The 144,179-nt window shown below is 40.7% G+C and overlaps 3 protein-coding genes across 24 annotated transcripts; 2 read left to right on the top strand and 1 right to left on the bottom strand.

The window, feature by feature from the left end:
- Positions 1-3,208: 3,208 nt before the first annotated feature.
- Positions 3,209-9,849, top strand: OLFML1 (olfactomedin like 1). 2 transcript variants are annotated; one of them, XM_068194692.1, is made up of 3 exons: positions 3,209-3,639; positions 5,950-6,235; positions 9,071-9,849. In XM_068194692.1, exons 1-3 carry the CDS (start codon positions 3,514-3,516, stop codon positions 9,847-9,849), a joined length of 1,191 nt encoding a protein of 396 aa, XP_068050793.1. In that variant the 5' UTR covers positions 3,209-3,513. The 2 variants fall into 2 exon arrangements, with proteins under 2 accessions (XP_068050793.1, XP_068050792.1); XM_068194691.1 differs by having other exon boundaries at positions 5,947-6,235.
- Positions 9,850-42,705: 32,856 nt separating this feature from the next.
- PPFIBP2 (PPFIA binding protein 2) lies at positions 42,706-120,346 on the top strand. Of its 21 annotated transcripts, XM_068194697.1 has the most exons (29): positions 42,706-42,831; positions 55,521-55,735; positions 77,719-77,808; positions 81,585-81,698; positions 89,818-89,949; positions 95,255-95,434; positions 96,845-96,937; positions 99,423-99,531; positions 100,968-101,000; positions 102,667-102,728; positions 103,246-103,321; positions 104,000-104,097; positions 104,266-104,330; positions 104,765-104,833; positions 105,231-105,291; positions 106,838-106,879; positions 108,479-108,623; positions 109,993-110,025; positions 110,575-110,713; positions 111,350-111,478; positions 111,947-112,097; positions 112,260-112,371; positions 112,838-112,926; positions 113,630-113,752; positions 114,354-114,479; positions 115,310-115,498; positions 115,889-116,059; positions 117,578-117,643; positions 118,300-120,346. In XM_068194697.1, exons 1-29 carry the CDS (start codon positions 42,768-42,770, stop codon positions 118,369-118,371), a joined length of 3,048 nt encoding a protein of 1,015 aa, XP_068050798.1. In that variant the 5' UTR covers positions 42,706-42,767; the 3' UTR covers positions 118,372-120,346. The 21 variants fall into 21 exon arrangements, with proteins under 21 accessions (XP_068050798.1, XP_068050797.1, XP_068050804.1 ...); XM_068194696.1 differs by lacking the exon at positions 118,300-120,346 and having other exon boundaries at positions 117,578-117,944; XM_068194703.1 differs by lacking the exons at positions 117,578-117,643; positions 118,300-120,346 and adding an exon at positions 117,492-117,563.
- CYB5R2 (cytochrome b5 reductase 2) lies at positions 120,111-126,758 on the bottom strand. Its single transcript, XM_068194720.1, has 9 exons — positions 126,640-126,758; positions 126,388-126,534; positions 125,693-125,765; positions 124,571-124,677; positions 123,471-123,600; positions 122,675-122,758; positions 122,104-122,189; positions 121,461-121,560; positions 120,111-120,553 (listed from the first exon to the last, which is right to left on the bottom strand). Exons 1-9 carry the CDS (start codon positions 126,652-126,654, stop codon positions 120,381-120,383), a joined length of 915 nt encoding a protein of 304 aa, XP_068050821.1. The 5' UTR covers positions 126,655-126,758; the 3' UTR covers positions 120,111-120,380.
- Positions 126,759-144,179: the final 17,421 nt, after the last annotated feature.

Below are 144,179 nucleotides of genomic sequence, written 5' to 3'. Positions count from 1 at the left end.
AGTGGAATTAAGTGCTGATTTCCCACGGTGACAAAGATATTTTCTAACCTCCCAGATCTCAGCATTAGACCACTGGCCAGCAGCAACAAAGAAACTTGGTTCTGCAGACCCAAATCCTAATAAAATTAGAAAATACAGAAGTAGACCACGACACTCTCTATATTACTAATATAAAGCATCAGTCTGATTCACCAGCATCAAAACATATCAAAATAGGCAGCTGGAAACGAAACAAAATTGCAATCACAAACAAAATCCCACATGAGCGCACAAGCACTGGGATGTCAGGCTGAGCAGTAGTTTTTTCTGAAGCAGGTGTGTATAAGATCAGTAGAAAGCTCTGAATCAGACTCTGATTTTTCCTTTTCATCGGTTATTGCTCTGCATGCTGAGGTTAATTAAAGATGAAAAACATAATTAACCTCATTTTAAGCCATTGTGTAGTTTGGGAGTAAAATCCGGTGTATTTGTGCACTACTTGGAACTAAGTGACAGGAGGGGGTGCTTCCCACTTGTTTTCAGGGATGTAGTAACACAGGGCAAGGCATTAGGACAGCACCTATGGCTCAGAAAAAGCCAAGGAAAAAGGGTGAGGGAGCCCTGGGAGTCAGGGATATTCCCAAAGCTCAAAATGAAATGTGTCTTGTGATTCCTGTGAGGAGCTGAGAAACCAGGGTGGGACGGGAGGAAAAAGAACCTGATTTATTGTGGCACTTCTCTAGTTATCCCACCTGAAATGACAGAAAGAAAATGACTTATTAAAAAAACAAAACAACAAAACATAGAATGCAATCATATGAGTGAAATAATGCCTTAAGGAAACGTCATTCTTCCCCCAAATCAAGTACACACGCTGAACTGATTTCAACATTACTTTTAAAACACATAAAGCTCCATCCAGCATCTGAAATCAAAACCACAAACACAGATGGAGCTGAAAATTTCTATTTTTCCTTTGAAAATATCTAACAGCTGTTAAAACAGACACCAAATGGTAAAAAGGTGGAATAAATGCAGCAAAGAAGCAGCGTTGACAAGAAAAGGACAATGTCTCAGCCAGAGAGAGGACAAGGACAGTGAAAAGACATATTCACCTGCATTTATACACTTGCTCCCTTTTAAAGGTTTGAGAGGCCTCTCAAATCAAAGGAGTAATGGTCATGACAAAAAGAGTTCCTTGAGTTAAAAGCAAACTTTTGCTCTGTTAGTGTGTAATATCCTGTGCACTGAGACCAGTCTCTTCCCAGACATGCCAAACAATTCTGCTTTAAATCACCATCAGACATACGTATAGATATAGATAGATATAGATATAGATATATAGATATAGATTATATAGATGATATAGATTATATATATTAGATATAGATATAGCTATAGATATAGATGATATAGATATAGATGTAGATGTAGATTTAGATATTATATGGATAGATATAGATGATATAGATAGATATATTTATTTGTTTATTATACAGATTATAAGTACTTGGAAAAAAAAAACAAAATATTTTTGTGTATATCTAGGCTGAACAGAAGTGGAAAACATACAACAACCAAAGCAAAATAAATGCAAAATAAAAACCCAACAAAGCTCAGGACTTAGTCAGGGGCTGTGGCATGCCTTCCCAGAACTGTGCATTGGATGTGGACCATCACTGCCATTTACCACAAGACCATGGTTTAATAAACATGGGAATGCCTCATTTGTAGAAATCCTTGGAAGGATTTCTAGGATTTGTAGGAATCCTTCTGGTCTTTCAGCTGTGGGTGATTCTAAGAAATTATTGAGCAACATCACAGAATCCATATGCAGAATGTTTAAGCTTATCAAGGGTGTACAGCAGTTCAAGATATTTTACCTTTTACATTCTTTTCCTTGTCTTAAGATAAAGGAAATAAATTCTGTGTCAGTATCTTGACTTCTAAATATGCATTCCTGAAAGGAAGTTTGTAATTTTGAATTCCATCATCTTCATCTCCCAGTCATTACCTGGGACAGACATGAGACTCAGAGAACAAATCTGAAGGGTTCCAGGTTCACCTCAGAGGTTAGATTTTTTTTTTTCCTATGTTGATCTTCCCTGGTGTTGCAGCTGATTACTTTGTGGAAAAGAATGTCAAGATGTTCCATAGGACAGAATCAAGGAAGTTCAGACTTCCCAAGGTGTCTGCTATCAGGGCAAGCTCTCTGTCCCCTCAAGCAGGAGCTCTGGAGTAAAGTGAAATGTCACTGGACTAAAAAATCAAATATTAAACTCTCTGTGCATCACTGGCACTGCCTGTAAATAGGAGCTGGCAAATTGTGTGCCCTCTTAGGGTAAAGCAATACTAAAATACAGAATACTGCTCGGTGCACTTGGGTGAAATTTGCCTGCAAAGCACACATAACCACTGTGCAAAAATCAAACACAAGGAGGAAAAAATCTGCCTGCTGTGACACACACACACTCTCTTGAATTCTGCAATCATCACAGGCTTACACATGAGGCAGTTAGAAAGAAAAAGAAAGCTTGGTAAATGTGATGAAATAAGAAAAAACTGAAGAAAAAGAAAAATGGGAGGGGGGAAGAAGTGAAGAGGTGGAGAATTCTGAGAAACAGAGGCATCCAGCTTGGCTTTGGATACAAAGGGAGTTTTTTAAGCTCCTAACACATAGTTTTCTAGCAAATAGAATGTTAGCATGGCCATGAGTTTTTCCAAGCAAGGCATTCAGTCAGGAAAATTATGAAATTAAATAAATACGAATTGCCTCAAATGCAGTAGGTTCATGTAAGTTAATTGTAATTAATTTGTAAGTCAGATTAAGTAGAATTATTATTCCAAAAGGAGATATCTGTTATAGACTCCACTAAATGGACACAGAGTTGTGTTAAGGGTATTGTTTTCAGCTGGAAAAGTAGTGTCAAGAGAAAAAGGAGGAGGAACTTTGTTTAAAAAAACAGTTTTATGTCTGGTTTCCAGTGCCACTGTAAATAGGCTGGATAGTGGAAGTGAATGAATTGCTTTAGATGGTTTTAAAGGCACACACATCCAGCACCAGACCTCCCTGAGAAGGGCTGGCCTGTGTTGCACCCACTGTGAATCCACTCTGACCTGCACTGAGCCCGCTCTGCAGGGTTGGTCACAGGGGAAAGCAGATGGGAGGAGAAAGGAGGGTAAAATAAATTACTTTTATTTGTATTTAATAAATTTTGGCCTACAGGCTCGATGTGACTCAGTGCTGAACATCTGGGATTGATCATAGGATCACAAACTGAGAAGTAGTCATCTGGCTCCTAGAAATAAACACATTCAGTCCCTCTGCCACAATGTTACTTCCTTAATGATAGAATGCAACAGCCATTTTAAGTCCTTTTAATCGTTTCAGCCACAGTATTTTTAACTTTTTAGTAATTTTTAGCTTTTTTTTTTCACTTCAGATGGTGGTAAATTGCATTTGATCTTGGACTGGCAGCGTTTGGGATTGCCCACAGAACTGATTCACTACTTTCCTCCAAATTTTCTGGTGCAATGGTAGCCTTACAAGTCCATTTTTTGCTGATTCCATCCCTTATGAGCATCATGGGAGCAGCACAGTACATGATGCAGGACGCAGCCCTGCTGAGCTACATTGACCAGCGCTTTCTGTCTCTGGAGGTATGTGCCTGATGAATCCTTCTGCAGCAAAAGAGGTTGGAAAATGTGTGGATGTTCCGAGGCCAGGACAGTCTGTATGATACATCAAAACAGGAGGGTAAATTTCCAGCTTTTTCCTATGAATGAGTAAAATCTTTGCTAAAACTTTAACTGTAATGATCCCAAATTAGCACATCATTTGTTGCAGGATATAATTTCATAATGTTATGGTTTTATTCTGTTATCATTTGTCATTTTTTTTAATGACATCAGTGAATTTAGCTAAAAATGCAAATGTTTATATAGAACTGTCACAGACCATCCTAGGGAGCAGTATAAACATATTGTCACCAGTAGAAGAGCTGTCAGGTATTTATTAGCAAGGAGATAAAAACTTATCATGTATTTTTCCTGTGTGCAGATATTCCTGCCTGGAAGGATAGTTCAAGACACATTCATGCAAACCAGCAGTGTACCTGCACTTTAAATAAACCTTTAATACCTGAGAGACTGAAATGCAGTCCTTTCAATTCCTTGAATTCCTTTCAATTACTTATATAAATGTACCAGTTCTTGCTTTTTTTTTTTCTATAGTAAAAAGCTACCAGTACTGCAAAATACCTCTTCAGTATTGGTGTGTTATAATCATATATTGTTTATTTTTAATTATTGACGTGTCCCCGGCTCCTGGCTTGCATTTGCAGACTTATAGAGAAGCTCTAGCTTGCCTGATTTGAAGTCCCTTTTTGTACAAAACCCTCATTAGTCTTATCTTCTCAGCACAGAAGGATTAACCTGATATTCTCTTCCCACTGTGTGGATGGAGATTTAAATTTTCTTTGCCACTCTAGGAGTAACTTCACCTGGCAATTCCTATTCCTTTAGCACCCATTAAAAATGAGGTAACCTGTGGCATTTGGTGCAAGGGGCACAAAAGTAACAGGACTTAAAAGTAACAGAGAGTGAGGCAGATACTGAAGACAGCACTTGAAAATACTTAAAATAAAGGTTTTGTAGAATGTAATTAGGCAACTTCCTGGGGACTTATGGTCTTGTATAAATGGGGGAGAGAGGAGGAAAACACAGAAACCACAGGTCACCAACCAAAGATCTGCTCAAATGCCTCATCTCCCTAAAGTGGCAGCTGAACTACTGTTTTCAGGGTGCAAATGAAGCAGCTGCATTGCAACAGAGAACCATATTACTTACCTTGGAAAACACTGATAATTTGAATTTAGGTGTAAAGAAATAGTTTTTTGGCTTTCTTTGGTTGGTTGGTTTTTTGTTGTTGTTTTTTTTTTTGTTGTTGTTGTTGTTGTTGTTTTGGGTTGGCTTTTTTTTAATACAGCCAATAATTTAAGGAAAAAACAAACAAACAAAAAACTAAACACTAAACTTCCTCAACTACAGCATTTCAGTATTTTCATTTTCATCTTTAAATGGACAAAAAATAGCTACACTAGATGAAAAATAGGTTCTGCCTTTGTCAGAAGAGGTATATTCATGTGAAATGTTCATGGCTATAGATTTCCTGCAGAAAACTCTTTGACACTGCTTCACCAGGGGTCATACAGGAGGAGTTCCAGAAAGTTTATGGAAAGCAAATCATCAGAGATCATGAGCCCTTCTATTTTAAATGCAGGTGAACCCAGTGGGAAGAAATGCTGATGTCTGACTTCAGAAGGCTGAATGATTTCTTTATTATAACTATACTGTAATACATTAATATACTATTTAAAGGAGATACTAAAACTACAAACCTACTTTGCTAACTACCATCTCTAACTCACTCACAACTCGTGACCCTGTTCTTGAGAGTGAAGCCACAGGTGGATCTGATTGTCCACCAGGCTCAAACAATCCTCACCAGAATCCAATCAAGCAATCACCCCAGGTGAACAATTCTCCAAACACATTCCACATGGGAAAAACAAGGAGCAGAAATAGAAATTGTTTTCTCTTTCTTCTCTCTGTGTTCATCTATGAAAAGATCCTGAGAGAGAGAAAAGTGTGCCTACCACACCCTTCATTATCCTTGGCTGCTTCCATCAGGGCAGTTTTCTTTCTTTAGGCAGCAAAACAAAGTATCTGGCTGTCAGTAACCATGTCGAGTTAAAAAAATGTGGATTTTTGTCCAGTCTTTTGAATTTTGTGCCAGTCTGAGAGGTTCAGCTTACACAGACACCCAACACTATTCCACCCTGGGCTGGAATAGGTGGGTGCAGGGCACTGGGAAGCAGGGCTGTGAAAGTACTCGTGAGTGGGGTTGTGATGTGCACAGAATGTCCACGTCTGTCCATGTGTTCTTTTCCCGTGTTCTGACTCAAGAAGAGGCTGCAGAAATGCAGCCAAGACGTGCTGGAATACGTGGATGAATTCCGAGAGTTCTCCAAGGCGGTGCTGTCCCGCCTGGCAGGGCTGAGCACCGACAAGACTGAGCTCAAGGGAGAAGTGGAGAATTTGCTAAGGAGGGTCGAGCACGCCCAGAGGGACATTGACTACTTTGGATCTGCCAGGGATTCCAACGCCTGCGTGGAAGTGCACGAGGACCTGCTGAAACAGCAGCTGCTGGAAGAGGCAGAAGAAAAAAAGAGACTTAAACTCATGTTTAATGCAAGTAAGAACAGTTTGCTTTTCAGAACTTCGGTGTGAGCAGTCCCACGTGTGCATGCTGATGCAGGGATAACAGATTTTCGTTAGCTGTGTGAATACCACAGATTATTGCAAGGGGTCTTGGGCTGTGTAAATACTAGACTTATAAAACCCATGTATATGCAAAAAAGGTATGGGAGAGGGAGGGAGGAAAATACAGTTCAAACATTTACTTTGCAGAAAATCTACTGCATATGAAATTAATTCTCTGGAAGTTACTTTTTATTATAAAATAATAAATAGGTAAAATCCTCTGAAGATGTGCTCTTGCAAAGTCCCAGAAAAATACATTTCTGAGCACTGCAGCTGTGCCAAGGAATTAATGGTTGTCTTTGCTTTTTGGGCTAGGCAGGGACAAAACCCCAACTCAAAAGTGAGTCAATAAAATACTTAATTCACTCCTGCAATATTTACCTGCTTTACTTTCCTGCTCTATCATTCTTGCTCTCCTTGTCCTCTCCTTTAATAAGAGTGCACGCTGCCTTGGCTATAAACCAAGCTTAGTCCTGATTTGAAAATTAGGTGTTATGATACCCAGCATGAAGAATATATGCACAATCTATAATTTTTTTAAGCAAATGATATTTTATAATTACCTTTACCTTAAAAAGTTGTGGTATGGATATAAACCATATATTGTACACATATTTAAAGTAGTCTGTTTTCTTTTCATAGAAGTAAGAAATGAAGAGTAAATAATAAGAAATACAAACTGAATTTTTAAAAAAGTGAGTAAAAGAACTTTAGCATCATCAATTATACAATTCCACTGACTTCAGCAGAATTAGGCTGATTTAATTTTACACATAAGTTTATAATTTCTTCTTTGAACTTTTCAAGCAAATCATTTTTAGGGTAGATGCTTACTGAAGCAATCACCTATTCTTCTTCTGAGCTCTCCTTGTACTCCACAATTCAGTGCTCGGAATATCGATAGTTCCTTTTTCCATTTGGAGAATTTTTGAACATTAGGCATTTTTTTCAGAGAGGAAAATAATTGGGGATTTTGAAATTGACTGTGGTTAAGGCACTTTGAAAATTGTATCTTTCTGAGAGTTTCAGAGGGGAAAAATTACTTTCCATTTTCCTTTGTTGGAAATTATTACTTTAAACTTTATTGTAGCAGCTCATGGTAACTTTATTTTCAATTTGTTCTCTACTGTCAGTACTAGTCAGATGCTTTTCCCATTAAATTTGATGTCAAAAGTATTCCCTGTGAAGATTTTACAGCACTTAGAAAAAGTAGGAAGGTCCTCAGCTCTGGAAAATAGCAGCTCTGCTTCTATGCTGTCGTGTCTTAAACAGACTCCATGATTATTTTTGCTGAGTCACTTCAAAAATCTAGCAGAAAATAAGGTTTCTAAGTCCAGCTTTGCTACTGGGTTTGGGTCAAGTTCGCACAGAAGATAACAATCAGAGAAAAATCTGGTTGTTTCCCCTGCAGAGGAAGATGCTGCTAAGGCTGCCTAGGGTTTTTGATTCAGCAGCTTTAATTTTTTTTTGTAATCGATCTAATCAATAAATGTTAGATTTGAGAGAGCTGTTGTGGCTTGCTCAGGGAAGGCACTTCCAGAATGAGGACTCCCAGGAAAAAAAAATCCATGCTGGGGCAGCAATATCCAAAAGCTTTGATTAGAGGGTATCAGTACACACAAATTACATAAAGATTGCTTTCTACAGGCAACTGGAGTCTTGCCACTGACTTCAATAGGTTTGTATCGGGCCAAATAGGGGGGCTGGTTTTGCTTTCTCCATTTCATCTGCTGCCAGAACTTCCTGCCTTAGAGCTTTGTTTGTCCTGTTTACTGAAATGGCTGCGCTCCACTGAAAGCAATTCTTTCAACTTCAAATGCTGTAATTTATGAGTGCCTTTGGTAAACAAGCTTGTTAATACACTTTGCAATAGTTCTTTTTCCTGGAAAGGATGCTGCTTGATAAAGATCTCAGAGTCTAAATGCCCGAGTCCTCCCAGGCTTGGTGCTTTCTGGTCTGAAACATCCCTGCAGAGTGCACACAAAACGTGGGGAAGCCAGAGCTGTGACTCGCTCTCTGCTGATGCCAGTTTTAACCCTTCAGTGAGGTAAAGAGCTGGGTGGTTCCACCAGCCAGCTCCTGGCACAGGAATTGGCAGCACAGACATCACACCAGCTCCTCCAAAGGCCACCTCGGTGCATGCACACCCCTGGCTGTGTGATCTATATTTTTGCTCTTGTTCCTTTGTGTGCAGGTGTTGAGAAGGGGAATGCGAAGATAGCCCAGCTTTTTGGCTTTCAGTTATGCTGATCTCTTTTTATTTCTATTTATACTACAAATGCATAAAAAAGAGGCTATCTGAAGATAAGACCAGTCCTGAAACAAAAACACTATACAATGGATTTTAATTTGTATGCCTCCAACAAGAAATAAATCTAATTACTTTAGTGTGCTGATCTAAACCAGAAGTCAGTTCTCTGAAGTAAAAATTATAGCCCTGTAAAAGGACAGACAAGAATAATCACAAAATCACTAACTGTGCTCTTGGTCTCCTCTCAGACACACAAATATCCAAATGTTTTGGCTGACACTGGTGTAACAGAACAAAACCCAACACTCTACAGGTAGATGAAAATACCACAGTTTTCTTACTAAGAATATATCACAGAAAACTATTTTCAGCACTACTTACCATAGCCACACTGCTGACACCTTTACTGATATATTGACTCAGGCCTCAGAGATGAATTAAAAGTAATTCAAAGAAAGAAAACTAGAAAATTTACAGATATTCTAATTTTACTATTCCTTGGTTACTTCCTTGCAGGTTGTGACCACATGCTTGCAGGTATTAGGTCCCTGAAGGTAGTTAAGAAGACTGGAGGAAAGCATGGCTCTTGGATGAAAGATCCTGGCAAAAAACACGGGAAGATTTATTTATTAAGTGACTCTGTAAATAACGTGATTTTGGAATTTGCAAATATCATGGCTTTCATGGAAAACAATGAGACTCTGAAGGCTCGCCGAGTGCCCTTGCCACTGCCCTGGGAAGGAACCGGCCACGTCATCTATCAGGGTTTCCTCTTCTACCACAGACACGGCTCCTTGAACGAGATCGTTAAATTCAATATCCAGAGAAGAAACGTAGCTGACCAGATGCTGCTGCCAGGGGCTGGGAGGATTCCTGCCTACCAGCTCTCTCCACAGACAAAAATAGACCTGGCTCTCGACGAGCAGGGGCTGTGGGCCCTCCATGCAGAGCCAGAGACGCGGGGGAACATTGTCCTCACCAAAATCAACCCGGTTGGCATGGCCGTGGAGCACAGCTGGGACACACCCTGCAGCAGCAGGGATGCTGAGGCAGCTTTCATGGCCTGCAACACCCTCCACGTGGTCTACAACTCTCCTTCTGGCGGCTCCTCCCGCATCCAGTGTGTTTACGATGTTCTGGGTGCTCTGGATGCTCACACAAACCCAGGACTGCATTTCCCAAAGCGCCAGGGTGGCCACTCTACCATACACTACAATCCCAAAGAAAAGCAGCTCTTTGCCTGGGGCGATGGATCCCAGATCATTTACAAGCTTCACACGGAGCAGAAAGTTTAAAACCTTTAGCAGCTTTTCAAATAGACCTAAAAGCCACCAGTCCCAAGTCAGCACAGCCTTTTTGTGTATTAAAATGACATTATTCCCTACTATTACAAATTTCATCCATTTTACATAACTTGAGACTTATGTACCCCAGTAATCTAAATGCCCAATAAAGAATATGTGGACTGAGTTAATACAAATTACATGATGACTAAATATCATACATGCACAATCCCTCCCTGCCCCCCACCTCCAAATTAAAATCTAAGGTTAAATTAAAAAACCAATAGCCCATTTAGACATGTTCTCTTCCTATTGGAACTATGTTTTCTGTTCCAATGCCATGGAAATCAAATCAGAAATCCTTCCTGTCCAAAACACAGTTTGACAACCTTCCCTACTCTGAAGATCACTACAGAAAGCCTTCTAGTAAGCAATGTAAAATCACATGCTTCCAGAGAAATTAGAGATCATTTTTAACAGGAGAGGTTTATTACACCACGAAGTGTAGGAATATACAGCCCCACAAACATGGTTTATATTTAACATAGAACTCTCATACATCACATCAAGGCCATTCCTATTCACTGAACTTCTGGAGTATTTCCATGAAAATTCCACACTTTTTAGCCACATAGCTACATCCATAGTACAGACCACTGTTGATCCTGCCAGTACATTAGCTGCAGCCCAATATTCACCTTTTTTCAGCTTCAGGTTGCCACCTCTCACTATTTTTTGAGCATATCACTGATTGTGTGTCAGAAGAAACGTTCCTAAGTGAACTCTTCTGTATCACACACGACTTTTAAAGGTTTTACATGTCACTCTTTGGTGTTTTTCTCATTAGTTCTCTTTCAGCATCTACTTGTGAGGCATTTTCCCCAATGTTTCAAGTCACTGCCACTGATTATAGCAGAATCTTTCTCATCCCATCCTCCACCTCCAGGAAAAGGTGGCTCAGGTGAGCACAATAGTGCAGGTGAGGGCATGGCACTGCTCAGTCCTGGGCTTGTGAGTCACAGATAGACACCAGGTATTTTTGTTTCAAAATAATGTTAAAAATGTTCAATAATGTTTTTTTTTAAAGGCTTTTAATGTTCAATACAGGTATAGACTGTATTTTTATTTATATTAATGACAGCTGCATGTCTAATAGCAAACAAACAAACAAACACAACAAAAAAGTCCCCTCTGAAAGCCACAAATAATGGTACTTGAAGAGAAATCCACAGCTGTTGCTACAGAAAACCCATTTTGTTCATTACGCTGAGAGAGCTGTTGTTCTGTTTAAAAATAGCTTCCGGAGAACAGCCAGACATCAGGGAATGATTTTGAAAAGGAGTTCCAGAGTACAATTAGGAGTATATAGACCGCTGGGCTGCACCAGTGATACTCTGCCTTCAGCAAAAGGAGCTTTGTCATTCTGAGCAGGCTCAGTGACTGGAGCACTGCTCCTGTGTCGCAGCAGACACAGGGTGCACAGCTACAGGCACCCTCAGGCTGCAGGGGACGTGGGCTGGCACTGCTTTCCTGGGTTAAAGGCAGTATTTGGCCTTTCATTCCTCCTCTGTAAAATCACAAACATGTACATGCAAAATGGTATCAGCCACCTCGGTGAGAACTTTTACTGGAAAGGATGTGTAAGTTTCTGTGTTTAAGAAATAAAGTCTTTGGGTGTAAATATGGATTGAATCTGCTTTTTAGAAAAGGGGTTCTTGGGATGTGCTTTGTGCCACACTATTACACAGCAGAGAAAGCCCATGTCACTATTCTATAGAAAGATTTCAATGTGCAATCCTGAAAAGCTCAGGTAGGGGCTTCCCTGAGCCTTGCTGCCCTGGAAACCCAAAATTCATGATGAATTAAAGCCCAAGAAGGGGTGAAGCACCCAAACATCCCATCAGCAGCAAAGGGAGGCACAGCCAGCCTGCACAAAGAGCTCCCAGCAGCCTAAAACAACTGCTCATTGTCGAACCCAGCTTCCCCATCCCCTGGATCTGTGCCAGGAGCGTGAGACGATCCCATGTCCTCTGCATGGAGCCCTAAGGGACAGGGCAGGACAGGAGCTGGCATCCTTGGGGCCAGTGTGCCAGCGCCACACAGGGAGTCTGTGGGGGGCACTGAGGAAAGTCCTTCAGCCCTGGAGGTGGAGGGGGGGAGCACTTTTTAGTCTGAGCTTCACGCTTGCTCTATTTTATTCCAGTTTTAAGATGAACTTTGGAGCTGCTTTTGTTTTTCTAAATTCCCATGGATATTTTAGGATCCCATTCCTGCGCTCATCCAGGAGTTTCACTGGGTACATTTCACCTTGGCTGTGACAAAGTCAAAAAACAGCTTATATCACTTCAGCATTTCTCACATTCTTCCTGGAGCACCAAAGTGATCAGGCCACTGGTCCTGCAGCAGGGAATAAGCTAGGAAACAGGCTGTGAGTTGGGGTAGAACACGGATTTTGTGGGCTGTCGTGGCAGCAGTACCTCTGGGCTTACAGCATCAGTGACAGCTGAGGGAGTCACAACTGTGAATATGGTCTGCTCTGCCGATCAGTTAACATTCTTGGCAGAAAACGGTGGCTGACACTGTCCTCCAGCTTCCTGGTAATCTCTAAAAAATATATGATTTCATTAATTTTCATAACTGAGAGCGCACAAGCAGGTATTCTTGAGAAAGTCAGAAGAGACATTTGTTTAACTCCCGGATGACAAAGGGCAAAAAAAAAAAAAGGACTGTGTGTTCAGAAACAGAAAGGAAAGAATGACAAATATCTGAACTGCTCCAAGACAGCAGTCTCCAAAAGGCAAGGACAAAGGACTGTCAGGAGGCAGTAGACAGCTATGACAGGACTGCATGAAAGAGGGCATTGACTTCCAGTTCAGGTAGATGATACGATTGTTACCATGGAAATGGAGTCGGTACAAGGGGACGAACACAGAGGAGTCTTCATCAGGAACAAAAAACACAAATGAGTTTATGACCTCTACCTTCACCATCTAGATAACATCCATTACTGTCCTTGTTATTCAAGTCCTTTTATGCTACACTTTCTCCATGTGCTCATTTTGCCTGAACCACTGTGCTCATTCCATGTGAACCACTGGCTTTTTGCTTTTTGCTTTTTCATGTCCAGACCCTCCTCTAGAGGGGAATTCAATGCCCTCTGCTCTGACAGCAGGATCATCATCCTCCCAACAAAAGCAGCACTCCTCAGTGCTTTGGCTGTGCTGAAGGTCCCTCACCCCTTCAGTGACACTGCGGTCACCTCATCCTTTTCCTGCAGCACATTGTGACTGCCCCTTCCCACGGTGAGAGCAGGTTTCACTGCACAGATGTTCCTCATTCCCCCTGCCCTCCATTCCCTCTGCCATCTCTTCCACAGAAAGGTGGCTCAGGTCAGAATAATCTGCAATGATTACGTCCTGTTTGCACTTGGAGCAATCAGAATTATCACAGAAAGGTTTTCAGCTCTCTCAGTTTATTGACACCCATGTGATTAATTTAAGCTCTCTGACGGTGGTGTACTTTCTTATTTGGATTTTGTGGATACTAAGGATCTATGACTGCTAAAAGCAACTTACCTGTAGAGCAGAGTGTGCTGCTAGGAGCACGCCAGTTTAACTGGGTTTATTTTTACAGTGCCCATCAGAGAGAAACTTGTTTGTCAGAAAATAATCTCCCTGTCCCTTTTTCTTCTTCATTCCCACTGCCTGGATCTGGAGGATGAGATCCCCTTTTAGCATTCACTCAACAGGCACCGTATCAGAAAAACACACACTACATGTTTGTTACAGGTGGATTTATCACTAAAAAATGCAACTGTTGCCTGCCTGCTGTCACCCTGCTGCATGTTTGTCCCCCTACACTGTTTCCCGCTCAGTTGCAGGACACAGTTGCAGAGAGGTGCATGGAAGCTCAGCAGAGAAACTGCAGAATCGAAACCATTAAAATGCAGCTCTCCTAATACTGAAGAAATAGCTCCTCCTGAAGGCAGAAATCAGGACCTGTGGCTCTTTGAGTTGTTTGAACTTTCCATGGGTTTGCATTGCATATATGAAAATAACATTTTATTACACTTCCACCACATTCAGCCCTAAGCCAGAAAAAGGAATGTACAGAATCCCAGAATGAATGAAGTTGGAAAAGATCTCTGAGATCACTGAGTCCAAACTTTGACCAGGTACCACGATACCTCCAGGGATGGCGACTCTACCACCTCCCTGGGCAGCCCCTTCCAATGTCTAACCACCTTTCTGCTGGTGATATCCAGATATAGCTCAGTCTTCTTTCCTGATGTTCATACTGGCAGCATAAACCACGGGCGTCATTTGTCTCGGAATTTATTATTGCAAAATATATCAAAAGCCCTTGTTACTTTAAATCCCATTTTAAAATAATTTTGAACAAGCAAAACCTTTATGTGGAAAAGGTTAATAAAATAACCTTCTTAAGTGCTCCCCGTGCCAGTGTCATATTTATTGCAGACAACCACCTGCTTTTCCTTCTTATTTAAGGCTGACTTCTCCATGGGACAGACCCCAACTACTGAGTCAGCCCCTACTCCATGATTACAGGACTGGGGCTGTTCTTTTGGCTTTTTGAACTCTTTCGTAAGAATAAAAGAACAAGGGAGAAAAAAAAATGTGGAAAATGTTTTATTTTATAAACCTTTAAAAGGTTTACACAAAGAAGTAAATACTTCCGAGATGGCTAATTTTTGAGAGTTCCCAGCAGACTCTGACCTGGTTTTCTATTTCCCAGTGCTATCTTCACCCAACTAATCTGAAAACTGATGCTGAAGGACATGGAATTTTTGGGAGCAGCTGTAGAGATACCCACTTCAGAATGTGCTGGGACTATATCTGAGTGGAAAGAAAAATCCACCTATGTTAAACAACCCCCACAGTCTGTGTAGGTAATTCAGACCTTGGGTAGGGAAAAACATGGTTGGTTTTACCTGTAACACTTGTATGGATTCAAAACAAAACCACAGCCACACAAAGTGGTGCTGCCATTTCTGACTTTTCCAGATCAGGAGGCATTTTTAGGGTGCAATTTTTCTCAAACTGCGAGCTCAAAGACTTGATACATGCTGAGGTGTATTCCCCTCACTCCCTGTTGTGAGGAGAGGGCAATGACATCTCTGATGAACACAGACCAAACAGAGGCTCCATTTTTTTGCTGCCTTGGGTCCCTGCAGTCAAACCATCAAGTCCAGCTCTTGGTAAAGACTCAATTTTTGGCCCACACATTTCTACCAAAATTAATCTGAAGAATGGGCAGAAAAATCATGGGAGATAATGCAGTGAGGGCAAGAGCAAAGACCTACACTTAGGCAGGAATAATTTGCACAATTCCAAAAGAAGCCCAAGCTTCAAAAGCAGATATTGTAATGTTGTACTATTTATTGTACTATTTATTGTAATAATTATTGTAATATTGTAAAGCAGAGGAGAAGAATAAGTTCCCCATCTCACCAATGGACAGAAATAATTCAAACTGCAGTCAAGTTAGGCATTAGACAATCATCTCAAAAATTTCCAGTGACAGAGGACTAACAATTTCCACTGCCAGGAACAAGATTGGCTTGAGCAACCTTGCATTTTGGCAGGGGACTGATCACACAACAGTTACCTGCAGAGAGGAGGAGCAGTCTCTGGGGCACTGTCTGAGCCATCCTGGGACCTTAACTGAGAAAAATGAACTTATTATCAAGTGTCTATTTTTTCTGTAGGAATCTGTGTCCCTCCTGGAAACCGGGAGCTCCAAAACTGAGAAAATATTACTCAACAGGACCAATCTTTCTGTATTTGTACATGGGACACTCTGTCCCTGTGATTTGATGCTGCATTTGCCTTTGAAATATGACTGGCAAAAAATCATTGAGAAATGGAACATTTTATAAGCCTCATCTGGGTCCCCTTATCCTATATTTGTGATAAATGAGGTCAGAAATAATATTTTCATTAGGATGTCCAAGTAAAGGAATAATCCTCTTTAACAGAGGATTATTACACTGCATTGTTCTGTGACCTCTAAGTTAGTTATAATTTTCTTATTCTTAATTAACTGGAAAAGGAAAGAATCCAACATGTGAACACTAATTGCTAATGCAATGAGTTAGATCTTGAATACCTTATATATTTTTCTGTTATCCAATCCTTTATTATAATTAATTCTCTATATAGAATTTTTTGGAGCAGGGCTGATCTCATATTTTGTACTTCTTACATAATTCCTGAAACCCTCTGTAATTATTAACAAATACCCAGACAGAATTAAATGCTTTTGTGGGCTTTTAAAATATAGATTGTTCAGACTATTTAATTTAAACAATACATGTGCTTTATCAGACTATTTAATTTAAACAATGCATATGACCAAAGGATTTTTCTTCTGAAGGCCTTATAGTGCTGGCATTACCACTGTCCATTCTCTTCAGCTGAGGGTTAGAAGATTATTATTATTTACTATTATTATTATTATTATTAACTCCATTATTAACAAATACCCAGACAGAATTAAGTGCTTTTGTGGGCTTTCTAAATATAGAATTTTCAGACTATTTAATTTAAACAGCACATGTGCTTTATCAGAATATTTATTTAAACAAGGCATATGACCAATGGCTTTTTCTTCTGAAGGCCTTATAGAGCTGGCATTATCACTGTCCATTCTCTTCAGCTGAGGGTTAGGAGAGAAAGTGCCAACATCATTTCCTGTGTACATTCTCAATTTGAAGTCAATATCTGTTCTCACAGACGGATGGCTCTCCTCAGAAGAGTTCTAAAGATTTGCTTTGGTCTTATGCTCATAGTGTGTTTTTCCAAGAGTAATTTTAATGTGTCTGCAAGCTGCATCCTGCTTTAATGCCAGCTCTCAACTGCCACATGTACAGCTGTGTCTGGGTTTGAAAAGCCAGGTGTCTGCTAAGGAAGGCAGGAGCCTCCCTTGAAATGGAAAATGCAAACTGTCGCCCTCCAAGTTATTATAATTTTGAAATCAAGGGGCTCTCAGGAGAAGATATGGGAATAGGAATAGCAGTTCTTTACTAGGAAAATTAAAAATAAAAATGCCATAGTACAAAAAAAAAAAAAAAAAAAAAAAAAAACACTGCCAGAGTCAGAACAGGCCCTGGTAGCCTGTGGGTCAGGGTGGTGGCAGCAGTCCCATCCCATGGTGGCTCAGCCCTCCTGCAGTGCCAGCTGTGCTTCTGCTGGAGCAGGGATCCTGGACAAGGCTGGAGTTTTCCTCTGAAGCTCCAGGGCTGGTGGGGATGGGCATGGGCTTCCTCTGGGAATGCAGTGGGGAAGAAAGCTGCTCCTCTGGGAATGCAGTGGGCAAAGGCTGCTGTGGTGTTCCCAAAGTCAGATTGTATCCAGGTAGGAATGCTTGGCTCCTCCCCTGGGCGGAGCCTCTCCCCATGGGATGATGGAATTTTCTCAGCCATGCAGGGACACTCACTGGGCCATGAACAGAAGAGATCTCCTGGAGGGAGGATTGGCTGTGGGAGAGATAAAGAAAAAACTGCCCAATGAACAGAACTGCCCACCTCTGACAAATGGCAATAGCATACACACCCCCAGCCACACCTTGTAACCTAAGACAAGCTTGTAAAAACAGCTTTGGCAGAAAAGGAACAAAACTGGTTGTAAAGCCTTAGATCATCTTTATACAGATCCCAAAAATGAGGAAACTGTCTGAAATCAGATATTTCAGTCCCAGCAGCAGTCATCTCCGAAGTGTGTGCAGAACTTGTATCACCGTGAAAAACACAACCTCCTATGAGTTCCTCTAAAAAGTTTTATTTCAGTAATCATTTTAGCAAAAAAAGGAATTCTGCTGAATACTATGAATTCCTTGTTTACTCCCCCATTCTGAAAGCTAGTGAGTACATCCAGAAAAAGACGCATTTCCTATTCTGTTGTTTGGCCATAAAATGCAAACGTGAATTTTCAGGATTAATGACAGCAGTAAAGTTATAAATGTATTGCTCTAAGTTTAAAAAACTTGCACACAAACAAACTGAAACAACCTCCAGGCTTTCCTGATTCCTTTTTTTCCCTTGTGGCATTGGTATCCTAAAAAACACAACATATTCACATTCTTGTTGCATATTTGTTACCACTACATTCCTAGTCAGTTTGGTAAACAAATAACTTCTTATTAAATTTCAAAGAAATATATAAGTTGTAATTAATGAGAATTATAGAATCATTAAGGCTGGAGAAGAGCTCCAAGGTCACCAAGTCCAACCTTTGCCCGAACACTGCCGTGTCAAATAAACCACAGCTCTGAGTGCCAAGGCTCCTCTTCTTTGAACACCTCCAGCCCCACCACCTCCCTGGTCAGCTCCTTCCAATGTTTAACCACTTTTTCAGTGAAGACGTTTGTTCCTGATGTTCAACCTGAACCTCCCCAGGTGCAGCTTGAGGCCGTTTTCTCTTCTCCTGTCGCTGGTGACCTGGGAGAAGAGGCTGATCCCCACCTGGCTCCTGTCAGGCAGTTGTAGAGAGCGAGAAGATTTCCCTGAGTGTTCTTTTTTCCAGGCTAAACACTCCCAGTTCCCTCAGCTGGACTGTCCAGACCTTTCCCCAGCTCTGCTGCCCTTCTCTGGACTTCCTGCAACACCTCAATGCCCCTCCTGCGGTGAGGGGTCCAGATCATTAAATATGCACTTTGAATAAATCTTTTCCTCATCACATTTTAACTTAAAACAATGTTTGTTTTACTAACCAACAGGTATGAAGATTGCACTTTTTTCTATCCAAGCAATTCAAAATATGTTGGCAATGGTCATATGTTTGTATGTTTATGTTTTGATATTTGAAAAACAGAAGAGATCTAATTTTTTATTAAATAACTTTTGAGTTCTCCCCGCCCACCTGATAAACCTCCACAGGTTTATCAGTCAGAGTACAGCACTGACATCCAGCTGGGACAATTAAGCTGCAGTTTTCTTACTAGATATGATTTTACTGACTCCCTCTAATGGAGGAAGAGGGCAAGGAAGGTGCTGCTTATCATGTCCACAAGCAAACTTTTTGGTGAAATATTTACATGAACGTTGTCTGATATTACTCACAACACCAAATTAACTTTAACACCATAAATGTCAGTACCCATAAACATTGCTTTTCATTTCAGCCCTGTTTTGTGTCCAAATTTAAAGAATTTGTGGGGCTGTTTGGTGAGGACATACAATATCACATGACCGACTAACCAGAAAAACAGCAAGGAATGCTCATAAACAAGATGTGAATACTTTTTTAAAAGGAATGTGATGTGTTCACAGATGGAGGATATCTGATGATGCAAAAGCAAAGCAGAAGCTAAATTCCTGTCCCTATTCATTCCATTACTTCAGGAAAACAAATATTTCATCTGTGTACAGCTGCCCTGGATAAAGCCAGTGGTTTAGGTTCTCCTATGGTGAACTAGGCTTGAGGAATCAAGGAGGTTTTTAAAGGAGCCTGAAAAAAATGAACATCTTCCTAAATATTTCAGCTAAAAATCCCAGAAGAAATCTTATGATCTTAAGAGCAGAAAAAAAAAATTTACAACAGCAAAAAATGAAACACTTCTAAGGCTGAATCCATGAGCCACAATTCAGATGTGGATCAGGAAGCCACTGTCTAAATCTATAGTGATGACAGAAATGCAGCTGTTGTCATATCAGCAAATTTTTGATACTGAGGTACTTCTTTTGGCTGGGCATAAATTCACACTAGGAAGAAAATAATGCGGATCAAAAAAATGCAAAAAATTCTAGTTCCATATCAAGAGCAGAACACTTGTACTGAAACAAATATCAGAACCACAATAAAGATGACTGACCATCATTATTTCCTGTTCTGAGAGGATTTTTTGGGAGCTAGAACCCCCTAACTATTTAATAATATTATGAGTCAAAGACAGAGTACATTAAGAAGCTGCAAAGACTGAAATAATGCATTATGACAACACACAATAACAAATACATCTCAAATTTTAGATTGGATCTGTGTAAAGAGAATTAAACTGCAAATTACCTGAATAGACTTGCTAACTGCCCAAAAGTCAACATTTACAGCTCCTCGAAAATATCTTCTTCTATGATTAATTGTGTTTTTATTTGAGCTAACAGAAAGCATGGCAAAGCACAGAAGCAAAGTTTTGGTTTTCGAACAGAGACAAGTTTATTTAGAGGCTTATGTAGCTGCATTCAGCATGAAATCACAAGAGGATTCAGAGGTCATTGGCAGTGAAACACAGGTTTTCTCAGAGTCAATCAGAACTCCTGCAGCTGTGGCACTGAGATCAAGCTGAAAACAGCCCTTCTGAGAGAGCTTGTGCTGGAATTAACTTGGTTCCCCACCAGCTCCAAGGTGGTAAAATGTGCATGAAGTCTGTACAGCTTCTACCCCCAAGGTGTAGTCCAGTTTCTAAGCTAGTTAATTTTAAGAAAGTAAAAAGTGAAGAACTGCTGAAAACCTGCAATCTGTTGGATAAACAAAACAGGTCTTAGGTGCTAAATCAAGTCTCAGAAAAACACCAAGTTTATCTCTGAGGGTAGTGAGAGGAACAAAGGAAATGGGAAAGTGGCTAAAATTCAGATTTCAGAGAGTCAAGAAGGGTTCTTTAACAGGAAACCTCTATTGTGCAAAAGCAGGTCACATGTCCCCAGGGAACCTGTAAATCCAGGAGTTCCCACTGCTGTGTCAATCAGGGGCAATTATTCACAATTTCCAGGCCGTGCAAGCTCTGGAACACCCATGTGGGTTATCAGCTGCTGGGTCCAAGACAAGCCCTGGAGATCAGGATCTGCTGCTTTTCCTGTCCTTGGGTTGGGGTTTGGGGTTTTCAGTGGGATCTTATCTGTGGCAGACCTTAATGACTGCTCTGGGACTGACACTTAGGACGTGATTCAGCAGAGACTCAGCTCTGCAACTGGCCACTCTTTAATCTGCACAGAAAGCACCATCCACGCCCTGTGAGATGAAGCCACATCTCAGCAAAGAGCAGAAAACACCAGAGCAGAGCTGACCAGTGAACAAAGGCAGAGCTTGGGCATGTGAGCGAGCTCCTGCGTGTCAGCTGAGCCCCAGGAGCTGACCTTGCCTGCTCTGGCTCCCCTTGGGGTTAGATTAAAGGGGTTTAGGCTAATCTTGCCTGCCTGAGAGCTGGGACGAGTCCCAGCCCACAGCTCCTTCCAGCAGCCAAGCCAGCACAGGGTGTTTTGTTCCATCACAGCGCCAAAGGGCTGAGCCAGAGCTGCTCCAGGTCTGCCTCAAACCAAAAAGAAGGCATGACCTGCTGCAGCTGGGTGTGGGGCTGTGGGAAAAGGGCTGGGAGAGAGCCACCACCACCCTGCCACGCAGAGGTGAGCAAGGACACCACCAGGGAAAGAGACAAAACAGAGGGCCAGCCTGTGTCCTGCCTCCAAGCTCGCAGGTAAGCTGAACTCAAGAGTTTTTCTGCTGTTATGGCCTCTCCTGGTGTTTGAAGATACAGGGTTTTGTGTGTATCTTTTAAATAAGAAATAGCTTAAAAAAAAAAAAAAAAAAAAAAACTGGCTAGATTTTCTGAGGAGATAATATGATAACATATCTCTTCAGTCAAGAAACAGCTTAATAACACCTTCTGAAACTCATAAGACATTCTAGCATGTTTTTAAATTTTTTTTTCCTACAACAAATTTAGGCATTTGCTAAATCCCCCAATGTTGTGACTGAAACAAATCCCATGACTGAACATCACCTCGTGGAAGGAGCTGAAACACCAGTTCATGTGGGGCTGTGTTCTCCACACAAATACATTCAGCCACACATGCTATAAACCCTGTATGTGCCCAGCTGCCTGATGGTGAGAGCAAATGCTGATGTTCTCGACAGCTGCCCCCCACCAGCTCTGCATTTACTAAGGCAGGCTTGCTAACCCCAGAATTTATAAAATACCTCAACAGGGAGAGGCTGTGCTTACCTGGGGGAGCCAAGAGCGAACGCTCCAGCCCAAAAACTCTCAGGAGGACTCGCGAGTGATTTAAAGGCTGAACACGAGATGGCGCCAAGTCCTTGGAGCAGCACCACCTAAATTTGGATAATTCCACCCGTCTCAGGTGTAATTCCAGTTACAGCAAGCAACCGCATTAATGGCTTGCTTAAATGTTTTTTAAAATGCTGGACGAAAGGCACAATACGTTCCTGAAAGGCTTTTTTTTAAGGACAGCGGGTGTCAGTGAAAGCTTCTGGAATAAAAAGAGAAGATTGAGGGGAAAAAACCAAACTGCTCAACAAGTATAGTTCTCTGTGGCAAAACCATCTACATATTAAGGATTTTTTTTCTTAACTGCATCTTATCTGTCCTAGTAAGGAGACCTCTATATCATGTGTTCTGCTAAATGATGACAGAAGAAAAAAAAAAAAAAAGAGTTTTTGTATCAAGTAGCTGTAGCTATCCTGCAAAATCTCAATATTCTATTTTCTAAATGTAGAATTTCTACTTTTATGTAGGGGCAAAACATCTTTATTCAAGCTGTCAACTTGAATATTTCAAAGTCATTCCACCAAATAAAATAAACCACAGGCATACCTTAACCACTTAAAAAAGAAAGTTTTCAAAGAGTGGCTGTGGCAGGGGAAATTGGTGACGCGGCTGGCCACAAATCTCAGCTAAAGATAATGCAGGCTACACTTTCTAGTGAGACATAATGGATTAGCTGCATGGAGTCCATGGGGAAGGATTCTCCAGCACATTATTTCCTCTCTGCAGCTGATTTACCCCCATTTACAGGAAAGGAAATCCCTGAGCATTTCAATGGGCCACTTTTTTCAAAAACAAGAGATTTCACAGTATTGCAGCTTTCACCATCCTGCATCATAATGTTTATTTGTTGTTTTTGTGCTGGTGTTTCCCGGCCTGCAGCCTATGAGGACTGTGATTTGGGGGAAGCAGTGAAACCATACTGTGACTAACGTTTGCTTTAGCCTTGGAGAAAACATTTCATCAAGAAGGAAGTGAACTCTTGTGAGAATTCTTGAACAAATTGTTACTAAAATATCCAAGTGGTTGGGACTGAATTTCGACTACTTTAGCTGCAACTAATTTACTCTCCTTCATAAACAGGAAATTTACAGCTTCATAAAAACCTTTCAGCAAATATAACAGCAATTTGGAACGTACTGCAAAGTGATGTATCAAAAGATTATTTTTCATTTCCTGCCTCAGAACCATGAGTTTCTATCCAGGGAGCACAGCCATTTAGAGCCTTCATTTCAGAGTCTGTTTTGGCCCTTACCCTTCAGGGACTATGATCCATTTTGCCACTTTTCTGCACAATCCAGTAACAGGGCAAGAAGCACAAGGAAAGAAGCATCAGCCTAAGCACCATTCAGGCACACTTATAGGATCAGGAATCTGACCTGAACTGAAACTCAGCATTGCCAAAGTGACCCAAAATGTGACTGTGATGTTGAGGAAGAGAAACTTGGTCAGGTCTGCTCAGTAAGTTTTAAGAACATAAGAACAAACCCTGGTGATTAAATCTCATTAGGATAAACTGTGGGATCTCACGTGGGAGATCTCACAGATAACTCTGTTTTTTAAGATGGAAGAAATGAAGATGGTTGGTAAAGCCATGTCCAGCAGTGCTCTGCTTTGGGGCTCCTAACTTGTTTTTCTCGTAGGTCTTTTCCGAGAAGGATGATTCTGCTCTCCCTGAATAAACCCCATTGTTACATAAGAGAGGCTAAGACTTAGCACAATGCCAGCTTTGTGACAGTCATGGGTCTGCACCACAGCAGCAAAGACACAAACCACTCTCATTGAAGGGGGCACTTCTGGAATGGTAATTAGCCAAGAGGGCAGCACAGCTGAGGGAGTGCTCCTGGAACCCACTACACTGAGAGAGGTGCAGAACTCACTCACTTCTTACAATGATATTAAACAGGACAGACAGGACCAACGAGCTAAAGGGAGCCCAGAATTAAGATTCTCTCTGCCTTCTGGTGGTGCAGCAATATGATGTCAAACAGCAAAGAAACAGAGCTGTAAAATCATGACCCATGAACAAACAGGGGCTTGTGCTCTGTGCTCAGCCTCCCTCTGCTCCTGCCTGCATTTCCCAAGGGAGTGGCAGTAATTGCCTCCCCATTCCAGGCCCTTCCCCTGCACTGGGGCAAGGCCATGCTCGCCTTCCCAGTCACTGCCTGACGCTGCTTCTCCCAGAGAAACGCTGGAGAACAGCATGTACCAGCAGGGGCTTGGCAATTCCAGGGCAGGGATAAACAGGACAGGAGGAACCCTGCATCACAGAGTCAATGAGCTCCCAGGTGCTGCTTCTATCATGTGGAAAGTTGTCCAGACACCTGTCCTAGTCCTCCAGTGAGCTGGGAAAAAGGAGGGGAAACTGGGCTGTTTTCAACTAAGTTTTGCCCAGATTGTTCTACATTCCACCGACTCTTTCCCAAATGGTTGAGCGATACTCAGCAAGCAGTGCTGCCCAATAATTTTTGGTATCAGTATTATGAAAATTGCAAATGTTATCAACCTGTGTAATTTTCAGTGCTCCTCTACATGACCTATTTAGGAGAACTACCTCAAAGTTGAGACAAAAGACAAGAAACATTCAAAAGCTAAATTAATACACAGCCTGTGGATCCTTGCCAGGTTAAATTATTCTTTAGCATGTTCAGAGATGTTTCAAAGGCATTCTACTTCACTTCCCATTTTCTCTCTCTCCCACCTTGGGCATGTCTGCTCTCTACGTGAGGTCCAATCCCCTATCTGGAATATCTGGTATGTGACTCATAGCCTTGGTGTTTCGTGTGAGTTTAAAGCAAAACTGAAATAACATGTAATTCTTCCCAAGGTCAGAGAGTGGCTCAGTTGGTAACAGGGAACAAGTTTTAATACCTCAAGATTATTCTAGGCAAAAAGAGATTCTAAAACTGTTATAAGTGACAAAATTACCTTAAAACAATGTGTATTTTAGACATGCTTAAACCATTTAGGTGAAAGACATCATCAAGCCAGAGGGAAGACAGCAAAATGTGGTGGTCGAAATACAACCACTCCACAAAGAGTGAAAAGTGTGCGTTAATTGCATTGTGCATGTGTCTGGAATCTCTTTATCTCACTTTCTGCCAAGTAGTTGCTTTTGTTCAGCCAGCTCCACGGAAAACTGACATCCTCAGAAGCACTCAGCTGCTGTGAAAGAGCTGTGCCAGTACAGCACAGGTGACCCCTCTGGTCAACAGAAACCCTTTATCAGATTTTTGCTCAGCCAGGCACCCCAAGTGACCAGGGAACTCCCAATGACCAAAACTCACAGCACTTTTCATATTTCTGCGAGTGATCCTGGAATCTCTAGAGACAGAAGTCACACTTCATGAGGGTGTTTTTGCTTAACGTTAGTGTACTTGGAGCCTTCCTGCACTAGAGTCTTTTTCAGTCACAAACAGAGCATTAGAGGCTGATTTTTAAGCGAGAGACGACAGGGGGGTGATATGAAATAGTTATAACAATATAAACTACCTATGCTGTTATTTTACTAAGAGAATTAACGTATGTAAGAAGTGCTTTCAGTAGAGAAACACCTGATTTTTAAAACTTTGGAGCAGTTAATGTTTTTCTCAGTCAATACTATGTCTGCGTTAACCTGGAAAACCCCCGGGGCGTAGGAAAAAGCACCCCAAAAAAAAAAAAAACAAACAAAACAAAACCAAACAAAAAAAAAAAAAACCGCGCGTGGTACCACTTCTTATAACAACATAGTTTTGATTCCAGCAATAGCGGGGGGTTGAAACGCTGTGCGGAGGAGAATTCCCTGAGCGCAGGAATTCCCTGGAGCACCTGCCCGCGCGGGGGGGCCGGAGCGCCGGGCGCCGTCACTCGGGGGCGGCCCCGAGCGCGGCCGAGCCGGGGCTGGCATCGGGAACGGCACCGGGAACGGGATCGGGAACGGGATCGGAACGGGATCAGGAGCGGGATCGGAACGGGATCGGAACGGGATCGGGCTGCGTGGGAGGGTCCGGCTGCCGCCGCCCGAACCCTCGGTGCGGGAGGCGGCGGAGAGCGCTCCGGCTGGCCCGGGTATCCCGGCTGGCCCGGGTATCCCGGCTGGCCCGGGTATCCCGGCTGGCCCGGCGCTGCGGAGGCACCGCCGGGCACGATCAGGAAGAGGAGCAGGAGCAGGAGGAGCAGGAGCAGGAGCAGGAGCAGGAGCAGGTCAGTGGGGGCGGGCTCGGGGTGTGCGAGCGGGGCCGCTCCCGGCGCTGGGGCCGCCGCAGCGCCTGTTGCTCGCCCCGCTCCATCCCGCCGGCAGCGGGGCTTTCAAACAGACGCGGCTCCTGCAAGGTGAATATTTATTCTCGCGGCGGGCAAAGCTCCGAAACTCGAGTTGGACGGGCAGGTCGGTAAATTAAGCGCTTTGCTGGCGTAGGACAGGGGGTTCAGCAAGCGCTGTCAGTGATGACATCCAGCTGCAGCTGATCTCTCTAAGGTGGGAACTCCCCCCTTCCGCCCCTCCCCAGGCTTTGACAATTAACTATAAAAAAGCGGTATGTGGGGGTGTCACAGCGGTGAGAAGGAGGTTGTTGGAAGGGTGTTCGGGAGAAAGCGGCTGGAAGATGAAGCTGGCTGTTCGAGCAGCACAGAGATGCGGGAGGTGAGAGGATGTCAAGTGATCCCCAGTCCCATGGGCTAGGGCTGGCATTTCGCGCTGCTCTGATGAAAATACCTCCTCCTGACATTTGCAAGAAGCATGAGGAGCCACCCTCCTTCGTGCATCGTCCTTTGTTCAGCTTTGCATGGGGCAAAGAAGATGCTGAGGATCATTTTGGCAGGTCAGCCACTGCAGGTCTGACTGTGCGTGGGTGTAGTGCAGCGTGTGCTTTTGAAGATTTGCATGTACCACACTTCGTATTTCTGTGGCCAGAAAGGTTGTTTGCAATTTCAGGTTTTTAACTTTAAGGTTGTGGAAGGAGGGGAATCACTGAGGGACACTTTTCTGGAGCTGTTTTGTTTGTGGGGTTTTTTAAGTAATATATGAACAAGTGCATAAAAGACTTTGCTCTGAAACTTGTTATGGAGATGTGGAAAGAACAGGTGGGAGAGCAAAGAAAGCAGAATTCCAGCTTTCCATGCTTGTTTATTGACTTTGCCTGTGTTCCTGATTTTTACTTGCAACTGCTGCATGAACTTTAAAACCAATGAATCTTTATGTTTCTCTCCATCTTTCTAATGGAGAAATACTTGGAGTAAAACTCAGTGTACCAGGAAAGTGAAAGGTCAAAGTGGGACAAACATAAGTAAATATAGGTTGTTGTTTTTAAATTATATGGGTTTTCCACCCACTTGCTTGTGATTCCAGTTGAGAACAATTGTAAAGGCCTCTTGAACCCGAGGGAAACCCAGTGTAAGTTAAAGAGAGGGAGAACTCAAAAGAACCTTAGCTTTGTCTTGAGGACAGGTATAGCTTGGTACCAGGATATGTGAAAAAATCACATGTAAAAATAATAATAATAATATCATTTATAATGTACAAAGTCATTTGAAGTCCCCAGTAACAAGACTTAAGCTGAGGGATAATGCAAAACTCGTCTCACCAAGGACTGCTGAAGTTTTTTTTCTCTTGCAGAGACACATGACTTGCCTGGAACTCTTCTGAACTAATGTTAGCATCACTTCTGAAAACTTAAATGCTTTATTTACCTGAGCCAGATAGTAATCAAATGTCTTGACAAAACATATAGCTTATCTGTCACCCATCTGGGACTCTGCCCTATGGGAAGCCCAAATTAAAGGGAGGGGGCAGAAACTGGTTGATCTGTGTGGCTGGAACGTGGTAGGAATGGGGCTGGGAGCATTGTTCCCTCATTCCAGGTTCCCTGGCTGCTTTCATCTCCCATCCCAGGAAGCAGAGGGATGGGGCAGAGGGCACTGCTGCTGCCATCCTGATTTCACACCAGCAGCCCTAGCCACGTGTGGATAAGTAGGGAAGGAATAGGTAAAGATGAGATAATAAGAATTATCTTCCGCTTACTCCTCCTGTATCTGATCTCGCTTCATCTTTCTTCATGTGGTTCCAGCAGTGTGGAAAAGGGATCAGGGGGTGTGTGTGTAGCAAAGGGAGAAAGTTTTGATGTAGGCACAGACCACAGAAGTGCTTTCAGGGTTCTTGAATCCATTCTCCCGTTTCCTTGTCATGTTGCACTGAGCCAGGGCTTCTCCAGACAGACCATGCAGGCTCTGAGTTTGAATGGAGCATGGGAGGAGGACAGATGGACAAGAGTAGAGTGGAGACCTCAATAATCACCTTCCTCGACAAGCTGATTGTGTCAGCAAACAGGCAGGAAAGGCAGAGGGACAATGTCCTGTGAGTGCAAAAGAGTAGAAAATGAAACACAACAAGAGACACTGAGCCACATCTTTGTTATTCCATGTGCAGTTCTGCTTCCAGCCCTCATTTACCTCACTTGTTTCCTGTTTGCCTCTTTCTGGTGTCTCTCCTCAAAACAAACTCCCACAAAACCCTACAAGGCACTCATCCCAGATGCTGCTTTCACTCTTACTAGGCTACTCAGAGGCAGACCAGAAACTCAGTTGGTTTTCCCTGCAGCTAAAGATTTGTTTGAGCTCAGGCAGCCTTGACCTGGTAAGGTTAGCAAAGGACTGTTCACACAGGTAAAGCAGGGCCTCAGTAGGGTTCTGCTTATTAGCAAAAAAATCCACCTTCCTCCTGCTCCCTTCCACAGAAAAGACATTTACAGCGATAGGATGAAACCTCCTCCTTGCTTTAGAAGTCTATAATGTGATGATTTAGTTTATCAAAGCACAGAATTATAAATAAGGAAATGTGTTTTTATGATAATGATCCCTCAGTGTAGGTGCAAAATCATTGAGCATGCTGTACAAAGAAAGGCTTTTCTGTGTTTTCCAGAAATACCCAAGGGTGTGGAAATAGCAATGCAGCAGAAAATGACATTGTTTAGGGCAGTAGATTAGGGCGGCAAACTCATTCCTGTTTGCCACCCTGTTCCCAGAGATCACTTCAACCTCTCTAGGTATAACCTTGAAAATCTCCTAAGCTACTCAAGAGCGTTTAGCAGCAGTGGATGTCCCTGGAGGGACACTTGATCAGTCACCAGAGTTCTGTAGATATGTATGAAATAACTTTTGCTTCAGTCAATATCCTGAGAATTGGAGAGTTTGAGCAGTGAATTAAGTTGCGTTTCCCCAGTTTGCTTTTGTCTGTTCAGTGCTATCAACTCACCTTGTGCTTTGAAACTGAAGAAACTGAGTCCCACCTTTGCTCAATCTGTTCTTTAACTTTGTCTAAGCACCAGCTCTGAGGTGATGTCTTTGGAAACCTGTGGCAATTGAATTTCTTCCTGTCTTCTTTCTTCCACCTTTGCAACATTTTAGCTCTTCTTTTACATAGGTGCACGTTAAGCAACAAAATAAAGGTGCTTTTTTTTCTTGTAGCTAGATGACTCTGCCTGTATGCTTTAGTGTGACATTTTTATTTCAAGTCTCTCTGCTGTTGTAGTGTTGCAATTACCTTTTTTGTTTCCATCTTCATGTGTTTATTTGCTATAAAACCATTTCTCAATGGCACTTTGCTCTTATCTGGTAATTCGCTGATGCAGAGAACAAAGCAGGTATATTACAAGGATAATTTCTTTTTGAAACAAACATAAAAAGTAAATCCTGATGGCACTGTTGCCAGTCTAGGTCAATTTGTGCTTATAATGTGCACCTGCCAAGTTCCAGTGTAGTGGTTTAGAGGATTTTAAGCACAATCTGGATTTTCAAGTCTAATTTGATAACCTGTACAGCAAGATTTTATTACTATTTTGTGGTTCACTAGTATTTCTGCAGAACCTGTGACTGAAACCTGCTGAGGGGAAAGAGCTGTATATTTTCATACAGATCAAAAAGGAAAATGTGGTATCTTCAAATGCCTAAAACAGGGCTTTATTTCTCTGTCAGATCATCAACAAACCAATGAGGAACTGTTAGTGGTTTTCTCAACTCTATATATGTGATATGTAAAATATATTCTGTGTTTCTCTGTTTAGTCAAATTTTCCAGGTTAAATCTGAAGTAGCTGAGGAGAAGAGTTGAGGCTTGAATACAGGTTAAAATAAGCACTTTATAGAGGGGTAAAGATAAGAAACCTGATGTGACCACATAGCATATGTCATTCAAAGAACGGTAAATAATGGACCTGACTTCCAAACAGTTGCAAGTATGAACTGGTGATTGTATGGGAAACCTTTGGCATATCACCCAAGGAAATGGTGGCAAATTGATGGTGCTTTCCTGAAGCAGATGTGAATTTGGAGAAAACAGATCAGCTGATTCTCCTTCAAGGAAACCTTGCATTGGTTTGGAGGGCTGAAATCAGACTGGGTGCTCAAAGTCAAGGAAAAGACAGGTCCAAAGGATGCCTCTGTTCCAAGTCTTGCTTATCCAGTGCTGACTGTGAGCACTGTTTTCATTACAGCAACAGAAAGTGCATGAATATTCATAGAGAATGATTCACTTGCTGCTTAGGTCTTCGTACTCTTTAAGATCAACAGATTGTGTGCCAGTTAAAGTAATTAGTGAAGATAAATCTAAGTTGCTGCATTCTAATCTGAATTTCCAGCACTCAGAGTATGGGAACTCCTGTTTTACCTTATCCTCTTCTGAAAACCAGTCTGGTTGGTCTCTGCATTCAGAGGTGACTTAGCTGGGGTTGCCTCCTTTCTTCTCTATGTACTGCTCATACAAAAAAAGTAACTTTATTTCCAATTTGCACTATTTTCAACCCAAAGTTTATTTCAGAAATCATATTTGTTAAGAGGAAGATGTTTGCCAAGTGTCTCTTGAATGTAGTGAATCATATTTTTATTCCTCTACAGTGCAGATGGTAGCATCTGCTTTAATAAAGCATAATCAGAACATCTTATTCTAATGGCATTGCAGTAAGATTTATGAGTGTGTTTCTGGGATGATCATAAACTAATGAACATAATCCAATCAGCTCCCAAACAGAAGAATTCTGATGTCTCACTCCAGACAAAAACATAAAAATCTCTAGCAAACACCTTGGGGAGATAACCCGTGTTATGTGGAGAGGTAGGAAATAAGCACAAACCACTTATGAAAGTAGAATGTTATTCTCTTAAAGAGTGTGTTCATTACATCTGAAGAAAATTAAAAGCAAAATTAATGAAGTCAATATTTTTTTTCTTGAAGTAGTCTTCTGTAAATAAAATTTAAGTATACGTACAAAGTATTTTAGTATTAGTACAGATTATATGAAACCTGAAAATTTCAGTCACAGGCATTATAAATTATTAGTTAACTATTTAATGAATTAAAACGTTCTTCGATTTAGAAAGGTGAATGCATGCAAAGTAGAAATGTTACCTGAAACCATAAAGTACATTTTTCAGTCTGCTCTGGCAGACTTTGTATGTATAAAAAGAAAATTGTATTAGAACTTTTGTCACTAAAAGAAAGTTCTTCTAACAAGCTTTTGTGCATGAAGGAGGTCTTTTCTGGCCTGCTTTGCAGAGCATGCTGCTGCTCTGTTGTGAAAAACAGTGAATAATCCTCAATAGTTACTCACCCATACTATGCCCAGTGTGGGCAGCATTTCATAATAATTGTAAATCAGGCGAAGATTAGAAAACTGCTTCAAGAATTGTGGTCCAAATCTGTTTTGCCTTGATTGCCTTCTTCATTTTAACGAGGAAACTTGGTAGCATCTTCAGTTTCCTCTGCAGATTGTGAAGTGCAGCTGGTTCTCATTTAACTGGCAAAAGGCAGATTTTAGAAACCTTTTTTACTTTTTTTTTTAGCATGGGGAGAGGAGCCTGTGTTCAGTGTAAATGGTTTGTTATAAAAGGAATTCATACTCTAAAATTTATCTGGGATTCACCAGCCACTTGTAGTTTTTATTTAATCAAAGCTTCTGATTATCCAGGACTAATTGCAAATGGGAGTAGCAGCTGCTCACTTCCTTTGGAAACCCAGATTTGGGGGCTTAGAAAAGCTTCCAAATTAGTGGAGACTGATAAAAGTGATATACCAAGCAGAATGTTCATAAATATCATTTTTCTGTAAATTAATTTTATTTGCTTTTCTTAACTAATGAGTAAACAGAACTGTTACATGTTTACAGCACAGTCTAAAAGCAAAACTACCCCTTATCAATAGAGGAAAAAAAATTCTTCATGACAGAACTGTATTTTAGTGTTTGCCATTTATGGCCACATTCTTCTTTTCAAGAAGGAATGGATAGCATCTATATTATTTTTGTAACTAATGAAACTGTCTTGAATATTTCCACTTGGAGGTTTGAAAACAACTGAAAGGGGACTAAATCTCTCCTATATAATAGCAAATCAAATTTTCCTTGCAAATTTAGTAGAAGAGTACAAAGATACCACAATTACTGATACAGAAGCAGACTTTGATCCATTTTCTGGAAAATTGAATTAACCTGAAGAAACTGATAGGGAAATTCTGAAACTGATAGTGAATTATGATTCCCTTTTCTCTGCTGAAATAGGAGCAAAAAGTAATGTTATCCAACAGATGGTCATTTCAATACTTGAGTCTTTTGTCTTTATTTTATTTTGATTTTGATGCAAGTGGCCCCAAATGCAAGAAACTTCTGACAAACTTTTCATGCAGGAAAATCAGCTGGTAGCTGTTAGGGATCAAGGGACTGTGTAAGGCATTAGCCTGAAATAATTTCATTTTGTGGCTATAATAATAAACAGGTCAAATAAAGGCATTGTTACCAAGCATTAAAATACATGATTAAGTTGTTACCTCAGGGAACTCCATAGGTGCATTCACAGACCAAATATGAGTAGTAGGACTTTCAAATAGTTCTGAAAAGCTGCTCTGAGTCCTAATATGAAATACTCTGGAGCAAGACAGGATGTGTAAAAGCCTGGCAATCAGCATGCCCCCAGGTGTCATTCCTGGTTTTGACAGTGCATTTTATGACTTCAGGCTTTGCTATGATGACATTCAGGCCCTCTAAAGTAATGTAAGAATTCTTTTTCATTTTTCTGCTCTGTCAGTACAAAGGTGTCTATCTCAGAGGCAGTAGAATTTGACTAAATGTATAACAATATATTGTTTTGACTACAGTTATACTCTAGCATTTGGATTTTTTTCTATTTATTTCAACCATATGAAAGAGTTCTTGGGACTGGAAGTAACATGCAGTAGAATTTTAGCTGGAGTTTTATTTTTTTGGCAAATCCTTTTGTCATTGTTCATGTTCAAGTCGTTAAATACTTATCTGGAAAGGAATATAGAGAAATGCTGTGTGTGTTCATTATAATGGTTTAACTTGTGGATTTTTCATGCCCTAAAAGTAGTGAGAATTCAGACAACAAAAGGTATCCCATAAATATACCCCAGTGACAGATGATGCTGACAGCATCCTGAACTTCAGCTGTAAATATGTTTATAAAACCCAGGAGAGCACTGAGTTTATGAATAGGTCTGTTCCTGGGTTCAGCTCTCGCATTCAGTTGATTTGCAAAGTTTCTAAAAGCTTTCTGAATCGGGTGTCTTGGCAAATCTGTGAGCCAAAATTACTGAATTGGAATATGGAAATGACACATACTTTCAGAGTTTTGCAAATTCAAAAAGGCATCCTGATGCATAGAACTGAGGTTTTGCTTTTTCTTATCTCTTAGTCCCTCCCATCATGTATAACAAATAAGGAAAAATTTACATTGATTTACCCTTACCCTTGATAAGATGATTTGACATGGAATCATATTCATTTTACTCTTGTATAGAACTTGGAACAAACCTTCAAATGTCAGGCACTGCACGATGGGCTCTGTGGGTGGTAAGAACTTGAGAACACCTCTCATGGTTTTACTAAAAGTCGCAATATATTACAGGGCAATTTTGGGATCTCTTTTGTATCCTGTGCCACAGGAGTATCCACTTTGTGGAAGCAGCACAGTGAGCACTTCAGAACTCTTTTTAAGCCTATAAAATCTTTTCCCCAGGTACTCAAAATTGGATATACAGCTTTGGGGTTTTTTATTATTATTATTATTATAGTATTATTGCTTGTTTTACTTGTGGTGATAGAGTCAAAACAGTAGCAGTGCACACAGATGTGTGAAATACAAGAGCTGAGCACTTGAGTGGGTTTTCAGGGAGGTGAATCCCTTAAGAGCCTTCCCTAGGTAAATATGTGTTTCTGTGAGCAAATACAGCTCCTCCATCAAACAGGTCACTGAGGAGGCCTTGTCACACATTCATTGTTGGCTGCTCTGTGTCCCTTCTAAAGTCAGCTTCTGCTTTCAGTGCATGCCTAATCTGTCTCTAGGCGTCTTGGTATTCACTTTTCCTCTGGGATTCACTGGAAAAACAAGAATAAAGGGTGCTGTATTCTTCTTGCCACCTGTAATAATGTTTCTTCAGCTGAGGGATGTTATATGCTTCTCTCACCTCTGTGAATCTTAAAAGTATTAAATGTTGCTCTTGGATATCCAACTACCCTTCTGTCTTGCAGCATTAGCTAGCTGTATAATGCCTTTTTTTTTTCCCTAAATTAGAAAATCATGTTACTCCATTAAGTATGGAAAGCAATTATGATAGGAGGCTGGGATTTAAAATTCAGCTGTGGCACAGGGTTTGATACAGATACTTTCTTAGTGTTGGCCTGTTCTGCAGGGAGGAGGATGTCCCACATTCTGGGTAATGGGGGGCAAAACCAACAAAAGATGTCATTTTAATACCAAGGTTTTACTTGCTGTGAAGAATTTTTGCCTCTTGGTTATGGTGTCCAGATGCTGGAATGATGAGTTACTTGTCCTTGGAGTTGTCTTGTTAAAGCTTAGGGCTTGACAGGATCAATGATCTCAGACTTAGGGAGAACTTAACAAAGCTTGAGGAGAAGGATGTACCACTGACAGTGGGCACAAAGAATGCAGAATTACAGGCCACAGGGACTTTGGGCAGTATTCCCAAGATAAGGAAGAAAGAAACAAAGCCACCTTAGCAACTGGTGCAACTCTGCTCTGTGTAAGGGTTGGTCTCTGGCCTACCAGGTGAAATAACCTATTTGGGGACAACAGTTGTACCTATTCTTGAGGCAGAGAAAGAGGAAAAATGAGAAGATTGCTTCCTGAAGATTATTGAAAATATTCTTGGAAAAAAAAGCTATCTAGATGGGAATGTTTTGTTTATAAGCACAGGCATTAAACTGCACAGCTGTTAAAATTTATATTTTTGTTGATATGCTGAGTAATGTGGGATGTGGTGCTTCTCATAGAGAGCCATTTGCTGTTCCCAGTTCAGTGCTTTTAATCCAAGTGGATTCAATTTTGTTGAATTTGCTGTTTCTAGCAGAAGTATGTTTTTCTTTTCTTTGTTTCCCACAGACACTTTCCTCAAAATAGCTGCTGAAGCTTCAATTTATACAGAAGTGCTTGATACTGTCAGTTCCTGTTAGTATGAATTCAGCATATTTGTATCCACAGATGCAGGTTGGGTAATATTAAACCAGCTTAGTGAGTTTTATTTATAAATTGCTGCACAGAATATTTCAAAGGGAGGAAAATATTCATATGAAAATTAATTTTGCAGAGTCAGAAAGCTGATGTTTTAGTATACATTTTTAGCCTTTAGATCTAAAGCGGAGTTTAGACTTCACAAGAGCCTTTGTGTCACATTTGTAACGCTGAGGGAAATTCAGGACAGAACTTTATAATCAGAGTAACCCAAGAGTAGATAGTTTTGTAATAACAAATATTCATAAGAGGTGTTTTTATTCATTGTGTCTGTGTTTAACTGTTTTTCTGTGCAGCTTAACCCAGACCTCAGGTTTTTTACCTTAGGTATCTTGTGCATAAGAATTGCCTCTTTGGATTGCAGGAAATCAGTTTTCTAGGTCATCAACCCTTGCCCATTTTTCTGAGATTCTGCTGCAGAAAAACCCATCTGGGGTACCTCAGCATCCACTGGTGCCAATTCCTTCCCTGATCCTCACCTACCCCAGAGTCTGCCCATGCTACGGAGAATTTAGTGCTCTCCACTATTCTAAGCCTCCAAGGTGAGTTGTTTCTGTAAAGATTCGTGGACTTTACTCTGCACAGAAACATTCACACCTTCACCTGTGTCATCATGTGATTCTTTTGCCCATGCATTCTTTTGCATCTTTCTAAAGATCAGAAATACCCTGCACCTTGAATGACTCCCATAGCATTCCAAGGGCTCCATGGGCTCCCCCAGCTCTGCCAGTTCCCTGAGAAGTGTTTGCTCCTTGCTGGCAAGGCAGCTGATTTTTACAGTGCTCCTCTTTGTGCATCAAGGAACTGAAGAAATGGAGGACATCTGAAAATTGGACCTGCATGCATTTCTTTGAGGCAGAAGATCTTCCGGCTCTGTGCTAGCACTGTTTAGTTTGTCTAAATCTCTCGGAGTTTTACAGAGGCTAGCTTTGAAAATTTTGCTTATCATACCCTCCTAATCTCTCTCCATTTCTGTCAAGGATTTGTCCTCTGCTTTACTCTAGGGCAGAGATAATTTGTGCATGAATTCTGTGTTTACTTTTACTGTAACTCCTCACCTCTCAATTTACCAGAGCATGAATTTACTTACACGATGTGGGGGTGGGGGGAAGGTGTGGTCTGAGCAGTTTCCCAGGCATTGGAGCTGGATTTAAGGAACTTCAAAGATCTCATTGAAATGTTGACCTTCATGGAAGAAAATTCACAGCTGTGACCTTGAGGCCAGTGAGATTGGAAGGGAAATTTAAAAAAACCCCACAGTTTGTTTTAGATGTTGAAATGTTGAGGATTTAACTTTTCTTAGTTGTAAAACTCTCTGAACTAGATGTGAACTGCAATACCAGATCTGACTTCTGTATGTGTTTATTTTAAGAGCAGAAATGTTCATATTTTGGCTCAGAGATTTTCCTCTCATGTATTTTTTCAGGTAGTGTTTTGTTCAGCTGAAGTTTATATCCAAACTATTTATTCATTGTGTTGCTTTTTTTTTTTTTTAATTTTAACAAGCTAGATGACAGAAGTGAACTAAAATAATTAGACTTTTTGCACTTGATACAGTAACAATTAATGCAATTTTGGCTTTAAGATTTACAAAGTTAGAAGCTATAATGTTTTTCCTTTATATTGTGTATAACACAGAAAACTTCATATATCTGATAACAACATGAAATTAAATGATGAAGGGCTTTTTAAAGCTTTTATGGACAAAGTTTAAAGCAACACTGAGGAATGAAGGGCTTCCTGCAGTTGCTGGAAGTGTTACAGAGAGGAGCTGAAGAGAGCTCACTTTGCACATGCCATTCTGTCAGCGTCAGCTTTTATATGTAAGGATGAGACTTTGTGCAAACATGAGTCAGGAAATCTGGTTATGGTACCAGTAGGAACTGTAACTCAATATCCATCAGGCCTGTGGAGGAGTTGAGGTGATCTGTGTTTTAAAGCATCAAGTATCAGTCAGATCTAGCATTTTTTTTAAAGGGGGCTTTCTTTTTTCCTTCACCTTCTGTTCCCCCCCAAATTGAAATTCAGACTTGTATTAGCAAACTTAATGGTTTATTTTTGAAAATAATGTTTGGCTTGGACTTTGCCACTTCATAGTGCAGTAAGTTTAACTATGTTCTGTTCCCTTTCTAGTTTAAATCAAATTATTTATGTTTAAAAGCGTCATTGCTTTATGCTTGTTGCTCTGTCTTTCATCAGTAACACACAAATATGGTGATTTACAGTGCCAAGGTGCTTCACTTCAGGATATCCCCTCATATAAGGACTCCCAGTAAGATGCTGAATAGGGACTTTAGCAGTTCTGACATCTACCTGAAGCAATTTGTTATCAGGTCTTTGTTCAACTTTCTCTAATTGATATTTCTCTTTAGTGCTGCCCATTCTGCCTTCCTGTGGCCACTTTACACTTTCCAGCTCAAAATAAACTTGGGTTTTTTTCCTTCCTATTCTAGCTATTCTTAAAAACCCTCTGAAACAGCCTTGATTTTACTTATTACAGAATGGGTAATCAATGAAAGAAGAGGATTTTTACCTTTCTGCCTATTCCAGTGAAGCATATGAAGGGGGAATAGAGCAAGTACTGTCTGTATTAAGAAATAAATGAAATTTAAGGTAGAACCATAGAATGGTTTAGGTTGGAAAGGACCACAAAAGTCATCTGGTTCCCCCCTCCTGTTATGGACAGGGATGCCTTCCACTATCCCAGATCACTCAGAGCCCAGTCCAGCCCACTCCCAGGGATCCAGGGGCAGCCACAGCTTCCCTGGGCACCCTGTGCCAGGGCCTGCCCACCCTCCCAGTAAAGAATTTCCTCCTGATATTGAATGCAAACCTACCTCCCTTCACGCTAAGGCTCTTACCCCTCTTTGTGTCACTACTGCCCTTGTGAAATGTCCCTCTCCAGCTCTCCTGTAACCCCTTTGGGCACTGGAGAACTGCTGGAAGGTCTCCCTGAAGCCTTCTCTCCTCCAGGCTGAGCAAGCCCAGCTCTCCCAGCTGTCAGATAAATAGGATTTCTGGCTGGAGAGCCCTGGAAGGTGCTGCACAAGTAGCATTCCTTAGGCAGTCATTCTAGTGACCATCAGAGACGATTTGTTCCCTGGACTGCTAGTTAGGACTAAGGATTATCTTAATTAGAGAGCTCCAGCAGGTTCTCAAAGGCCAGGATCCAAATATGAATTTATGGATGCCATAAATTCATATTTGATGGAGCCATGAGTTGGAGGGATGAATCAGTGGCTGTGCTCCTGCCTGGGTGCTACACAGAGTGCGGCTGGGGGAAAAGAAAGGTGGGAAAGAGAGGATGGAAGTTGGGCAGATTTCTGCATTCTAGGGCAGGAGTCCTCTTGCAGCTGAAGGAAAACTTGGAGGACTTCTGAGCTTGTCCAAGGCACTTGATATTTCAGTATGCCATTAAGTACAAAGCAATATAATACTCAAATCTGAGTATTTAAAGAGTCTACAAGCATCTATTTAATCATCCTAGGAAAAAAAAAAAGGTGGTGGTAGTTAATTACTACATGTGTCAGCTAAATGTGAGAGGAATTTGCAGACCACAGGCAAGATCTGGATTTCTGGAGTTTCTGTCAATAACCACACCCCTTGTAATTGATAAAGTTGGTAGCCTCGTTATTATGAGCAGCCTTGGGAAAACATCTATGTTGCCTAAATTAATCTTGTTCATATTCTTATCTCTGAGCAGCTGCTGGTTCAAGCCAGCCATGAAAGATTCAAATTTAATTAAGGCTTTTCATAGTTCTGAAGAACATCTTGCTCGCAGTGAACGTGTCTGTTAAATATTATGTTCCTTTGGACACAGTAAGTTGTACTTTTACATAGAGAATGTAGGTTAGGAAATTTGCAAGGGATATTGGCTCTGAGCACAATAGTTCTACCAGAGATTTTTCATTTTATTTGAAATGCAAATCTCAGGTTAGGACGTACAGTGCAAAACTGTCTTAGCAAAATAAATTTCAGGAATTCAGACCAGTTGGCTCTGTCTGCACTTCCTGGAAGATGTCATTGCTTAGACTATTATAACAAACAGGGTTGCAATATCTCTGTGGGCTGGGCTCTAAATTAATATGAGCATGTGGCTTAGAAGGGATGATAATAATTTAGTCTTATGTCTGCTTAACAGTAAAACTTTGGCTATTAATAGCAAAGAATTTTTACTGGTCAGGCAAAAAAGTAAATTCTTTTCCTCCTAGAGACCTGAAAAGGTGAGTAGACTGGTTCTTGTATTTTGCTGGCATATGAATTAGTCTAATAAATCCTGAAGGTTATAATTTACTGATATTGAAGCTTGTAATGTAATGTGAGAGGTAGCTTTTGTTCAGTTCAAAAACTCTTTTTTTAAAATATATGTATGTATTTACATAAGTAAATAAGTCATGGTATTCTGCATATGTTGATGCCATTCAGGAATGAAAACTGTAAAAAAGATTTGTAATTAAAATCCCAGCAAATAGATGGATCCTGTTTGAGGGGCTATTACAAATGTCTTGTTATTTAATAATATTTTCAAAAGAATCCACTGTTGATGATATTTCTATAGAATTAGATCAGAAATGGTAGCTGAAAGCCCAGGAGATCTAACAAGCTTATTTCATAATACTGCTCAGAGCAGCCAAACTGTAAGGAGGGAGTGTCTGGGAAAGGGAGACTTGCCTGGAGCACATGCAACAGGTCTGTCTAGAAAAAGATGTCAAGCAAGTAATATTGCATTATCTCTCTGGAGCAAAGAACATTGCTTTTATTAATAAATCCTTGTTTGATCAGCAGGTTTTGCTATAGCTTAGTGCAGTTAGGCAGCAAATACACTGTGGGTACAGGTGAGAAAATAGGCTGACTGTGGAGGCAGGGAGGAGATAGAAGATTCACTTCTGGTGGAGTTTTTCAGCAAAACTTTCTGGGGTTTGCCAAGGCTTTGATGGGAGGTTTTTCCATCAGTCAATTTTCAGGCTTGTAATGCAGTGTATCAGCATTTTCTGTGCCTTTGTCACTACAAATGATGAAATCCTGTATCAGATGTTAACAAGAGATGTCATCCTGCATTTCTTGTTTGAACAGCCATGTGCTGCTCCGGTGGCTTTCATCACAAATAAAAGCATGGAGTGCAACCTAGAATTAGAAACTCTATGCTATATTTAGCATTTTTCACTCTTTTTCTGCCTTCTAACTCTGAGCCAGAAATCTGCTGCCCTGATTTCCCAACACAGCTGGTGGGCCTGCATTCCTGGGGGAGTGGCTGGTGGCATGGGAAGTCTTGGTGCCCCTCTGGCACCTGTTTGCCACCTGTAGGTGGATTTCCTGTCACTGAGGTGATTATTCCCCGTGGTATGGCTGCTTTGAATGAGAGGAAATACTGCAAGGAAGGAGGATCTTTGCAGCTGAGAGGTCTTTGGTGGCTTGTGATGTGGCAACAGAAGATGGAAGTCTCCCAAAAACCAACAAATGGAAGCAGCAGGATCAGGGGGAGTGTCTGGAAAGTTCATGTGTGAAAGAAAGCACTCTGGAATTTTAAGTTTATATCAGCTGACTTAATGACTTTCCAGATTATTCTGAGCACAAATTGTTATTTCCAGTGCAGTTAAATGAAATATTTGGGTGACAAGTACTTTGGTTAAATTTAGCATTGCTTGTACTTAAAAGATTATTTTGACAAAAAAAACTGAGGGACCAAAACCACTCATTCATTTACATTAATCTGAGCCTTGGGTGACAGTAAGGATGAGGCATTCTCACATTGCTCTTCAGATCAATGTGATCTGAAGTTAAATCGTGGCTTACCCATGGTGACAAGCTATAAATGGCAGAGTTCAAATGAGAATGTTGCAGTTTCTGACTCATTCCTGCATCTGTCTCTCTAGATCCTGGGGTTATCTACATTAACTGGAATCAACATAGGATGCTGATAACACAGAGGTTCTTAATAAATTAGCTTTCTTTGGGTGTGTTTCACCAGCACCGTGGAGAAAAGCCTGTGTCTCAGGATTCTTAGTTTTCAAGAGAAGAAAATAATTTCGATTGGATGGTACAAATTTTCATTGTAATATTTATTTCAATTCAAGCCACTTGAATTCTTAGCACGAGTGATCCCATGATAAACACATATTAGTGGCACTTCAGTGGCACTGGAATCATAGGCCCATTGCCTTTACACCTACCCAGAAGCGGAGTTATTTGAAGGATATCTCTGTCCATTGTCAGACAGGTAATAGCAATGTCACCCTTGTCTTTGGTGATGGCTGCTAAAATGGAACAGTTTTAAATCACAGCTCTTACAACTCGCTGTAAAAAGAGACTGAATGCTCAAAGACTGAATTGCAGCCTTCATGGAAAAGACATCAAAATACTGTGAGCCTTTGTGGGCTCTGTGGGTGCTGTGAGCTGTCCATCCCTGTTTCCTCTCTGTGTGGGCACCGCTCTCGTGCTTCAGCGATGATGTGCAAAAGGGCCTTACTCCAGAGGGGATTTTTTCACTGGCAGTGAAATGGACTGCATAAATTCTTCTCCCCTTTGAAATGTCATATCTGTTGGCAGCAGCAGCTGCTGCTTGACTTTCGTGTCCAGCAACACCAACTCACAAGCAGGGACTCATCCTGAAAGTTTTTTGGGGTTTTTTTTTGGTTTTTTTTTGGTTTGTTTGTTGTGTTTTTTTTTTGTTTTTTTTTTTTTTTTTTTTGTTATCCCCAATGTCAGATGGTAACCTGAATGTATTTAGTCCTGTTTTAAAGTAGCAGCAGCGACTTCAGAGAACTCATGCCTGGGGCATCTTGGTTATTTGAACAGAAAAAATGGGATTTTCGGTGCCATGAAAGAGGTGGAGAAAAGACTGAATGGGGCTGTAGAAAGGAGGAGTAAAAACTATTTCAGAATTTTCTTTACTCTTAAGGCAAAAATCAAAAAGCAGACCTCCTACAGATTCCTGCTTATAGGCAAGGCATTTTCTGCCCCATGTCTTCATTCCCTCACTGAACCTTAGTCAATCCTCTTTTTCCCCACAGAGGAAAAGGCTGAAATGCGCTGAATTTTGAATCTAGGAAACCATTGTTAAGGATGAGGAGCAGGAGAATATTGGGCTTCTAGTATTTGAAGTTCTTTGGGATTTTCTTATTTGCATTTGACTGTTTTTAGTAAAATCTCTTTAAAAAAAAAAAAATAATCAGAAGTTCCAAGTCATCTAGCGAGAACAGGAACAATTTTGTTAGTTTTCTTATTACTTGGCTGTATTTTGTATCACTAGGCTGCATTACTAAGCTGTAGCACGGATTTTGTTTGCGTAGCCTAATGTATAATGTGACAGTGACATATATTTTGCCATCAGGCTATTTGGTGTAATGTATATGGTTCATTCTGTCTTTTCAGTAGAGGGAGTAAGATCTGAAGAAATCCCAGAGGATGGCTTCTGATGCCAGTCATATGCTGGAAGCAGCTTTGGAGCAAATGGATGACATCATTGCAGGTACAACAATACATTATTTTGCACCACACTATCTTGAGATTTAACTATGTCTGGTTTACTTTTTAATAATTATTCTCAGTTTATCAAGTTCTCTGACAAGCAGATTTCACTATTAACACTCTGGTTCAATAGCTGTGTGGAGAAAGCTGAAAGAAAAATAAGGGAAGTAAAAGAAACCCTACAATTTCCCCTCAGGTGAATATTGAAGTAAGAGAGGTTTACTTTGTTTTAATGCTCTATGGTAACTTAAATGCATCCTCAGCCACGTGGTAACATTCCATATTTCGTATGTTTTGTATTTTAATGTGGTTTTAAAAAAGTTCTCACCAAGACTTCTGGCTAGCTGGATAATATATACCTGCATCAAAGACACGCACATGTGGATATATAAAAATCTGTGTGTATACATAAAAATGTACATCTCTTTTCTTATGCCCTGGGGGCTGTGCTCACACACCATGCAGCAGGGACTCCTTAAAGGAGTGTCAGCGTAGGGCCATGATCTCACTTGTGCACAATAGGAAAGAATTCACTAAAGTTTTATAAATCTAAATAGTGACACCCAAGCTTAGCCTTCTTCCCTGGTGATGAAGTCAATGACATCAGCCTCTTGTTGCTGGAGTTGTGGTGCTCCTTGATCTTCTTCCTGCTCTTCTAGGAAAGCTTTCTGTCCAGAGACGGATATGGGGCTTTAAATGTCACCATCAGGCTAGATTATTATCCAGAATTTTTAGTTTAAACAATCACTAGGATTTGGTTTGTTTTTTGCATCCTCATATGAGTCTTCACTTTATTCTAAATGTGCAAGCTTTAACAGACTGCTGAGATACACAGAGCTGTAAATAAGAATATGGGACAGATATAACTGAAATGACTGAAATTCTAGGCAAATAGGAAATATCACACATATATCTCCTAGTCCTGAATGCTAAATCTTTTTCTAACAAGATTTTAACCAATGGAAGTTTAGTGAGATTTTATTTTTTCACACCTAACAAAACACTGTCGATAGGGAAGCATTGAACTTCCCATGGATGTATAAGGAGAGAATAGGAAAAGCAAGTCCCAAACCATAATTCACAAACTAGGGAACTAAAATAGTTTTTAGCCACTGCAAGCCTTGGGATGCCATGGAAGCTGTGCTCAGAAGTCAGCTGCACACAAATGGAGCTGGGTGTCTCACTTCTGCGGTGATTAATTCACAGCTCTGCACACATTGGGCATATCATGGATGCACTGATGGCAGAAAAAGGAAGAAAATAAAAAAAGAGTCACTCTATTTAAATTGATTTTCAGATTAAAGGCTTATTTTTTTCCCCAGGAGCTATCAGTTGTGAGGCGAGTCCTGGCTATGACAATAGGTGTTTAGTGTTGGGTGTTTTTTCATGGTATGGAAAGAAAGCCTCCTAATATGTGGCATAACTGATTAAATAGCAATATATGACAGCCTGAGAAAATAATTTATTTTCCTAAGTTTCCTGTCAGAAAATTGAGGCCAGAAGGCAGCTTTTATTTTGGTTGGTTGGTTGATTTCAATATTCTTTTCCCTGCTCCTTTTTCAGAATATTTGTTTGTGCCATACCATTTCAGGGTTTAGTCTTTATAAATAAGGAATAGAATTAAATTTTCCCATGTTTTCAAATGACATCACGTTTACCCCCATCACTTGGCTGTCTTGGTGGTGTAGAACAGTAATGCAGAGAAGCAAAGCAAATATTGGAAGAATTATTCCCTGGAAATCAGCTGATCACAGCTGTTCTGTGCTGGTGACCAAGCCCTAAACTAAAAAGACTGGGGCATAAATAAACTCCAGTGGCAAGTGGAGTTTATTTCCACAGTGATCATGAGAAGATTGGCAACCTCTCCAGGAGAGTTGACTTTGTGACTTTGCATTATTTATATTTTCAATCTAATGTCCACTGATAGGCAGCATAACATTGAGAACAGGCTTATATAAAGATACCTAATGGGAGAAGAAACAAAATATTTTCCAGACAGTGCCTATGTCAAGCCTCATGGATGTTAATTGAATGCTTCCCATGTGATTTCAGAGTTATATCTACCTGTACTAATAAAGAAACAAATTTATTTATTCCTACACTTAGGAAAAACTCATTGTTTGGAAAGGTTGTTGACCTTATTTCTTTATTATTTTCTTTTGCCAGGAATAGATAAAACTTTTTAAGACAGGTTAAGCCTGTTGTCATTCTCTTCTAGCCAATGCTCTGTGTGTTCCAGAGCAATTTCTTGAATATTCTGGCATGATTGAAGGACCAAGTAGATCTGCTGGAGTCTATACTTGACTACAGCTGTTATCCCAGTTTGTCTGAAACTGAGGAACAGAATGATTATTCAAGTTTGATTCTTCCTGATTCAATCCAGTAAGCTTCTGTATGCAATTTGGGCAGGGACTGGAAAACGGGAATGGTCTCTTGTCCTGTGTGGTGGTGAGAGAAAAAACAAGGTAGAAAACCCCTTTGAAAGGATGGCTGTAAGACTGTTCTGAAACAAACCAGGACTGACAATGATATAAGTTGTTATCACTAGCATCTTTTAGTTACAAGCATGAAGAAACATCAGAGCAAAACAATACATGTAGTAAAGAAGAAGCTGACAGCAATTAGGAATTATTCAAATAGTACACACAATCAATAACACACGTGGAATTAGATAATTTTCAAGCATTAAAACACTGTATGTTCAGCTGTCATATTGATAAGGTCAAATTGCCAAGCCAAAACGACTTGAATATTACTTTTGAAGCAGAAAACATCTGGGTTTGTTGTCAGACATCCCATCCAGGTAGAGCTTCAAATGTGGGAAAAATCATCTGTACAAATGTAGCCGCTCTCAGAGTTGACAGGAAACAGCAAAAAATCCATTTTTAAGAGCTTGTGTTATTTCAATTCACTGTATCCAGATTTTATGCGCATCTCCAGGATTCAAAGACCGAGGTTAAACTTCATGACTGATGTAAACTTAGGTTGCTGATAAAAAAGACATTTTCTTTTGCAATGAGGCCTGAGTGAGTACTAGGAGAGCCACATGCTTCTCTTGGCCTCAGAAACTTCATCTTTAGGCACAAAGTTAGCATTACTCCCATTTTAGAGAAGTCCAGAGACTTATATCTGACATTGTTTAACTTTTGAAGCTTGAGTATAAATGTATATGTACACAGGCAAAAAGGGAGCATCTCTTTGATCAGCCCTCATTTCTTTTGTTCGCTTCATTGTCAATGAAATATTGGATTGTAGTCTTGTCTTTTAGGGTAAGAACTGGGTATATGCAAATATATATCACAAGTATTTACAGATTTGGACTTCTTGCCTTCCACTTGTAGAAGTCCTACCCTCTGCTCCAAGAGGTAACATCTCTCATGCATGACTGTGATTAATCCAGCCAAGTCCCACTGTGCTCATTCTCAGTGCAGCACAAAACCTATTAGTGCTCAGACTGCATGAGGGGAGGACTGTGAGGCAAGATTAACAAATTGAATTTCACTGGGCCTGATCAAATTTGACAGATAGGTCAGTGTTCCCAAGTCTTTTATGCCTCGGTACATCTGTGCTGATAACCCGCCCTCATAGCTATATAAATTAGGCACGCTAAATGATTAGCCTTATTTGACTAAAATAGCAAAAAGGGCTAATGTGATTGTCAATGCACATCACTTAGCCATTAGCTGGAGTGACTTGCACTCCAAACAGAGGCTTCCTCTAAAAAAACGCCCCATATATCAGATCCATCTACTCATTCTTCATTTAAGGTGCGTGACTTTGGCATTGTTTCCCTCTGAGCTTTAACCAAGTCATTGCTTCTCCTTTTATTCAGCTTGTACCCATTTATTAAAATGTGTTTCCTTATAGGACTGTAGATTTTGGTTCTTAGCAATATATCATAACAAATTAATAGAGTTTTTATTTTACAAATATTTTATATCAAACTGCTTCTCTGCGTCATCAATTTGTAAATCCATTATTTCCCTTTGTGATTAATGACTAGTAAGGTAAGGTCTAAAAACTCCCATCACAATATAGTTTGCTACAGAATCTCTTCAAATTCACCAAGTCATCACTGTAATTACTGAGTTTCCTTTTAACCAGAGCTCCTGCAATCATTGCTCACTGGAAAATAATGAGAAACTTAAATATGTTATCACATGGGTTTGTATTAAAGCTTCAGTATTAGCACAGAAATATTAAAAAGTAAATACAATTAAAAAGTTGAGCAAGGAGTACTCATGTTTGAATTCTCTTCTCCTGAGCTGGCAGATTGCTGGTGTGCAGCTCATGGCTTTGGCTGCTGTGTTAGAAGCCCAGCCACTGGCCACAGCCTTGCTGGGAAAGGGGCCTCCAGAGGAAATTGTACTTAAGAGACACACAGGCTTTAATTCAAGTTTAAAATATTTTCCTCATGGGATTTACCAGCCAGAACTTGAAGGAGAACCTGTTTGTGGGGGTTATTAAATCACCTCTAATAAGTGATTAGAACTTGGTTTCTAAACAGAAAAAGAGTACTGACACTCACTTGAGCTCCTTTGGATGGGCTTTAGGTTCCGTGGAATAAAATTTTCACTGAGTTCCTAGATAAATAAAAGGAAATCACAATATTCCCTGGTGACCTCATCCTTCACCCCTGAATAGCCACATGTCATCACAAGATTCACTGAGTCTCACAGCACTTTAACTGAGGAGGATGGACATCTCTGTTCTGCTTCATGAGGGATTGAAACTGTCCAGGCCAGACAGAGAGCACTTCATCCTATTTTTTTGTGTGTGTGTGTGTGTTGGGGAGGTGCTGGTGGGTCTCATTTGAAGTCCGTGCTGGGTGACATGCAGCTGATGGGCACAGCTGTGACTGTGTAGAATGGCTAGAAAATAGCTTTTATTTGTGCTTTTTAATTTGTACACTTCCAGACAGTTTTATATTTTTATCACTTAAATCCTATTCAAGGTTCACAATACTTTCAAACTCAACGTTTGGTTTCTGTAGTAAAGGTGTATAACTTTGTAATAGGAATCTTTGTAGAATTTCACTCCAGAGCACTGAAAATAATGATGAGCAAAACAGAATAATTTAAATACTAAGCAACTTCCTTCATTGTAGATCAGAGCAAGTGGGCAATAACAGTTGTAGTGGTTTTCTTGCACTTTCTGAACAAATTGCAATTTTGTTAAAAAGTTATGCTTCAGTTATGATTAGTGCATTTCCTCTTTATTTTCTGTTATTTTTCAATCAATGATTTAGGCTATTTTTACTGAAAAAATAAATAATATTCCTAGAGCACTTGTTTATCTTGCTACTGCTATGCATTAGGTATGGTGAGCATTTGAGAAGTTATAATATTGTGGCTTTTTTAAACATTAACTACAGTGTGTTTATGCATAGATCTTACAGCATTAGAGATATGAAAAAGGAAATTACATAGAAAATTACTTGAAATTAGGTCTTTGATAGAGGAATACTTAACTTCCTGTCATAACTGTTCCAGAAAATTATGTGTCAAGGGCTTGATGAGGGCTTGAGGGGAAGGGAAAGATAGAAATTGTGTGTGACCCCTAAATATCCAGGATATTAAAGGAGGAAATAAAAAAGCTGAACACAATATTTATGGTTTATAATTTGTGGGGTTTTACTTTTTACCACTTAAAATTTGTTTAAGGTGCTGATATTTATCTTCAGACACTTGACTCCAGAAGTGCTGATTAGTTAATTCCTCAGATATCAACAACAGCCTATTTATAGCAATTAAGAATATTTTAAACATTAAAAAATAGAGCAGTTCATTGTTTTTCTATTTACTCAATTCATCATTTTCCATGCCAGCTCTCTGTGGCCTTGCCTTTAAATTTGTTAACAACACCTAAAACAAATGTGCACGCTTGAATAACCACTGCAGCCATTTGTTACTATAACCAGCTATTTATTAAGACTTTTACACGTGCTGTAGCCTTCAGGTTAAGAGTTTGCATAAGTGTCCAGGTGCATTTTTCTTCTGTGTTTTTAAAAGCATGTGAAAATCAGGGCACCTTGCATGCTGATTTGTGCCTGTGCAGCACTGGCTACCGATCCCTTCCCCAGGGTTGCCAGAGCAACGTGACCTTTGGAATTTCCTCAATTTTGAGTGCTTCACTTTGCAGGAGGTCACTACAGCTGTCCCCAGACATGCTTCCCGTTCTCACTTTCTCAAAATCATGGGGCTCTGAGCACAGGGTGGAGAGGGGAGCCTCTCAATCTTGCTTGCAGGGACCAGTGGATTCCCTCGGCAAACAGGGCAGAACTTACAGAGCTGAAAGCACTGAGAGCATCTTTCCGATACATACCTAATTATCTTCTAAAAAAATAGGTGTTCAAAATTGTTTGCTGTAAGGCAAAGGGGTCCTTTGAAGGTCCAAGTCAAACTGATTTACTGATGTATTTGGTCTTTGACTTCCCTTGCAAGTGTTTTTGCCTTTCCACCAAAACAAAATTGGAACTTTTCTTGAGAATGAGAGTTGAAACTAATTCAAAACGGAAAAATACTTAGAGTTTAAATATGCTACTTAATTTTTTTTATTCCTGACAAGAGATAAGTTTTTTTAGAATAAAACAGCAAAAATTCTGTCATGTCCTGGACACCTACACCAGCTTACCAAAGTGCAGCAATGCATTGCAGTTATACCAAATAAACTCCATACATCAACACTGTTTTTACTGAGTTTTGAGGAAGGACTGAAAAGAAACAGAAACGTAAATAGCTGCAGATACAACATGTGGCAAAGAAAGGCAGTTAAACCATGATGGCCAAAATGCCACGAGACTGAACATCTGAGACACAAAGATCCTTTTGTAGTTTGTATGATGTGATCTGCTCCTCAGTACATGAGTGAGTCAGTTGTTTAACAGGCAAGTGGACAGAGTTCTGAGGTTTAAATTTAAAGAAGTTTGATATCCTTAAATTCTAAATCATATCTTGTCCACTTCTTACTTTAAGCTAATGAAATTGATTTGAGAGTCCCTTTAAAAATGAAAACGGTGTAATCTTAATGAAACAAGTTGCCTTCACTTCCTCACAAAACTGAATGATCTTACAACTGCTTATTACAAACAATTATAGATTTTGTGCTAAAAACACTGTTTTACTTAGACCACTGATTTCACTGGCCCTAAATACACTCCTTTTTATGTGTTATTACAAAAAAAAAAGTTCTTGCAAGTATTTTTTATTCTTTAATAAATATGTTGGTCCTGTTTTTCCTGTGCAGTGGAGACTCAACCTCAAACCTTTATCACGGCTGCATAATCCATCCTCCCTTTTTTCACCAGGCTGCTTAGCTTGTGTTTCTGGATAGGAGAGACTTTTTTGTTGTAGCTGTGTGTGCAGTCCCTAAAAGTGCTGCACATCACAGCTCAGCATCGAGAAGCTTGTAGGAAAGAAGTCTGAGTAATTACACCTATAATTTGCATAAGAAATTATAGACAGTTCTTGGAAACTGTCTCAAAGATTCCACGTGTGATTGTAGGCTGAAAATCATCTGAGCTGCATGAAGCTCTCATCTGAATGTGGTCATTAGTGTTTTTAGGCTTGAAAATTTTTTCCTAGGGCTTCCTGCTAATCCAGCTTAATAGTTACTTTTCCCTGTAGTTAAAGATCTAAAAGCAGACATTTGAGAAGTTAATATGAGCTGGGATTCAAAATACAGTTTGTGATGTATTCTGCATTACAGTATGGGAAGAAAGGATTGTGTGAGCTCCCTCTTCACTCATTCTGCAGGAGGCTTAGGAAGCAGGAGGCTGAATATGTCCTGTCCAGCCCTTACTGCTAGTTTACATAAATTCACATTTTCAAGGCTGTCTTCATGAGAAAAAGAAAACTGTGCTTCAAAGAGAATTGCACTGTGTAAACTTGAAGGAGAGAGGAAGAACTTGGACAACCTATATGCTCACTGAGTAAAAATTCAGGTAAAAGTGTGTTCTCTAGCAGTGTAATGATTGACTGAAAGGCCAGAGGGAATGTATGTTTATAACTTTATTCTAACCACTGTTGGTCAGATGTCAATATTGTTACTCATGAATATTTCAGCTTTGTAGAAAGTCATCCTTACCCAGCATAGATGTAGGTTTTGGTGTTTGCTGGGGGGGAGGGGTTGTTTTTTGCTGACTTCTGATCTAAAGGAGCCAGCATTCTTAGGAAAATCTCTTTTTAACCACTGATGGTTGAGTTGTACATCACCTGGATTTTTTTTTTTTTTTCAAAACTCTGCCAGTTTGAGAGTGAAAAAATTGAGATGAAAAGGATGAATGCAGGGGATCAGAAGTTAAGATGCAAGGGAGAGATCAGCCACAACCTCTACTGCTAGGAGAGATGGAAGCTGTGTGATGGATGAATGCACACAACATGGGCTGAGGAGAGGGGTTTTTCCACCTGGCACGGCTTTTGCCTCTTTCTTTACTTGTGCCTAGTAACTTATTTTTGCAAGCTACTGGCAGTGCTGTTTTCTGAATAGGTTATGTATTTGCCCAAAAGGAATGGTTCTTTGAAGCCATTCTGCTAATTGCAAGGAACTCTGAGAGAAAAATGGGCTTGCACGGTCAGGGTGTAAGAAATGTGTAACTTAAAAGTTGTTTTGCTTGTTTTAGTACTTATTTTATTCTTTCTGCCCACATATAATGTGCAGCTGCCTTTAACCTCCTTTACTCACTGACTGGGGAGGCCAGGAGGGAGCTACTTGGAATGTCTTCATTTCAACATTTTTCTCTTCCTTTCTTTTTTTCCTGCTCTTCTAAAGTGAACGTTCATGATGAACAATTGTGTTCCAGTAGTACACTAGGCAACCATGGTGTTGGGAATTATATAAACCTCACGACAAAAGATTTCCCTGTGTCCTGTTTACCCCTGGAAAAAGAAGTGAGGTACAGGAAGACTGTGACTTGTTCAGGAAAAAAATGAGTCCTTTTGTAGGAGTCATTTTTCCTGAGTATTGCTAAAATTCTGATGTTTGAACTGCATTCTTCCCCTCTTCAGTTAATTATAATAAAGTTACACAGATATCAACAGCTGTTAATGGTAGAGAATGCTGGTAACAAATAATGTTACCATCTATTTTTATTTCCATTAATCTGCAAGAACATCCAAATTCTTACTGTCTGGTGCTAAAACTTCATGTGCTTTACAGCACTATGATATCAAGGCTTAAAGCAAGGCAAAGTAATATGATTATTTACTCCTACACACTTCTGTTTTCCAGGGTGTGTTCTTCTGGTGAGAAGAGCAATCCTACTTAATATGAAACTACATGGAAAGCAAATAAGAGAAGCAAGCCTGTGATTCATTTGAATTTTAGCAGTAAATCAGGAAGTTTTCTGAATTAAAATGCTGAGTTGGGCTCTATATTTCTGCATTTCTTTCCCTAGTGCAAAGTGCATTATTTGTTGCATTCAAAGGAGTTCTCCATTTTCCATTGCAGCTAGGAGAACAAAAGGGACCACGTTAGCAATCCACAGCAAGCCAGTTTTAAAGCAATTCAGCATTTTTCAAAATGTGAGGAGGCAGAGAATTCTGCCAGTCTGAACTGTCAGTTGAGGAGCCTGGGATAACTCCATAAATGCATATAGGGCATGCCCAGTCTCAAGAAATCACAGAATTCCTGGCTGGCTCTGCCTGTGCTCCAGCACTTAAGAAATTCTCTCTTTTATGAAATCAGTTTGTTAAACGTGGCAGTCCATGTGTGTATATGTTGTTTTCCCTGGTATTTTGGTAGAGGCAAATCAAATAAAGGCACGATGAAAAGTGCGAATATCACTGGCACACTGAATTTTGCTACATCAGCTGGGATTTTTTGCTGTGGAAGGCAGATGTTGTCAGGAACAGTCGCGATAATGCAAGGACTGAGGCAAGAGGTGATACACAGTGAGTCACTTGGGCTGGTGAACAAAGCTCTTACCAACACTGTCCAGGAGAAAGACACGGTGGTACATTTGGTGGAGGTGTATATTTGACTATATAAACTATCTACTTAGTACAATTAACTGAACTCCTGAATTATTGTTCTAAATTGTATTTAGCTTAGCTTCTTTTTTCACACCTGAAGTATAATATATAAGTTTATGTGATTTTGTTTGGATTGTGGGGAATTGTGTTTGGTTTTTTCTCTTGTCTATGAATGAGAAATATTCATAAAACTAACAGGAAACAATCTATAGCAGAATGCTCCTTTCAGTTTTTCCCATTCCATAAATATTTTAAATTGCCAGTTCATTGAAGGGGTAGCCACCACAGCTGATTATGAAATAGCTTTGAATCCTGTCTGATTTTCTAGAATGAAAAGTGCTTGCTAAGCAAAAAGAAAATATTGGCATGGAGTTTTCCGAAAGAGCGAGAAATGGCACAATAACCAAGGAATCAATGCTACTTAAGAAGTCAGTGTCCTATATCAGTTTGTGTACATCTCAGAATGTAATGAGCCTCTCTGGCTGAATGAAAAGATGTAATTGGTTATATGATCCAAATGGCCCTTACTCAATTTGGAAATGTGCTATTTTTAGTTTAATAGTTTAATATTAATCTGCATTAGGAGACACAGAAACAGAAACAAGCTGGCCTCAGTAGCTGAGAGCATAGAAATACATAAGAAAATGTCATTTAGTGGTTAGAGAGCACAAGTCCTGCAGACCAGTCAGCTGAGCCTCCCCACAAAGGGAAGTAATTCAGGAAGCCAAGGTTGGTTTACGAGGTGAGGCTTTCTCGTGTGGCAGCCTTGGAGCACCGGATATTGAAGAAACTTTATCTTGGACCTGGTCTTGGCCAGAAATTAAGATGAGATCTTACACTTGAGGTATTAAAATAAACTCATAAGCCGTAGAGGTCAACAGGATCAAACAGAATATTCTGAGTCTGCAAAGAGATTAAGGTAACATGAAATGCTCCAGCAGTGAAAATGATTGTTTCTTTACCAAAATAAAAAAAGAAAAAAAACCTAATACAGAGCCTTGCAAAATTTCTAGGGAGGGCTTTTCATTATTTAAAGCAGTCAAAAAAACCTCCCGCATGGATCATATGGCAGAATTCAAGCCACACAATTTTTTGCAAAAACATGACAGACTATTTTGGGTCATTGAAAGAGTTTTTGAAGAAAATCTGATTAATATTATTTAAATTTTCCCAAGAGCTGTGAGTAAAATTAAGCATTCATTAAATTAGAGACCAAGTATTATCTTCGTTCAAAAACTGGTTGACATGGGGAATAATATTAGCATTAAAGGAACAATTAGCAGTTTGGTTAAAAGCTACTTTAGGTGCAGAAGTTATTTCTGTGTCCCGGGACCTCCAGTATTGGTGTATTCATGAGATGTGTATCAGGCTGCAGGTAAAATGAAACACTGGGCTCAAACATAGTTTGCAATGCCCAGATCATGGCAGATAAATGACCACAGCAGGCAAACCAACACTGATTAATGCGAGGTGCTCCCCGTTCAAGAAGAAAATCTGAATTCCTTATGCAATTGTGCATGGCATTAGATACATCTGCTCAGGGGAAAAATAAACTTAGCAGGTCGTTTTCAAAGACCCCGTGAAGATTTTTTGTTCCTTTCATTACTAACACATAAACTATGTTAAACACAGAAGTAAAAAGAATAACAGCAAGGAGATTATGAAAATCCCCTTGTGTGCATCAATTATGCAGTCTTCCAATGAATACTGAATGCTATGTGGAGCCAGTAAAATGTGAATAATCAAAAACCTAAAAAAAAACCTCCCATTAAGTCAAATAGGAAGGGAAATTCTGATTTTTTTAATGCCAGAGAGAACACGAATGAAGACGTGTGTGCAATCTATTATGTACACGAGGCAATGGATTGTAAATAAAAACTTTAAAAAGTAAAGCAAATAGAAATTTTCTGCCTGTCTGTTTCTTAAAGACACAAAGGCATATTAAATTAAACCAAGGTCTGAAATTCAGGGCTGAGAAAAGAGAGCTCATTTTAGTGTGCATCTCATTGAAACACATAGGGTACTAAGAAAATAAGTTTTGGAAATATTAGAATTTGTATTATTTATAATTCTTCCATAAATTAGTTATGGTCTTTTGTGCCTATTTTTGTTGAGAAAAATAATATTGGTGTTGAGGACTGGCAGGAGAGAGATAGTGCAATTGAGAGAGATTTTTGTAATTTATAGAGCTAGAAAAGTTTCATTTGCTGTTTTATTGCTAACTTTTTTGGTGTTGTTCTCTGTGGGAGAGTTCTAAACCTGCTCATGGTCATTTGTATTTTTCTAGATCTGGTAACACCACCTATTTTGATCCCAGTTTCTTGTCAGAGAGCTGCATCAGTCATTTTTATGTTGCTTAGCAGTGTGGGGACTTTCAGTGGCGTAGCTGAGAAGTTAGTGACATCTCATGGTAACTGTGGAAAATTGCAGGTGATTTGGGATAAGCTTTGGGATTTATAATTTGGACATTGCAAACATCATCTAGGCCAAAATTCTTTTCTGAGATGCATGTAGGCACCTCTTGCATTTGGTTCTCCAGATTTCATGATTTATCTAGAGACTAATTCAGGTATTTCTAAGCCTGCAATTAAGGCTTTCAGCCTAGAGCGAAACTTTTTAGTCTGAAGTCCAAATATTGTAGCATGCAGTACCTATTAATTTGCCCCCTACAAAGCAATTATATGACATTATTGTCCATCCTCCTTTTGGTTTTCTTTAGGCACAAAGTCAGCCACAGAGTATGCTAATGGTGGCTATGATATTGTGTCACCTGCTCCATCAGTGTACCTGGGCACATTTCAAATTTTGCACCTCCTGGAGGATCTGAAGATGGCCCTGGAGATGCTGGAGGACCCTCAGGAGAAAGAAGCTCTGCGAAACCAAATCCCAGGGGCCACAGCACTGTGTCTGAGGGAGTGGTTTGAGGAGAACCTGGTGAGTTGTTACTTGAGCTTTTCCATTTTGTCTGCAAGCAGGGCTGGGTCAAGTATTTCCATGCTTAAATTGTTTTTATAGTAATTGAAATCTGCATACTTAGAAAAGTGCAGGGGATGGTGGGCAATAATAGCAGAGGATATCACTGCTTTATGTGTAGATTCCTAAAACAATGCAGATATAGGAGGAGAAGTTGATAAAATACCTTATTTTGTTCTTTGAGGAGAGAAGAGATAGTAAAAATGAAGTACAAAAAAGTTGTCTTTTCTGTTTTATTTTTGTTTGTTTTGTTTGCTTTATTTCAATTTTTGCTGGAGATAACACATTTATAACTATTTACAAGACTTCTAATTTTTAAACTGTCAGTTTAGGATAGAGTGGCATTGTCTGTTGAAGGGACAGATCCAGACTGGATGATCCTCATTTCCTTTTCCTTGCTGCATTGCCTTTGCTATCAGTATTACAAATCTCCAAAGCATCCTCTACACCAGGCAGGGGGGGGCAAATGCAGGAAAGCCTTTGATTCTGAAGGGGAGACATTCCTGTTGGGATAGATGGGGAATGAACACCTGACTACACTGGAAAAGACTGAGGTTTGCCAGGTGAGGAGCAGATCCTGAGACAGACCTCAAAAGAAGAGATTCACTGGATGTAAAGGAAGATAAAACACAAAATTCCCCTTCCCCAAACCTGCCACTGCCAGGGACTGGTGGGTTCCTCATGAGCAAAAGAAGAAAACCTGGTTAATATTATTTAAATTTTCCCAAGAGCTGTGAGTAAAATTAAGCATTCATTAAATTAGAGACCAAGTATCATCTTTGTTCAAAAACTGGTTGACATGGGGAATAATATTAGCATTAAATGATCCATTAGCAGTTTGGTTGAAAGCTACTTTGGGTGCAGAAGTTATTTCTGTGTGCTAGGACCTACAGTCTTAAGATGCAGGGTATTGTAAATGCAGGTGAACCTGGTGGGAAGAAGTGATGAAGTCTGACTCCAGTTCAGAAGGCTGAATGATTTCTTTATTATAACTACACTATAATACATTAATACACTATTTAAAGGATATACAAAAGTTACAAACTTACTTGTTCTAACTATTATATTTAACTGTTTCACAACTTGTGACTTTCTTGTGAGAGTCTAGATACAAGTGGATCTGATTGGTTATCAGGCTTAAACAATCTTTACTAGAATCTAATTAAGTAATCACCTTAGGTAAACAATTTTTTAAACACATTCTACATGAGAAAAACAGGGAGTAGAAATAGAAATTGTTTTCTCTTTCTTTCTTCTGTGCTGCTTTATGAAAAATCTTGAAAGAAAGAAGAATGTGCTTGCCACAGCAGGAAATGCAGGAAAGCCTTTGATTCTGAAGGGAAGGCATTCCTGTTGGGATAGATGGGGAATGAACATCTGACTACACTGGAAAAGACTGAGGTTTTCCAGGTGAGGAGCAGATCCTGAGACAGACCTCAAAAGAAGAGATTCACTGGATGTAAAGGAAGATAAAACACAAAATTCCCCTTCCCCAAACCTGCCACTGCCAGGCACTGGTGGGTTCCTCATGAGGAAAACCTACCTGTGGCTTCCCCAGCTCCAGACAGTTTCCTGGATTGATGGTTTTTCTTCTGGCTGTGTCAGTGCATGTGATTTTCATGGAAACATGCCTGTGGCCCCTGCTTTGGTGATTATGATCTGCTGGGGCTGCCAGTGCTGGCTGTAGCCCCATGTTGGTGGAAAGGTGCCTGCTTTTGTTTGAGCGTGTCAGCTGCTGGCTCCTTGGCATTCTTCACAGAGGGCAGGTCTGTGGCTGGAAAATCCTCTTTGGGCCCACATGACAGAAAGGAATGAGAATTTGGTCACAGCTTTGAAAGCTAAAGGTGTAGGCAATTAATGCCACATCTGTTTCATTTGCATTTACAGTGTTAGATCTTGGATTTAGATATCCTTAGGCCAGCTCTTACCAAATGCTTGCCTCAGCAGAAATTGTAATGATTTTTCTAATCTTTATGATAGCTAAGAGATTAGTTTAGTGCATAAAAGACAAATTTTCAGAGTTGTTAACAGTAAAATTGGACCTGTATCAAGAGTAGTGTTCATTTCACGACTGAATTGGGCAGTCTGGATTCAGAACCAAGAAAACAGGGAAGCTGTGGTTTGGAGTGTCTCTAGTGCAGCATGGAGAGATGACTGTTTTTGAAATATTCTGCACTGCTCTGCATCGAGGAAGGGTAGTGCATAGTTGCTGTGACTGTTATTTGAAAATGGATAGTAATCTTGTGTATTTGAAGAACTTTCTTGTATTTTCTTTTTAATGCAAATAATTTGCAAGCATGCATATGATTTCTGTGGAAGAACTCTGATAAAATTCAGCTCATTAAATGAAATGTATTTCATAGTTGTGTCCCGTACTGAAATGTCCTTCATTCTAGCCCAGAGCCATGAAATGTGACACTTAATATGTGTCATGTGGCAGGATAGCTGAGGTAGTGAGTTCTGAAGAATGAGAGCTCTGCATCTCAGTGAATCCACTCACACTGGAAGCCTCAAAAGCAGCTTGGTGATCATTACTCTGTGAAATGCTGGAGTATCATTAAAAAGACCCCACTCAGATGTGGCACATTCTCCAGTGCAATGAGCTCCTAAGTGTCTCTTCTAAGCATTCTGTCTAAAGTGTGGGATAATAACTGAGCACAGAGGTTTGGAGTGGATTTTAATTGTTGTATTCAACTGAAAGGCCACATAAGGCGTTGTTTAATATCAGTAGCAGTATTTGAATTGCAATAAACATTGGATGTGAAATGTAGGCAGCAAACAGTGAATGGTGAAATAATTCCTTTGAGATTTTATTGTTTAGAGTTGTTACAGGTTAAATAACAGCTATAAATGGAGAGGGATTTTCTTTTGTGAGTGATTAATTCCACATCTGTTTATTTTTGGGGTCCATGCTCCTTCCTTTGAAGCTGCAGAGCTGCTCTAGCATGTCACTGAATAGCTTCAGAGACTACAGCAATTGCTCTGTTCCTGACATTTTACTTGAATGGGCACCAAAAATATTCCAAACTTATCCTGATTAGGCACACATTAGAATCTAAAGATACAAAAATCTATTGCAAGTTTTTAAAAGTGGGTAAGTATGCTTCTTGCAAGAAAATTGTCTTGTTCTCCTTCACTTCAGTCTGTGGTTGAAAATTGTATTAAAAATCATTTCAGCTGCCATGGCTGATCAAGAATACAAACAATGTGCCTAATGAAAATAATTTGAATGCGTGTTTTGCCACTGCCCTGTGTTGCTTGGCTGGGAAACCAGAGAAAGGGAAGTCAGGAGGAAGGCTGGAGGCTCATTCCTGCTGGATAGTATCAAACAGCAGCATTTGGCTTGAAGCAAATTACAGGATAAAAATCCCAGTGGTTGTCTGGTGTGCTCCTTCTGCATTAGCAATCTTCATAACCTAGTGCAGCCCTGAGAGCTCTCTGAGGCCCAGGGTGGGTGTCCCTGCTCTGTGTTTGCCACAGAAGCAGGATTTAGGATTGCAGCTCAGAGGACAGAAAGTGGCCGGATTTTCTTTGTGCTGTTTTTATTGGAGTAACATCCAGAACCCAGAGATCAGTTGGACCTGCATGGGGAAAATAACCTCTGCAGGAAATTGCCCCTTGGCCCCATAACTCAAGTAGCTTTGCAGCTTTGGGAATTTCCACTTAATGTGCTGAACTGCGCCTCCAAATAAATAAATAAAGGCTGTGGAGTTTAGCCTTTGGCCAGCTTTGAGGCCCACGGGTTTGTCACTGATCAGCCAGGAAGTTTCTGTGCTGATTATAGATACTGCAGCTAGTCTCACCTTCCTTCAGGTCCACAGCACCAAACTCTGGAATTTATCAGGCATGAAATGTCACCAAGTGATGTTTCAGATTAATTTAATATTTCTCTTTTTTTTTTTTTTAACAATTGTAACTTTTATATTCTTTGTCCCATCTGCTCTAGGTGTGAATACCAAAGATGTGGGAAAATTTAGATATGTCTAGAATAGGAAACTTTAGGAATAGGAAAACTTTAGGCCTCATGTTTCATACTCTATAGTTCCCTATTAACTCTTTTGAGAGCAGCTGCTGAATTCCTTTTTCTTATGGAGCCAATAGTGATTTGGTGTTTCCTCTAAGATCAAGGCACAGCATCTGTTGAACTAAAGGTGTTCTTTTTGAAACGGCCACTTTTTTTCTGTTTTTGTGGTCTGGAATCTATGAACAATTCATGTTCCTGAGTTTACAGAATAACTGGCCACAGTAACAGTGCTGTCCCTGCTTTGAGATAGATGAAATAGGTTTGACAAAGTTAGCACTGAATTTGGAAAGATTCTGTGTCATAGAATGAGGATCTTACAGTTGCTGTAGTTGCACAAATCTTTTGACAAACCTAAAATGGAAGAAAACATGATTAATTATAGACTTTTAACTACTTTAAATTTGTATTAAAACTTTTACCTTGAAGAGAATGTCTGAGGTGTTTTATATGGCTTTATGATTGTAAATTCTTTGGCCTTAAAAACAACACAAAGACCTAGGGATTATCTGGGAGAGTTTGTACAAAACAAATTTGTGGATAGTATCCATGTTTCTTGTTAAATATTTCAGTATTGCCTGTGACCATGTGACCACCCATCACAAAGCAGATAGTAATTTCAGCATTAAAAATTAACTGCTGCAGTGACAATTTGGCTTTGTGAGCTGTGAGAGAATTTAGTATTTAGTTACAGCTTCATAACTCTAAATGAATTTCCATGCTGTTCATTCTGGGTTTTATTCTACCCAAGTAGAATCCTTTATGTAATCATTTTATGAGTAAAGAGGAACGCTTATGTTCTTACAACGGACCTTAAGCCTCATTTTCAGGATTGCAAAACATGATCTTCCTCCTAGTGGAACATCTATATTTAAAGCAATCCACTCCATCATACAGCTTTATATAATGAGCATTAAAATGACAGTTCTTGAGAACTCATTAGTATTTTCCTGATTATTCAATGTTTTTTTGGAAGCTTGTCTCTGAAAATCTTTCTAAATATTCTCAATTTGAGGAAATGGAGAGAAGAGCAGAAGAAATAGTAGAGGAACATGCAGTAGAGGCAATTTTACATAAATTGATTTGCCTTATGATATGTGCTGTGCTTTGTTGCTTTTGAGGATCCGTTCTTTAGGTGTAAAACCAGAGACTTTTTAGCAGAAACAGGACAAATTCTTTACTATCTTGGTTGCTATTCACCCATAATTAATGTTCAAAAGAGATTGTTTCCACTGCAGGTTAAAATCAAGGAATATTTTTCCCCAGTATCTTAACAAAGACTTGAGTGAAAACAGTAAAGCCCAGTTCAGAACTCTGACTTGATGGAGCTTGTGGACTTTTGAAGTCACTTCAAAGTTTTATTTTAAGCATGTGTTAAAGTGCTCTGCTGAAACCTAATCACTGGCCTCTCTATTTCACTTTTGTCCACGATTCACGTCACAGTTATCCGTCCAGAGGAGAGGCAGAAAATGACTGAGTTCAGGGCACTTCCATGCACTTGAAAACAGGCTTTTATAAAAGCATCAATAGCATTTTTCAGCAGCAACTGAGTGGGAAGGGAATGTATTCTGAGCAATACCCGTTAAAGTCATTTATCTGCTGGGAGATCTGGCTGCACAACTCAACTGCTGGGAGTCCTGATGGAGATATTTATAGCTGGATCTCCCCACTGCCAAGGGATATCAGCACATATTAGATTGAAAAGGGAGCAGCAGAGCCTGCTTGGGACAGCGTAGAAAAGCAATCGTTCCATAAGCATTCATGTTTATTTTTGCCAGCTTGAAACATTAGATGGGCTCTGTTTTCTGAGAGTTGAAAATTGAATATCCCTGTCCTCTGCAGAGCTCCAGCTCCCTCTCGGTGAACTGATGATGCAAGGAAGGCCTGAACTGGAAAATCTGGTCCTCTCAGGGTTCCCCAAGTTTATCAGAGCAATTCACAGAGCCAGCAGAGAGGTGTCCTTCATGTGTTCAGCCAGTTAGGAATACTAGAATGCCTTGGAGATAGTGGAACTGCTGGTGTACAGAGCTGGGAAGAATCAACCCCATCACCTCTGACTGTGACTGCTCACTGCAGCAGCTCTCAGAAGAAGTAAGGTCTCCTCTACATGAAGAACTAACAGAAGCTTAAAACAGTTTTGCAGTGGATAGGGCTGATTTAGATCTCTTCCTTAAAATGTCATTTTCCTTCCTCCTTGTAATGATCAGCAATGTTTAGGTGTTAGTTTAACACCTAAACTACAGTGACCAGAAGTGCTTAAACAGCACTGAGGTATGGTCTGAGGCTGAGAGTACTCATTGAAGACAGGTGATATTCCTGCTATAACAGCAGGGCCTGTATTTTTTGTAAGTTTTTCAAGATTTCATTTTTTCAAGACATGTATGTAGTTTGCCCAGAGGTGCAAACCTCAGCTCCATGGCCTAGCCACACCTTGATGCTGTCAGCAGAATACTCTGTAGGAAGCTATGATTTTGTACAGAAATCCTTCAAAACTACAATTTATTCAGTTCCATTTGTACAAGTCTGATTCAGCTCTTGGCCTCAGTGCCCTCCTTTGCACTAAGTGTCTCAATATCCCATTAATTCATCTTTCCTTTTGTGTCTGATGCTATGCATCTTTTCCATCTCACCTTCTGATGTCTCCCTACAACCTGCATTACTTTTCACTGATTTAAATGTTATACACTGTATTCATTTAACAAACACTCGTGCATAAATGCATTTTTCAAGTGGAGCTCCAGGGAACATTGGAAAATGTTTTCCATAAAGTAATTAACAGAGGGATTGGTGAGGGGGAATTGTTTCCTTAAACAATGGTGTTGACAAAAAAGGTGTAGAGGTTATGTAGAGAAACTGGAGACTTTTAAAACTTAGTTTTTAAAAGTCCCTGTATTGATTTGGAGGCATTATTTGAATAATAGAAGAAGGACATAACTTTGCATTATTTCTCTATATAACCCCTATTCACATTTCACACAATTTGGATGGATAGGTTGACCTATTGCAATTTGTTAAATCGTATTATTTATGACAAACATAGCAATATTGTATCCACAACAAAGTTATTTCATTCTCTTTTGGATTAGTGTGCTAATAAAACAAAACTAGGTAATTTTTCAGCTTTTGCGACCATTTAAAAATGGGATAAAAACCCACTTATTTTGAACAAATTTTCTAAACATGTTGGCATTCTGTTCTTTTCCAGAAGTTGGAAACAATAGGGTTAATTTTCTTCAGTAATGAAATGCTTAAGAAAAATAATGAAAATAATATTTGTCTATTCCTTATCAGAAATAAGGGCTTTTAAAGGTGTATCTGCAGCTTATTCTATTTTGGGGTTTTTTTTTACTATTTTTTCCATTCTGAAATTTAAAAAAGAAAAACCTGATGTGCATCCTAGCAAGGAGAGGCAAACTGTTACCTGGTAATGTTATTGGTGTGTATGCAAATATTTGGTAAATATACTGTTTCAAATGTCTCATATCCTCATTTATTGCGGGTTTAGTAGTTTCAGCAGTGCTTTGAAGCATCTGAGACAGGAAACTAAACCTGACTTATTGTAATGTGTAGCGTGCTAGGATGAAAATAAGTATCTTTAATTATTTTCTTTAGGTGTCAGTGTACTCTGCACATAACTGGAGGAAGTGTTCACAGTGATGTTGATGCTCTGTTAAGTAGAAAATATTTTTTAGGTTTTGTGTGAAAAGGGAGAACTCAGGTTTAAAAAAAAAAAAAAAGGCACAGCTCTTGTAGAGCTTGGGCTGGACAAAGCATTTCAGCAGATGGTGAGGAATGTGTGAAACTGCCAAGAATGTGCAAATGTCTGAGGATGAGTTAAGAGACAGTACCTTCACCTCAGAAGCAGCAATAAATGCATCCTTTATGCCAGCCAAGGGAAGGGAGGTGCTCACTGCTGGAGCAGTGACCAGAGGGGACATGGCAGTGCTGGGGACATGGCAGTGCTGGGGACATGGCAGTGCTGGGGACATGCGTCGCTGGGTCACTCCTTGTGTCCACTCGGGGACTCCCGGCTCGCTCCGGCACAGCGGACGGCGGGGGACACCCTCCCGTGCCTCGGGAGGTCGGGAGGGCGGCCAAGGCTTTGGCCTTGCTGGGTGAGACGGTTGTGACGATGGTGGAAGTAAGAAATCATCTCCAGTCGGGGGTGAAGTCCAGGTTTATTGAGGAGAGCTCCAGGGAGATCCACAACCCAGGGGAACCAGCCGACCGAAGCGCCGGACTGGGCTGTTTAGCACGATATAAACGGGGGTGGAAACATGGGGGGAGATCACCCACCCACCCATGGGAGTGTTCGGGGGAGTGGGAGGTGAGGAGACAGACACATGGGGAATTCAACAGGGGAGGTGGAAGGAGGCACCCCTGGTCCCCATCCAATCACTCAGTGCTCTTTGTGGAAGGTTCTGGATCAGTGGGATGGGGAGTCGAGGGATGGATAAGGCACCAGGGAGGGGACAGCGGAATGATCCAGCAAACTGGGGGGAGATTGACATCAGGGAAGGAGGAGAGGATTGACATACAAGGAAAGGGGTAGTTCAGGGTAAAACCATGGGGTAAAGGGATGAACCGTAACGGAACTGGTACAAAAACATGAAACTTAAAAACACAATAGACATGCGACATGGGAATGGCTCCAGGCATGGCAGCACCCGCTGCAGGAGTTACCAGCCTGGCATAGGGCTGAGGGTAACCACCACAGGGAACTAATGGCCATCTACATCTGTTTAACTCTGATTATTGATTTTAATCAACTAATTAAGGCATTAGCAGAGTGTGTCTTATGGTGGGAAAGGATTATTTGTTTGTGCATCTGCAAAATGTTATTTCTTGTCTGTTTCCCAGGATGCTGATTATTTTTTTTAATTATCACAAGCAAAGCAAACATGCTCTTCTACAGAATGCAGTGTGTTTTTTTAAATTTAGTTCCAAGAGTTTCCTCTTTCTCTGTCACGTAGACATTATCAGTCATTCACAATTAATACTCTAAGACAAATTTTCTTGCTAGAAATACTTCATCTAGGTTCCTGAAGCCATTTTTGCCATGAAAAGGGGATTTCTTCCTCCATTGTCTTCTACACATGTGGCCTGAGTTTCTCTATACACAAGTATTCCCATATTTTCTCTTTTCACTCTGAAGCTTTCACATTTTTCTGCACCATGAGAATAATACATGTGAATTGGCATGCTGAAAATATTTTCCCTTTTAAAATCTGGTCATAATCCCTTTGTTTCCCAGACAGCAGCCCAGACACTAGGATTGGGGGAAAAAAAAATTAAAAAAAAAACCAAATGGAGAGGAAGAGCTGTAGGAAAAGTTGATAATAACTCTTAATAATTATTAATTAATATATTAATTTAATTAATGATAATATATAAATGTTAAATTATTAATAGCTCTTATTACTCATGATTTATTAATTAATAATATTGGTTAATTTAATAATATTAAATCCATTATTAATAATTAATATAATAATTCTTAGGAATTAGTACATTTTTGTAGCATTGCCATCCTCACTTGTTTCCCCTGATGAGGCTGGAAAGATGCAAACCTGGACACTTCATTTCTTGGCCTAAAAGAGCAAGTGTAAGTTCTTTTAGCATTTTCAGGGGCTGATGGGATTTGAAACCAGATTAATCTGTAAGTTATTGATGAAAAGGAAGACCTGGAGGACTGCTCTGATTCCTGCTATTCCTTTGCCCTTTAATTGCCCAGGAGATTCAGAGACAATAGAAGAACGAGATTGACCATTTGCATTGATGCTGCGCCAAAACCTATATTTTATCACAAATAGAATGTGAAATTGCTAAAACAATCCTAATAAATATAATTTTTGGTGTCCATAGGGCCCTAGCTGGGTGGGGGAAAGTGGTGGAAGAGCAAACAGCTCTGTGCTTGTCCAGCTCAGTGTTGGTAGAAGAGGGAAAACACCAGACAGTGCCTTTCCCTCCACAGTTCTGAGAGGATTTCTGGGTGTTCTCTTGTCTCTTCATAGTCTTGAATGGAAGGACATGAGAAGTGTAGCTGATCATCTGAAGCGTTTTTGCTTTCAGTTTCAAAGCATGTTTGTTTACTGTTTAAAAGAGACTTCAAGCCTTGTTTGAAGTATTTGACATGCTGACTAGAAGTAATGGCTCCCTTAGCTGAGCGGGCTTTGTTGGTTGTGTATCAGCACAAAAATGCAAAATTGCTAAAAGTTCTTGGGCTGGCACCTTTGGTGTTCTGCAGATGGAGTTTTTAGTCCAGTCAAGTCTGGCAGTAGTCAGCAGTTTTCTCTGGAATTATGGAACTGGCAAAAACCCTGATAGGTTATCATACAGCTTATGGAGTATATAAACTTTGCTAACTTGAAATATTTTACTGCCCTACATTGCATTTGCATTGCTATAATGCGTGTGTTCTTTTTTGGGGTGACAGCACTGGAGAAAACAGACAATTTGATGGGGGCAAGAGTGCAAAATCTGGATCAGCCTCTCTCTTGGGGTAACACTTGAGGGTGGTGGTTCCGTAGTGGGAGCTGGGGAGCTTTTGCTTCTTTGTTTTTTACCTCTCCACTGAACCAGAAACTCAGTGAAGAGCTACACACAGACATGAATTTCCTGAAAATAAGAAAAAACATACAGTGGTAACCTGATGAAGCAATGCTGAGAGCGCAACGTATTTTCCTTATTTTCACACTGCCCAGAGAAGCTAACCTGCTTTCCCAGTGAAATGGAAAAGCATTCTAAGCAAATCTGGGGCAATTGATTTGCATTCAGCTGGTTTCTGAGAGTTTCGGGCCAAAGCTCGAGCAGGATGTAAAGTTCAGTATGCAGGTGACAGGCTCCCAGGGAGCATGTGACTGTCTGGAATGTATGCTGTCAACATTCTGGCTGATAAGATGCAGAAAATTCAGACACTCACCTTTTAATCAGGAAGAATGACTAACAGAAAAATCAAGACGCCTTCTCATGATCTCCAGCACAAGTGACAAGGTAGAAGTAAGGTATGTTGTCATTTTTAAAACTTTTAAAAGGGGCAATGGATGCTACCCTAAATGCAGATGCTACACTGGGACACCAGGAAGTTTAGTACATAGATTTCTGTAGTTTTTTAAATCCAAAACACAGTCATTAGCTGATAAAGTGTGGTGGAGTGTGTTAAGAGAGGTATTTCCTTCTTCCCTGAATAAGACTGAAATGGGAGTCTTAGAGCCAATGTTTTGAAATGGAAGAAATGTGGAACTTTAAGGCACCATAGTGGTGGTAATATGGGATATGCAATGCTGTGAGATAAAGTTTGATGTATTTGCTCATCTCCATAATTAGATAACAAGGAATTTGGGGAAAAAAAGTGCTTTATACTGTTGGACATTCTGGTTTAATGTCAAGACAACCCCTATTCAGTCTCCAGCTTGTCAGCCATGACAGAGGCTGTCATGCACAGGGAAATGTGCTCTATTAAGGATTTTTTTTTTTTTTTAATGAAATGTTGATGAAGTATTAAGATTTTTTTCCCAGATAGTATTAGCTATTCAAGAAATAACTGCTCTCACCCACTTTCAGAAAGCATAAAATAAGTGTATTCTATGCACAGGGCAACCCAAATCAGATCTGCCTCGTAGCATTGCTTTTGGAAACGGGCAGTTCTTTTCTCCTTACACTTACTGGTGATTTTAGGTCTCTCAGCACCTTTAGAAGACTTTTAGCAGTGACTTGCTAAAAATTGTCATATTTTTCTTGTCGTGTGACTTTAGGTAAGAACAGATAATAAATACATGAAGGGAACTGAAAGTCCAGGTTTATATCCTTCCCTCTTACTTTGTGTTGTGGGAAGTTCTCAAAAGAGCTCCACTGGGTCAAAAGGACCAAGAATGGTTGAAATATTAAAAACCCACATCCCCTTGAAGAAATTTTGTCATGTATCTGTGGCTTCCCGAGTCTGGGATGTGGGTGGGTGCCTGAGTGAGGCAGGTCCCTGTAGGAAAGGCTTTCTACAGCTTCAGACTTTGAGTCCTCTGTGTATAACATTAGTACCACGGGCAGCTTTGACACTGGTTCTTCCCAGCTGCTGGTTGATGGCTCCCTAAGCCCAGGGGTCAGTGTGGCTGTAGGATCTGAAGGCAGTGAGGAGATAAGCAAATGTTCTGAGATGATCACAAAGATTCCATGGGGGCAGCTGCCTTTGGGTCTGAAGAGGCAGTTGTCCTTGTGTGTGTAACAATCAGCTGCCTGGTTTAAGGCCAAAGCCACTTTGAACTAGGAGAAGAAACAACACTGGAAACTGGAGTTTATTGGGAAAAATTAGAAGTTATGGATAACTGCTGCGTGGAGGCACTGGAGGACACAGCAATAACAGGCAACACTTTAAGCTTCCCTTCTTGCCAGAGCATTGCGTTGCACACGTATTTATCTTGGTGTTGCAAGTCTGAAAAGTTGCCATGCTGTGAGATTTCAGCTTCAGCAGGAGCAGACAAATATCTTGGAAGGGTATCATCATCTTCTGTTAGGATGGAAAATCGCCTCTTTGGCAATAGCAGTATTTATGGGATCATTATCTTATTCACAGGATCGTCCTTGAATTCCTCCCCTTTTATAATGTCTTTTGAGAGGACAGGCAAGTAATTCAAAGAGCAGAACTTATTTTTAGGTTTAGTCTGAGCCTGAAATAAATTAAGAAGGCTGAGTAGTGTTACGATAAACAGGGAGCAGAACAGAGACAGGAAATAGGGGGTCTTTGGTAATGAGTTCCAGCCACTCTTGAAACAGAAAGCCAGAGAAAGCATTACTTGAGAATAGTTTCTCAGTGACAGCTTAATAATTTTTAGCTTGTTATTCAGCATTAAAGGGGAACAGTTCCTGCAGATTTATGGTGTTCTTGAAAGATCTTTTTTTTTTAAATCATTGAGCAAGTTATCTTTTTAAAGTTTTTAGGGCTGCATTGTTCTTGCTGCAAACCGATCTGCTGTTTAAAAAAACCAGATGTTTGGGGGGGAGCCTGAAGTTTATACAGTTGTGTGTTATATATACATCTGTGAGAAGCCTTTGGGATAAGACTGTGGGACAGGGGCAGGGGATTCTGCTTAAAATATGACCAGGCATTGAAGATTTCAGAAGTTGAGGGTTGAAAGGGGAAGAAATCACAGCTACATCCTGTAGAACAAAGCAGAGCGCTTGCTTCCAAAAGTTTCTTTTAACCCTGGGAATGTGACTGCTGAGATGGGCCCAAAGCATGGATGGTGAGATTGATATTTACAAGCACTTCACGTGGCTAAAGAGGGTAAGTGATTTGCTGGGCTTTGTTTCCTCTTTCTAAATGCACCTTTAGCAAAATCTCAGTGAGAATTCTCTGCTTCGCGAAAAGAAACTCATTCAGTGCCTCAGACTTTAAATGGTGTGAGTTTCTTCATGAGAAGTGAATTAAAGACATGCCTTGGTGTAGGAGGAGGAGGCTTAGGGAGGGGGGGAAAAAAATCAGCTGTCTTTGTCTTTAAAAATGAAACTGTAGGATCAAACTTTGAGCAAATGGCAATAGATTCTGGCAAGTGCCTGTGCCTTCCGGGGATCGCAGTGCAACAAAACAAATCCTGCATGGTAACGTATAGCAAAGGAAAGGAGAGGCTCTTGTTTACCATGTTGTGCTTTAAAGGGAAAAGTTTTCTGCACCAGATCTCCACTTAAGTGTTTCTTCATCGGGGTAACTGTATGAGACCTCTCGGGATGCCTTTGTCTCGGGTAAAAATGGTGGTGGGTTTCTTCTGTGCCTGTTACTCTGCTAAAAAGATGTTTTTTTAAAAGGCAAGGCTATTAATTTTGTTCATTTTGTTGATTAACTGCCCAGACATAGATTAACTGCATGGAATTTTCTTCCTTTTCTAAAAAATAAGTTTGTGCAGTTCTCTCATTACTTTGAAAAAAATCACTTTGTTTTTGTCAGCTTTTAGATTTTTTTTTATGATCTGAATATTTCATTTTCAGTGTTAGAAAAATCTATGAATGAGATATGACTAGATCCCTCAGAATAGGCTGTTTTTAAAATTAGAATATGGATTTCTGTGTCACGAAAGAAGCACATTCTTTCCTTATTCTTTTAAAATCTGTTTTAATCTGTGTGTGCTTTTCCTGCAAATTCTTGCCTGTCTGTATGTATACACACACATGAATACAAATGCAAGTGCTCTCTTGGGTTTTTACTAGCTGTATAAAAATAAAATGTCTGTCAATTCTAATGTGAAATGTGATTACAAACATTTATTTCGAGTAGTTTCTTAAATAAGTGTAAAATATCAATGATGTGTCAGTCTTTAATAAGAGCTTGAGAATCCTGAAGCTAATTTACCAAATATTTGCATCAGATTCTGCAAGCTTTCACTTTTCTGGAGTGTGTCTGTGGAGGGGATTAAATGGGAAGTGAGTGGATAGTGAAGAGACAACAGGAAGTAGCTGCTGGTAACATTATACTCAGTTTAACCTGTGCTCTGTGTAGTTAAAGCTAATTACCTCTTTAAAAACGTGTATTTTGAGCTCACATATTAATTTGCTATTTAAATGAGGTTATGGATACGGCGTGTCTGCCGCTCCTGCTTCCAGAAATTTCATTTCTGTGAAGACAGGTTTGCTAACGGAAAGGTTAATAAGGTCTGCTGCCATCAGCTTGAGGGCTGTGCTCAGAAAGGACACGGTGTTCAAACAGAGCACGAGGTTTTACAGGAATTAATAATGCTCCTGCTTCCTGTGGCATGTAATTCCCTTCATGCCAGGTACATAAAGGAGAATATCAGTACTGCTGCTTTTCCTTGCAAGCTCTTTAAAGGGGTGAGCACATGTGGGGGAAGGGAGGAGGACTGAAAGCGATCTTGCAAGGTTCCCAGGAGAACTTTAAGCAGTCTGCTCCCAAATTCCTTTGACAAGTGATTTAGGAACCAAAGTTGAAACAATCTAAGCTGCTGGATCAATTATCCCATCCAAGAATCCCAATGTCTCATGCCTGGCACTGACTGTTACAGCACATAAAGATTTCAGTTCCTGCAATCATAAACTGTAGTTCTTTGGCTGATAATAAAATTATGAGTTGTTTTCAGAGTAACACATGGCATTTAACAGAGAATAACTGCAACAGACTTCCATAACGCCTTGGTGAAGTATGCCAGAGCTGGCTCAAATTTCATCATTAGCAGAAATCACTTCAGAGACTCAGATGGGGTTTGATGTTGCTGGGGTTGGCTAGGCTGGATTTGTGTGGTATCTGTGGCTTGGATTGGGTTAGGGCAGCAAACAAAACCAAAAATCACGAGATGCAGGCAGGCAAAACAACAGATACAACTGCTATTTTCAGATGCTTATAATGGAGGGTCTGGTTTTAAGCAGTCTTTTAACGTAATGTGTACAGTGGCATCTTCCAACAGTAGCAGGGGGAAAAGTATTATTTAGATCAAACTGAAATAATGTGTCACCACATTTCAGTTCTTCCCCTTGGACTTTACTGGTGTCAACATGACCTGTGGAACTGCTGGGCCAAGAATGGCCAGAGGGATGGACAAAGTGGGCAGCAAAACCTGAGAGCATGTGGACAGAGCCAAGGAAGGAGGGCAGGGAAAACTCCTTGTGTATAAACATCGTGTTTTTAAATTCACAGCTTGGCCAGCAGCACAGTCATAAAGTAGTTTGGAGGAAGTGTTTTGCAGGTAATTAATCCTGGGCTCTTCCACAGGGCCTGAGTGTGGATCTGTTAAAAGTTTAATTTGCAATCTAAGGGTTTTGAGATACCCCCAATACCTGAAAGTGTCTCATTTTTAACAAATATTCTTTTGTTCTCCCAAGGGACTTGGGTTAGAGAGTTCACATACAATTTTGTGTCATCCTGTTGCTTTATTCTTATTTTTCTACCCACCCATAATTAGAAGATACCGTTCCAGATAAAAACAGTACAACCCATATTTTGGTATGTAGACATGTAGTTATAGCCCAAAATTATTAATATAAATGCTAATATTCACTGCAAACTGTGCAGCACGGAGCTGATGGCTGACCTGAAATTGGTGTACATATGCCTTCCTTTTTTTCTGGATGAGATTCTTAACCTGTACCAGCAAGAGGTGGCGTGATCAAACCTGTGATGTAGCCATTAAATTCAAGATATTGAAGGTGAATCTTGTGACTTCTGTAAGGATATTTTCTTTTAAGACATGTAACTGTCTGGAGGAAAAAATAATTATTAGTTTTTAGTAAAATTATCCAGTTAAAATAAAAATATTTATTTAAAATTATTTGGTTTAAGGACTACCCAAAATTTACCTAACTCTGTCTTTGCTTAGTTTCAGACTATGCATTGTCAGCTTTTTTCAAGTGACTGCTACTTTCATTTAAGCAACCAGTAACAATGGCAAATAAAAAATCCTGCTGTTGATTTACTAATTGCCTTCAGATGAAAGGCGAGAGTTATAGATCCAGATATTGTGTTCCAGCCTTCTCCTCCTCCTCTGAGGTAACCGAGGGAATGCACATGCATTGAGATGGGTGTGTATCTGAGGTAGCGCTAACATGCCAAGAGATTAAATTTTTGCTTCAACAGTCAGATGCAAATAAAAATGTTTACTGTGTAAGCTGCTCACTCATCATAATACAGCTCCTTGTGACTCAGACCATAATTCTAGTGACCAAAAAAAGAGTAATACAGATGCAGAAAGACCATACACTTCTAAATATTGTCAACTCCCAACAGGCTGGGGAGAGTCTGCAGTGTCCATTTTCTTGTGTTGGAATGCAGCACTGAGGTCTGGCTGCTGCTGGTACTTTGTGGTAAAGCTGACTGCCTGGACTCTGCTGGCCATACTCCTTGTTCTCAGCTTCTAAACTACAACAAAAAGCAATACTTCAAGCACGTCCCTAATCTTCCCCATTAATACAAGTATTGCCATTGCCACGGGCATCCTATCCAAGTATCAGTGGAGCTGGAGGTGATTCATGTGGCTAAGGAAGACAGGAGGGTTGTGACATAATCTGTCTCCTCACAGAGGCGGGTGACTTGTTGAAAAAGCTCACAAATCACCACTTTAACTGACTGCCAGGTTTCTTTTCCCAGCTCCTCCCCACTCCACAGCCCAGGGTGAGATCCGTGGTGTTTGTGACGAATTTCTGAGTCACAGATTGCTGACCAACTTCAGAAGTTAGGATTAAAATTAGCTGTGTTGGAGATTCTTGGTGCTGAAAAGGCACACCCGAGGAGAACATCAACTGACCAACATTTCTTGCCATATCCTTTGATATTTTGCTGATTATCTGCATTTTAAATCAAAGCAATTGAATTGTTCTCCAAAGTCTGGGGGTTTTTTTGTGTGTACATGAGAAGGAAAATTCAAGCCCTTTTCCTGGAAGAGGACTTGGTAATGACTGGATCATGCAAGTGATACTTAGACCTTCCCAGTAACTTTCCAGTATTATTTTCATATTAAATCAGTGAGCATATTCCAGAGAGAGATTTGGAAAATAAAAATGAAGAACCCAAAGCAGGTGATGGAATGCATTTTGACCAAAAAAAAAAAATTATGGAAAGTTTTATTTTTCTTTTCTTTCTCTAGAACTGGGAGTTACAGCTGATTTGGAATTGTTCCAATCGTTTTAGGTTAATATCTCTTGCCATCTGATGGGGCAGTAAACTATATCCAAAATCACTGAGGAGACTGTAATACAGGTGCTCCAAGAACTTGCTTTGCAGTTCCTGGCTTCCGATGGCTTGGACAGGTCTCTCTTCAGTGGGTAAAACCTGGCTGGATGTCCTGGTACAGAGTGATGGTGGATTGTGCCACATCCAGCTGGGGACCATCACCAGTGGTGTTCCCCAGGGATCAGTGTTGGACACAGTCCTGTTTGGCACCTTTACTGATGATCTAGATGAGGGGATCGAGTGCACATGCAGCAAGTACAAAGATAACGCCAAGCTGGGCGGGAGCGTTGACCTGCTGGAGGGAGGAAGGCTCTGGACAGACTTGGAGGGATGGGCCGAGGCCAATGGTGTGAGATTCAACAAGGCCAAGTTCTGGATGCTGTCCTTGGGCCACAACAACCCCATGGAGCACTACAGGCTGGGGACAAAATGGCTGGAGAGTGGCCAGAGAAAAGGACCTGGGGGTACTGGTTGAGAGTGACTGAACATGAGCCAGGCTGTGCCCAGGGGGCCAAGAAGGCCAGTGGCACCTGGCCTGCACAGAAATTTTGTCCCCAGCAGGAGCAGGGCAGTGGCTGTCCCCCTGTACTGGGCACTGCTGAGGCCACGCCTCGAGTGCTGTGTCCTGTTCTGGGGTCCCTCAGTTCCAGAAGGACATTGAGGGGCTGGAGCGGGTCCAGAGAAGGGCAATGGAGCCGGGAGGTTCTGGAGGGTAAAAGCCCTGTGAGAAGCAATTGAGGGAGCTGGGGCTGTTCAGCCTGGAGAAAAGGAGGCTCAGGGGAGACCTTGCCACTCTCTAAGCTGCCTGACAGGATGGTGATCAGCCAGGTGGGGATCAGCCTCTCCTCCCAGGCAAGCAGTGACAGATGAGAGAAATGGCTGAAGTTGTGCCATGATGTCACCCTTGCCCAAGAATGACACGAGAACAGATGAGGACACCACGTGAAAATGAATAAAAGAAGGCTTTAATGAAAGGGAAACTTCGGCTTAAATTGACCAACACGACACATTCTATTTTATTGGTTAATGAATAAAAACATCTTTCTCACACACTGTCCTTGAGAAAAATAGAAAAGCAAGGTGGAAAAACACCACCTGCATATTGTTTAGACTAACAGGTTATCACATTCCTACAGCTGCCTAAAAATTCTCACAAGCCCCTGTGAGAAACGATTGCCATTTCTCTCTCCCTGACCAGGCTGGCATCCACACCATGAGAGGTTCAGATTGGATGTTAGGAAAAATTTCATCACAAAAAGGGTTGTAAAACATGGGAACAGACTGCCCAGGTGGAGACACCATCCCTGGAAGAGTTAAAAAAATGTGTAGATGAGGTACTTGAGGACATGGTTTTATGGTGAAAATGGTGGTGGTGCTGGTTGGACTCGATGATCTTAAAGCTCTTTTCCAGTCTTAAGAATTCTGTGATTCCTGTAGGCAAAGTATTTTATGGCATGCAGTTGGTTTTTTTATCTGCAATGGTACTGCTATCAGCATATTTTTAGCTACCTTGCCTTAGCATATCTTCCCTTCTACTTTGTTATCATAAACCTTTTTACGTGTTTTGTGCAATCTCTCTCTCTCTTTCATTGGAAGAGGCATAGTTAACATATTTGGCTTATAATTTGTCTCGCCCAGGTAACAATGTTTGGTCTTTAATGCTGGATCTTCTGAAGTGACAGCTTTATAGGAAACCCTGCAGATTCAACCTTTTAGACCTGTGTAACCACATGACCAGTGTTTATTTGCTGTTTGTGAGTTTTTAGAGCAATCTGCGGTCTTGTGTCTTTTGTGCTGTGGGTCCTGTATTCAATTGCTGCTGATGCATGTGACATCTTGCTCAGTTTCCTCTCAGTCCCGACTCTCACAAGTGTAGAATGCTCTCCAGCCATCCACAGATGGCCTTGGTTCGTGTTACACTGTTTTATCTTGTCTTTATACATGCCACAAAGAATTACCGAGGCTCAAACAACTGCTGTACGTCAATCAGACACTTTTATTTAGCAGGTCATTTTTCTGTCTACTGTGCCTTCCTGTGCTTATCTGTGGCCTTTCTGGCTGACCTCACACCTGCACATTTAAAGCCATTTCTGTGAGCTCTTGAACCCTAGTTGTGTTTATTATGAAGTGGTCAAAAACTTGTGACAAAAGTATATTTTGAGAAGAGTTAACACATTCTTCTTTTGATGATGAATGCTGGTAAGTGAGGTATGGAGTGAGAACCTGCACATTCTGTTTTCAATGTCCCTGTTGACCCTTTAAACAGGCACAAAAGACCAAGATTATTGAATTTACAGCTGATTCTGGTTAAGGGCCTTGCAGCTATGCTGAAGGACATGGTTAAAACGTAAGAGCCAGATGCATAAGAAAAGAGTATAAATAATAGAATGCAAGTCAGCACAGACTTACTCAAAGTTATACATTTAAGCAGAAACAAAGAGTAAAAGCAGAATGAAGAACAGGCTGGCAGCTAAATAAAAGGATTATAAAAGGATCTGGAAGTCATGGGTCCTAGGCTGAAAATGTATGAATTTTACTGAATGGTTAATATAGAAAGAAATATGGCCCAGGAATCTGTGAAAAGCTTTTAAGCCAGTTTCATCTGGAGTCAGCTGTGTCTCCTCTTAAGCCCTTAATTTCAGAAGAAGCTAGGAAATAGTTGGTGAAGAGGAACCAAAAGAAAGCAATAAAACAAATCTTGAAAAATTAATCTGTGAGGAAAAGACAGAAAAGCTCATGAGGAGGGACCTGCTAATTAGAGATGTAGCGATAATCTTCAAATATGCAAAAAAAATCTCTGAAGTGAATGGAAGGACCTATTTTTTCCTTTATGGTGGTATGATAACCATGAAGTTGAAGAGATGATTCAAGTTAGGCATGAAGAAAAATGCTCTCGTGATGGGTAGGGAAGAAGCAGATGGAGAAGTTGTGAGTTCCCTCTCTGGAGGTCTTTAGAAGAAGACAAAACAAGAACATTGGCTCTAGGATGGAATAGTGAACCAGATGATCTCTTCAGACATCTTTCATCCCCTGTTTGTTGGTGCCATTGTGATTCTCTTAATTTCTTTCAAAATAATCAGAGAAAAGGGTGCTCAGTTTCTCTCAGCTTACAAAGGTGCCACATTTGTATCTAGTGCCACACTTACATCTAGTTCAGCACTTTATGGCTTGAAAAGTGTCTTTTGATTGAATAAAAGTTTGATTTCTTGATGTGAATTAACTATCACCATGTTTATTTTCAGCATTTGTGCTACATTTGGGCCTGTTGGCCTCAGTATAGATTAAGAAGCTATAAATATTTTTTTTTTTTTAAATCTGTTCACAAATGTTCAGTTGAAAAAGAAAAGGCACTTGGGGAGGAGGATTATAATTCTATTGGTGCCATTGTGCAAGTAACTATAAATGAGCAGCCAGCTGCAGTTGAAGGGAGCTCCTTGGATTCCTGTGTTAGCTGAAAATCCAGGCCGAGTGTTGTGTTCCCTGGCAGAAATGCAGTGCCTGCAGTGGAGCTGGGAAATCAACCTCTGGGGGCTCAGGTTACTTTTGATGCTCTGAGCAAACAGCTCCATTCCCACAATGTTTCAGTGTGCAGGATGAACCGAGGAGACTTTTCTAAACTTGAATAAATCCACAGATTTTTTTTTTTTTTATGGCGGTGTTTGTATGTGAAGTACTAAAATTCATAGGAAATGAGGCATAATTTTGCTCCCTAGAGCCTTTTAGAAATCTGTAAGTAATTGGGTGGCTAGAGTAGTTCCTGATAAGAATTTGATCATTTAAATAAATTTTTAGTTGCTAACAAAAAAAAAAGGTCTAATTTCCTTTCAGTAATTTCTAGGAATAATACACCTGTAGCAATTTTTGCCACTTGAAAGTAAATACAACATTCATTGACTTTAGAAAAAGACTGTGGAGAATAGATATTTCAAATTAAATGGGTTTTGTTTTGGTAAAATGGTATTTGCCACTGAAATTATAATTTTCTAGAAAATATCAGTCTATTCATTTACCACTCTTGAATGCTAGAAATGAGAGAGTATTCAAAATACAGCTTAAAAAAAGGTACATTCTTAATGTACATTGATTTTTAATGTACAGTAAATACAGGTTTAATACATATGAAATAAACACTTCTGGTCTATACACACATTTTTTCATATTTTTTGTCTTGTAAGAACTGCTTAATATAACAAAACTTTTATTAACTGTTGCTTGAAACTTTAACTGTAAAAATTCTCACAGCATTTTTTTTTCCCCTCCCAGTCACAGGTGAACCATCATTCATCCAATAATGAAACTTATCAAGAAAGGTTGGCACGATTAGAAGGTGATAAAGAGTCGCTTATCCTGCAGGTATGTCCAAAAGAGGGAAGAATTTTGTCTGCATAGTTGATATCCAGTGCATAAAAGCTGAAGTGGCAGAGTATTTTCTGTTAAACAAATGTTAGCAGATTGCCAAACGTAGCTGATATTTAACTGGGAATTAATTTGTAATCTGTATCATCCCTCTAAATGATTTCATGATGGGGCAACCTGGCAGAGGAGAGGGGTGTGACAGCAGTAAAAGTGTGGGAGGACGACAAAGGGATTAAAAATACTTCTGTCCCAGGCCACTGCCGGGATGGTGGTTCTCGTTGTAGGTTTGCTAGGTTGTGCCAATTTTGTAGGTTCTGTGTGCCGCCACTTCCAGTGAGCCAGAAGACTGGCAGGTAGATGGAACTGCTTTCCTGTTTATCTGCTGTACCAAAATTGTTTACATCTTCGAGGAGCTTAAGGGGGAGGGAAGTGGGGATAGAGAAAATTTGACAGTAAAATGCATGCCTGAGCTCTTCCAGGTTTCCTGTTTCTCAGTTTACCAAACCTTTTTTCAAACATATCCCATGTCCCATGTAAGCACTCCTCCTGGAACAAAGCATGTGTTGCACAACTTAAAAAAATATATTTTTTTTCTGTGTATTTTTGCTAGTACTTTTAAAAAGTGAAGCTGGAGATTATTTAAATGGTCTTTGCATATCCTTTCCCTTCTTGCTTTCAAATGCATATTATAAGCACAGATATTTATATCAAACAAAGCTGAAGTCTGTTGGGTGGGTGTTCTCCCTGCTTTCAGTCACAAGTTTCTGTAAACATGTCTTGTCCTGTATGTTCTGCCCACACTTGTGTTCATTTACTGAGCAGAAGCCTCACTGCTGTTGTTAAGTAAACAATAAATAAATGTTTTGGCTTGGTTGGATTTTTTTTTCATTACTGTTAAACTAAATTGCTATTACCAAATTTAGGGAAAAAACCCACCTGACTGAAAAACAATCTTCTAGTTGGAATTTAGGTGTGTGCTACAAATTCCCTTTACAACTGATATTTATTAGAACACCTTTTATTCATCAAGTGTTTGTTAATGCTAGAAACTTGATTCTATTAGTAAAAGCAAACAACTTCCCTCACTGTACATTCATGTTTTGAATGCATGAGCAGCTCATGAGTGGAGAGACAACTGGGGGCCAAATCCAGCTGTTCCACCCAGAGCCGAGGGTGGGACTGGTGCACCCGTGAGGGTCTCCTGTGTTCCCCACATTTCTGTGCAATCCTGTGATCTGTGCATCAGCTTTTGTGGATCTGACAGGGCCAGTGCTGAGGGTCTCTGCAGGCTGTCCCAGGCTGCTGCTCAGGATGTGCTTTTCCTCTCTTTGTCCTGCAGATTTTCAGTAACTGTTTATTCATCCACACAAACAGGTACCCAGGGAAGCAGCCAGCCAAATGCACAAAACACGGGGGTTTGTGACACGTTTTGGGAGTAAAATCAGAACTAGAAAATATCTCTCTTTGCATTTTACTCCCATCACTTCCACCCCCCATCAAACCCGAAGGCTTAGTCAATATTTATGCATTTTCCCACTGCGCAGCGTTGCTGTGGAACTGCAGAAACCCCAGGCAAATAAGGCAGACTAGAAACTCAGTCTGGAAGGTGAACATCAACAACAACAAAGGCGCCAAGGTGGAGCTGGGTTTAGGACCTGGCTTACAGCAGCTCTTCTGTCCAGGCAGTCAAATAAGAGGAGCACAGGCAAGCCCCAAGCTGAGGCTCCGTGGCCTCAGGGACTGTGCTGGTGCAAAGCTGGCTGCTTGGGCATGACCCTTGGCAGGAAGGATAAGAAAGGAAAGGGAGCAGAGCACCTCTGTTCTGTGGCTCATGCTGAATTGCACCAGCAAGTGGCCCATAGCTGCAGTCTGGAGGGAATATGAGGCTGGGAGCGCTCCAGCCTGGCCTCAGACTTTTAAACCTTTCTAACGCTCCATTTTTAGCTAAGTGCTCAATGCCCCTCACTCTTACAGAAAATATCTTGCCTACAGGCTGAGTCTTGCAGGTGTTGCACTCCTAAGGCAAGATGGAATTGCCAGCCTAGCATAGACTGGGATTTTGTTCTGGGTGCAGCCTACGGGTTCCTTGAAGAGTCTGGCAGATGTGATCCTGGACAGAGGGGAAAATATGAGCTCCAAGTGGCTGATGTGCCTCTCAGCCCAGCAGCTGGAACACCCAACACATGCTTTTAAAGCTGCTAAGCTTTCACTAAATTCCTCCGCAGGTCGCATTTAACATCCAGAGTTTTCTTTCCAGGTTGAAATGGTATTTAAACCTAACCTGAAGCTCTAAATAAAACCGCTTTTCTTTCTCTGGAACTTGCATCACACTGAAGGAGAGAATTCCGTTTGTCCCTTCTGACCTCACATGGGGTTTTTGTGTATCATCCCTCATTCAATGGGAACAAAACAAAGTAGACAAGCAAGAGATTTCCTTGCAGGGAGTTCTCCTGCCCCAGCTTGGATGTGTCCCCCTGCCATCTGCCTCCACCCACTCCTTCCTATCACCTCTCATCCTGAGTTCAGCTGTTCTCTAAGCTACAGATGACTACTTCAACAGGAAGAAAATTAAATAGTATCTTTTTTTTTTTTTTTTTTTTTATTTCTTCTGTGATTTTTTCCCAGGCATGCTTGGCATTATGTCAGCAGGTAAAAGAAATACAGACATCTCCCTCTGCAGCTTCCCTGAAGTGAACTCAATTGTTCATTGGGTTTTAGACATGCTGTGTAGTGGATGTGTCTTAAAAGTCTCACTTCCACGTACTGTACATTTTTTATTTTGTTTTATTAATGAAGATGTTGCAAGATTGGATGTGAGAGCATATATAAGTTTTTGTTCATGCATTTTCTTCAAAATTGAATTTAAACACCTTAGGCTCCTTTGTTTGTTTGTTTTAGATAATATATTCCTAGAATAATCAAGGCTTTTATATAAAAAAATAGTCACAATGAATTAATGAGTGTATGGTCTCCACTGGGTTTTTTTCCATATCTTTCTGCAGTTTTCTCTGCTTTACAGGTTTTGGGTTCAGCTGCTGGGCTTTTTTTTATTGCACACTCACTTCTCTGTACCACCATTCCCACAGCTCTTTACCAGGATTGCTCATTGTTTCTTTTCCTGGGGTTCATTGTCTGTATCTCCCTACTTTTACGTTCATGTTTTGGCTTGCCAAAGCCTGGGATTCTTTGTTGGAATAGAACTCTGCCACAGCTAAAACTTGCCTTTCACTCACTGCATTCTTTATAGCTTCAGAAGCCTTTATTGATAGGTAATCTATCAATAAAGTTTTGTTCTTGTAAGAAGTAAAGTAACTAGTTGGGTTGGTAATGAAGAGTTTTCTTGCTTATCTGTTTTAGAGCGTGAAATGCCAACAGAACCCGAAATGGTGATGCATGCTCCAAAACCACATAAAATATTTCCTCTGTTCTTGTTTGCTCCTTTCCAATTTTCCAGAATTTTGCATGAAGGGACCCAGGAAACCTATAGGTAGCATTCCACCTCTCCTTGAAATGCCCTTTCTTTTTTATATCAAAACAAAACAGTTGCAGGGGAGGGGAGATGAGAGGGCGGGGTTGGAGTGAAATAGAGGTAAGACTGCAAAACTTCTGTCTTGGTAGAGCAGGTTGCTGCAGTGCACAAGAATATTAAAACATTGAGGGCTTTAAAAGGGAACTTCTTGTCAAAACGTGCATTTGGATGTTATATGCATAAGGTAATTGAAACTTATTTACAGTCAGTTCAGTAGCACTTTGCTTCTCCTCTCAAATTACAGGTGAGTGTTCTCACAGACCAGGTGGAAGCTCAAGGAGAGAAAATCCGGGACTTAGAAATCTGTCTTGAGGGGCATCAGTTGAAGCTGAATGCTACAGAAGAAATGCTCCAACAGGTAAAAATCTGGATTGCAGACCTTCTCCAGAGGTGGGGTGAGCACACATGGTCAGCTTGTCTGCATGTGTGACTGCCTTTGGCAGCAGGATAAAACAGAGAGGGGGAAAAAAAAAAAGCTTCTTTTATTGTTCTCCTCCTGCTTTGCACTTTTTTTTCCCCTCAATAAATGTTTCTTTGTTTTCCTGTTGCAGAGACGTTTTACTGGCTGGTTGCATAATGCTGTACGTGGCAGCATGTAAAATGAAACTATTGTGTCTTATTTGAACTGTGCTTATTTGGACATGGCTGAGTAACTGGTTAGACAGGTTAAATGTATCTAATACATGTAGGAATTATAGAATTAAGAGGTTTTATTTAAATGCCTTCTGTTTTTCTATGGCTTTGAAGTTGAACGAGCAGCAATTTAAAATGAATTACTGTATCAAGTTCTGTTCTATAACCATTTTCGCTTAACTTTGGAGCTTTCTCCTTATTTTGATATGAGAAAATCAGTATATAAACATATTTTTTTCTTTACTTCAGTCAACAGTTTCAGGCTATATGATTTAATTTTTGCTCTTTGATGTTCTGTGTTGAGGGAGCAGAGCAAGTGATAAATTAAATACATCACAGAATTTGCAGGTCTGTTGATGCCAAAGTCCTTTCCCTGTGCAATTTGCTGTTGTTACAGATGCAAATCACCCACTGTTAATGCAGTACCTAGATACCAAAAGTATATTTGAAACTGTAAATTAGCCACAAAAATCTATGCCAGGAATTTTTTAGGATAGATACTGTTCTTGATGAGCTTATTTCTTCACCCCACACAAATATTTTGTGTGATAAATTTGCTATTTTAGTCCATGTGAGATACACTAGTATTTTTATTAACTGATCATAGCTTTAAATTATGATAAAGATCCTTGTGCACATATACGTAAACAGCAGCAGTTTCTAGAAGATAAAATCGTATCCTAAACATTTTAAATTATAATTCTCAGAGGTTCTTGAAAAAACCTTCCATCTCACACAGTCCAAAATGCTGTCCACAGTCCAAAATGCAGCTGGGAAAGGCTGTATTCTGAGGGGACATCTTTAAAAAGGCAAACAGTGAGTGCATGTAGTTTTACAGTGGAAAACTGGAACTCAAGTTATTGAGTTATTACAGTGATTATTTCAGTTGTGAAAATCTGGTTTCAGACTCCAGGGAGGCATTCACAACAGAGTGCAGAAGCTCCCTGCTCCAATCTGAAGCTAGACAGTTGTTCTGTGATTTCTGCTGAAACTGCTTATTCTTTCTCTGACTTAAAACGTTTTGCCCAGATAGTCTTCTGAGGAAACTGTGAACTTAAAGCTTTATTTACCAGAACACTAAGGCATCTGAAAATAGACTATAATGTTGCAGGAACATTGCCATTTCAGTGAAAATGGTTGCATCTGCTTGTCTGGCCTTAGGCACGTGCACGAATTGCTTACAAAGCTGATCCTAAAGTGATAAGCTGCAAAAGGCTGTACCAAAGCTAAAGAAGTCAGAGAATCCCCAGATATGTCTAAAATAAGCCTTAAATCTAAATTTTGGGATAACTTTGAGCAGCTGTAGTTGTTGTTTCTCCCAGTAGACAGTGGGATATGGGAAAACCAAGTTAGATCTGTCAGCAACGGAGAAGTTGTACATTTATTGTCTCAGCAGAGGATCCTATTTAATATCATTTATTTTGAAGGTTCCCTTCTCCATTCACCTTGTTGAAAATATTATCCTCTGTGGGGGATGAGTTGAGATTTGGGCAGAAGAGAATGACCTGACATTCGTGTCAGATATGTGGCCAGTGGACATTTCTGCAGATAATTTGTCAAAAGTAGAGTGAGTGTGTGGCTTCAGAGGTTTCAATAGATGGATCAGTCAGGTTTGGGGGAGATTTGGATTCAGATCTTTTCAGCCAGCAGCTGCTGCTGGTGTCCTGCTTTTCAGAATGACTTCTGTTACCCTCCTGAGAGGGGATGTAGTGTAAATTCAAATTTATTTCATGGTTCTGCTTCCTTATTTACAATATATTGAACTCCACTGCTTTTTTGCCCTAGTGAACTTAAGTCAGCTGCTTCCTCTAAGTGGAAAATGGAACAATAAAGATAAAGCCCTGTCTTTTTAATTTCAAGAACTATAAAAAGAGTGACTCATAATTAATTCTGTGCAAGAAATGCTTCAATAAAAAAAAATATATAAACTTTGAGATAATATAATGATGGTATCTGGAAGTTCCACAGCAGAAAGGGTATCTAATGCCACCCTGCAAAGTAGTTTTTGCTGAATCTGTGCTAGCAGAGACTTGTCAGGGTGGGGTTACTGGCAAAAAACCCTTCTGGCTTATGATTTATGCACCGTTGTTTTGAACCCTGCTACAAAGTGATCGCGGAACCACTTCTGAAACTGCCACTGAAATAAAAGTTGTACAAATAACACGAAGTGGCTGTTCAGCATTTTGGGTGGGGGGAGAAGGGAAGAAAGATTCTCCTTTCATCCTTCTCCCTCCTCCTGACCATGTTGCTTCTGCCACTGCTTTGAGCCTGCCACGCTCAGCAAACCTCCTCCTCTATGACTGCGAGAAAACTCACCTGGGGTTTAGAGGGAAGGGGCTGTTTTTGTGCTGGCTGGGTCAAACAGCTGACAGGAAAGGTCAAGGTGTGGCAAAAGGGCAATGGAGAGATGTGCTTTGACCTCACTGTTTACGGAAGCACAGCCAAGGAAAATCCAGCTGAGCAGCATTTGAGCAATGAGAGGATCCTGTGTGAGAGATGCAGAGATGCCCTGCTGTGCACAGGTACAGCTGCTGGGATGCTTAGGGCATCAAACCCAACGTTTTACTTTTGTAAGGACACTTTTTCCACCACAGATTGTAATGAAGGAAAGTCTTTTTCCACCTTGAAGGTGTCTGCGTTTTCTTCCTTCAAGAAAACAAAGCAGGCCTTTTCAAAACTCATGAAAGTCAATGGCAAAACTTTAATTCACTCCTGAAGTATAATTCAGGTTTGGGCCAAGAAACAAGGTCATCCTTCATAATAAATGGTAAGAGAAAATTTTCTGGAACATGGCTGGCAGCAAGACACAAGTTTAATTTCATGGAATTACCTTCCAGTGAGGTGTCTGTCCTGCTGCTGGAGGTGTAAAGGCTATGGAAAGGCTGGCCTGTGTGAACAGCTGCCTGCCTTTCCCCTTGGCACTTTGCAATGGAGATGTCTAGAAGTAAAATTTAAAAAAAAACTTCCTAGAATTATCCTAAGACAACAATTTATGCTGTGACAGCCCATTTCCAGTATATCCACTGCTTTAAAATGTAAAGTTACAGCCAATTTGAGAGAGCAATGAGTGGCATTACTAAGTACTTTCTTCCAGTCAATTTCAATTTTAAGAAATAATTTTTTTTTGGTTTTTTTTGAGAAGAGAGAGGGCCTTGAGGGAATCTCCTATCAGTGTGCTGTGGTGCTGTGGAATTGGAAAGCAGAAGTAATTTTTGCTCTATAAAGTTGCCTAAACTGTCCCATAAAAGAGAGTACCAGCCATGCCTAATGTAAACACATCAGTGCTGTGGAATCTGTGCTTGACAGCTGTGTCATGTCCATCTGAAAAGTGAGCTTCTGCACACACAGATTTCACCTCCACGGTGCCTTTGTGTGCATTTGTTGGTAATTGTCAGGAGTAAATCTAGTTTGTTACCTCTTTGCTGTTGCAGAGCTGCATTTTATTTGTTTAACAGATAGCAATTTCTACTGGGGCTCTCCGGCGTAAGGGACAGCAGTTTGCTTAGCCAAGGACAATTCTGGTCTGGGTAGCAGGGTCTTTCCTGTACCTGAGCTGAACCAAACCCCAGATGTGGCCTGACCACGTCCTTCTGCCTTCCAAATAATTCCTGACACAATCTAGGGGACTCTTGTTGGATGGTTTTGTTGTGTGAACACAGTTGTGTCTTCAATTGAGTGAATTCTCTTGAAAAGCACGAAGGACTTGGTTTTAGGATTGTTTGTGCCTTAAAAAAAAAATTACACATAAAAACTGAAATGCTTGGGTGTAAACAGGAGTGGATCTCTGTTCTGGTGTCAGTTTATGGCCCACTTCTATCTGAGTGCAAGGGCCTGAGGAAGGTGTGCCAGACAGTAGAGAACCTTTTTAAAAACTGGATTAAAAGTATGCAGGGAGGAGCTGTATCAAAGTAGGAACTTGAATCCAACACTGTTCATGTGTACCTGCTCTGGTTTTGCAGCTGTCTCATGCTCAGGGGAGCCAGAATGCTGCCTTGCTCGCAGGGTATAAATCTGGTGTGTATCTGTTTGCTCCTCAGGAACTTTGCTGGCTGGCAAAGACCATTCCTTCAACTTTCAGTTGCCTGAGTTATCTGATCTTAGATGAATTTCAGCACTTGTTTATAGCATGCAGGAGCTTCTTGCCAGCAGCTGGCTTACTGTTTCAGATTTTGAAGTGTGCTCTGTGCTGCCCTGGTTGAGCTCTAAGGATTTCAGAGCGTGCTCTCAAGCTGTGCAGCTTTATCTCTCCAGGTGAGCACTCCACTTTGCTCTTTCGGAGTTAACATGGGCAGGAATCCGCTCCTCAGCCAGATCCAAGGGCTGGTCAAGTTGGCAGGGCTATGGGAAGCTCTGTCCTTTCCCTGCCTTAACCATATAATGAGCAAATGATGAATTGGAGGGCTGTAATTCCCTGCCTGCTACTGCCTTGCACCATTTCATGGTGATTGCACACGTACATCGCTCTCAGCTGTGCTTCCAGCTAAGCAAATATCTTATTTCTGCCACAGCTGACACACAGCACTTGAGGAGTGCAGTCTTCATTAGGGGGGCTTCTGCTTGCATTTTGCTTCCCAGGTAGGTACCTTGGTCTGTCTGTCTCTCTCAAGGCTTTTAATAAGGGGGAAAAGTGAGGAATTTTTCAAATGTTGTATTTTGTGTGGTGCACAAGTGCAAAATGGGATCTTTGGTTGGTTTTGGTTTGTTTTTTTTTTGTTTTTTTTTCCTCCTCACTTGACTAAAATCTCACTTATGGTTTCTCAATCAGTGTATGGCATGATTGTTTCCTCTCTTTTGTGGAGAGCTAAATATCCTGGAATTTTCTGCGCTTGCAGCTGAGAGCCTAAAAAATTGTAATATCCTCTTTTCAAGCTATTTTTGTCATGTTGCAATTATAAACTGTTTTATAGGAATTATATATTTCCAAGACAACTATATGTGAGAGTGAGATATACAACATGGGCTTCAGCTTCATTGGGAATATTGGAAAAGTTGATTAAGTACTTTAGAAATATACAGTGTGAGTTTTAAAAAGAGTGTTGTGTTTGGAAATAGTTTGTTACACTTTGATCTGTCTGGTACACATATATCATCACTTCTGCATGCCTCTTCAATTTTTAAAGTTAAAAGTTGAGTTTAGAAAAAGATCTTTAAGAAGGTAAATTACACTTACATAGTATAATGTACATTTTAAAATAAAAATAAGTATCTTGTTTCTAAAGAAGACTCCCTAGGGTATCTTCTATATCTGGTCTATTTTTCAGCTAAGATCCTCCTAAAGCTACTACAGCCTAAATTACCATTTTGCCTGTCTTATATTATCTTTTTTTTTTGCTTTCAAACCAATAACATAAATTTGTATTTTCTTTTCTTACAATTGCATATTTATTCTGGCTGAATTCAAGTTGCATCATACCGCTGAAATACACTATAATTTCTCTGTAACAAAATGGTTCACATTCTTAATGAGCTGTTCACTGTGAGCATCTGCTTGAAGATGAAAATAATTGCTTCCAGATGTTCCCATTTCAAGAGGAGACATTTACTTTAAACGGCACTTGCTTTCAAAGCACGAGTTAGGTCCTCTGGATGCAAGAGGAATTGTCAGCTGTTTTAAATCAGTGGAGTTCCACTGAAAACAAACGAGGGGTAGTTAGCTGGTTTGCCTATTTTAAGTCACGAGATTTATGCCAGTTTACTCCAGCTGAGAATCTGATTCCCCAGCGTCAGAGCAAATTGTAAAATTTTGTTTGAGCTGATTAAAAGCAAAGCAAACCCAGGCAGCTGCCTTCATGCTCGCTTGGAGCAGGTAGTGCCTCCACGTTCACACAGAGCTCCTGACCTTGGGATGAGGAGTGAGTGGGGATTGCTCTCCACTGCATAACTAAGGGTAATTTAGGGGTCTGTAGGAAAAATAAGAAGTAATGCCAGATGGTGCAGTCAAAGGATAGATCTTTTGTTTAAAATCCCTAGAGGGATGCTGTGGCTCCTTGCCTTATAAAGAAATATTCCTCCCATATCATGGAGTGTCAGTGTCCAAAAAAATTCTAAATGTTGTTTTAGCTCAAGAGTGAATAGAGTCTGTCCATAGGGGCAGAGTTGCCTCATCCTGCTCTTCTTTCTGATGTTCAGTGGCTTTATTTCATATCAAAGCTCCCATTTTTTAACTCTGCCTTAACCTGCCGCAATCTGCTATCTTAACAGCTGTGCAGAGCCTGTTCCAGTCTGGACTGGGATGTGCCTCTGAAACTCCTGCAAATTAGTGTTTTTCTGGAAGACAGAGGAGTTATTTGTAATTATAATTGTAATCTGTAATCACCTGTGTAGAAATCAGCTCCTCCTGGGATTTCATTAAGTGACTGCCTCTTAGAGTTCTTCAATTAGAAAAAGTCAGTGCAATATCTTTTCCTGATTAGTGCTTGATTTATTTCATTCGGAGAAGACAAAAAAGGAAAAAAAGCCAAAACCATGAGGCTAAATTTCTGTTTATTTTCCCATCCATCCACAAATATCATTGCCAATGTCAGCAGGAGTGGGCATGGCTTTGGGAATAGTGGGTGGCTTAGATAATTGGTGTTGCAGTACAGATGCAAGTGTAGTACTATTTTTAATTTGTGCAATATTCCCCACCAGACTAAAATAACTTACATGTAAAGCAGATTTTGAAATAAACTTTAACTCTGTAATCTTTGAAATAACCTTTGTGGCTTCTCCAAGCTGTGGTTTACAAGGTACTGTAGAGTTTGGGGCAGAGGAAGAGTGAGAAAAGGCTGCTGGATGTGGTGATTTCTGATCCCTCAATAACATCAGCACAGATCCAGATTAACTGTGGCAACTGCAGTTAAATCACTGCCATGTAACTCAAAGCACAATCTGCTGTGATTCCTCAGTGTGATTCATATGATCAACACACTAATGGGATTTATGAATTATCATAAAATCTTTTAACCATTTGGAAGCCTACATTCTTCCATTAAAAATCGATTTGGAGCTAGGAAGACTAAGTATGAATTTTTCAGTAAGGCTTAAACTCCTGATGGGACTTTTTTATTTTTGTAAATGGAGGTGAGAGAGGCATTTGATGTATGTAATGCACTCTTTTAAATTTTGGATGGTTTCTTGCCTTGGCTTTCCTGAAAAATGAAATAATCAATGAAGGTGTGAATGTTGACCATTCTCCAAACACACTGATATGACTCCATCCAAAGCATGTCTGCTCTGCAATCTGCAAAACAAACTTGGGGCACACGAGCAAGAGCCATGACCAGTTGTTTCTCCTTTACAGTGTTTCTTAGTTTAGACACTGCCTTTTAGACTCCAGTTAGGACATTTCTTTCGCTGCAGTTCCCTCCACACTGTGCAGCTTTCAAAAGCCGTCCAGTACTACATGGTGTAAGTTACTATTTATTGGTGTAGAGGTGTTGCTGGCCTGTGTAACTCAATTTGGGTTAAGGTGCTCATTCTGCAATATATCCTTTATTGGATAACACGTGACAAGAAGGTCTACAGGGTAATCCTGAAGCATAACTTTGGCTGATGAGTGTTTTAGGAAGATGCCAACTCTTTTGTAATGTGCCATTATAGGTTTGGGTTTGTTCAGCCTCAGTATTGTTTTTGATTTCATGTCTAGCCCAGGGATTAACTTTACCACACATTTGCTTGAAATAAGGAGTGGGACGTGATGGTTTGGTGATTAACACAGAACATTTAGAGGAAAATAACTGCAACACTTGAGAAACACACTGAGGTTCAAACTGAGGCTTTAATATGGGCCTGCCAATAAAACACATGGCAGTCTATCAGTGCTCACATAAATAACTGGGGAAATCATTCTGCTTTGCTTTCAGGAGCTGCTAAGTCGCACATCGCTCGAGACTCAGAAATTAGATCTGATGGCTGAAGTTTCAGACTTGAAGATTAAGCTGGTTGGTATGGAAAAGGAGCAGAGTGAATATGAAGAGAAACAGAACAAAGCTGAGGTGAGTTCCTTTCATTAGTTGTTTTTATTTTTTTCCAGGTCTGTGGTGTGCTGTCACACACCTGAGCTTTTGGGCTGAAATCAGCAGGGAACAGGATTTCCCATGTGCTGTCCCACACCTGAGCTTTTTTGGGCTGAAATCAGCAGGGAACAGGATTTCCCATGTGCTGTCCCACACCTGAGCTTTTTTGGGCTGAAATCAGCAGGGAACGGGATTTCCCATGTGCTGTCCCACACCTGAGCTTTTGGGCTGAAATCAGCAGGGAACAGGATTTCCCATGTGCTGTCACACACCTGAGCTTTTTTGGGCTGAAATCAGCAGGGAACAGGATTTCCCATGTGCTGTCACACACCTGAGCTTTTGGGCTGAAATCAGCAGGGAACGGGATTTCCCATGTGCTGTCACACACCTGAGCTTTTTTGGGCTGAAATCAGCAGGGAACGGGATTTCCCATGTGCTGTCCCACACCTGAGCTTTTGGGCTGAAATCAGCAGGGAACGGGATTTCCCATGTGCTGTCCCACACCTGAGCTTTTTTGGGCTGAAATCAGCAGGGAACGGGATTTCCCATGTGCTGTGACACACCTGAGCTTTTTTGGGCTGAAATCAGCAGGGAACAGGATTTCCCATGTGCTGTCCCACACCTGAGCTTTTTTGGGCTGAAATCAGCAGGGAACGGGATTTCCCATGCCTGCAGCACAGCCCGTATCACCGATCCTATTAATTCAGTGAGGAGTAGGATTAGGCATTTTCAGCATGCAGGTTCTTTTCCTCTCTCTCATTATACTTCAGAGGTTGCTGTTTGGCTTTCGTCAAGGCAGCCTCCCTTCCAGAAGGGGTGTTCACTTAACCCTTTCCTTTCCCTGGGAGCTGGACTGACATGGCTGTGCCAGACCTACCAGAGCTCTTTCCTCACTTTTGTGTCAGAAAAGACTGTCAGCTCAGTAGTGTCAGGGGTGCCACAAGCACTGAGATCAGGGATTTTAATGTATTTAAAATGGCACGTGGGAGGGCACTTGCCTCAAATGTGTTTCTCCCCTTGTGGCTGCATAATAAGCAGTGCAAAAAAATATCATGGGCTGGAGGCAATTCCAGCCCTTGCTCCCTTTCAGATGTGGAGAGTTCTGGATATCAAAGAAGCTTTGGATTTTGCTGTATTGGTTAAGAAAGAGAGTGTGAAACAGGGAATTCATCTGAGCAACATCCATATCATGGTGGTGAGCAGCAGGTGGGAGCTGGGAAAGGAAGCAATCGTGGAAGAGAGAAATTCGTACAAATTGCCCTACTCAGTGGTCATGTAAGGGAACCAGCCAGCAGGAGAGGACTGCCTGGAAAGGAAGAATTGCTGAGTCTGAGATTTATACATTGCTGATTGGGGAAAAAAAAAAAAAAAAAATTTGTTCCATATTGACTTTATTGACTTAGGAGGATTTGAAGTCCAGGCAGAATTAGGAACTGTTTGCTCTCCATAACTGTGCTAGTGGAATAGGTGATAACTATGCATCAGTACTTTGCCTGCAGTGACGTAGGTCATTTGGGGTGTGTTTGCTTTCAACTTATTTATTCTCTGAAGTTTCTTTAGAGATTCAAAGATAACATAAAGAGAGCAATTTCTGGCAGAGCTTGCAAGCCAGAGAGGCACCAGCTGCTCTTTTTACCACCTGTGGCACTTCTTGTGCTCTTTCAGGCATAATTGCCAGTGCCTTGTGTACAGAGAGGGCCTGAGCACTCTCAAGCTACCTGAAAATCTGAACAGGTCTGAGCAGCTACGGATGGCAGCCTGCTCCCAGTGCCTCCCGTGACGTGTGGAATACAGGGTTGAGGATGCCTAAATTATTGCGGGGCATGCACAGCCAGCCTGGCTCCTGGAAAGCAGCAAAGATTTTGGGTGCATTTTTATGGACAGGACTTTTGAGTGCCTGTGAGGTCTGATCCTATGAGCTGTGAAATTCTGCTGCTGCTGCTGCAGTGAGGTGTGTGCCCCCTTGGGTGGAAAAGTTGAGCTTTAACAGCCCGGATGCCTTTATGGTGTTGCAAAGTGATAGGACACGTTCCTGCTGAGATGGAAAAAAGGATTCTAATCTGATGGAAAAGTTGAGAATCGCTGTGTTAGTGTGTGCTGAATTATTAACTACCCCAAGGTGTGATTAGGTTTCTGGCATGTTGGAAGTTGCAAACCTTTGCGTGTGCAAAGCAAAGTGGGTGTTGTAAGGAAAGGTATGGGACACTAAGAGCATTTTTGGTTTGCTTGTTGAGTGATTTGTGTATCTATTTCAGATTCTCCTGAATAAGCATTAATCCTGTTTGTCAGAAGTTTCTTTCAATCAAATTAGATGCTTAGTTGAATTCTAATGCTGTAACCCGATTTCTGCTCCTTTTCCTGTAAATTATACAAATTTTTCAATACAGACATGATTTCAAACATCAGAATGAAATTTATTCATATTCTTTGCATTATTAGACTACAACTGCTTAAATTTGGCAATATTCTGAGTGTTTGCCTGAACTCTTTGCCTCCACTGCTCAGCTACATCTTTCTAATGAAGAAACCACTTTGATAAAAGCAAACAGTCTACCTGTACTTTGCTCTTGGTTTTGGCATCCAGTAGTTAAACCATTTTAAACAGCTTGTTCAGATACTTCATGGCTGACCCTGCTATTTCTAAATATAATAATAGGGCTTAAAAAGTTTAAAATTAAATGTGGCATTGCAGGATCATTCTGCTCAACCATGTTTTCTCTCTATTCTAATTTTGTGTCGGCTTGTTTCACAGCAGCTGTTTCCAGTCACTTAGAATTTATCTATAGAATTATTTTTCTGGTTGGGCTGGGAGGAAAGAAAGCAAATTAAAACATCCTTCTAAATATGAGTTTTAATGTGTAAGATTGGTTTCACTTTATCTTGTGCAGCTGTCATTTAGGTTTGGTTTTAGTGAGCAGCAGAGTTTACAAAGCATCTCTAACCTCCTCTCAAAGGTATTGATTTCACACTGAATGCCACTTGTCTCTGGCTCTTCAAAAGTACGTACTAAATATAAAGTGCCATTTATTTATATATGTTACAGATGGGCCAGGAGAATATCTGCTTGTACATGGACTATCTTACTCCTGGCTTTGTCACTTTAATTCCTTTTCTGGGGAATAAAGCCCTACTTTTTACACAGTAATGCTATGAAAGTTTCTGGACTCTCACCTGAAGGGGTTGTGTAGATCTTCTCTTAACTGAGAAGCCTCAGAAATTTTGAAAATGTGTTTTATTTAATGTAGCAAGGTATGAGGAAGCAGCATTGTCATAAGATTTATGGCTGCCCAGATGTCTGCTCTACCTGAACGTGGACAAAAGAGACTTTCTGTCTGTCCTGCTTCTTCCTTTGGTAGCGTGGGATAAGTCTGTGGGTTTGGCTCTAAGCTGCTGGCAAGTATTTTGTGGCTCTTGTAACTTCTGAATTAAATATCTAGTGCAAAGCTACTTGCAGTTCCAAAGAAACCTGAGTCAGTGAGGCACTGACTCCCTCTGGGGAGTCTGGTGTGCTGTCTCATCTGGATCAAGGTGTTGCAGTTAGTGCTAATGAATGTTCATGCTGTGAAAGAACCTCAAAAAGGCCTGTTCTACCTTGAAACTGGAAAGAATTGCAAAGGCACAAGCTGGAGTTCCACCGGGATGAGGGTTTCTGCCATTTCTGTGCCGTCAATTTGGCCCTGTGGGGTCTGTGGACGTTTCCCTTTCCCCTTTTTTAATAAGGCAAAACAGAGAATTGCAAGGCAGCAGCAGAGGTGTTTCTGGACTCCCCCACGTCACCAGAAGCAGAGCAGCTGCCAGGTTGAGCTCAGAAATCTGTGCATCCTGTTGGAGCTGCCCCCTTCATCCAGAACCTGGTGTGGGTTGGCAGAGCTCTTGCCAAAGAGGAGCACAGACCAAGCCTTGGTGCTGAAAGCAAGGGAGATGGATGTGAGTGTCCTGCCAGTTCCCATCCCCAGCTGGTGCTGCTCTGGGAGGTACCTGATTCTGGAGAGGATGGTTTAAAAAACAAACCTAATCCTCGTTTATGTCCATTAAAGGTTCACTGGGTGAAAGAGGGTGAGCATCAGACGTTGTGATCCTGATTGAGCATAATATGTATAAAGTAAAATGCATGTAATGGCTTTTCTGAATTTCATCTTAAACAGTGAGCTAGAAAATACTCAAATGTGTGAAACTCTTTTGTATGAGTTAGGTGAATCTTTGTGAATGTTTAAAGTTGATTGTGAATGCTGTTACTGCCCTGTCCCTGCTGTTCCCTAGCTCTAAGACTCCTGATTTTACTGCAGAGTTGAGGCTACAGGAGGATTGTTGGCAACTCTAATGAAGAAAATAATTTAAAAATTATTTGCCACATCAACTGTTGTTCTGTCCATCAAAATCTTTTTCTGTCCTTTGAAAGATGGATTAAGCTCCTCAAATTTGTTCCCCTTGAGAAGACTGAGAAACCACAAAACTTATTAGTGTCCATGAAAGCTAAGAGAAAAGCACGTCAGACTCTTAATACCTGAAAAACTACTCAGTGCTATTTGCTACAGAGTTGGGGAATTTAGGTGAAACATCATATGGATTTTCATAGTTGACTTTGGTTTGCTTTCTGTGCTGGATTTTTTTTGTGTGTGTATCACTGATACACACAAATCCAAGAAGCTGACCAGCAAACTCTGGTGCACTTTAAAATAATTACTTTTTCTTCTGTGCTATCCTCCTGATTTCTCCTGCATCTGTTGCTTAACTCCTCCTCCACGTCAAGATCCTGCCCAGACAGAGAGAGAGGTAATGGAGTTATTTTTGTGCCCCATGCTAGACCCGGAAACAGAATTACTTTGCTAGTGAATTCTGTGTATAAATTATGAAAGAGTAGGCTATGGCCCCAGCTGAGCACTTTGCAGTTTCTTCCTACTGGATGATTTGGAAGTGCAAATGAATGTAATCAAGTCCCATTTCAGCAAAAGTGTGCCTCTGAGCCAGCATATTGAAATATGCTCCAAATGATCCCTCACATGACTGTAAAACTTTCCAAAAAAAAGCTTCTGATCTCAACTGCAGAGTCAGAATCATGAATTGGTCTGGAATGTAGATTCTGTTCCATGTAAACTGTGGCTTTTTGCAATACTCATTTACATCTACTTTATCAGAAAGGAAACACATAATCTGTCTTTATTTAGTTTGCCTTTGATGTGCTTCACATAGTTCTTTGTGCTGCAACTGTAGAAATATGTTCTTTGCATCATTTTTTCCCTCACCTGTCTTTTTTTTTTTTCTCCCTTTCCTCCCATGTTTTCAGTCAGTAGTGAACCTGATCAGTGACCTACAGGAGCAGATGTGTAGACTGCAGCTGGAAATTAATAGTAGGATCCAAGAAAGAAAGTCTCAAGATAGGAAAGCAGACTTGACCCCTAATGGTCCTCAATCTGGTGCAAGATCAGTAGAGCCTCTGGGCCAGAAGAATTGCTCTCAGTGTGAAGTACGAGAAGCTCCCCTTGGCAGAAGCCTCTGTATTGCCTCTTCTCTCTCTTGCAGAAACTAAATTCCACTAACCAGAGCTGCCTTGGGAATGTTTTGGCATTAATCTTTGTGGCTTTCATTAGCAAAGAGTGACAGTGCCATAAAAAATGACCAGAAAAAAAAAAATCTCACCCCAGACTCTCCACCCCAGTTACTGGGACAAATTTGGTCTCCATTGATGGCTGTCTACTAAAGCACAGAAATCTGTAAAACCCAATTGCCCCTTTCAGATTTTTCACAGTTTCTGTTTCACTTGTAAGTCTGCAGTGCTGGTGTGGTGTGGGTTTTTTTGGATTTGGGAGTTGAGATTTGTCTGATGTGTCGCATGTTTTGGCATGGTTTGGTAGTTTGCTACTTTTCCTCATGATGATGCCACACTGTGCTTGATGGTGTGGCCTAACCAGTCCTCTGAACACAGGTTATTGATTGCTGGATATTTTAAAAGCCTAACAGAGGTATAAAATAGTTTCAGGTAAGACTCTCTGACATGTACCCTTTTTTCTTTTGAAAAGAGCCATAATAAAAATAATCTGCTGGTACTTTTAAAATAGCAAATCCAACACGGTTTTGTTTATTCCCTGCTATTAATAGGTACCAGAACTTACATAACAGATCCTGGTTGTATTTGATCAAAAATGTGTCACGTGGCAAAACAAAAGCTACTTTGCATAAATGGTTTCCTATTACTGAAGGTGGAATGATACTGGTATGCCTAGAAAAAAACATTTTAATACTTGATTTTAAATCAGCTTGTTGCCACATCTCTTCAGTTAAAATTTGCATGCCCAGAACTCATAAGTAATCTGCTTGTATTGTGAGGGAAATTTTCAGTAACTTCTCTCATAGGTTTATATTATAAAAATAACTATCCTGTGTGTTACACCTATTTTGAAAATAGTGCTGTTTTTTCTGGGCTTGTTTTTGTGCAGAACTGCTTAATGGACTACTAAAACTACATGCTGTAGGTTGGAGAAATAATCTGAGAGTCAAATCTAGGAGTCATTCCAAATAAATCTTAATGTAATCCAAGATGTTAGTGTGGTGCTTAATGTATATACTGAACAGGAGTCCAAAACTGGGTTACTCCTTCAAACTTTTCCTTTCCTCAGTTCATTTTAAGACATTTTGTCTTGTCAGAGCTCCATCAAACTTTTAATAATATTGTCCTTTAGAATGAGCAAGATACAATTCTATCAAGGAATGGCAGAAGGGATGTTTAAGGGACAGCTTCTTAGAGCAGGTCACAGTTTTTAGTGTGGCAGTTCAATGTTGAATACTGTGTGGTTCATGCATGATCTGTAATTCAGGACTGGGAAAAACTAATATCTGCCAGGAGAACCTTACCTTTAATTTCCTTCTTCCTCTGCAGGGTTTGTTACAGGAACTCAGACACCTCAAAATTAAAGTGGAAGAATTGGAAAACGAAAGAAATCAGTATGAGTGGAAATTGAAAGCAACTAAAGTAAGCACAATCCCTGGCATTTTCTAATGGCAGGCTTCTATCAGCTGGGAGGGGATATGCTCCATTTCTCATCAATATTTAATTTACTGACATTTACCTTGTGGCAGGGTAGCTATGAAGTCAAGTTTTCTTTAACCATCTTTGGAATAAATATCTTGGTTTGAAGGTGGTGTAGCTTTCTTTGTGCCTTTTGCTCCCTCCATGCAGTTTTCAGTCTGGTACTTCTTGCAATTCTTATTTTAGGAAACCACAAAAGGCATTTTGACTTGCAAAGAGCTGCTCAGAGTAAAGGCCTCTTTGAAGGCTTCCTGGCCTTGATTCGTATAATGGTGACAAGACTCTGTGGGATATACTTACCAGCCTGAGGAGACATGCAAAGTTTGTTGGGTGTTTGCTTACTATGGAATTTGTTTTCATAGACATTAAGCCCAAAATACACCATTAGATCATCTGCTTTGACTTTGTGTATATCACACTGCACGGCTGCCTTACACTTTTGTTGACCTTGAGCCCTGCAAAGCTCTTGGATCATAGTCTGGAGAAACTTGACATGTCAAACATTTAATCATTTTCCCCAGCAATTAATTTTTCTACTGGAATATTCTCACTGTTATTTCTAGTTTGAATTTTTAGCCCTTTTCCACTGGACTAAAAAGCACCATACAATTTTTCCCTCTTGTGCTGTAATCAAATCTCCTTTCATTCGTATAATAATCCCTGTTGATGTGAGTGACTGACTCTTGACTTGTGGTTGAATCTTGGAGAAACATTTCAAATTATTAAACTGAATTTTCTATTTAATGCTTGATAGCTTGATCCAGACATGACAAACAGCTTTTATTTGTATTAGCATTTCTTTCTTTTGAGAATTCTTGGACGAGTAACAGAATGTTGCTGTCATGTCTTTTTTCTCATTAAGATAATAGTTCTTCAATCCATGAAAATGTTTTCTCTGACGTGGTGGAGATGAACAGTCTTTGGGAAAATATTTTCTCAAGCAGTGTGTGGCCAGCTTCCAAGACAGATAGAAATTATGGAAAATGTAGGAGCAGAAGGAAAATAGTAAAGAAGAATCATAAAACCCACTGAGGGAGAGAAGATGCAGGACTGGAAAGGAAGAAAAGTACAAGGAAAGAGAGAGGAAGCAGAAAAACAATCAGAGATGACAGGAATTGGATATTAAGGGAAAAAAGGAGCTTTTAAAAGAGCTCTGAGATTGAGTAGACCAGGGGAGGCAAATCCAGATCTGGTATTAAGAGGTCTGCAAGCTTTTGTCTTCCTGTTGTTCCAGCTTCTTGGGCGAGAAATTGGAATATATCCACGGCTGGATATAAAAAGCATATTAGTCAGTGGGGAGTGTAGGAGCCCTTCAGAAATGCAACAAGGAAGATTCTTCCATTCCACGTGGAATTTTAGGCAGAGCAGTGACGTTACCCTGCAATCCAACTGCTTGCTTCCTGGTGAAAATAAGTTCGTGTGTTAATTAATCCATGTTTCTCTCTGGATAATGTTTGGTGGTTTGCATCTTTCCTGCTTTATTTTAATATTTTGAGAAATTGGGCACATTCATGATTTTCTTTTTGTCCTTTTTCTTTGCTTTTTTCCTTCCCTTTTTCCCCACCCTTTTTTTTTTTTTTTTTTTCCCTTCATCTGCAAGGAGGCTTGGTGTGCTTTTACAGGGGAAATGCAGAATGTTGACACACAGAGGTTTTGATACCTCTGAAGAAAATCTTATCAAACTGCTGACTTACTAAAATATGCTGCTAGCAGTTTTTCTCATAAATATAAAAAGCTGATTAGAATCACTGCATTTCAAGCTGAACAATCACAGAATTCCTCTCCCTCTGTCTTGTTGAGCTTTTTCATATGAGATTTTCTATCCAAATCTAGTGGCAGCCCTAAATCTCCTGTAAATGTAAATGAATATGGGATTCTGTTGCATGTGTGTGGTGGTTTTCCAGGCCATGCTTCCTTCTATCTTATTTGCTGTTTTGATGAAAAACAGTTTTTTTATCTTGCTGAGAAGGCTCAGCATTAATAGATTCTCAGTAAGTAGTAACTAGGATTAAAGATAAAAAAAAATAAAATAAATAACAAAAAATAAATAAAAAATAACCAGTATCTGTTTAAAAAATCCTTTGATGTCTTTTAGAGGTCTTCATGCAAAGTTTGAGTTCCCTATAATAGTCATTATTATCATGTGTCCAACTTTGTAGCATTGAGAGCTTTACAGAGTTTCCTTACCTACATAAATGCTTGGAAATGTTAGTCTGCCTTCTCCAAGAGCTAATTGCATTGGGAAAAATGAGCTTCTCTAATAGCAATTGCAGCATAAATATGTATTGTTGTGCTTGTGAAATATCCTGAGCTTAATCACAGCCTCACTCGGACATCCCCTCGTTCCTGGGACATCCTCACAGACAATGGGTGGGGAGATAACAGACAAATAACAAAGTTATTCTGACTTTGCTGTGCTCTTTTCCAGGCTGAGATAGCCCAGCTCCAGGAGCAGCTGGCTCTCAAAGATGCAGAGATAGAACGCTTGCAAAGTCAGCTCTCCAGAACCTCCTCATACACTGAAGTGGCAGAAAGAGGTAAGAGGAGAGGAAACAAAATTAAAAATTCAGAACCTTACTTGAAGTTTGCTTTGGTAGCAGCTTGGTGCAGGATTGCAGAGAGATACAAAGAAATACAAGAATGGACTTAAAATTTATTATGGGAGGAAAAGTCGTGTCAATTCATTCTGTGTTCTGGTCAAGTAGAGGCCTTTAATGAGTGAAACTCTATTCCAGTCTAGAGGCAGCACAAATTGAAATAAGTATCCTCAGGGCCCTGAAACTTTTTCTGCTGGTGTTTTATTTATAATTGTAAAGACTCATTGTAGTTCAATGGGAATTTATTTTTCAGGTACACCTTGAAAATGTCTCTGAAAATCTTTACAGTTTCTGGTTTTTAGGGAAAAAAAAAAAAAAAGAGTCGCAGTAGTAGCTAAGCCTAATGTTTCAATGTCCAAACATCCTAAAAGAGTCATTCTTTCCTTTCTTCATGGCTGTGTCTCATTCAGGCTCCCTGTCCCATGAAAGTTTGGACTTTCAGTGTCCCTCCAGCCTGGACTGGTTTAGAGGTCTCTGATATTGCAGGTTTCTGTTTGTTTCTCTTGACACAGGTCAATGGCAAACAAACCAGTTTGTTTAGCCTTTGGTCTCAACCAGTGGTGCCACAGTTCTCTGAAATATTCACTCCCTGGGGCTCCTGCCAACTGCTGGGCCAGGAGAATATGGAATTAGGGACCTTCTTCCTCTGCAGCACCAACACTCAGCCGTGCAGGAGTATTTGTGTGCAGTTCAGCACAGGGCACCAGCTTTGCTGCTCTAACAGCTTCTGTGGGGGCTAACTGAGGCTTCCCAAGACTGCCCTGGCTGGGATGTGAATTTCCATGTGCTGTGCTTCCCCTCTTCCCAGGGCTTCCCAAGAGTCTCCTCTGGTTCATTCCAACAAAGTGACTTAACATCTCCTTGTGGTGATCTCACTCAGCTGCAGAGCTTGTGCATGTAGAGAGCTGCATGTCTAACCAGAAAATTAGTTTGTCTAACAGCAGTGCTTGGTAGAGGAACCCTTCTACTAATAGAACTATGTATTTTCTGTGAAATTCCCAAATAGTTTATGGTATTTCAAAGGAAAGATAGTGTTATGACAGTAAATCTAGAGCTCAGCAGCGTTCAGCTTGTGGAAGGGTGGTGAAACTGTCCTTGATTCCAGTGGCAGAAGAATCAAACCCTCTGCAAAATCCATGGGCTACGTTCAAGGAAAGCACTTAGACTGTATTTGAATGGAAACAGTAAGAATCCTGAAAACAAACAAAAAATTATTGATTTATCAGAATTTTAGGTGGTCTTCTCAAATAAAGCTGAAAAATGATGTGAATGTGTTTGTAGTATGCTAGAATGCATATCCTAATTAAATTGCAAAATTGATCTAATATGTGCTTTTTCTGCATACTTTATTTGACTCTCACCACTTACCATCGTAGAGGAAGTTTATAGGAGAAGGCTAAAAGAAAAACGTAAGCCTTGCAATTCCCTTTTGGCTTTATCTCACTGCTCCTTTCACACCAATGTTAACTCAGATGCCTTCTGCAGCAATAATTCCATGTTTGTTTAGATTTGGCTGTCTAATTGTAGCACACACGAGACACTGCTTTCACTGCTTGCAGCAAGCAGACAGCTCCTTTCCCTGCTCAGTAAGATTTTACTGCAGAAATAAAGGTCAGAGGTTCACAAATCAAATTGTTGGACTTCAAAGGGACATTGTCAAGGTTAACAGAGCCAAAACTTAACAATTACCCCCTTTTATTTGCACATATATAAACCCCATTTAATAATGAGAAAGACAGCTTTAATTGAAAGCCTTTTTCTTTGGAAGGGAGGATTTAGGCTTTTTTTTTCTTAACCATTGCATTAAATTAAAAAAAAAAAAAAAAAGTCTGAAAAAATGTCCCCATGCTTGCTGGTGTTAATGAATATTGTAAGTAAAAATTGTTTTAGTGTGCTTAAATCTACCTTGACACCAGTCCTTTTTGAAGTCTAATATTTATAAAGAGAAATTAGTAGGCCTGTGATTTTTTTGAAAAGTCTCCCAGTCGCTTGCCCACTGCCTGCTGGCTTTAGTTTTTGATTTGGCTGTGCCTGTGCATGTCCTGTGTCTCTTCTTTGAGAAAACACCTGTGAGGTTTACTTACATGTTTTAAACTTAATCATTGCAAGGTGTGCACTTTCCAGAACCCCTGCAATAAAAACTAACTACAGCTTTTTCAAATAGTTTAGCTATGACATTGTGTGTTCAACATTCATTTGTAAAACCTTTTTTTCACAGATGCTCTTTGGCAATGTTGATTTTCTTTCCCCCTTTCTCCCTTCATGCCTGCTGCCATATCTGTTTTCATGGTTTTTTGGGGACAGTTGTCTCTGGTTTGATGTCAAAGCATGAATGGCTGGAGGTGGTGGTTACAAGAGAAGAACTGTTTCAGGTTCTGTCTCCATCACACTTGGTTTCCTCAGGAAGACTTGCTGGGACTATTGTGTAGAGAAAAATGAGAGATTTGGTTCAGCAAAGTTAGGATGCGATTAACAACCTCATAAATTTCAGAGAGGGTGTTTTAATTGACTTGATTTTAACATTACCTAACCCTAACTCTCTATCACTAAACTGTGTGTGGGAAGATTCTCCATTAGGTCGTGACATAGATTTAAACCAAGTTGCCCATACTGAAACATTTAAGTAAATAACATTTTACAGAATTTCCTTGTATCAAACCAGTTTTTTGTTATTTTTCATTCCCAAGTTCATGGATGTACTTTAACTACTTCTCAGATGGAATTTTTTTTCAGTCCTACTTTAAATTTCCTTAAGTATATAACAGCAAACACACTCTCATCTTTTGCAAAATGAGCTTCAGTGTTTCTTTTCTTTTCCATTGCTTGACTTTCATCGTTTAAAATAGTGTTATATAGTCTTTTGTAAGCAAAACCAAGATGTTTGTGTTGTGCAATACTTTTAATAGTTCAGCTTCTGAAAATAATCTACATTAAATGTAGTTTAGTAGTGCACTGGCCATGCCACTGACATGGTTTTGGTTATTAGTAAGAACACAGGGAAGGTATCACAAAGCACCTATTTGCAGTAAACATAGCAAGTCTTATTTCTCTTACAACATTTTAAAACATTTTCAGACCAAGAGGTTCAGCGGTTGAAGATAGGCATGGAGACATTATTGGCTGCAAATGAAGAAAAGGTGAGAAAATAATCCTTGTTCTATGTGTTTAGAATGAAATTATGGTTTTGAATCTCTGAAATGTTCCAAATAACACACTTTCTGTAAGGACTAAATAAGAAAGGGGATTCATTCTTCAGGAGACTGTCATTTTTGTGGTGATAAATCAAGCCGTGGGATTTTCCTGCATGGTGGCACACCCATATATGATCACATAAACAATAATATGCATCCCTAAAAACTTCCTTTAGCAAGTGGGGAATCCTGACAGTGAAACATTAGTCCTGGAGAACATTAATGTGGCTCATAACATTTATTTCTCAAGAAAAGCTCTAATGTCCAACTCCTCTGATTTCCTTACATCTATAATTTCACGTTGTCCAGCAAATATTGTGTACAAAGGCAAATAACATTTCTCACGAGGCATGTGAAAGACTGAGCCTGTTTTCATTAAAATCACAGAGATGTAGTGCAGTGTTTCTGCAGTTAAAAATGAAGGATTTAAAAAGTAATTTAATTTATTTCATGTTTTCCACAGGACCGTCGGATAGAGGAGCTGACACTACTGCTAAGCCAGTACAGGAGGGTCAAGGACATAATGATTGCAGCTCATGGTAAAATGGCTTGTGAATAATTTCCTGATTTTATTTTTAGTTTATGTGCTGTTTCCTGTGATCATTATGACCTGTGACCATCAGCCATGTTTCACAGCATAAAATGATCCTAGAGAGGGAGAACTCATTTCCCTTCCACTAAGGAAAACCCTGACAGCTGGTGAGACAAATTTTGTTTGGAAGGAACAACTCAAAACCCACATTGCTTTGCTCCACACAATTCTGTGCATTTAACTTCGAAATCTGGGGTGGGGGGAAAAAATCTGTGTCCCATTTCTCATTTACACTGTAGGAAGAGGAGTGAGTTTTAGGACAATCTAATTTTAAGTTGCCACCAAAATTTTCAGCACTGAACTGAATCTGGGAAACTTGACCTTCTGAAAGGACACCTTTGCTCCATGCACACCATCACATTAACAAGCAATAACAATATTTTTAGGCCTTTGCATGGCAGAATGGAAACTTGTGTTTAACACACAAAAATAGGGAATAAGAGTAAATGTGTTTAACACACAGAAATAGGGAAAGAGAGTAAATCTCTCTCTGAACGTTCATTAAGTAAATCAATGAAAATAAGCAAGGAACAAGCCATGATGCTCTGGATTGTTGAGCTGATCCTGCAGAAAGCAAACTTTGCCTGTTTGTCTCCCTTTCTACTCCTCCTCTCTAATGTTTCAGGCTCTCCTGTCTCTGGTGGCAGCGAAGAAGAACTTGAGGCCACTTTAAGGAAGTGGAATCTTTTGAATAACTCTCAAGGAGAATTACTGAAAACAGAGGTACAGATGTTCTAGAAGCAGGTTCTGCTGTACAGATGATTTTTTGCTGTTGGTTTCTCTGTAGTAATGTGGGTGAGGGCTCGAATTTTTGTATTTCTTGGTAAGGGCACGGTAGATTCAGCAGAAGACACCAGAGCTACAGGCTTGAAACTCTTGTATCTTACCCAGGCTTCTGCAGGAGAATTGTCACCAGCTGTGCTCCCTCCAGTGCCACACAAAGCCGTGGAAATCAGGCAAGACCTTTCTTTCTCCTGTGGTGCTAAAAATGGTATTATTTGGATAATAAATTGTGTTATGTATTGTTTAACACTTGGCATCTTCTCTTGACTGTTCTTGGCTTTGCTGCAGTTTTGGGCATTGTGAAAGCTGTGCTTGTCGTGGAGGTTTGCAATGCTTAGATGTTTAAGGTTTAAATTATAGGAATAAATCAGCATTTTAATATATAATATATATTTATATATTTTTATAATATAAATATATTTATATTATACTATATAACATAATATATATTCTTATATGTAACATATATATATTATACTATATTATACATATAAATATGAATGTGTTATATAGATTTCTATTTTATTTATTGATATAAACTATATTTATGTATTTGTTTATATATCATATTTTATATATTTACATATATATTTATTTCTATTTAAAGTGGAAGCATTCCAGTACCTTCAAGTAATTTAAACTCTCAGCAGGAAGAATCGTTGGAAGTCACAAATAGGTAAGAATGAGTAACTGTTGTCGAAATGTAAAACAATTTTCCTTTCTAAAATCCCTAAATGTTGCACATTGTTCACAGAGAGTTTTTACTGTGCTTGTTAAGAGTTTCTGAAGCCACCTAGAGATACAAGGCTACAGCTGCCCACTGGGCCTGGCTGCCTTTCACTGCTGGTCAGAGGATGCCTTGTTGCTCCTTCTGCCTTCATCTATTGCAGTTCTCAGTGCCATGATTTTCAGACTAAAAACACAAAAAAAAAAATAAACGAATCTTTTAATTCTGAGCTCTGTTTGATGCAGGCATTACGTGACTTGTGCAGCTGTTGTGCATGAGGCACTGGTGATGTGCAAACAAACCGTGTTGTATTAACTGCTGCTCTTCTGCCTGTCTGTTTTTTAAGGGTTCCACAGAATAAAAAGTCAAGTAGTTTAGAAGACTTGCAGAGTGAATCCTTGGAAAAGGTTGGTTTACTTGTAATCACGGCTTCTGGTTTTTAATGTCACAACTAAAATGCAAAGATCAAGTATAAATATTATTTTTGTTATACATTGTAGTAACTTTTAACCACCACTAACTCTGTATGTGGGGAAAGAGCCCTAAAACAGCTCAGGTTCTTTTTCCCCCCACTTCCAAACTGGTTGACACACTCATGTGGACACACCTTCAAATTCAGTTTTTGCCCTTAGAGAAACAAAAATATTTAAGTGAAATACAAGAAATAATAAGGAGTCATTTTGTTAAACTGCAGTATTATTTTGTTTATGGGGGTTTTTTTAAGTATTTTTTTACTTCCAAATCATCAAAAATATTAAGGCAGCTAATCCTGAAAGTAGCTAAATGTTGGGACTGGGTATTTCCAGATAGGGTTCCTTTTTGGGTGTGTGCATGTAGCAGTGTTTTCCCTGAGCTTTCTGATTGAAATGGCATTCCTGAAGATGGCAGCAATGCTGCCTTAGTTACAGCAGCAGGGGCACGTCAAGGGCTTTCATTCCACCCCAGAATAAAACTTCCCAGTTTGCAAAGTCTTGTTACATTGTGGTCCACAGTCCTGTTTTGTCATTATGTACACTGACATTTTTCTACACTTTTGTAATTCTGTCTTGTGAGACTGTTGTTGTTTTTTTGTACTCAAATTAGGTTTAATACCAGGTGATCGAGACCCAGTAATGCCATTGAAATCAGATACCAGTCATATGATTGCTCCAGTTCTTAAATTTTTAAAATTTTTTCTTAAACATTTTAATATTTTTCTTGAATTGCTGGAGATGATAGTGACCATGTAGAATGAAATTTGTGAAATTTTTGCTGCATTCATTTGATTGTAGTCGCACACATGACAAATCTGGACTAACATTTCATTCCATGAAGAATTGATAAAGGTTTTCTTATCATAACTTTTAGTTATTTTCTTTCTTAAACCAAAAATTGAAATTTGTTTCTGTGATATGCTGTGATAAGGCTGGACCTACGCATTTATGCTGGAGTTATTCTGCCTTGCTCAAAGCTCAAATTCCCACTGCTTCCAGCAATAATAATAACAAAATAATAAACCACATCGGTGTCCCTGACCTAACTGTGGTGGAATTTTTATCACTTGGTTTCTATCAGAGCTCTTCATGGTTTCAGCTGGATCCATACAGGATTGTGTGTATTATTTTATGTCGGTTTTTTTCATATTGGTCTGTTAAACAGCTGTTGTGTTCCCAGCTCAAAGCAACTCTAAAGGGACCACCCAGAAACCTGAAAATAGCAAAATTCCTTTGATCACAACAGAACTTAAACAGGAATTTTGTAGAGTGGGGAATGAACAAACACAGTTAAAATTAAATATTGGATTGAGATGAAATTAAGAGGGAACAGTCCTTGTAATATATTGTCCATATGTTAAGCACCATCTCTATAGCAATAAGACTACATTTGATGTTCCACGTATGTATGTTAATACTAACATTTGTCTGTTGCTTTTTTCCACAAAACTTTGAAATTGCCCTCCCTGAAACTCCATAGTATGTAGATGGAAAACCAGCACAGCCTGTTGTAGAACAAGAGGTATATTAACTGCAACCTTCCCTAACAATTCTTTGGTGTGGTGTGGTGTGCTGTGATGGTATGGCTGGTTTGCATTTTATATTCATTTTCTCTTCAAAATGTTCGCATAGTTCCAGTGCTGACAAACAACACAGTGGGTAAAGATTTGAGAGGGAAATCTTTTGGTTTCTTACTTTTTATCTAGAAGTTTGTTACACGAAGCTGAGGTCAGTCAGTCTCAGAATACACACTGCTGATGTGAGACACAATTTCTCTACTCTTACAATAGTTTTGGTACAAGTCGGGATGTATTCCTGCAGTTGCCAAAAAGGAGCAGGAATTGAGGAACTGAGCAATCTGGCCTGCAGTTGTAGTATCCAAAGAATCCTCTAGGCCTTGGAATAAGAACAGATAAAGCAGTGATTATCTCATAGAATTTTTAATGTATCATCCTGTCACAGACAATGTTTTGAAAAAATTTTGTTGGAATGGGGTTACTGAATAGGAACACACTGTATGTTCCTCTGTACTAAATATGGTTTTCATATTTCCAGTGCAAAGTTTTCCTATGAAACCTCCATTCTGATACTGGAACATTTACCAGAGGGAATTTATTCCAAAACACATATTGGGTGTACACCATTCCCCCTACTAATGGCAGCTGGAGCTGCAGGCTCACTGCTTGTCTCAAAAAGCATCCTTGTCCTTCAGCTTTCAGCCAGAGTCTTGGCTTGTCCATCTCTTTATCTGGATTCTGTGTTGAAGAAATCCCAGCAAGCCATTTCCAAAACTGTAGGAAAAAGTACTTCTGTGAAACACGTGCTTTGCCTGGAAAAGTAACTTATGAGGCTCAAATCCATCAGATTTATGGGAACATTTCATCTACCCTTGTGAAAGGAGCAAGGTGCCCAAGTAGATATCACTTGAATGCAAGGCAAGTTAGGTTCTGTAATAGAACTGGCAATTACATCTAGCTGTAATTATTTAAAAAATTAAAAAAAAAGAAACCCTTCACATTTAAAATTCTGACTATGCAAAGAGATTTTTGTCCTTTCTGTATCCTAACTTTGGTTTTGATTATTTTACTGTTATTAATGGTGGTAGGAAATATGTTTGTGGAAATTTGAGGCATACCAATACTTTTGGGTTGAATTCCTGAGATACAGTTGTGAGGCAGAAACAGAGAAAGTCTGGTGGAAAAAATTTATATGAGAAGTAACTAAACACATATCTGGTGTTTAGTTGACCTTGGAAAGTATCAAAGTTGACCTTGGAAAGATCAAACAATTAAATAGTGACAGGGTCCTGGAGGAAAGAGAGACAGCTAGAAAAATTCTTATGGCAAAGCCAGGTAATATTTAACAGATACTTTAAATTCATGCAGAGTGGATGAAGTGGGAGCAGCAGATGAGGGAAGGCAAGGCTGTGTCTTAGCTAGGAAACTGTCAGCTGATGGATGGGTTTAAACTGAGTTATCTGTAAGCAGGAACTTGCAGGGAGTGAAATCATTTTGGACCATACATTTTTCTCAGCTTTAAGAACATTGTGTACCAGGTTGCAGATGCTGCGAGCAATTTGATTTTGTATTTATTTTCTCTTTCCCTCTTTTAAAAACAACAGAGTAAACCAGTGGGGAAAGGCAGCAAGTACCAAACGCTGCCAGGAAAGCTGCCCCGAGCCCTGCAGAACGGAGAGCAGGGAATGTACAGCTCCCCAGAGGGGTGTGGCACGAGTGACCACGACGAAAACGGCATCCCTGGCCTGAGTATGTACCTGTGCCTCTCTCCCCCCAGAGTGTTTGAGGGGCTGGGACATAGCGTGGGATAGAATCTGCTGTGCCAGAACAACGCACTGTGATGTTCGCATGGTTCACTTAGGGAATGTCCTACTATGACTTTTTTTTTTCTTTTTTTAACAAATACCAGAAATATTCCCATAGCTTGTGGCAGAATGAAGGATGAGTTTAGTTTTGAGGTTTTTTTTGTTTGTTTGTTTGTTTTTTTGTTTGGTTGGTTTTTTTGGTTTTTTTCTGTTGCACCTGCCAATACCATTTGAAACTTCACAGTACAACCACCAAAATCATGAACGTTTTGGGTAAAAATCCCTCTATCAGCTCTGTTGGTTGCTTAGCTGTGGGGGACCCACTAGTGAAAATTTAATATACTGCATGGAGAAAAACATCCACGAATTTTGGAACTACAAATATATTTCCATTCCACAACCACAGCCCTGTGGAATCCTGCATTAATTTCTTTTCAGTGGCACCTTAAGCACAGATTTGTTGACAAAAAGGTGTTAAGAGTGAGACACAGGACCAGGTTTTTTTTTTTGGGACTGAAGGGCTTGGGAGCTCAGGCACAAGAGTAACCCTTGTGATTCTGAAGTCTTCCTGCACTTTAAAAGTTACTGTGAGGGGTTTTTTTTTGTTTGTTTGTTTGGCTGCAGTTCTTTTTCTTTGGTGGGGGTTGGTTAATTTTAAGGCCTCGTGGTCCCTAAAGCTGCTAGCACACTGCAATTTCAAGGTTGCAATAGGTTGTGGTTGTTTAGGGGGTTTGAAAGAGCTTTTCTGTGATGGCAACTTTGTAGGCAATGCATGAGCCGTGCTGTAGTGTCTTCAACTGCAGGATTATCCAAGGGTGGGTGAGCTTGAAAAGGAAAATGGTTTTTTTTCCTAGAAACAAGCAATGGCTTCTTAAATACCCTGAGTAAAGAGAATTTTTTTCTGCAGGTTGGTTTGTTTCTTGCACATGCAGTGAATTCATTCCAGCTCCAATTCTGTGTTTCAGAACAATCTGATGTAATCTTAGCCACTGCTTCATTTCAGATACTCTGCAGGCTTCATAGAGCTCTGTAGTCTTTGCTTAAAGAGCTGAAACTTTCCAAGAATAGTTAGGAAAGCCCAAACAGATCCATTTTCATCCCTACCTGTTTAAGATGATCTGTACAGAGTTCTTGGGGCTGGTGCACACCAACGCATATTCACTTCCACATCAAGCATAACTGCTTCTTTTTCTTTTTGTTTCTGCTTTTAATGCTTAGCTTAACTACTTTGCCCTTCTGTAACTTTATTTTGCTGGTGTTTTGTATCTTCTTTGCTTCTCCATCTGGCTTTCTGCTTCTTGGGATGACTGAAGATCGCGGCAGGAGTGTCAGTGCACCTGTGCTAGGTACTGTATCCAAACGAGATGCGACTTTAACACTCAGTTTGCTGCTTACTTTGTTTCTTTCCTTTCCCCCTCCCTTTCCCTATGAAATACTAATCCCAGCTGGGCCCTCTAGACAGAGCTCCTTACGTGCAGTACTGAAATGAAGTAATAGCTCCTGCTGTGTGGCATTCACATGGGGTTTCTTTTTATGACACTTATTCCTGCTTTCGTTCTCACTCAATTTAGAAAAATTCCCACTGCTTTTGATGGAGGAATTGAGGTATTAAGAGCAGGCAAGAAGACCTTAAACTAATTCAAATAGTGTAGTTAAATAGAAAAGACTGAAATGACAGAATTATTTTACCCAATGTTTTATTATTTTCTTTTTTTTTATCAAATGTCCAGCTGTTTTTTCACCTTCTGAGCATGTTTGGTTTTTTAAAATGAAAGAATGATTTTATAGGTATCTCTACTTTCATATCATGTTCTGCATTTAAGCATCAGCCTCCCAGACAACAACTTAATCAATAATGAGTATAAGATGTGACTATAATACTGTTTTTAACCCAGGAGAAACAGAGAACGTGGATGGCACAGTGGTCTCAGATGACCTTTCACCTCTCTCTTCGGGAACGGATTCAGGTCCACAATCTCCGTGGTCTCCAGAAAACAGAAAAAGTCCAAAAGGGATCAAGAAAATCTGGGGAAAGTAAGGTCTTTTTTTTTTTTTTTATTCACTGTCAAAGCATTTCAGCTGAGAATGAATTCCCAGCAAAATCTACAATTATCTATAGCAAGAATAACCTAAAATTTGGGGAGCAAAAGCAGCTTTGGGATGGCACAGGTGTGTTCTTATGTACACAGGGAGGTGGAAAAAATATTGGGAGTGTTCACAGCTGGCTGAAAGAAATAAGGCACTGCTGCCATCTTAATGCTATTAATTTAGCATGCCAGCAGTTTTATTAGCCATGAAAAATTAAATTGTAGCAATTTGCTCATTACAAAAGACACACAGGTAAAAAAAATAAGGGAACACAGAAGGAACAGAAAGCGGGGCACAATTGCACTGTGTCCACTTGATCTGCTTCAGCAACAGCTGCCATTTCCAAGTCTGGATTATTAATTGGATCTAAGTGTCACAGCTGCTCTGTGCAGCTCCTTTATTTTCCTCCAGAGTTAGGTCCAGACGGAGTTTCCTAGAACTCCTTCAGCTGCCTCGGGAATTTGGCATTTGCGGTTTCCAGGGAGATCCGCAGAGCTGTTAGTTGTCACTGTAGTTTCCACGCAGAACAAACATCCTCTGTCAGCAGCTAACAGTCCTGTCGTGGCACTCTTGTCTTGCAAGAATCCGAAGAACTCAGTCAGGTAACTTCCCTGCAGACGACCTGGGCCTGGCAGAGTTTCGGAGGGGAGGTCTCCGGGCTACAGCTGGACCTCGCTTATCCCGATCCAAGGACACCAAAGGCCAGAAGAGGTAACGGCTCCTCCTCCCCCTGGCACAGCCTGGTGCTGTTAAATGTTCCCAACAGCCAAACCCTCCTCTTGGGGAGTTTGCCCGAGCGCTGTGGAATTCCACAACAGCTGGAAAGAATTTCCCTGGTAGCAAAACCATCCTGAGACTCTCCCCTGCCTGCAGTCCTCCAGCTGCAGTGTCAAAAATTTCACCTTTTTAAAGAACAAGGAGAATAATTATCTCCTCATCTTCATAATGATGAGGATTCAGCAATTCCCTTTTCCCTCTTTTCAAACAGAAGATGGGAAATTCTTATCTGCCCTGCAACTGTTCTCAGGTTGTGGCTGGGCTGCCACATTCCCAGGACACCCCAGAACACAGCACCCCAACAGAACTGCTGCGCTGCTGCCTCTGGCGCACTGTGAGCTTTCCAATGTGGACATTCCTTCTTTCCTTTGAGATTTTCCCAATGTTTCTTGTGCTTTTCAGCGACCACAATGCCCCGTTTGCTCAGTGGAGCACTGAAAGAGTTTGCAACTGGCTTGAGGACTTTGGCCTGGGCCAGTACGTGATTTTTGCCCGGCAGTGGGTGACGTCGGGCCACACGCTGTTAACCGCCACACCTCAGGACATGGAAAAGGTAATCACTGCTACACTCTACCGCCTGGTTCTGTCCCACCAGGCCCCCCCAAACCATTGGCTCTACCTTTCTGAAATCCACAGTATCGATTTTCATAGTTACCTCACGTGAGGAAAGGAACCAGAGGCAGGGCAAAGTCTTTGTTAATGTTTTTTGTTGCAGGAAATGGGAATAAAGCATCCACTGCACAGGAAGAAATTGGTTTTGGCCATTAAAGCTATAAATGCAAAACAAGACGAGAAGTCTGCACAACTTGATCATATCTGGGTGACACGTAAGTGTTTGGACTCTCACAGAATTGTTTGGGAGGGAATTTCTCCCACCTCTAGGAAAGGGCAGCCTGACTCATGTTTAAGCAGTTACCAAACATCCTTTAAAAAGCACTAAGTTTCCCTGTAGAAGAATTGAGGATTTTTGTGCTGTTCTTGACACCCAGACCTAAAGCTTGTGGTATGCTGTGGAGAGCTCTGTCAGACAGCAGGAGATCAGATGGGTGGGCTCAGTCTAGGAAAAGCTCCACTGTGCTGCAGAAGATGTTGTGTGTCAAATATCACAGGGCTGCTGTGGACAAAGCGGGTCGGTGGGAATTGCTTTCAGGCTGCTGGCACGAGGCTGCCCTCAGGAAAGGGGAACAGGTAGAATGAGCCACCTGAATGCCTCAAAAGAAGCCAGGCAAGAGGGGAGAAGGGCTTCATTCTTACCGATCTGGATTTGGTTCCCCATTGCTCTCATATCTGCAGGGTGGCTTGATGACATTGGCTTGCCCCAGTATAAAGACCAGTTTCATGAATCCAGAGTAGATGGGAGGATGTTGCAGTACTTAACTGTGGTAAGTACAGTCCTTTTTTCTCAGTTTTACCAATGTTAACTTCCGAATAAGCAAAAACTTTTAAGATTTTCCTTTGAATGTGACCAGTTAAAGAATTTTTGCAAGATGGAAATAGTGCCAGTACCACTTCTTTGTGCTGCCTAGTGCATGGAATTTGTATAAAATAAGTCATATGTTAGGGCTAACTTCTGCAAAGTCCTTCTTTCAATATGATGTAGCACACCACGATTAAAAGTAAAATGACCTGTTTTACGTGTAACCTCTGGAGCTCGTTGTTCTCCACACCAAGTTAGCAACAAATTCAGCAAAGTAACGGCAGAAAATCCAGTGATTTGTACAGCTCTGACTACATCCACAGCACACCATGAACCACACACAGCCACTGTGTTTTCTTCCCATTCTCATGCCCAAGTCTGGATAACTAAGGCCTGGATTTGCCTTAAAGGCTACACTCCTGCCTTCATTTTTTAGCCAGGTCTTACTCTGGTGCAATGTTAAATAAAACCCAAACAAACCAACAACAGAACCCCCTCCAAACTTCCACCCTAACAAAACCCAAACCCTCTTTAAAGTATAAACTTTCATCTTTCCTAAACCACACTTACTGTAGTGTTATATAAAACTACACAGCAAATTTAAACTCTTTCTTCTTGGGGAGAATATCTGTTTTCGTTTGTGTTCTAAAAGTCTCTCTTCTTCACAGAATGATCTTCTCTTCCTGAAAGTCACCAGTCAGCTGCATCACCTGAGTATCAAATGTGCCATTCATGTGCTGCATGTCAATGGCTTCAATCCCCACTGTCTGCGCAGGAGGCCAGTTGAGGAGGTAAAAGAATGTTGAAATAAATTACTTTAAGCAAGTACGAATTACCTGGTCCCAGCCAAAGGGGATAGAAAGTCAGCAGTGTACAGTGATAGAACAGAATCATTGCTTCTAGGGACTTGCACCTAAAGCAGCAGCTATGTGACTTATTAGGTGAATCTCATGCATTTCTCTTCAGAAGTTATTTGCATAGTGGGAAAAAAAGCTAATTCATCTTCCAAGAGAATAATTTGGACTGACTTGGCTTTGCCTCACCTAATTTTTAAAATCTGTAAGGTTTTGGCCTTACCTGATCAGCACAGTTTTTTCTTAGCATTAAACACTGTCAATAACCCTGTTGTCAAACGTTCCCTTTTTATCCCTGTGATCTGTAATCTCTGCCGTTGTACTTCTTGATGCAACACGCGGGGTTTCATCAGTACTAGACCAGGTCTGCCATCTCATCAGAGGCTGCTTGAAAGGGGCTTGGAGAGAAGCAATCCCTCAGTCAGGGAAGCACAAGTGGAGGAAGAGGAGGGAGGCTGTTTTTGTCTGAACTGAGACCCGAGCTGTGCACACTCAGTGCAGGCTGTGGTGTCATCACCTTTTGTGGTCCCTCCAACAGAACAACGTCTCTCCTTCCGACGTGGTGCAGTGGTCCAACCACAGGGTGATGGAATGGCTCAGATCAGTGGATCTGGCAGAATATGCACCCAACCTTCGAGGCAGCGGAGTGCACGGGGGCCTGATCGTAAGAATTTACCATTTCACTATTAAAAACTGACAGGCTGTAATAGAAACCATCTTTTATCTGATGTTCAGCAAGCAGAAAGAAACAAGCACATCTGCAATGTGACAGCGTGATCAGGCCTTCCAAGGAGCCTCTTTGATCCATGCATCTTCATTTTACAAAGGAAAACTAAAATAGGAAAGGAACAGCTAAACACTTCCTATAATCACTTTCTATGAAACACTTTCTGTAAGCTGAGCTGTGCACAAGTGTATGACAGCAGCACAGAAAAGGAAACCTGAACTGTGCTGTGTGAAAGTTGCTTTTTGATAAGGCATCACTGAGTGTTTATTTACCAGACCTCTGAGCCACACTAAATAACCACCTGAAGTCACAGCAGTCAGGAATGACTTTTTTTTTTTAATTCAAAAAATTCAGAACTATTTGCAGCTCAGTAATGTCAGGGTTCTGAAATACCATGATTCTAGTGCTGTAGAATTTTTGCAAAAATGCAGCGGTAGAAATCATACTAAGATTAAGTTTTTACTCTGAGTAGAGCAGAAAATTCTGAAAGGAAACTTATTTAAGCCAAACAAATCTATGGTTTGATGATAAATATAAACACATATTGATGGATTTGATGATAAATATAAACACGTATTTGTCTGATCACATTCAGCATTTTTTCTTGGCTCCTTTCAGGTATTTCCCATTCAAACCCCAGTATCATGAGTGAGCTATAAAAGGTCTAATGTGAACAGGTACTACGTGAGAAATCCTCTGCTAAGCACTGTAGCCGTTTACTATTGCAAATATTTATATAAAAAATAACCATCCTGCCCTTTTCCCAGATTCTGGAACCCCGCTTCAATGGTGACACGCTGGCCATGCTCCTGAATATCCCACCCCAAAAGACTCTCCTGCGCCGCCACCTCACCACCAATTTTAACGTGTTAATTGGGCCAGAGGCACAACAAGAAAAAAGAGAAACCATAGAGTCAGCAGCATACACACCTCTGACCACCACTGCCAAAGTTCGGGTAGGTACCAGTGTCAAAAATGAGATGTCCGTGTCAGACTCCTTTGAATTACAAAGAAAGTAAGGGACAAACGTGGGCAGGGAGAGGTGAATTCTAGGAGTGCTACATTCGCCTTAATTCTAGATACCAGACCTTTTACTATGTATCTGTTTTCAATCAGGTCCTGAAAACGAGCAAGCAATCTGTTCTGTCTTTTCTTAGAAGGAACATCATGTAAATGCATTTAACATCCACTGTATCTCCAGTCTGAGAACAAATATAGTTAATTCAGAAACTACGTACTTGAATGAGCAGGGTATAGCAGTACTTGAAAAAGGGGAGGATTTTGAATGTTTACAGAACAACTTTACTTGTTCTACTCCAACTACTTGTGTTGACTCCTTATTTTAGCCAAAGAAACTTGGATTTTCGCATTTTGGAAACTTAAGGAAAAAGAAGTTTGACGAATCAACAGACTACATTTGTCCTATGGATACAAGCCCAGCTGCTACGAATGGTACTTCGAAAAACTACGGTGGCTACAAAGGACTTAGTCCTTTTACTGACAGGGAACTGGATCAGGTGGGACAGACAGACTGATGCCATGCTCATCTCATCCTCTCCATGCATTCCAAAGCTTGCAAATAACCAAATGTTCCCCTATAACAAACACTTTGCTACATCCGCATGAACTCACAGAGAAAAGTATTGGCTGTGGACACTGGAAAGAGTTCCAGACTAAGAATGTTGGGGTTTTTTTAATCAACATCATAATAAACTCATCCATCCTCAAGCCCTTTTTCAGGACTATGACACCTTTACACTCTGAAGATTGAGGTATTATGTCAGTCAAGGGTGTGGTTGCAGGAAACATAAGACTTTTGTACTTCTAGCTTTCGTAATTTTAGTATGGCACACTTTTTTTTTTTCATTATCTTTATGGGTGGTTTTTAATGTAATAAATTCATTTGGACAAACTTGTACAAAGCTATCGAGTTATATTAAAGTACAACTGGATTGTATTTTTTAACAGACAGTAATCAGAAAATCCAACTGAATTTTTCTTTCATGGTGTACAGTGGGGAGTAGTTCTGCTTATGAAGACAATGCATCAGCAATGAACAAATTATTAATAAACCAATAGTTAATTCACTTTTGTAATGTAGTAGTGAACTTGTGAATGAAACTGTCTAGACAGCACACAGAGAAATGATGATGACTAAAAACCATCAAATTTTATTTCAACTTTGCTGTTGTGTAAAGGGATGTAAACCCTGAAAAACGGAGCGCTCCTGGAGCCTTGTGTGAACTTCGGCAGCACACAAGAGCCACACAGAGGCAACTGGAGTAAACTGGCCTTTCTCCAGTGACATAAAAACTGTTTAAACCTGATAAGAGAATGGTCACAACATTGAAAAGACTAACCGTGAAGGTAATTTTTTCATTTGCATGGTTTTAGTGCACCTAACATCTCATTTGTGCTCACTGGCTAACTGTGGTCTTTTTCAATGTATTGCTCCTCAACAGGGAGGATACCAAACCCTGACTGTGGATGTCCACTTGCTCAGCTCAGAGTTGTGAGGGAATGCATTAACTTAGAGCCAACTGTGCAGATGTTCAGACATGACAGAAAGACTGGATTTTTCTCTAGGGGCATGGTCTGTCTATTAAGCATGACTTCTGAGCATGTGGCCCACACAGGAAATCACAATGCCCTAGAACTGGTGACATTTCTATGAAAGAAGAGGTAGGACTGTATCAAGGACTTCTTGCCTGTAAAAGCCTGCCAGAAATAAGTAGTGTCAGACCATTTACAAAATTTTACTTTTCAATGATAGTATCAGTTAAGCTTTTTTCCTTTTTTTCCTGTGAATTATAGGCCAAGTTTCATGGCATCAATCTCTTTTAATCAGGATCCACTCTTCCTGTCATTAAATGCATTTTCACATACCTTGTAGCACGGAGGCATTTGTGTTAAGGAGCTTTTCAACCTACCCCAACTTCATTTGTCCAGGCACAGATCCCTCCCAAAGCTGCATGTAGAGTGAATAGAACTGCACATGCTGTCTGATTTGAACTAGTTGCTGACTGCTTTTACAGATGGAACACTCAGAAGGCACAGTAATGCAAATAGGGGCTCTTTCCCAAGGCATAACCCACCTCACGGTACGTACTCGTTCCTCTCTCGTTCCAAAGTCACCCATGTGCTCTGCTAAATCTCACTGCAAGTTGGTCATTGCTGGTGGAAATGAAGAGTAAGTGGGTCTCTGTTCTTGTTAAGTATCTCTTTACAGCCTGGTGGGATATTCAGTCAAAAAAAAACCCCTATTTTTAAATTGCTCTAGAAGTTAAGCTTCATTTAGGCCTCTTTAAGTTTTCATGAATTCTGCTGTCTCTTTGACAAAATGACAGATATTCATCCCCTTAAATGAAAACAATTCTTCAAAGGCTTTGCAGGTAACCATCACAGCAGCTAGGAAAGAGGTAGACTTTTGCAAATTTACATGAGCTAAAATTATGTGCAGAACTAAACACCTCACTTCTGCTTCTTCATTCCACAGAAGCCAATATATTAAAAAATAAAAATAAGTGACTGGAAGACATAATGAAGAATTATAAAATATAGTTGAGTTGCATGCCAGACACAAAATCTCTAAAAGTTTCCCCAAGCAAAAAACTTTAAATAAAGCTGTACTGAAGAAATTCCCTTTGTGTGTGGCTCTCGCCCCCTGTGTTGTGAGCCTGATCTCACTGTAGCTGGGTCTCTGGGAGCACAGGCCTCTCACCAAACACCCTCAGTCCTTCCCATCTTGTTCTTTCAGACGCTGCTGAGCCAGGATGAAATGCTGAATGACAGCAGGTTTTTAACACCAACCTTTGAAGACTGGAGATGATGCTTCAGCACGACCAAGATCACTACTCGTACCTCACGCCTGCAGGAGTGGCCAGGAGCAGCTGGATGCTGTGCAGCAGGAAAGCTTTACCTCTTCTCTGCCACTGCCACCTCCCACGTAGCACTTCCTACTGTCAGTGTAGCCACACCTTACAGGTAACTCTCCTCTGTGCTGTTTTCCCACATCATGGAATAGGAAAGAGGTGTTGGGAGAGGAGTGGGACTCATATCCAGAGTCTGGGAAGCAAAGACTGGCAATGCTTTGTCCTTTTATCCAGTTGACTTTTACATGCTATGTTGTTGTACTGTAACGTGAAAGACCTTTTTTAATTTTTTATTTTTATAATTGACTCGTAGTGCAGGAATCATTAATACATAATTGTACCACAGGGGCTAATAAGAGCCACCTGGAATTCAGCTGGAGGCTGGTGAGAGCAGCAGTAATGGCTCACTCACCACTCCTGTGGTCTTGCCAGACTGGTCCCCAGAAAGGATTTCAATCTCTCCTCCCTTTCACTGGCATCTGTCCTGCCCTCATTTTATCCAAGTCAGTGCGCTGTAGGATGGGAAGAATGGAACATAGTACTGTCCATCAAGCCCTTGCTTTTATTAGGATGACAAGCTGCCATGTTCACAAATCTTTATCTAAGGCAAAAACAACTGCAGCAGTGAATGTAACTCTGAGACTACCAGGAAAGTACCAGAAAAAACCACAGATTTATTTCTTTAAAACACCTGACAAAATCTGTTGCTGCTGTACTGGGCTAGACAGGACTGCATCAGAGGGAAATAGGCCTCTCACTTTTTGAGGGGCTGAAGGTGAAGTTGTCACCTTTACAGCACTTGTGGCATTTCTTTACTTGTACATCTCCTGTATAAACGAGCTATTAAAAAAGCTCTCTTAGTAAACAGATAAATGCCAGGGAAAAAAAAGCTCCTTAATTGTAAGGAAAAGTACTTTGTACAGGGCTGGTGTGCATTACTCTCTCCTTGCTGGCTGCAGGTGTTGCTTTAGATTCCAACATAGCCTGAGGGCAGGTCACTGCCAGCCACAACCCTCCCAAAGAAAGAGGGAAGCTCCAGGGCTGGCCACAGGATGCAGCCAAGGGCTCTTTGAGAACTACCTGGGGTGCTTTTTACAGATGATCCACCCTGGTCCTCACTTCACCAGTCTCTCATGACAGACCTTGCACTGTATGGTCAGGTGTAAGAAGATAAACACATTATTTGATTGTCCACAGTGGTAAAATCAAGGCAAATTCTTTTCAATCACTGCAAACTGAAAAAAAAAAAAGGCAAATTCAGAAGAATGAGAAATAAGTCTACACATCAGCAAAGTACTAATGTTTAATAAAAGGTATTAAATGTACCAGTCTGGCAATGCAGTCAGTGCTAGTGACCAGCTCAGGTACCATGGGCATTTGAAATACTTGGTCAGGTCAATTAGCCAACAGACTTATTACAGCACTGCAAATGGGAGTGGCTGCTCCAGCTGCCCTGGGATATTCCAAACACAATATTTCCTGGTTTTTTTCAATGCTGTATTTACAACTCAGTGTGTTGTTGTGCTAACTTGGCTGTGAATAGTCAGTCCACAAAACAATTGATTCTTCTTTTAAATATACGTAGTAAGAAATCCTAGTTAGCATAACACTGGTATAAATGCTTGTTTCTTGACTGTTATGAATAAATCCTGAATGTTCTTTTGCTTTCTGTGGAATGATTTAACACAAATCCATGTGGATGACCTTTCATCTTTACATTTTTTTCCCTCAGAATTACTACTTTATACTAATTCCAAAGGTAAGACTAAGTAACTCCCACACAATTCAAGATGATTTCTCAACTTCTTAGTATTAAAACACACAAGGTTAATTATGAAATTATAAACCACAGAAATTACATCAAGGTGTTAAAACACACACACACAATTGCTTCACAGTTGCACATCAACTGTTCCTGTAGAAAATGATGCAGTACTTCCAAAAAAGGTATCAGGTGACATTGATGTTAGTAAGCAAATGTACTGCTCTTGGGATAGCCAAGCTTGTCCAGGTTGGGCTGACAGGCAAACTGAATCATTGGTGGTGGCCCACACATGAGAATGAGGGTCTCACTGCCAGGGGGAGGCAGGTGGGCTTTCAGCATGTCTGCAGTGACAAAGCCAGAGCTGTACTTCCAATCTGCAACAAAGAAATTCATTCCATTACTTTGAATCTCTGTACAGGCTGAAGCCTTTTTAAACCTCATTAAGTAGCTGAAGAATTGAGTTATGGCACCATCACTGCAAGCCAGGAAAGGGTTAAATTTCTCACTCGGCTCAAACCTAGTGATCCCCTTTCACAGGGACAACAAGCATGTAGGTAACAAGATTTGGATGATAAGATATGGAGGTCTTAAAACAATAAATTATAAAATTTAAAAGAAATGAGCAGGTAGGAATAAAAAGGAAGAGTGAATCAGCTTTTCCAGTGAAGAGGGATCACCCAGTGGCAGGGAGAGGTATTAAGAGCTGTATTTTTTTTTTTTTTGAGATGGAGTGGTGAGGTGACAAAGTTTGGTGATAACAAAAGCTCTGCCATGTAGTTTAATGATAAGAGAAAACAAATTAAAAGAGGAAAGAAATGCTAAACTGTTTCAAACAGTAGTATTATTGAATGCATCTGCCATTTGAAGTGAGCCAAGGAAAATGGTGCTTAATCCATACACATGGCAGCTCTGCTACACCATAATCTAATCTGGAGCTGCTGCACAAAATATTTACAGGTATTAAACAATTTAGTGCCAACAACATGCTAACATAACCTATTTGGGAGATAGCCCAAAACAGAGCTGAACTTTTGATGAAAACTCCCAAAAACTGGAATACATTAAAAGATACACTGGGTAACATATCTGACCCAAATGAGCTCCCACTTTTTAAGGCCCACCTGGCTTAGATCCCTTTCTAAAACAGGGTATGGGTAAGGCTTGTTTCTGAGGCGTTTGAAAGTGTAAGACAAGAACATTTGACTCTGATGTCCTCTTGAGCGAGAGTGAAGCTCTGACTGTTGTACAGGGATCAGCAAAGGCATTTCCATGTGTCCCTACCTTTTGGAGGTCTGTCCAGGGTGTACCACAGCACAAACTGCTCAGGATGCCTCTTGGCAATGTCTTCTAGCTCAGCTCTCAGCAATATATCATTTTCTGTCTGCAAAATGAGAGTGCTAGTTAGCTCCAAACCATCCTAGGAGCCCTCTGGTGGGAGCTCATCTGCCATTCACAACACATGCAGTGATAAGAATTATGTAAATCAAGAAAGTAATTTGTATTTTGCCCCTTCCATGATAGCTTTTGTCATTACAGGCTTCTGTAAAGAACAACAAACTATGAGACTTAGCAGCCACCTAAACACAGTCCTAAAGATGGCAATTAGAACAACTTTTTAATCCAGGCTAAAATCACAATGAGCTGCATTTGTCCCTGACCCTGGCAAATGTCCTTGGTGAAGGTTAACTGTACAAACAGATTAGTGGAAACAAATCCTGTTTCCTTGAAATCAGTGAAGGACTAAGATGAGCAGAGGGATCAGGATTTGGTATTTATTCCCTAATGTAGGAATTCAGTGAAACTATGAGGCGACACCTAAGTGTGAAAGAGAATGAAACATGGGCCATCAGTTTAAAAAGTTCAGAGGCCAGCAAAAACAAGTGGGCTGTTAAAGAAGAACAAACAGATGGGTCAGAACACTCACCTGATTAGCAAAAAGGAGGTAACATTTTGTGGAGTCCTTAGGATCATTTGTGATCTGACGGATCAGCTGCAACATAGGAGTTATTCCTGTTAAAAACCAAAATGGTTAAAGTGGGCATTTCTTTCCATGGCTACAGTTTCAGTATTAATGCTGCCTCCCTTCAGTCTTCAATGGGATCTCAGTCTGCACAGGGCTACACACCTCTGGATTTCTAATCCACAGAGACTGGGGTTTCTATTATGACAAACTTCCAAAACAAACCCAAAATTCTTGTATGCAGGGCTTTTCTCTTCAGGAGTCTCTGTCATGTAATTTTACCCTCAAGACATTCTCTTAAAATACTTTTTGTCACTGATGAAGTCAGTTCTGAGGTCACGAGGTAAATTAGTATTCAAACCCTCAGGTTGCTACTTCCCAGGACTGAGCTCAAACCACTGGAGTGCCTCAGTGTTGCCACCATGAAAAGAAATGCAGGTGAAAGCACTCTGCTACGAAGGTACAGTGATAGTCCTCACATATATCCATAAAACATTTCCACTCTCTAGACACCCCCATGATGGATTAGTTTTACCTGTTCCTCCAGCTATCATCCCAAGGTGCTTTGCAGACTTTTTCTCTGCTTCAGACTTCTTATTAGGCTTGATAAGAAAGGTACCTGGAAGAAATATTCCAAACCTATAGGTACATTAGCTTCCAAACAAACATGGACACAAATTCCATGGGAATAAATTACCACAGGTGATTAGTTCATGAAGACAAGTCCCTCCCTTCTGCTGAGATAGTCATCAGGAAATTGCTGATCACAAGAGGTCAGCATCCAGAGAAGTGCTGAGCATTCTTATGGGAGACTTAAGTGCACAACTCCTCTCTGTCAAGATCAGTGCAAAATCTTTCACTTGTATCCTACAAGAGAATTACTTCTCTGAGCTTATTTCCTCACAGTCAGCTCAGACCTGATTTTAATTATGAAATGGAGCTGGCTCTCAGTCAGCTGGTTTTTCAGTAACAGCACTGAGATTCTCAGAGGGCATTTTAAGCCACAGTCTCACTTGCTTAAGAAGGATCTGGAGCACCACCCTCCATATATAAAGCTGAGGTATTTTATTTCCACTGCAGACTTCTCAGTCATATAATGGAACAGCAAATTTTTCAGATTTATAGTCCCAGGAGTGAGACACTCATCAGTTATTCCATACACAAAGTACTCTTTCCCATCACATCAACTCTGACAGGCTCACGGTCAAGTCTAGAAAAGGTGTTTTTTTTCCTCTTTTCCACTTTAAAAAAAAGATTCGCTACAGCTGTCAAGTTTTATAAAAAAGTAACCAATACCTCCCTTTTGCTCTCCCACCTTTGTGTCACAGTACCTGTCCCCTTATAGACCAGGAGTCCATTTGGCCCTCTGAAATCAATGGTATCTCCAATCTTCATGCTGTCTAGATACTGGGACATCTTCCCACCTTCTGGAAACTTGGGGTTCACATTTTTGTGGTAGACCTGTAGGAACAATCATTTGCACATTATCAACCACTAACTTTCCTGCAGACAGTATCTGTAGAACACAATCCTGCAGGCCTGAGATTCAGCACCTGAGAAAGAAATCAAGGCAATTCTTTGCTCTCAGTTATCTCTTGAGCAGCCAAAATAATTAAAGTGTGCTATTGGGCACATGTCCCTCTGCTCCCTGCAAACAGCCAGGATAACAGGGATGGGTGGCAGGCAGATTATGCACTGCTGTCCTCATTTCACTATTGACTTATGTCACCCCATTTTTGTAGCTGTTCCTTCTGAATACAGCATTGCTGCATCTTTTCCTTCTGTACCTTTCCTACTCAGCAACACAACAGCTTTTTCATCTTTCAAAGCACCTAAGAAGCATTAAGCAGCTCATAACAATTCACCACCCTTGTAACATGAAGAGCAGAGCATAAAAAAAAAAAAACCTAGATTTTTGCCTAAGGACAAACTCTATCACAGAAAAGGATTAGGAAATCCAGAAGTCCTGGGATCAGATAATACTTCATCCCCTAGCTTAAAGGATTTCCCTTGTGTGACTTGTTTTCTGCTTAGAGATGTTTGCAGTAAACATTAGCAGCAGCACAGGCATCTAGAGGGAGAGCCATCAGTATCCATGCACTGCCAAATCAAAGATATTAGGGAAATTCCTCAAGTATTGCCAGAGAAGTGATTCTCTCCTCCCTCTACTCTTCCCCTGCCATCCCTCAGTGCCACACAGCAGATACAGAGGATACAACTTACTATTCAAGGGCAATGTGAAATGAGCTGTTTGCCGTGCAGCCACCCTATTCGAAAAAGATGAGATGCGACAAAAATGAAATTTAATGAAATTCTAATGAAAGATGATGAAGTTTGATGACTAAATCAAAACAAACTGTTTCACTAAAATGAAGTGCTTGTCCTCCTTCCAGTTAGCAACTTATCTCTATTAAAGAACAACAACATTTACCTTTATAATTAGATCAACGTAACCTTTTGTCTCGTCACTGGAAACAGGGGTATAGGCTCGAACCACCAGATTCCCATCAATTTTTGCAGAAAGGTAAACATGTTGGCCTGGGGAGAAAGAATTACAGTCTGATTATTTTTTTCACCCCTGGAGGACAAGAGAGAAAGGCAGGTATTGTAACCTGCTACACATGCAATGACAGAGAACATCTTTGCCATATACATGCTGCATGAAACATTCCATTTCTTCCCTTTTTTCAGCACAGAGCAGGCATCACCCAGGGAGTAATACAGTTTCAGGATCATTATTCCTAAATTCTTAAGAATGAAGCTGGATAAACACATGCGCTGCAGAGCTCATCTCAGTTGGTTTGCCATTTGTCTAGTTAATTCCATTACTCTTTCCCATACAAGCCAGAAGAGTTAGGAGAAAAACAGGCAGCATGCAAGGCCATGCTCACAGCATGGAATGGGATGACCCTGACACCTGCCACACAGCACAGGGAACTGCCAAGTGCAGAACAAACAGAGCCACATCTGCAGATCAGAGAGAGACTTTCCCCTGAACAGATTTTCACTGATTCAAGGTCCAAGGTTCAGTGCTATCAGTGTTCCAGGGCACAGGAAAGAAGGCCAATCCTAGGCTGAAATTTGTGCTACAGAACTCCAGATAAAGTTGCATGGGAATGTGTGTAATTCAAAGGTAAGTGCATGCACAGCAAAAGCTCTGAATATTTCAGCATCTACCCAGGCACCAGAGTTGTCCCCTTTCTCCTTTACAAGTGTGACTGTAGACTGAGGGGACCAGATGGAAGTAGAATGCAAGTAAGAAATATGAAAAAGCTTTGACAGATACCATTCTTGCTTATATCCTGACTGGTGATAAATTCCATCAGGCTCAGTTCAGTTTCACTGCTCCATTTCTAACCTACACCACACAGCTGGACAAAGCACTCAAAAAAGATGAAAAAAACACCCCTCTGGGAAACATGACATTTCTCTCTGAGACATCAGCATTCAGATGCAGCTTTCATCTCTTTGCTTTGCTGAGCCTTAAATTCACAGTCGGAAGTCCGAGAACTGTGAGAAACCAGAAATACAAGTTATTGTTTACAGTACTTACCTACAGGTAATCCTAATACATGATTCGTTGAGGGTAGCCCAAATCTGAATTTCTTAGTATCGTGACTGATTTCCTAAAAAACCAAAGTTAGAACAAGGTCAGCATCACCATTAGTTTGAATTTCAAACTCTACTCAACACAATATGCTTCAGCAAGCCTGCAAGCCAAATGCTGGGAAAGGACACAGAAACAGCTTTGAAAAATAAAGTTCAAATAACCAGGAGCTTCAGAAGCTCCTCTCTACTTCCACAAGGAGTGACTTTTGCCTGCCTGCACAATCCCTACAGCATCTTTACATAGATAAAATCAGGAAACCCTGTGCCCAAGGCCAGTGAGCACATTGCATGCTTGGAACCAAGGATCATGCTACACAGCCGTGCAGAAGCTCAGCCTGCCGAGCCTGCTCCTCGTGGTGCGCCCAGAACAGGAACCGAGGGAGGAACACAGCCAGCAGCACTTCAACATGCAAAGCGCCGGGAAACAACAGCTCGCAGCGTGCCACAAACGCTCGTACACAGCCTGCTCTTCCATGGGAGCATCACAGGGGGCTGCGGGGACCACAGCCACCCTTGGACGGCTCCGTGCCCTGCTCTGGGGAATCGGTCCCTGGGGTAGCCCACGGCCAAGAGCCTCCCAGGCCAGCGGACCTACTGCCCTGGGACCCGCGATGCCCCATGTCCCCAGAGCCCAGGCACCTCCTTGTTCAGCAGCCGCAGCGGGTACTTGGCCAGCGGGTCCTGCAGGGTGACGGGGCCGCTCGGCCTCCGCGCCGTCCCTCGGAGCAGCAGCAGCAGCAGCGCGGACGCCGCCACCACGGCCACGGCGATGGCCACAGGCGCTCCCTGTGAGAAGAAGAAGGGCAGGCGGTGAGGGCACGGCGGCGGTGAGGGCACGGCGGCGGTGAGGGCACGGCCCGCCCCAGCTCCAGCCCCAGCCCGGTCCCTCACCGCAAACGCCTCCATGGCAGCCTCTGGCCCGCAGCTCCCGCCGCGCCGGGCCCCCTCCGCCCCGGCCGCGCAGATCCCGCCTCCCGGCTCCTTCCCGGGTTCCTCCTCCCGGCTTCTTCCCGGGTTCCTCCTCCCGGCTCCTCCTCGGGTTCCTCCTCCCGGTCCTCCTCGGGTCCCGCCTCCCGGTCCCGCCTGGGGCAGGGCGAGGCTGGGCCCCGGCACAACGGGGAGCCCCGCTCCGCCCTCAGGCCGGGTGGGTCGGGCTGCCCCGGCAGCTGAATTCTTGTTTTCACAGAATTGATGAGGTTGGGAAATGCCTCTGAGATCACCGAGGCCAAACTATGACCGGGACACCACCGTGTCAGCCAGCCCGTGGCACTAGTGCCATGTCCAGCCTTTCCTTAAACACCTCCAGGGACAGTGACCCCACCGCCTCTCTGGGCAGCCCCTTCCAATGCTTAACAAGTCTTTCTGCGAAGAAAAAGAAAAGGAGGACAACAAAGTCGAGCTAGCCAGGTCAGATGAAGAAACGGCAGTATTTCTGTGCAGCCAAGGCATGGCAATAAATGGATTCCTAAATGAGAAATAAACCTGCCCTCGTGCCGCTTCTCGAAAAAGTGCAGGGGAAACAAAGCGAGGGTAAAAGAAAACAGGGAAGATCCACTGAGAATGGGGTTGTCATGTCCTTTTGGGCAGACCCACAGTGGGAGGAGGGTCAGGAAAGGCATGGAATGTGTTACCTCCACAGGCAGAGGAGCACGGAGAGCAGGACACCATTCCAGAGCAGCCAAGGTCACAGAGCCTCACTTAAACATTAAACAGAATCCTGTTACGTGGACACCGTTGAAAGCAAGTTATTATTATTATTTTTTAGGGTTTTTTTTAATCAAGATTTCACTTGCATCAGAAAACAGTTCACATTGTTGCTAAAAGTTAGTGGTACCTTACAAGAGACAAAAGCAAAAACTAGGCTCCTTGTCAAGTCATATTAGGAGAAACACAAAAGGCCAACATCAAGCAGCCAAGCAAAAAGTTAGTGCCATAACAATCAAATCAAAAGCAGACACTGTAAGACAGAATTCAAGACAGGAGTTTTCATAAGAGATACCAGTTTATCAGTATATAACCACTGCATTCAACATCATCACAGCTGATACCACCTGTAGTTCTCCCCACACAATTTTTGCTTTTCTGAACACATTCACTTGAAATCCTTGTTTTAAATGAATAAACAGATAAAAGTCACTGTGCTCCTATTAAGCAAAACAGAATTGCAGCCAAGAAATAATACACATCTGCTCCCAGCATAAACAGATACACTCAGCTAATGGCAACTTCCACCATAACTAAACACTATCAGACTTCTATGGTAAAAATTTACAAAGGATATTTTCCCTCCATTTCTCTCTGAAGATGTCTACAGAGAGCCTGGCAAAAATAGAAGACACATCCTCTATCAATAATGTAACACAGCTGTTAATCTGAATCACTGAATCTCAATTTGCCCATAATCCTTCCACTGTTCAGTATTTTCACAGCTTCACAAAAAACTCTCGCTCAGTATTTTGTGGGCTTTTGCCTCAAACTTTACAGTGAAGAGAAGTGGTGAAATATGTTTACCTTATTCATTGGAGAATAAAGTCAGTGAGATTATTGTTTCCCCAGCTACAGAATAAAATTGAAAGTTTAAAAAAAAAAAAAACTAAAGAACAAAAGTTCAAAACTAATATAATAAAAATGAGGGTTATCAAAGGCATGTATGGGAAAAACTCTCTAAATATTTTTGCCATTAATATCAACAAAAACTCAGTGAGATATCTTGTTATTATCTGGACCATTGAGTCAAAGGAGGATTTTTCTCATGCTACCTGTTGTACTATCCTAGTAATCTAGTTTTAAACATCACAGCTGAGAGCAGAAGGGTCTGCAAAGCTAATTGGAGCCTGTCACCAGAGATGTCTCTATAAGCAGCCTTTAGGACATTAAACAAACTGCTAGTTATAAGTTAATGCAAAGATTATTTAGGATAGCTATCAGTTCTTGCATGGTCCCTTGGCCTGTAACACCTGTCTTTTCAAACACTTTTGTTTAAACAAACACCAAACCATTTGTAAAACCAGAGACTGTATTAAAAATATCCTGCAATATTTTTACACTCACCAGTGCTGCATTCAGGGAGGACAAGCAAGGACATGCTTGGCTCATGTGGCTTATTTTCCCTCTTTTCCTCTCTAAGATGGATTAACAGAGTGTCAGAAGCCTGCAGGTAACTTGTGACTGCTCCAACGCATGTGAAAAGCCAAAGTCTCAGTTCAGGTAAATCAGCAGTAAATTCCCCAGGGTAAGTATCAGCTACTCTGGAATCTGTTCATCAGCCAAAAACCTGCATGCTCCCACCAAATTTTGTTTTCAATGACATTTTTGCTTTGGGAATGTTTTACAACGGGATCCATCGGAACTGTTCTTTTGACAGTCACACAATGAAAATGGGGAGCTCTGAAAAAGATAAGAAATATAAATCAGGGTAAACTCTGCAAAGATCATCAGTGAAGACAGGCTGTAAACTTGTCAAAGTGGACTCAGCTGCCACCACGTGTCAGTTCATGCTCCTCTACTTCCTCCCGACCCTGAGAAATGAAGCTGCAAAGCCACAGCAAGGAAAAACATTCATCCACACATGAAATGCAGTAGAGAATGGAATAATAATAATACAACTGGAAGAAAAAAGATTTTCACAAGTTACTGCTGACTTACGTTTCTTTCTTTTTTGGTTATTCAGCTAGGGATATTTTAAACAGCCAAGATCTCAGGGAGTGCTGGACACCCAAATATAAAAATGGCACCCTGGAAAAGACCTCAAATTAATCATCTAACAATAACAAAAATATTCATTTAATGGTTGTTTGGGTTTTTTTTTTTCATACATACCACTACTATTAATATTCTTCTAGATCCAGTCAACAAAAAAACTAACATTGGTGTATTCTCCTGGGTAGTTCTTCCTTCCACATGCCATGCCCCAGCTAGTAATTCCATGGAGAGTGTAAAACCCCGAGTTGTCTCCTGAAGGACAAACTAATGGGCCTCCAGAATCACCCTGCACAAGGACAAAGGAACCTTGTCATGAGCCAACATCACTCCTGCTGTTTTTAAAATCTCAGTTCAGCAAGGAGAGATCCCAGCTGCTCACGCACTTGGAGTTTTCCATTTTTAAAAGACAAAGCTTTCTTTGAACACATCCTTTGTTCAAGGGAAGTATCTCTTTCTGCACTATGGGTTTGACTGCTAAGGAGTCTTTCACTGTAAATCACCACAGCCTGTGTGCAAGAAAACAGCTTTGGGAGGTTTTGCATTTCCCTTTCCAGAACCCATCTGGCCCAAGGGTAACTTCCTGTGCATGAGTCCTTGCCTTCCTCCAGAGGGAATCCTGCACAGATCATCCCCAGGGTCACTTTACTGGGAAGGTTTATGTAATAGCTCTGACATATCCTCAGGTGCCAGGATGGGGACTTCCAGCTGCTGCAGTTTTTTGCCCTCTTCTCTGTCTTGAATTAAAACACATCATCCAGTAGAGGCATGAATTAGTGGTTCCAGAAGGAAGCTTTACTCCTCTCCTTTTCAAAAGGTCTCAGTCTAAATTACCTGATTTCTCTCTTCCCACCCATGTCCCTTCACATCTAGCTGACAAGTGAAAACTTTTTAACATGTCTGTTCTCCAAAAACTAACGTATAGACAGAAGGACTGTTCCAGCACAGAATGCGGTATTTAAAACACAGCCACAACATGCCCAAGCAGCAAAGACTGCATACCTGCTTCAGGTGCACCCCACCCTGTGACCACACACATCCTCGAGGGCTGCAGCACCTCCTCCTCGGCAGGGAGGCACACTGGGAGCACGGAGGGGCTGAATTCCAAGGGCTCAGCCAGTTGCAACAGGGCAGTGTCAGAGTCCAGAGTGGTCCTTGTTAAAATTCGGGTGTATAAAATACTGCTTGGCTGAGCTTTTCTAGGAAAGTAAAGACATTGACATTTTCTGAAAGACTTGGGAGTGTGAGGCTTTAAGTTACTTTGGTTTTATAAATTTCCAAGATGCCTTAAGAAGGGAACACATTTAAAAGCAGCTCCGGAAACAGCCAGCTTTCCGATATTAACAAGTCAACATTATGCATTTGTGACATGGAACAGGGAACATGCAGAAAACTCCATCCAGCAAGGGTCAGAAGAGAGTCTTGGAAAAACATTTATCCAGTGTGAGCAAAGTGGCAACTTGTGCCCTAATCTTTCTGTCTTGGTGCAGTCACCAGTGAGTGCAGAGACAATACACCTCTCACTCCCACAACCTCTGGAATGCTGAGCACTGGAGCTCAGTGAAGGCACAGATCTGTGCTCACAGTCACACAAAAGCTGTTGCATAAATGCAGATTAGGATCAGCGTTCAGGCTGTTGGATTGCTTCATCATGGAGAATTTGGGAATCGCATTTACAATAAAAACTACTTTGAAAGACTGATTTGTATTCCATTACTAAGCAGAGCACACAGTACCTGTGTGTAGTCTTCCTCTGTAAGATCCTGAAGTCCTGTTACCACCGTCCATAAGTCTCTGTATACTTCCCTAAGGAAAAAAAAAATGTTCATTGTCAGGCTGATATAACAGCAGTCCTGAAACCCATCAATCTTAAAACCTGCTGTGTTCCTAGCACATGTGTGTGGAGCAGAATCCAGAGCCAGTGTAAGCTGTAACAGGTGTAACCAAGCCTGTGCCACCCTGGATGGAAGCAGCAGGCTGCAGGGACACAGCGTGCAGTTACGGCCATTCCCAGGGAAGGGCTCGTCCCAGTGCACTCACCTGGAATGAAGGCAGTGGGCAGCTGTGACAGCCCGTCCTTGGGCAAGGACTGCTGCTCCACAGATGTGCTCATCTGCAGTTTGCACACTGGCCTGCCAAGGCCACGAGTAGGGCACAGCTTCTTCACCTCCAGCTATCCTACCGAAGAGGAACCTGGGTTGATTTGAAGGCATTCCACAAGCATCCTCTGAAACAGAAAGCACTCATGTTCCAAGAAGTGTTTTAGAGGTTAGGTTAAGACTGGGAGAAGTAAAGAACATTCCAGTTAAGGGCAACCCCACAGCTTTTCAAGCTCCACCTTTTTTACTAAATCTTCCAATTTCCCTCATCAAAAAGGATGCAAATGTTTAGACCACCATGAGGAGATGATCCTAGCAAAAACAGAGCTTCACCAAGATGAAAACTACCACTTACCTTCAAAAGTTTTAGCCTCAAACCTACAATGAACAGGGACTCATCCCATTTTCCATGTACTACTAGAGGGGGGGAAAGAGCAGCTCTAAAATGCTGATTCTTATTTTCAATTACTCCATAGTCTTTGCAATTGTTTTCACCAAAGGATGTAGGTGTAAACTGACATACAAGCTGAAATGTTATTGAATTGCTGTACATCACTTAGCAAGATGAAGGAAACAAGAAAAATTAGGTTCTGCTAAAGCCAGAGCATGTAAATGTCACTGTGCATATTTTTATTTCCTCAAAATATCTTACTAAAAGAATCTGGACCAACTGCAACCACTAGGTATTTTGAGAATTTATAGTCTAAAAGGTACTCTCTAGTCCCATGAAGGAAGCATAAATGAGGTTGTTATACCTTTGTAACCTGTTGTAACCTTTACTTCTTCTTCAGTAACATTCTTGTTTTCAAAATCTTCTTCTTTAGTTGAATTCAAAATATTTAAATCTAGCAAATTATGGTGGTGAGTGTGTTAGCAGAATGTCTTGAGTAATATTTGTATTATAGAATAACTTTTATTTCCTTATTTATTTTTGTAGAAGAAACAGATTTCTGCTGTAGGGATCTGTGCTATTACAGTATTAAAGTGCTATTTAAAATGTGCCACAGACACAACTCCCAGGTTTTGGCCAGACTCATTGTTTGTCTTCACCATTCATTAGGCCTTTGTTTAATACCTGAAGAGGTTCACAGTCCTTTACTTTGTACTGAAAGAATTTGTTAGATGAGAAGCTCCTACAGCAAAATAAATCTGAACAGCCAATCCACTGAAGAGCCCTTTGTGCTGCCCCAAGGAGGCATTTTCCCAAGTTTCTATTTAGTTTTCTGTTACCTGTTACATGAACAAAGGAGAATGTAGCTCTGAATCCTCCAAAGGTCTCTGTTTCATCAGAGTGGAAGACAACCAACATCACAGCAGAGGAGCTTGAAACAGGTGCTGGTAGGGCAAATCCACAGGTCGGCTAAAAATGAGAAAGCAAAGGCTCACTACAAATTAACAGGTACTTTTAAAATCCTTCTCTCTTTCAACAGTAGGTGCACAATATTCTGTATTTCAACTTTCAGACAGGAAGGTAAAAAGTAACCATGACCAAGAGATAAGTAGGCTGAGGCTGAAGGACTGACCTATTCCTGGCAGCCTGTCCTCGTTCAGCAGTTTCCTCATCAGAACAAGGAGTCTCTGGCATCATTGCACAACAGTCTATTGCAGCACCCACAAACTTCATTACAAATGAAACACCCCAGCTACCTGATTTTCCCTAATCTAAGCACCAGCTTCAAGCAAGTGCTGAAAACAGTTTTTTTGGGATAGGACTTCCTCTCATTTACTGTAAGCCAATTGGCAAAAATGACATGAATGATGCTCTGGAGTGAAGAACACCTGGACTCTGAAAAGGAAATGTCTTGGGTGCTTTGTGTGTGATCGTTCCTATAGACCCAAATTACTGTGCTATGTATTTGCTTTGCTGGAACCAATTCAGAACTGCAATTCACACAGAATTTAAACACTGAAAAAAAGTTCACTTTGATGTGGCTTTGCCTCTGTAAGTTGAGAAGAATTAGCAATACCTGCATTTTTTCAAGTACCTATAACATTACCTGAGACTCTACAAGCAAACTTTGTTTACACTGGACAATAGGGCTAGTGAAAGTCATAAAATAAATAGAACATCCCCAAAATAAAAAATCAAAAGTCAAACCAATTTCTTCCTCTTTTCCTACATCTTCATACAGAGTCATGGCATCATAGGAGCAATCTTCTCTCTCTTCTACTTCAAAAGACTGGTATGTAAGCTTCAAATTTAAAAAATGAAAGAATGAACTTTGTAGTGAAAGTCATATGGAAAAAATTCAAAGATCTACAGGGTCTTTGGGATTGTGAGTGATTTCTGCAAGGTTTGGTTTCTGATATTCAGACCTCTCACAGGTGATACGTAAATATTAAATTTTCTAGAAGAATCTGTCATGATAAAATTTAACCCAGGAAATCCTATTTTACCGTAACCTAAAGGACAAATCGAAACCTATCTGTCTTTTGGGATGGATAGTGATTCCTCTTAACTGCATCCAGCAGCATTATTCATGCTCATGTTGCTTGATCTTGTTTGGCCTTAGCTGCATAATTTCTTGTTAACTCAGTGGTGCCCATTTCCATCATGTGGACACAAAAAGAATTCATGTTATACCTTGACTATGTGGTCCTGTGGAGCACAGATGATTATCCACTGACAGCCTGCCAGGCTGCCGTAGTGCTCTGGGTAATGCATCCTCTCCGGCACTCCTCCTTCAAAGAGGGACTCACAGCCAGCATCTGGAAATCCAGGCAGACAAAAATGGAAAGGAAAGAACCAGCTGGAAATGCTGTCAGAACAGGAACATCGGGAGTTCTTTTAAGACTCAGCAGGTGGCCCTTGGGCCCATCCTTAGGGCTGGTGAACTGCTGTGCACAGAAAAACCAAACACAATTCTCCAGGACGTGTTTTAGCCTCAGCTGCCTCCCTCAAGGTCCCCCCATGAAAGTATCATCCACACAGAAATACCACAGAAGCTTCCTCTGGTTTATTTTCCCCTTTTTTTCCCAGGTCCCCACCCAAGAGTGTAGGCAGGCACATTACTTGGCTTAAACTTACCAGGAAGAGTATCTGGTGTAAGAACTTTGTAGGTAATGGAAAAACCAGTTCCATAATCCTCATCATTAGAAATAAATTTCAGCCTTAGGCTATTGGAGCTAATCAAAAGAGGTAATGGAAGATCTCCTCCACAGAATTTCCCTGAAACATAACATTAGCGAATCATCACTGTTTTAAAGCCTTCAGTTACTTGAGAAAAGTTGCATGTACTGTTTCTAATACTTAGCTATAAATTTTTAGGATTAAAAGGAAATTTCCTATTCATCCCTCTACTTTCCTTATTAATCCATTAGCCCAAATAGATTCACACTATTAAAAATAGCAAATCATTTGCACCAGAAGTGTGATACAGTTCCCTACCAGGCATTTTCCAACCTCTTCACCTCCCACACTCTTTTTCTTTTATTTCAGATCCTATGTCTCAATATATCAATCAAGCAAGTGAAGCAATCAGCCACCACCTCACTGGGTGCACTTGCTGCTAGAATAAGGAGTGCTCTGACAGGTTATAGATCTCAAAGGTCTTTTCCTACCTGAATGATTGTTTCAAAGAACAAGGGGACAAAAACTCATCCACGAGTCTGTCATCTTTTGACTAAACTGATAAAGAACCATAATCAGAACATTTCTGGCACTACATCGAAGTGGGAGAAACAAAGCCATATGTAATTCCCTTCTGGCACAAACAGAGTCCATATACACAATCTGGAATAAGAAATCAGTTCCCATTCACAAAAATGCAACCAAAACCACCCCAAAACCTACACTTGTATGGGGAATATTCTCTGGGGGAAGACTTTGTTTTCTCTGCTTACTGGTGGGTTTTGATAGAACTCTTCAGGCTTCCAGGAAAATGTAATTCCCCTTCACTGTTGCAGAGTTTTCCATCCTGAACACTACAAAACGCTATGAGTTAAATCATAATGGAAGGAATTAGGTTTGACACATATGCAATCAGCTGCTCCACCAAAAATCTCAAACATCTGGAGGATATTGTGAGACAGGATTGCTCAGCTGCACTTTGCTTCTGCTGGCAGACTGATACTGTGTCTTCTCTTTTCTCTCTTTTATCTGGAATTCTGGCAAATCAGCTTTAAACCCCATCATCTGGGAGCAAGAATGAAGCCCTGCCAATGGGCTCTCATTCTTTTGTAAGTGGCAGTGCTTATTTTTTACCTTAAATAAACTCTTGGCTACATGAAGATTTCAGTAGAAATAATTTTCAGTGAGGAAAAATGGATACCCCAGAGCATAACAAAAGTGTTCATGGCAGCCCATCTGTGATAATGCCTTTGATAATGTTACAGCAGGAGACTTTTGCAACAGTTCAATGCACTGTTAAAAATTACTTTAATAGAAGAAGCAGAAGCTTTCCTCTTCAGTCAAGTGTCAGCAGAAACACAACAGCACAAAAATCATCTCTTCTTGCCCTTCCTTCAGCTTGCAAGGTTACCCAATAAGAGCAACATTTATCAACAACTATCTAAACACAAACAAATGTAAGGAGCCAGGTACTTATTAGATTATTTCCCCTGCAGCATCCTGGGAAGACCAGTAAAACTTGCAAAAATGTTTTCAAAAAAGGTTTCTTCCTTTATAAATTAAATAAACAACTATGGGGGGGAGGGGGGACTTTTTATGCTCTAACACAAATAGAAGATACTGTGGAAAAGTAATGTACTTGTCTGTGGAGCTTTTCACTTTCAGATCTAATGAAGGAGGGACAGGGAAGGAGGAGGAAAAAGAAGAATAAATTCCTGCAGTTTCGTGTTCACAATTTACTTTTGTCCATGTGAAATGGCAATTCTGTACAGCTGGCACAGAGGCAACTCCCAGTGCTTTTTGGGGACACACAATAAACTAGGGATTGGAATCAAAACAAAACTGCAAGTTCAGGGAATGCTGACGTTGGAATGAACAGTAGTGGAGTAGCCACTACCAGAATGAACCATGCTTTGACAGGCCACTTCTCAGTCTGAGCAGCACTTTTTCAGAATCTAAACCCTTTTCATTTTTTTCTGACCCATTATGGGAGTTCCTTCTTTGAATCATCAATTCTAGATGGTTTCTAATAGGAAATATTATTTTTCTCCTCCCAATTTTTTTCCTTCTCATTGACTAAACCTCTTAAATAAGCCTCCCTCAGTTTTCAGTTCTCTGTGTAAGTTTTAACACAGTTTCCAAAGCCCTTTAACAAAATTAGCCCAAACTAGAAGAAAATGCCAGTTCAGGTTCTTATAACTCTCAGTAAAGTTCACCCCTGCCATTTATATCTCCAGCTCCATGACTTTGGCAGTGGTGCCTGATGGTCGCACACTGTTCCCCAGCACAGAGGGAATTCATGGCCTTTTGGGAAGACTGAATAAAAGCACTTGTCCCCCTCTTGTCAGATTTCTGATCCAACACGTTTTAGTTGAGAAAAAGGACAAGTGACTTAAAAGAAGTGCACATGGAATCTCTGATACTTTCAACTGGTGGATTTCCACTAAAAAAAAAAAAAAAAAACTTCCAATAAACATGCTAAGTGGCTAGCTGCATAAAAGAAAGGATCATTCTTAAAAAAAAAAACCAAAAAAAAAACCAAAAAAAAAAAAAAAAAACAGGTCCAAGGAGGAAGCAAAGTGCATTTACAATGCTCTCAATTTGGTTTTGACAACTGCCTGTCAGTAACGCACACTTCAAGGGACTGTGGAATGCTGCAGTGCTTTGACAGGAAATCATATAAGTGCTGTATCTTAAAAAAAAAAAGATAAAATTAAATAAAATGTTTCTAGACAGAGGATTTGTCACAAGTGAGGGATGCATTACTGCGGGGACTTAATTAACAGCACTCATGTCCTCCTGAACCCAGGACAGCACCATGCTGAGGTCTGGGAATATTCCCAGGGGTCCTCTGTTGTAATGTTTCTTCTTCTCACTCCTTATCCAGCTGCAGGCACATCCCAGCCCCAAGAGATGACAGCAGCAAGGCTCCAGGCCCCGTGCTTGCCTCGACACAAAAGGGGTCTCCCTGGAAAAAAAGCCCAGCAAAATCCCGGGAGCCAGAGCTGATACAGCTGAGCAAGACTTAAAGAGTTTGTTGGGCTCTCTTTTGTGCCTTAACAAAAACCTGCAGCACAGGGGACAGTCATTTTCAAAGGAGCTGTAAAGACACACACATTTTTGGGGTGTTTAGTCAGGATTGTCAAGAAGGGGAGAGACAGATTAATTGCCTCATGGGTTCATCTCTGGTGTGCTTGAGCATGTAAAAAAGGACTGAGGAACAATCACTTAACCTTTATCCCACTTCCTTTCCTTCCTGTAATCCAATTCTTTCTACTTTAATCCCCTGGATCTTTCCAACGTTAATTAATTTATCAAGTGTTCTGCAAAATTGCTCTCAGGAACTTGTCCTACAACCCATACAATAATTAACATGGAGTCATGTAATTAAGTGCATTGCCCCATAGGGAACTTCTGAAAGAATTCCTACATCCAAACCTCCCAGTTGACAGTGAATTGGTTTACTTTGGCACACAGAGCTCCTGAGAAACACTCCTAAGCTTACAGGGCCCTGTGTGCTGGCAGGCATCTCTTCCTCCATCTGGAAATGCAGCACACATTATGGTGCCACCTCGGATGGGTTACTTTAAAGTTGACAGTGCTCTTGAACACTCTCTGCTGTTTGGGACTGGGAGATTGACTTCATACAAGACCTGAGAGAGCAGTCCATCTGAAACACAAATCAATGTTCAGGAGAAAAGCTGAAAGGTAAACTTAATGTCACTGTTAATACACCACAAAAAGCAGTTGGAAACTTGCTCCAAGCCATGTTATGGTTACAAGCATGTTTTGGGAAACATCCAGTTTTTTTGTATATAAGCAGTTTTACTTGAAAAAATTCCAAAATGTTTCAAAATTCAAATGCAGGTCTAGATTTTGTGATTGCCCATTTTGAAGTAATTCACAGGTAGGCATAGAAGCAATATCCTATTTTGAGATTACAATTCTTAAGGCCAGTTGAAGGTTACTTTTGCTCTGGCTCTGACCTGGGCAATCAAGCTCTTCGTTTCAGAAAAAAATAATAATGTGAATGGCTTTCTTTCCTTTAAATGACCCCAGCCACAAGCAGTGCAGCTATATCCTGCTTCAAACTTTTCACCTGGGTGAGGAAGACATGCTGGCAAAACTAATGAACCTGCCACACAGGGACATGAATTTTATTCATAAATATTTGAAAGAACAATTACAAAAAGCTTCCTTTAAAAGTGTTGGAGACTTTTTAACAGAAAGAAAGATCTTGTTATTTTCATGGAATCTGTAAAATTAATCTCATATTGACAACTTACCTTCTGCATGCAAAGAACAATAACTTTCTCTTCATGGAGAAAAAGATCACAGCTAACTCCGGCCTTACTGGAGTTGAAGGTGCCATCCAGCTTAGAAGGGCAATGTCATGGTTCATTGGAGTCCTGGGGTCACACTTGGGGTGCTGCATGACAGATGTGACAGGCAGTGTCTGCTCACTGCTCTCCCTGAGCCCCAAGGCATGCTCTCCTGCAGTGACATGCAAGTATTGCAGTAGGTTCCTGTGGAACAGAAAAATTAAAGTGAGAAAATGGAAGTGAAAAATGGAGTTGCTTTTGAACTGAGAAATTACTACTTCCGATACCCAATACCTTTCATCTTCAGATTTTAGAGCACTTAAGATGTACAGACAGCAAGAACTGAGTAAGCCCTCTAGGAGGAATTGGGAGACAAAAAGGACTGAGGAGAAAAATCATTTTGCTACAGGCCTGACCATGGTTTGGTGATCGACTAAGAAATCAGGTCCTCTTACTGTGTTTAAAAGTGTTTAGCCACACTGCTTTTTGACACAAGGACAGGGGAAAGAGAAAACAGAGACAATTTTTTTTTTTAATTATTTATGATTAACCAGAAAGAATTTGCTACTTGGCAAATGGGAATTAATAAATTTAAAAAAAAAAAATTAGATTCACAAAAATAATTTTTTTCAGCATTGAATAATTCTATCCTCCAATGCAAGAGTAGTTTAAAAGTGACAAGTTAATTTTTTTAATAAATATTATACCAGACTTTTATTATCTGTGTTTTGACAAACTGTAAAAGCCCCTATCCTTTGCAGTTTTTAATCCCAAGAGATTCCCGACTGTTTTACAGGTGGCTGGTTTCCATTCTTGTTTTCTATAAATTAATAAATCTTCATGAAGGAAGCAGGAACAATTGTTATCATTAATTGTTCCAAAAAAGGGATACTCTGGATTTTAAGATATTAGACAACGGAAGGGAGGACCTGCTGTGTTGTGTTTGTACCCTATGGATATCCTGATAAATCATGACCTTGCTGCAAATTTGAAAGTATTCCAGTTTATTTATTTAATCATAAATCACGCTTAACATTATTTGCTCTGAATCATCAAGGAATCAGGCAAAACTTTCGTAAGATTTACTCATGGAAAGAAAACATTCATCTAGATAAGTTAGAGGGTGAAACCAGTGCAGCTTCTTGATATCAACACTGCCTCCCAAGCTTGTCACTGCCAAGCAGAACCACCAGGACCCAAAACTGTTTAAGATGTGACATTTGCTCCTGCCTTTCTGCAGAGCAGCTGGCACAGCACAGAGCTCTGTGACACAGAGCAGCCCCAGCAGCAGCAGCTGGCTGGGGGAAAGGCTCACCCTGGGGCTGAGTGAAAACACGGAGGGTTTGTGACACAGAGAGGGAAACCCAGCCCCAAACCCTGCACTGCAGGGCAACAACAACTCACCGAAGGAGAGGTTACTCATTAATCCAGGCACAAAGCACTCACCTCCACTAATGAGTTTTCCAAATGTCTCGGTTGGAAAAGCCAGGTGTCTGCTAAGGAAGGCAGGAACCTTCCTTGAAATGGAAAATGCAAACCCCCTCCCTCTGAATTATTATAATTTTGAAATTAAGGGGCTCTCAGTCAAAGATATAGGAATAGGAATAACAGTTCTTTACTAGGAAAATTAAAAATAAAAATGCAATAGTACCAAAAAAAAAAAAAAAAAAAAACAAAAACCCACACTGCCAGAGTCAGAACAGACCTGGCAGCCTGTGGGTCAGGCTGGTGGCAGCAGTCCCATCCCATGGTGGCTTAGCCCTCCTGCAGTGCCAGCTGTGCTTCTGCTGGAGCAGGGATCCTGGACAAGGATCCTGGAGTTTTCCTCTGAAGTTCCAGGGCTGGTGTGGATGGGCCTGGGCTTCCTCTGGGAATGCAGTGGGGAAGAAAGCTGCTCCTCTGGGAATGCAGTGGGGAAGAAAGCTGCTCCTCTGGGAATGCAGTGGGGCAGAAAGCTGCTCCTCTGGAAATGCAGTGGGCAAAGGCTGCTGTGGTGCTCCAGGAGTCAGATTGTATCCAGGTAGGAATGCTTGGCTCCTCCCCTGGGCGGAGCATCTCCCCATGGGATGATGGAATTTTCTCAGCCATGCAGGGACATGAACAGAAGAGATCTCCTGGAGGGAGGATTGGCTGGGAAAGAGATAAAGAAAAAACTGCCCAGTGAACAGGAGATTCCTGCCCCACCTCTGACAGATGGGAATAGCATACACACCACCATTTCCAGCCTAAGACACCAAATTTAATAGAGTGTGGTTCTTCTACACACCATCACTGAAGTCTTTGCTGTAAAATACTGAAATCCTCTCTGAAACTATTTTTTTTTTTTTGAGGCAAAATGAATTTACCATGGCATGCTTTGCTAACAACTTACCCAGGCAGATCTACACATGGAAATAGAACTCACATGAGGAGAATATCAAGTTGCTATTTGCCTCAACAATTTCTACAGCTTTTGAGGAGGCAACACTTTATATTTCCTGCACACTTTATACTTAGCCAATATTACAGACCTGAGAAACACAGCACAAGTTTATCATGTTGTTGGCACCATGCTCAGTGTTTTATTGTTTGGCCAAGGGTTTCCCAATAACAATGCCCACCAATCCACCATCAGTGACCACCCCAACAATCATTTATGTGTTTATTCAAGTCTAGTTTTTCCTTCTTTCCCCTGCCAGTCAAAGGATAACAAACCCCAGCTTTTATTCTCAATATGCAGTTTTATAAGAACTGAATATAAACCCTGTCCTAGAAACTTTGAGTTGCAGTTGGGTTTTTTTTTTCTGTTATAGATGCAGGATTTATTATGAGTGCAGCTTTCCTACTAGTCCTGAGGAAATGCCCATTTCTGCCACTTCTGAAACCTGGATCACCAACATGATTCCAGCTCTAATCAAAAACTTTTGAAAGCTGCTTTCCTTCAGGGATTCATTTGTATTTTGCAGGGACAAAACAAACCCTCCAGACCCCCAGACCAGTTCCATGTACAGCAGAGCTCTGCGCTCATCCACCACAACAGGAGGGCATAAAAACAAGAATAAACAATCCCTGTAGTTATGAGTGATGCTACACGAGCCACTGATGCGGAATAGGAGATGGAGAAACAATCAGCACTTTCTAATTTCTCACAGGCATCACTTTTTGTGCAGCATCAAAGGGGTCAGACAGAAAAAGCACAGAGAGGCACATTCTGCCCAAGCTGCACTTACCTGGGATGGCAGAACAGAAGGGGAGGCTTTCTTGTCCTGTTATTCTGTGTTCTCTTCTTCTGCTACCTGTTTATAGTTCTCCTGAAGCTGTTCCCTTTATCCTCTGTGCAGACAGAGGCACACCCCCCTGGGCAGCTGCTCTTGCCCCTAAAACTGGCAGATTTGGCAGGCAGCTCTGCCAGCACCACTCCTGGCCACTGTTGTAGTTGAGACAGAGGCAATACAAAGCAACACTCCGTTTTCAGAAGGCTTCAAACCTGTTTTTTTTCTCTAGCGTGCATGCTTTCTATACATGCTTACAAAACACATAAATTTACACTTTACTCATTGGTCAGGAAAGACAAAGTGCTCATTGGAAGAGGCAGTTGCAGGTTTCTCTTATTTATCCTTCTTTCTTGGTTTCTGTGCCAATGATCTTGGTAGAAAATTCTTTCTTTAAAAGCCACCATCCACCCTCACAATGAGAGAGGGGAGCTTGCCATTCACTTTTTTCAGTCAGAGCCTTCATGTTACTTCAAAGATCAATAAATTGAAAAGCTGAGGGAATTAAAAATTCTCAATTCTTAAAATCACAACATTAAGTACCTCTGCAATTCCCAACCATGTTTTTTCCCTCTCCCTCTGTACAAATAAAGTCACATCTCAAAGCAAAACCATGCTACACCTTCACTTGGGATTTGTGGTTTTGGGATTCATGTACTTTTTTAGACCAGCAGAGATCACCTGCTGGTGATAAATATACCTGATTTGCAAAAGACAAACTACAAGTTTTCAGCTCAATATTCCCACATGAATCCTAGTTAATTTGGTTTTATAGATTAGGATTATAGCTATGTTTGTGTAAAAATTGCAAAAAAAGACCTACAAACTACAGCTTTGCAGTAACAATGCTCACTGTGCTATCAATTCATTTTCCAGAAAGATTCATATCCATGATTTTTCAGTCACCCAAGCCTTTTTTGGGGAGCAAACTGTTTGCCTGAAAATTAAGAAAATAATTATTTATAAAAAGGTCAGAGACAAAAGTTAAAAGCCAGTATAATTTTGAACCTATTTAATTCCATCGATTAATAAAAGCGGTGCTGACAATTGCCTGTTTCTCTACCAAAGACAAACTGGCAGCTGAAAACCACAAAGCAAATCCTTCACAGGTGATCCAAAACACCTGATGTGGGATCTCACCGTGCTTGCAGATCCTTGATGGCTTTAACCCAACCAGAATTAGGGCAGTTGTGCCCCATCTCCCATGGAAGTGCTGCTGCCATTCCCCTGACGCAGGTCTCAGCCCTGGCCAGGCTCTGTGGAGACCTGAGCTTGTTTTATGTAGCTGGATTTGCTTTTAAAGGCAGGATTGGTTTCTTGACCAAAGCTTTTCAGCAAAAATTGAATGCCAGTGCCAATGCAAAGGAATGAATACATGCCCTAGACAGAACAGCCCATTCCTTCCAAATGTAGCCCCCACTTACAATTTAAAGCATCAAAATCCATCGTGAAACTTCAGCTGGGCTGTTCTAGACACAGTGATGTCCTCAGAGCAGATCCAGAATTTTCAGTTCTGTTCCAAGCTTTGTGGCAAGCTTGTGCTCCAAGCTCCTGCCTAGTTCTGCTGAATAAATGTGCCTCAGCCAAGTATTCTGAAATGTTGAGGTATCACCTGTCACACTCCAGGCGTGATGAAATCCCTTTTCTTCGGGGGTGAAGGTCCCCAAAGGGTAGAGGAGCTTTGTAGGCTTTCAGCAGCACAGCAGAAGTTAAAGGTCACCCAGTAACTCTGGAGTTTAAAGAGGAAAGTTGCTCCCACCCCTGGCACAGCTTAGGTCTGCTCCACATCCCCCCAGGTATTAGTCAGACTGACTTATAGACCTACTCACAGATCAGATTCCCTTGGATGCAGAGGACTTTGTGAGACTTTGAACGCTTCCTCCCTCGCTGTTCCCATCACAGCCCACCCCAAAACTGAAAGGGCTGAGGGTTTCTTGCCTCAGAGAGACACTGAGTTGTGTTTTATTGCCTCCAATTAACTCCAGCAGGG

The sequence above is a fragment of the Anomalospiza imberbis genome, chromosome 6 (genome assembly GCF_031753505.1).
Source record: "Anomalospiza imberbis isolate Cuckoo-Finch-1a 21T00152 chromosome 6, ASM3175350v1, whole genome shotgun sequence".
Taxonomy (NCBI): Eukaryota; Metazoa; Chordata; class Aves; order Passeriformes; family Viduidae; genus Anomalospiza; species Anomalospiza imberbis.
Note: the sequence above shows the minus strand (reverse complement) of the source record. Positions and strands in the feature narration are given on the sequence as shown.

Excerpts from the sequence above, each read along its gene's own strand:
- OLFML1 (XM_068194691.1), top strand. The coding sequence starts at position 3,514 with ATGGTAGCCTTACAAGTCCATTTTTTGCTGATTCCATCCCTTATGAGC. Across the intron at positions 3,640-5,946 it reads AGCGCTTTCTGTCTCTGGAG|AAGAGGCTGCAGAAATGCAG; the intron begins GTATGTGCCTGA and ends TTCTGACTCAAG. Across the intron at positions 6,236-9,070 it reads TAAACTCATGTTTAATGCAA|GTTGTGACCACATGCTTGCA; the intron begins GTAAGAACAGTT and ends ACTTCCTTGCAG.
- PPFIBP2 (XM_068194696.1), top strand. The coding sequence starts at position 42,768 with ATGGCTTCTGATGCCAGTCATATGCTGGAAGCAGCTTTGGAGCAAATG. Across the intron at positions 105,292-106,837 it reads AGAGTGAATCCTTGGAAAAG|TATGTAGATGGAAAACCAGC; the intron begins GTTGGTTTACTT and ends GAAACTCCATAG. Across the intron at positions 106,880-108,478 it reads AGCCTGTTGTAGAACAAGAG|AGTAAACCAGTGGGGAAAGG; the intron begins GTATATTAACTG and ends TAAAAACAACAG.
- CYB5R2 (XM_068194720.1), bottom strand. Across the intron at positions 125,766-126,387 it reads TGCGGCTGCTGAACAAGGAG|GAAATCAGTCACGATACTAA; the intron begins GTGCCTGGGCTC and ends TTGGTTTTTTAG. Across the intron at positions 122,759-123,470 it reads CCTGGTCTATAAGGGGACAG|GTACCTTTCTTATCAAGCCT; the intron begins GTACTGTGACAC and ends TATTTCTTCCAG.